Source organism: Indicator indicator, chromosome 2, assembly GCF_027791375.1.
Source record: "Indicator indicator isolate 239-I01 chromosome 2, UM_Iind_1.1, whole genome shotgun sequence".
NCBI classification, from domain to species: Eukaryota; Metazoa; Chordata; class Aves; order Piciformes; family Indicatoridae; genus Indicator; species Indicator indicator.
In genome coordinates, this window is record NC_072011.1 from 59,383,146 (window position 1) to 59,506,598 (window position 123,453).

A 123,453-nucleotide genomic window follows, 5' to 3' on the forward strand; every position below is an offset into this window, starting at 1 on the left:
TCTACGAAACTCCAGGTAAGCCAGAGCTTCTTCAGGCTCTCAGCATGGGTAAAGGACAGGAAGGAGAGGCACAGAAGGAAGGCAAGACATCACAATCAGCCACCCCAAAAAGGTATGGCAGTTATTTTCCCAAGCTCGCTGTAGTGTGGAGGCTGCTCATCCAAGGCTAATTTGTTAGTTTTCTGTCTCACACATTCAATGAACTAAACCAATTACCTCTCTTCTTCTCCAAGTGTGGAAGACTCCTCAGCAAAGCAGAAATGTGGGAGAAGAAATATGAGTTTGTGAAAATAGCAAGAGTAGGGCAAGAAAGGAAAGTCGTTGGAAAGGAGTGGATGGAAAAGGTCAGGATTCTATCGTTCAGGGGAATTAATGCTTCAACCCTGTAACTAAACAGGAAAAGTGATATCACTAGTGATTGCAAACTCAAATTAGCACAAACCTAAACTCACTGCTCCCTGTGTGTTCTCAGATTAGTCAGCCTCAATATTCCCAGCCTCGATATTCCTTCTTCCCTAAGAAGCTGGCAATGAAGAGGTACAAATCCTCCAAGCACTAATAGAATAAATTTACTTTTCTTTTTCTAAGAATACAGAGCACGTATCACAGAATCTGGTTCTTACCAGAAAAGCTGAGATGCAGTGGAGACTGAGGTACACAGCCTCAAGCTGCACCAGGGGAGGTTTAGGCTGGATATTAGGAAGAAATTGTTCACAGAGAGACTGGCCATTGGAATGGGCTGCCCAGGGAGGTGGTGGAGTCACCGTCCTGGAAGTGTTTAAAATAAGACTGGATGAGGCACTCAGTGCCATGGTTTAGTTGATTAGATGGTGTTGGGTGATAGGTTGGACTTGATGATCTCAAAGGTCTTTTCCAACCTGGTTGATTCTGTGAAGCTCTGTTCCTGTGAAACATTTTTGTCCTGTTGGACTGGTGGGGAGGGTCATAGAATCATAGAGTTGTTTCAGTTGGAAAACCTCTCCAAGATCACTGAATCCAACCTTCAACCTAAGACCACCATGGCCATTTAACCATGTTCCCGAGCACCGTTTCCACACATTTCTTGAACGCCTCCAGGGACAGTGACTCCACCCCCTCCCTGGGCAGCCTGTTCCAATGCCTGACCATGGGAGCTCTCTAGTGGCAAAACGTGAATTTGCAAAGGTGAAGTCTCAGTGACCCCACTGCTTTTCCTCGCTTCTGTGGAAGACACAAGAGCATAACAGAAAACCAGTCCTGTGCTGCCCTCTCCTAGAGCACTGGGAGCAGTAAGACCTAAACACAGGACAAGATGCTTTTTAATGCAGAGGTGGCCCGTTTCAGATTGTGGCACAACTGCTCCTCAGGACCTTGAAGCCCTTTCTCCATCACAGCCTACACCAGGAGACACTTCACAGGCCAAGAAGCACCTGCATTTGGTTACATGACAAAAGCAAAAGCAGGCAGACATACCAGTGTCTTCTAGGGGCGCTGTGTCTCCAGCCCAAATTAAATAGGGTGTAGCCTTCCTCTGGGAATCTGAACCACTGGTGAGAGAACAGGAAAGCTAAAGGGATCTCTCTCATGGGAGACCTCCTTGCTCCCTACCAACTCCCTGAAAGAAGGTTGGAGTGAGGTGGAGGGTCAGTCTCTTCTGCCTAGTATCAGGTGATAGAAGAAGAAATGGCCTCAAGTTGCACCAGGGAAGGCTTAGGCTGGGGGTTAGCAGAAACTTCTTAACTAAAAGGGTTCTCAAAGTCTGGAATAGGCTGCCCAGGGAGGTGGGTGAATTCCCATCTCTGGCACTTAGGAACATGGCTTAGTCGTGAACTTGGCAGTGTTAAGTCAATGGACTCAATGACCTTAATGGTCTTTTCCAACTGAATGATTCTATGGGAAGCCAACAGCAAAATGCACGAAATCAGTCTGCTTAGAGTAGCATCAGTAGTTGCCTAATCTGCCAGCCAAGGGGAGAAACATGTAAATCTTCACCATCCAGGTTTCAGAAGACCCCAAAACAGAAGCAAAACCCAGCCCCCCCAAAACAAACCCCACCACCACCAGCACGAAAAACACCAAAAAAAAAAACCAAACAGGGAGAATTTGAATGAGAAAGACCTTGGACAGCCATGATTTTCACAAAACAACAGCCCTCCATTTTTCTTTACCTGATTCTTGTAACTAGCTTTTTGGGGGGAAATCAAAGTGTCTGGTAGCCCTCGAACAGTTGGGGTCTTAAGGCATCTGGAGGAGTCACACATCTCATACAGACAGCTCAAGTACAAGGCTCACTCCTTTAAGCCTGCCTTGATGTCTGGATTCTCAGCTGTGTGTCACTGCTCCTCTGTGCTTGAAGATGATCAGATCCAGAGTCTGGACACAGCATATATGGTCCCATCAAGAGACCTGGAAAATAAAGAGAGCAGTGACATGCCACCAATCCCTCCTGGAATGTGCTGAGAGTTAGAAGCCCCTGCATGCATATGAATAATGCCCATGCAACCTTGGACACCTGTTCCCACCTCCTGGCCCAGGGCAAAGCCTTCTGTCCAGCTGCCCCTCCACAAGGTGCAGTGAACACTATGAGTCTTCGCAGGTTCGTATGGTGACAACTCAAAATCAGGAAGGATGAAACCCACAGAAGGCTACTCAAAATAGAGGCATGATGTCAAACTCAAGTTTCTCCTGCCTGCACACTGGAAGCAGACAGACCACCTAGCTGCTGACAGCTCACTGCCTTTGTCCATCCTTCTCTAGCCATCTGCTCCCAGAAAGGAAATTCTAGGCTAGATAAACCTCTGATGTGACCTAGACCAGCTCTAATGGGAGTGGAGCTGTCATGCTGCAGGCCCTAGAAGAGCCTGCAATCCACTCTGCAATCCACAATCCACTCTGCAGCTCTGTAATGCTCCTTCAAGTCTGAGAAAATACTATAGTGCAGGTATGACCTGGAGCTGGCCAAGTTTGTCATCCTCAGCCTCTCTGCAAAAGGTGGGTGAGAAACAAGAGCACTGAGCAGCTAGGGAAAAACAGAGAAGGTGGTTGAATCCCCATTCCTGGAGGTGTTGAAAAGATGCAGAGATGTGGTGCTGAGGGACATGGTTTAGCACCAGCCTTGGTAGAGAGAGAGAATGGCTGAAGTCGATCTTAAAAGTCTTCTGCAAACGAAATAATTCGATGATTCTACTGCTAGTGAAAACTACTAATTTGTATCCGGTTGAGAAAGTCAGGACCGCCCCGTGACAGATGTGAAGACAAATTCTCTTCATGCCACCAGATGGTGCCCTGCCTTCAGCCACCAGCAGGCAGCTGACCGGGCAGGGACAACAGCTCTCTGCTCCCCTGCTCCACCCTTGATGGATCCTGTCCTCAAAAGAGCAGGGAGAGGAAAACACCAGCCCCAGGGCCCGACCTCCTCAGGAAGTCAGTCTCACAGCTGCAGGGCCACTTCTACCTTGAACTGGGTAAGGCTGACTTTGAATCTGGGACTGTGAGACTGAGGAACCAGTAGATAAAGGAAAGATCAACCACCTGCCTCAAAGGGAGGCCCTTGGAGATGGAGTGCAGGTCAGGACCTTTTTGAACATTGCAAGAGTAATCATCATGTTGGGAGCAATACTTCTGTGTCAGGAGACCTGATGGGGTGAAGTACCGTCCAGGACTTATGTTTGGATTACATCCAAGCCGTTTTGAACCAGCAAAATGTCAGAGCTGTGGGGAAGGAATGCAGGACAGCCTGCACAAGGAAGAAGTTGCTCTGGCAGCCCATACACCATCAACTGGCTGGCCTCCTTCAGAAATGGAGCTTCAGTCATGTTCCTTGCCAGCCACCTGTACAGCTTGTTGGGTGACTGCCCATCAAGTGATCTGACCTCTGCTACTCAGGCAATGGAACGGCTCAGAAGGACACTATGGGGTACTGAAGACTGAAAACAAGACAGATCACCACACCGGTTCATCCCACCAGACCAGCTAGACCTTCTCCAGCCAGTGGGCCAGAGGACAGCCAGCACACCAAGCATGGTGTCTCAGTCTGGAAGTTGGGAAGCAGACATGGTTCTTTTTGAACATTCCTGTGAGTGAAATTAAGACACAACGAGGTCATATATCAAGACAAGACTATTAACTGAAGAGAGAGAGAGTGGAGCAAACAAAACAGAGAAGGAGAGAGAGAGAGACAGAGAGAGAGGGAGACAGAGGGAGAGGGAGACAGAGGGAGAGGGAGACAGAGGGAGAGAGAGACAGAGGGGGAGAGAGAGAGGGGGAGAGAGAGAGGGGGAGAGAGAGAGGGGGAGAGAGAGAGGGGGAGAGAGAGAGGGGGAGAGAGAGAGGGGGAGAGAGAGAGGGGGAGAGGGAGAGGGGGAGAGGGAGAGGGGGAGAGGGAGAGGGGGAGAGGGAGAGGGGGAGAGGGAGAGGGGGAGAGGGAGAGGGGGAGAGGGAGAGGGGGAGAGGGAGAGGGGGAGAGGGAGAGGGGGAGAGGGAGGGAGAAAGGGGGAGAGGGAGGGAGAAAGGGGGAGAGGGAGGGAGAAAGGGGGAGAGGGGGGGAGAAAGGGGGAGAGGGGGGGAGAAAGGGGGAGAGGGGGGGAGAAAGGGGGAGAGGGGGGGAGAAAGGGGGAGAGGGGGGGAGAAAGGGGGAGAGGGGGGGAGAAAGGGGGAGAAAGGGGGAGAAAGGGGGAGAAAGGGGGAGAGGGGGGGAGAAAGGGGGAGAGGGGGGGAGAAAGGGGGAGAGGGGGGGAGAAAGGGGGAGAGGGGGGGAGAAAGGGGGAGAGAGAGGGAGAAAGGGGGAGAGAGAGAGAGAGGGAGAGAGAGGGAGAGAGAGGGAGAGAGAGGGAGAGAGAGGGAGAGAGAGGGAGAGAGAGGGAGAGAGAGGGAGAGAGAGGGAGAGAGAGGGAGAGAGAGGGAGAGAGAGGGAGAGAGAGGGAGAGAGAGGGAGAGAGAGGGAGAGAGAAGCAAGGAAAGGAGACATAGTTACCACCCCATGGTCGTTCTCTGGGGGGAAGTGGGAGAGACCTCCTGGGCTGCTGCCTCCAGCCTGAGATGTCCCCAGTGATGTTCCCCCCAGTAAGCTGGCACAGTCCAGGGCTTTTATTTTGTTCCTGGTTCATTCATCACAGCTCGCCCTGGCCCGCACCCTTAACATATTCCAGGGGGTCTTCCTGTGTGCCTGCAGCAGTCTGTGCTGAGCAGCCTCCACCCCTCTGCCATCCACTGTCCACCACACCCCCTGGGCAGTTGCTGTCTCCAGTGGGCAGAGATGACACACCAGGGCCGTTCAGGATGATCTTATCTTCGTTGAGACACTTCTCAGTTCTTAGTGTAATCATCACCATCACCAGGTGATTTACATGTTCAAGAGAGGATTCTCTCAGGGGGGCCATCATCACAGACCCAGGCACAGAACAGAGGGTGGTGGGAAAGGGCTGCTTGCCTCTGCTTCACTCACAATGCCCTGTTTGTCAGTGGATTCCTTCCTGCAGCCACTTACTTGAACAAGACCAACCACAACACAAAAATATTGTTCACTTTGGCCCAGCCATTGGCCCCATTCTTGGGGCCCCATTCTTGATTTATGCACAAAGACCACATCCTGCTGTAACCAAACCCACAACACAGCCAGAAGAAAGGTCAGGGATGCTTCCAGAGGTTGTCATCCATGGCTGTGTGCTCTCTGCCTGCATACAGGATTGCCCAGGGAGGTCATGGATGACCCCTTCCTGGAGGTGTTCAAGGTCAGGCTGGATGAGGCCTTGAGCAACCTGTTCTAGTAGACTAACCCCCATGGCAGGGGGGTTGGAACTAGATGATCATTAAGGTCCCTTCCAACCCAAACCATTCTCAGATTCTATGAAGCACAGTGTATGAGGCAGGTTCACCAGGAAAGCCACATACTTTTTTATACTGATTGATATATCATCAAATTGTAGAAACATTTTGGTTGGAAAAGAACTGTAAGATCATGGAGTCCAATCATTCTCTAACTCTACTAAGGCTGGTGCTAAACCATGTCCCTCAGCACCACATCTCAGTCTTTGAAATACCTCCTGGGATGGGGATTCAAGCACCTCCCTGGGCAGCCTGTTCCAGTGCTTAAGAACCCTTTCAGGGAAGAGGTTCCTTCTAATATCCAACCTAAACCTCCTCTGGTGCAATTCAATGACATTTCCTCTTGTTCCATCACCTGATACTAGGGAGAAGAGAGTGATACTCCCAACCCCCTTCCACCCCCACTTCACTCCAACCTCCTTTCAGGGAGTTGTAGGGAGAAATTAGGTCTCCTCTCATCCTTCTCCAGACCAAACAACCCCAGTTCCCTCAGGTGCTCCTCACCAACCTGTTCTCCAGATCCTTCACCAGCTTTGTTGCCCTTCTCTGGACACACTGAAGCACCTCAATGACTTTATTGTAGTGAGGGTATTGGAACAGAATAAAATAAGCAAGCACATCCTGGTGTGCTTCCTCTCCCTAGCACCCAGCCATAACCCCACTGTCCCACCCCACTCTCATAGAACCATTCAGTCCCAGGATGTGGGCAGATGTGTCCTGCTGCCTGTCCCAGTTGTGCTCCACAGACACAGTGCTGTGCAGTCTGTGGCTTCTGAGGAGTGTCACAGGAAACGAGCAGCCAACCTCTCCATACCTGACTCCAGTAACCACATGAAATTCTCAGAGCACCCTCCTCATACATCATCATAGAATCACAGAATTGTTCCGATTGGAAAAGACCTCTAAGGTCATCAAGTCCAACCATCAACCTAAGACCACCATGGCCATTAAACCATGTCCTAGAGTGCCATGGCCACACGTTTCTCTTTCCCAGAAATCACATTCAATACTACTTCATTATTTTTGGACAATTTCGAAGGGGCTTTCACTATCCTCCAGCAAATCCCTTCCTGGCTGTCAGACTGCTGTTGGAGAACACCTCTCCTGCTGACTCATATGGTCTGCTTGCTTCCTTTTTCATAACCCTATGTGTTTCTTATCTTACGGTTAGCCAGTAAGCAGATTATGGTGGGGATTTTCCAGTCTCTGCCTGTGTAGCACCTTGCACGATTGGTGATAAGTGTGGCATGGCTAATTCACATGCCAGCTAATCTTGCCCTCAACAGGGCTCCTTATGATCAACTCCCCATTTTAACCACCCCAGTAACAAGAGAATCATAGAATGGTTCGGGTTGGAAGGGAACTTAAAGATCATCTACTTCCACCTTCCACTAGACCAGGTTGCTCAAGGCCTCATCCAGCCTGGCCTCGAACACTTCCATGGAAGGGGCATCCACAACCTCCCTGGGCAACCTTTTCCAGTGTCTCACCACCCTCACCAGAAAGAATTTCTTCCTAATATCCAGTCTAAATCTACCCTCCTCAAGCTTCAATCCATTCCCACATGTTCTGTCAGAACAAGCCCTTGTAAAAAGTTCCTTTCTGGGGACTTTCATTCCGTAGGGCTAAACCTAGACAGGTTCAACAAGCAGTCACAGCCCCAACAAACACAATCCAGCCTGTAGTTCCCAAGCCAGAAGAAAGAACCATCCTGCAGAAGCAACATGTTGCCAAGAGGTTTCTTCCTGATTCTGATGCAGCTAACAACAAACCCTATCATAAAAAACCCCAGACTGCAATGACAACCTTCTGACTAAGGAGCAGTGTGAGAGCAGTGGGGCTTCATTTAACCAGGAAATAAAAATTATTATTAATGGCATTGCAGACAGGTCTCAGCAGCAACCACCTCCACACCTGGAGCAAAGCCCACATTAAGTCACAAAGTGCTTATTCTCTGTGCCCAGGGAAGGCCCTGCAAGTGTTCAGGGCCACCTTGAGCAACCTGGTCTAGTGGAAGGTGTCCCTGCCCATGGCAGGAGGGTTGGAATTAGATGATCTTTAAGGCCTCTTCCAACCCAAAGCATTCTATGATTCTGTCAGATGCATGCAGCCATGCCACATCTGACGTAGCAGCATTGTCATTCTCTACACACACAGAAGAGACAGCCTAAAGCTTAGGGCGTTCCCCTGTTAAAGGCAGCAAAGACTTCATCAGGCTTACCACAGATTTCCTGCCCCAGGCTGGGAGAGTCATGCAGCCTCTCTTGGTTCAGCCGTTCCGCCTTTTTCTAAAGGGGTTGCACTCACAGCAAAAGCTCAGGAGCAATCACATTGAACACTGCAAAGCATTCAGCTAAGACAAGCAGAGGTGCTGCTGAAAGCTTTACCCACTGGTCAAGAGGGGTTGAAGGCATCTGTGTGCTCAACATGAGCCACAGACTGATGGGGATTTAAGGCCCAATTTATGTGCCTGCAGGGAAAGCAAAACATGATGGGTTTCCATCAATGGTTGGACTCAATGATTGTAGAGGCCTTTTTCAACCAAAACAATTCTATGATTCTATGATCATTGTAAGCTTTGCTAGTTGCCTATTTTAGAGATTTAAGTGAGAGCTGAGAGTGGATTAAACTTAGTCCTTAAACTGATCCTGAGGCAGGATGGGTTTCTTTCTCATAGAATCATTTCAGTTGGAAAAGACCTCTAAGATCATCAAGTCCAACCATCAACCTAAGACCACCAAGGCCATTACAGCATGTCCCACAGTGCCATGTCCACAAGTTTCTTGAACATCTCTAAGGACAGTGACTCCACCACCTCCCTTGGCAACCTATTCCAAAGCCTGACCACTCAGACAACCACTTCAATGGCATCAAAAGTGAGGGAAAACAAAACAAAAAAAGCCCAACAACAATGAAAAATATTAAAGAAGCCAGATAGGGGAGTAGCTGGATGATGTTCTTGAATATTTAAATTGACATGGGGTTGTTGCATGCCTGAGCTGCCTTCTCATTTTATTTCCTCATTGGTCCTTCTAGTGGTGAAAATGCCCCAGGGGTAATGAAGCATCCAACTCCTTCCCCATCACACTCAATCCAGAATAGTTCTGATGAGGCTGATAAAATTAGCTGAGTTTTACAGCAGCAAAGGAGGGTCAGATTTTTGGTCCAGTTGTTCATAGCCTGCAGACTTTTTACCATATAGAAAAAAAAAAAAGGACTTCAACCTGCAGCAACTGTGGAAAGTTGAGAGGAAATGAAAAGAATAAGACTTTTGCCAGTCATAGAAACATAGTTTTGGTTGAAAAAGACCTCTAAGATCATCAAGTCCAATGAGAACGCTCTAACTTTACCAAGGCTGGTTGCTGCTCATGTCCACCACATCTCTGAGTCCTTCAAACACCTCCAGGGATAAGGATTCAGCCACCTCCCTAGGGAGCCTGTTCCAGTCTTTGAAAACCCTTTTAGGGAAGAAGTTTCTTCTAATCTCCAACCTAAAGCTCCCCTGGTGCAACCTGACGCCATTTCCTCTCACCCATCACTTGTTACTAGGGAAGAAGAGACCAACACCCACCTGGCTCCAACCTCCTTTCAGGGAGTTGTAGAGAGCAATGAGGTCTCCCCTCAGCCTCCTCCTCTCCAGACTAAACAACCCCAGTTCCCTCAGCTGCTCCTCACCAGACCTGTTCTCCAGACCCTTCACCAGCTTTGTTGCCCTTCTCTGGACCCGCTCCAGCCGCTCAACATTTTTTTTTACAGTGAGGGCCCCAAAACTGAACTCCAGGTGTGATTCATCTATAGTAATTTAGCACAACCCTTTCATTACTGTAAAAATAGCACCTATTTGTAAGCAACACCCAGCTCTGACCTCCACTAATTCCAGCTTGCACCATAGAGAAGGCAGCAACAAGTTAACACCTTGGGAAACTAAGGTAAAGGGCTGAAAGATGTTGCCTAGGCTCACTTCAAAGGCTAACAAAGGTTGAAGCCAGACTCTTGGCTCTGGCATGCTGACTGGCTATGCCATGCTGTCTCCTGAGAAAGCAAACAGAGCATCACAACAGTTTCTGGCAATCCTATTTAGGTTCTCCTCCTCCCCCAAATTTCCCTTTAAATTTATACTCCATTGCATTTACTAAGCAACAACACACTTCTCGTGGCTTTGTTGCTGCCAGGGAAATAGCTACAACTACAAGGTTTACACAGAGACTTTCTGTTCCTAGCTAAAATTATCTTTGCTGAGCCTTGCGATGCCAAGAGCATAGAGCCAATATTCCACAAGCCCCAAGTGAAATGGGCCCCATTTCAGGCACATTAGTCTGCTTGCAGCAGCAGCCATCAGCCACCACCAAAGGGCTGGAGCACTTCCCCTATGGGGACAGGCTCAGAGTTGGGGCTGTTCAGCCTGAAGAAGAGAAGGCTCCAGGGAGACCTTATAGTGGCCTTCCAGTACCTGAAGGGGGTCTACAAGAAAGCTGGGGAGGGGCTTTTCACAAGGGCTTGTGGTGATAGGATGAGGGAGAACGGCTTTGTGCTGGAGGAGGTGGATTTAGACTGGAGATTAGGAAGAAATTCTTTCCAATGAGGGTGGTGAGACACTGGAACAGGTTGCCCAGGGAGGTCACGGTTGCCCCCTCCCTGGAAGCGTTCAAGGCCAGGCTTCCACGGGTCTAGTGGAAGGTGTTCCTGCCCATGGCATGGGGGTTGGAACTAGGTGATCTTTTTAAGGTCCTTTCCAACCCACCCCATTCTATGATTATATTAATCTCAGAAACCTCAGGGCCACTACCACATCAGGGCCTCATAAGGGGACATCACCTGTTTCTCTGCTGCTTGAAACAGCACATAAAGTTAGGACATGATCCTGCCATCTGCATGCTCTGATATCCCTGCTCAAAATCAGGGCAAAAGGATATGATAAGACAGCAGGTGGGTACAGACAGATGGGGGAAGCAGGGGATCACAAGGAGACAACAGCAATTAGCAGAAGCAGCAGCAGTCTCAGCTAACCAGCTGCTTTGCTGATTGTCTGACTCCCCCATTTCCAACAGCAAAGAAACAATCTGCTCAAGAGCACACACAATCAGCAGCTAAAAACTGCCCCTCAGAACTGAAAATATCAGGGGGGGAGGGGGAGAAATCAAATTATTTCCATGGTACAAAAGCAAGGCTTGCAGGGTTGTCATGTAGGAGGTTTGCCTAAGAAAGGCATGGAGCAGGCAGCTCAAAACAGCCACCAAATACTTTAGAGCGAAAGGGCTAAAAAAGGAAGGTTTGAGAGGAGGAAATGAGTCAGTAGCTTGGAGGACGGGAGGGGGAGTTCAAATAGCTGAGGCATATAAAGTAAGCAAGTAGTCACCATCTCGAAGGTTAGAAAGCCAGTGAGGTAGATCTACTGAACTTTGGTTTCTGGTAATGCAGGCTCTCATTCACATCCAGGGATGACTTTTGATACTGACCACACTGGGTTCTGAAGCACTTCTTCACTAGGCAGAAGGCCTAGTGCAAGATTCTGCACTTGGATCAGGGCAATCCCAAGCACAAACAAAGGCTGGGCAAGCAGTGGCTTGAGAGTGGTCTGGAGGAGAAGGACTTGGGGGTGTCAGTTGATGTAAAACTCAACATGAACCAACACTGTGCACTGGCAGCCTAGAAGGCAACCATGACCTGGGCTGCATCAAAAGAATTTTAACCAGCAGGATGAGGGAGGTGATTCTGCCCCTCTGCTCTGCCCTTGTGAGACCCCATCTGGAGTACTGTGTCCAGTTCTGGAGTCTCCAACACAAGACAGACATGGATCTGCTGGAGAGGGTCCAGAGGAGGCCACGATGATCAGAGGGCTGGAGTACCTCCCCTATGGAGACAGGCTGAGAGAGTTGGGGCTGTTCAGCCTGGAGAAGAGAAGGCTCTGGGGAGACCTTAGAGCAGCCTTTCAGTACCTGAAGAGGGACTACAAGAACTCTGGGGAGGGACGTTTTACAAGGGCTTGTAGCGGTATGATGAGGGAGAGTGGCTTGAAGATGGAAGAGGGGAGATTTAGAGTGGAGATTAGGAAAACATTCTTTGCAGTGAAGGTGGTGAGACACTGGGAAGTTGTGGATGCCCCCTCCCTGGAGGCTGGACAGGGCCTTGAGCAGCCTGGGCTAGAGGAAGGTGTCCCTGCCCATGGTGGGGTGGTTGGAACCAGATGAACTTTAAGATCCCTTCCAACCCAAAACATTCTATGATTCTGTAATCATTGCCTATAAATCACGCTGACATTTCAGACTGGCAGTCACCACCAGCTACAGGATTACTGAAATTTCCTGGGCTCCCTCATGACTGGGGAATGGATTGGGGGATGAGGACAGGGACATAGGTTTTGGGCTAAGTGCAAATGCCATTTGCCTTATAAGAAGGAGGGAGATTCACCTTTTGAGATGGTTCATTGAAACATCCAGCTCGAGCTTTCAGCCTTGCTTATTTGTAGCACCAACATTAGGAAAAAAGGACAAAGCTTAATCAGTGTGGACTAACAACAGAGGTAGTAAAAACCCCTCCATCTCCACAATGCTGTAGGAATCCACAGTATTCATTTCTTTTTTTCATAACAATGTTGTATTCTAATGAAACACCGGAGGCAAAACATAGAGTCTCACCCCAAGAAGCCTCTAACCTTGCTCACTGGTACACCAGTACAGCAGCTGGCCATAACAGGGTGTGCACTAGGAGAGCAGTAAGCCACAAGAGGGTTAGTGTCAGTGTGGCAATAAACCACAAGGCACAACTTCCTCACTTCTGCACTAGGTCCCTGTCCCATCAGTAGGGCAGGATTGATGGACAGGGAGCTGGTTAAGAGAACGCCCAACAATCCCCTCTGCACTACCCAAAACCGGAGCTTCTCCTTAGTTCAGGCACTCAGATGACAGCTACATAGCTGCTGCACAAGGAACCTGCTGCAAGCAGATTTCCAAGGGAAAGGGCAGAACCGCATGCAGTTAGGGTGATTCTTAAGGTCACAGGCACATGAGGAGGAGGCTGTCGAATCAGGGAGCAGCACACGGCTGGAATAACAGATTCTGCTCTCTCTGCATATGCAGCACCTTCTGAGTCACAAACAAGTGAGAAAAATAAGCCTCACTCTGCTAGTGAAGGAGCTCCCATCCTTGCCAAGGTTCCTTTAACTACTTAGACACCTTTTCAACCCACTGTAGTGTTTCCAAAAACACAAGACCTCTTGAAACAGGCTGAACCAACAGGACAGTTCCAACTAATTTTGCCTTATAAGTATGCAGTATGAAACAGCTTCAGCCCTGTTCTCATGGCCTTACATCATCCCTTCCCCTCCTCCCCGGATGTCTTACTTCTGTACCCCTCTTTCATAACAAAACTGACTGTGAAAAGCAAGCTTGGAACAGTAGCAAACAAATTAGTCCTATCAGTTTAGGACTGAGCAGCACAGCTGGCCCAGTTCTCTGAACGGAGATGGAGGTCTCCTCTGGCACTGTGCAGGGAGGACCCCATCACCAAGCAGCACACGCCTTGAATTCTCTCCTGCCACCAGGCTAACAGGAACAGCAAAAAGACAGGACCAGAACAAGTTGTCTGGAAAAACAGATCTCTACTATTTTATCTGACTCATTTTAGAATTATATGTTTAAAAACAACAACAAAACAAAACCCATACACACAACCCCCCACACTCCTACTCAATTCTTATTACTTCCCAAATCAGTTATGATTTTGGTCCAAATTTAAGCATTCCTTGATTAAGCACATCAGAAAAGAGTCTAGCGAAGTACTACCCACCTACCCTCAATTTGAGTCCAAGTTGTGCTGGCAGGTCTTTTGTTACTTTCACCACAAATGTGATGTAAATGCTCTTGGAAAGGGGACCCCTGGCCAGTGCAAGCCATCTAACACAAGAGCCTAATACACTAGGGCTGCTTTTTCAATATACATCTTCAGTGTGGGGTCTTTCAGCAGCTCTAACAGCAGCAACTACATGGAACACGCCACAAGGTGGAAGGAAAAAAATATCAAAATGAAACACCCCGAATTAGAACAGCTATATGGATGGAAACACTAAGATATAGATCACACCTTCAGTATTGAAGCTGCATGATAGCTACAACCTGGTATGAAGCATTGCTGCGTCATACCCCAGCCCTGAAAACACACAATGGAGTCTTGGGTTTTCTGCACGCAGACAGACAGACACAATAAAAAGGCTTGATGTGGGCGGCTTTTTGCTCGTCAAGTCAAGTCAGGGACATCACTCCAGTCAAGTAATGAAACCTAAACGTCTACATGTTTGAACATTAGCAGATGCTTCCGTAATCTCATGACAAAAGGCTCCAGCTTCACTACGCAGAAACATGAAAGAAATAAGCGTTCTCGTAGCATTTCAGAGTGGGGAGCACTGCAATAAACCACGGAGCAGCAGCTTCTTTCAACCTCTCGGTCTCAGCAGCAGCGTGTTCTCCGCTTTGCCCTGAGGACAAATCGTTCATTGTTCCAGCCACCTGAAATCGATGTGATTCGTGCGGAAAAAAAGCGGCCGCTGGGGCTGGGGCGGCTCCTGCTGCTGCTGCAGCTGTAGCTGGTGGTGGGAAGATCCGCACAGGGTTTCCTGCAACAACCAGCGAGCACAACGGGCATGAGCCAATCAGGAGTGCCTGACTGAGATCGCACCAAAGTAGGTATTAAAAAAAATCCTCAGGGGAAAAAAAAAAAAAAAGAAAGAAAAAAAAAAAAGGAGCACACTTCCTCCTGTCAGCTCTTCACAGCGCCCGCCCCCATCTCCCTCTCCTTCAGGCCACCTCCCTTTCCTGTTGCCTCGAGGCTATGGCAGCCTCCAGCTGCCCCCTTGGGTGCCCCCCAACACTGTTCTGCCCCAGTCACTTCCCTCTCTTTTTTTTCCCCTCTTCCTCCCACGACGAATGGTGTGGCCAGAAGGACCAGGGCAGTGATTCTCCCTTGTACTCCATACTGGTGAGGCCACACTTTTGAGGACTGGGTTCGGTTTTGGGCCCTCAGTACAAAAAAGGACATTGAGGTATTGGAACACGTTCAGAGAAGGGCAATAAAGCTGGGACAGACCCTTCCTCTGGTGAGGAAGAGCTGAGGGAATTGGAGTTTAGTCTGGACAAAAGGAGGCTGAGGGGAGGCCTCATTGCTCTCTACGACTCCGTGAAAGGAGGTTAGAGAAAGGTGAAGTTCGATCTCTTGCCCATAGTAACAAGCGAGAGGACAAGAGGAAATGGCTTCAAATTGCACCAGGGGAGGTTTGAGGTTGGAGATCTGAAGAAACTTCTTCCCTGAAAGGGCTCTTAAGCACTGGAACAGGCTCCCCAAGAGGGTAGTTGAACCTCCATCCCTGGAGGTGTTGAAAACAGGCAGAGATGTGGAGCTGAGGGACACAGTTTAGCATCAGCCTTGGTAGAGTTAGAAAATGGTTGGAGTCACTTATCTTAAAAGATCTTTTTCAAACAAAACAAGCCTATGTTCTTAAGTCAGTGAGGGGATTACCTGTACCTTATAATTCTGTGCTGCCGTCTTTGTATATTCTCGTAAGCAAGCAGAGTTCCGAGATCTTACAATTTACTCTGGGTGGTCCCGCTCTAGCAGGGTGGGCGGACTCGACGAACTTTAGAGGCCCCTTCCAAGCTCTACCATACTGTGACGATTCTGTGAAAAACCCGCCCTTTCAATTACGGGTTCCGTGAGCCCCCCATCTCTACCCTCAGCACCTTCCCGCCACACCTAGGGGAAGCTAATCCCGCCCCACCTCGCAGAGAGGAAGTCACTATTGGCCGGCTGCCTCCTGACCGCCGTCAATCAACTCGCGGGTCCCCACTGTGATTGGGCAAGCCCACCCCCATCGGCCAAGTCGGGAGGGGAGGGGGCGGGCCTAAAGGCGTTGCCACGCAGGGCTTTCCACCATAGCAACCGCTTCCTCCTCCGGGCACGGCCGTCGTGACGTCGCAGTGTTTCCGCCCGGCTCGCGCCCTCGCCGCTTCCCTTCCTGTCTGCCGGAGCCCGCGCCGCGCCCAGCATCCGAGGGGAAGCAGCCGTCTGCTGCCGCACCGAGCTCCGCCGACTGCCGCGTACTGCCGACACCATGGTAGGGAGCCCGGAGCCGCTGGGGGAGCGGGTCTCTAGCCCTATCTTCATCCTCCGCCTTCATCTCCGCGAAAGGGAGTGTGTGTAGGGGTTGATGCCGCCCGCCCGTCGCATCGTGGCCTGCGCTCCGGCTGCACGACGGTATCGCGGCCCTCTTTTCCTTTTCCTCGGTCCTTTTCTTTGCCTTTGAACCCGAAGCGGCAGATCCGTTCTCCTCCCTTCCCCCTCCCCCCACCTCCCTCCCACCCCCATCCCGCCATGAGGCGGTGGAAGGTTACTCCCCCGCTTTGAGGCTTTGGAACTGTCCTCTCCCCAATCTTCCTCTCCCCGCTGTGAGAGGATGGTACGTTCCGTGCCGCACACTGGCGCTAGGGGCAGGCGCGTCCATTTCGCGGGAGGGGGGTGGAGGGGTAAGGGGCTGTGGGGGGAGGGTGGTGGTGGGCGGCAAGGAGAGCGAGCGAGGCGGGAACAGCCATGGCGGAGGGGGAAGCCGGGGGGGAGGGGGGGCGGGGGACGGCACACGGGACGCGGCTGCCGCGGGGTGATGCGCGGCCCCTCCCTGTGCCGCAGGGTGCGGCCGGGAGGGGGTGGTGGCGGTGGCTCGCACGTTTCACTCTCCACGCCATGGATTGCCTGGGGATGGGGTCGCAGCCTGGCGGGGTAGCAGTGGGAGCCTCCCCCGGGGGGTTGCTGCCGCACTGGGGAGGAAGCGCGACGGCCGCAGCCGCATCCGCTCAGATGGTCGGCCCCTGTCGGGAGCCATCTTTTCCCCAAAGCCATGGGGTTTTGGGCCTGGCCTAGAAAAAGACGACGACGACGACGACGGTGGCTGCGGCGGCGGCACCTTGGCGGAGAGAGGCGGCTGAGAGGAGCACCTCCCGTCAGCTCCGGGCCCCGCTTCGCCGTCCCTAGTGCGCAGCCTCTTGAGGCCAAGCCGCCCTTAATCAGGCGCAGCTGGAGTCAGCAGTCCTGCGAGCAGACAAAAGAGGGGAAGCAAAACTCGCAGAAGGAAAGCGCTGGTTGTAACAAACACGGGGTGGGTTCTTTTTGTTTTTTTACAGCGGTCACCTGAAGAGCGTTTTAAGGTAGTTGGGAGATTTTTGTCTTGTTTCTCTGCATAGAGAAGAGAAAACCTTTCCAGTGTTATATGTAAGAGATAATGCCGGAAACAGGAAATGCAGAAGTGTATTAAACTGCACACCGACTTGCCCGTTTTCTCTGGCTTTCAATAAAATCCCCCCGGGACTGTCTTTATAAAGGGGGCAGAAAGAGCAAACAGCTGTTACACTTTATGGTGGGCCATTTTCTGTTTGTCTGCCTATACGTAAGAGTTCGTATCCCTGTTTAACTTGGGCTACTGAGACTCTGAAATTCATAGAATCGTAGAATGGTTTGGGTTGGAAGGTACCTTAAAGATCATTTAGGTCCAACCCCCCCTGCCGTGGACAGGGACACCTTCACCTAGACCAGCTTGCTCAAGGCATCATCCAACTTGGCCTTGAACACTTCCAGGAAGGAGGCATCCACAACCTCCCTGAGCAACCTGTTCCAGTGTCTCACCACTCTCACTCTATAAAGAATTTCTTTCTAATATCTAAATCTAATTAACTTGATGTGGTCATAGAATTCTTGAATTACTGTCCTGGCTTTGCTTGAGTCATACACAAAACACATGTCTAGCAACAAACATTCGTGTGTTTTGATACATTTTCCTTTAGTCAAGGGGTTACATGGTGAACCCTTCCCATAGTTTCTTGGAGCATGTGGAGCAGGATGCCTAGGGGGATTGTGGAATCTCCTTCTCTGGAGATATTCAAGATCTGCCTGGATGCGTTCCTGTGTGATTTGGTATAAGTGATCCTGCTCTGGCAGGAGGGTTGGACTGGATGATCTTTCAAGGTCCCTTCCAGCCCTTAACATTCTGTGATTCTGTGATAAACTTACGTTCTGTATAGACCTAGGCAGACAGGATGTGCTGCGCATCTCCCTTGCTTCCTTTAACATCGAAGGATCAACAGCTGATGTGCAGTGTGGAGCAGAGCTAATGGAGATGAACCTGCAAAAAAGTGTCTGACGAGACTTGCAGCTCTTGTTTAAAATAGGCTTGTCTGAACAAGCTAGCTACCACCTCTGCAGTATGCAAACCCAAGTTTAGAATGACTACCCAGGCTTCATCCTGCTTCCGAATTGGAGAACTCCCCAATCAGTCAAATGTAGTATTTCTCATAGTGATTTTTTTTTCCTTTTGGAATAGGGCCTTTTTCTTTCAGCTTTTTAAAAATGCTTTTCACTTGCTTCAAATTAACTTGCCTTCGGGCCCAGAGTGTAGGCCTTCTGCCAAAGTACAGTAATGCCAGCAGGAGGGCATCTTTCAGTATCAAAAAAGCATTGGATTTTCTGTTTGTTTTTTGGTTTTTTTTTTTTTTTTGTCTTGCCACAAGGTTCAGTGTCTTTGCTGCTGGATTAAATGAGCCCATGGTCTTTGGAGCACCATGCACATTATTTTTCTTGGTTGTTAGTCAATGCTGTTCCCAAATCTCTGTAATTACAAGGTACATATGCCTCATATACAAGATGACAGGCTCATGACAATTGGTGGTGTGGGTGTCTGGCATGTTCTTACTTGCCTTGTCAGATATCACTATCAAGAGGTTCCTGCTGGGAGCAAGGGCTGACCTAAGCAATCTCATGCAGGAGAGCCTGCAGACAGCCAGATCTTGCATGTAAAGCTGTTCAGAGCCTTTGGCTTGCCTGACTGTTCAGTATTCACAGCAGTCTCCAGGAAGGATACCTTGGTAACCAGTATCAGGGATGCCCAGAGCAGGCCTTCAAAGCCTGTTTTTAAGGGTGAGGTTTAAGCTGTAAGTTGCCCTAGGTGCCTGGAGGGCTTCAGGAATTTCCTTACAGACACTTGGGCTTAGAATAGCTGATTCCTGTGCTGAATGCATTTCTGAGAAGCTTTGCTTTCCTTGAAGATTCCTATCACGTACCAGCTTACACAGGCATTACCTTAAAAACTCTTTTGACACAGGAGTGAGTACTACTCAATACTTCTGCCCTGCCACTGCCTACAACAGTTCCTGTTTTTCAGCAGTGTTGCTGGGATTGCCTTTTGTGGATATTGCTTCTACCTGTCTTGGTAATTATCTCAATGTACCTTATGGTAGCTTGGAGAAGGTGATGATTTCTTTGACTGAAAGCTGAGGAACATGAATTCACAGGAAACTTTTTTCCCCCCCTGCTTCATTTCTTTTCCTTTGTACTTCCTTTCTTGCTCATCTCTCCTCTCCTTCTTGTCAATAACCTTTCTTAGTGGCAGTGGGGTGAAAAAGCTGGATAGAGTTTTGATTCCTTTTCCTACAACTTCTCTCTAAACAAACAAAAAAAAACCCAACCAAACAAAACACACAAAACCCCCCAACCAAACAAACAAAACCCCACCAAAACAAACAAACAAGAGACCAAATAATGCAAAATAAAAAAATTTAGGTGGGAAATCTGCCTACAGCTGATATGCAAATAGCTCTGTACTTCTTGCTGGTTTATGGTGTGCAAATAATGGCCTCTTACACAACAGCAGTAAAAAGGGAGTTAGTTGTATTTCCTATCATGGTTCAGATCTGAGTTGAAGCTTTGGACTTTCAGATGTATAGGCTGCCACCCGTCTGTCTGTCCAGCTGTAGGTAGCAGAGGACTGTTGGGACTCGAGATGTCACTGGTGTTCCCACACTGGTGCTGCTGGTTTTTGGGGTGAAGTTAAACAAGTCACTTCATGCATTACCTCCTTTCCTACTCAGTAAAGTGGAGGTGGTAATATCAGATGGATTTTCTTGATTGCTCAAATAACAAAAGCAAAGGAGTATCTTTTTTTTTTTTTTAAACACCCACCATTTCAGTCAAGTGGTTTGCCATCACTGACACCTTTTCAGAAGCCTCGTTTGGCCATATCTTCTTCCAGTCTATCATAGAGTCGTGGAGTTGTTTTAGTTGGAAAAGACCTCCAAGATCATTGAGTCCAACCATCATTGAGACCACCATGGCCATTAAAACATGTCCCCAAATGCCATGTCCCCACATTTCTTGAACATCTTCAGGGATGGTGACCTCACCACCTCCCTGGGCAGCCTCTGCTGCTTTTTTTTTTTTTTTTCCTTTTTTTTTTTTTCTTTTTTTTTTTTTTCTGCTTCTCTGTCAACCAGAGAAGAAGGGTCTTATGCAGTGAGGAATTCAGCAACCTTCCCTTTCTGATAGGTGTTCTCACAACCAACTTGGCTTAATTTTCCTTTCAAGCTCTGGGTGCTGGTGATATCTCAGGGTATTGTGTGGCAGTGTAAGGGCCAGCTTTATGAAGGCTGCCGACCCTGAACAGTTGAGTGGTAATAGGTTTAATTGAAAAAAGTATTTGTCACAGAGATACAATCTATGACACCTTCCTGAGTCTCATAGAAGTGCCACAATGTTCCACAGGCAGTTTTGGTAAGGGATTTTGAAGACAGATAGGTGGGATGGCATGCCAAGCATAGGGGAGATGTTTGCTGAAGAAACTGAGAGCCAAATACATGGCAGCCATGTGACTAGCAGGCATGGGAGCACAGCCTTCTCCAATCTGCCATTGCAATTAAACAAGGTATACTTTAGTAAGTTCTTGGTGTCACATTCTCTAAAAACTGGTGATGTTTTTTCAAGAAGCAAGAATTTCTACTTGAGTGCTACATACAGTCTGTGCTGGAGTATACAATGTGTGTGTATGGTGCCCCAACGAAACGACATGGAATGACACATGCACCAGTACAGAGGGCTCTTGGGTTCTGATCACAGGAAAAGAAAACCCACACTGTAAAATTGTCAATGCTTAAAAACAAACTTAGTCCTTCAAACTTGTCTTAAGGCAAACTAATACATTAAAGTTATCTTGACTGTCTTAAAGAGGGAACAAAGACTTCTCTCAGATAAAATGTTTTTAATATTCAGGAGTTCACAGCGCTTGCTAACCAGACAATGCACATTGCATTCTTTCAAAGCTGTGTTTCATTGCAGGCATGCTACAAATCTAATTTATCAGGCATCTCATGTGTGTGTCAGCCCTGAAAGTAGCTTTCTGTATCTGAGAATTTTATTGAGAAAGCTTTGGATTATTATTTATTCTTCCACTATTTAATTTCAGCTGTGGAGTGCTTGGCAATGGAGGCAAAAGGTTGAAAGCTGTTAGTGGAGGCAGCTGGAGACAGCTCTTGCACTTGGAAGCCTGCTAGGTGGAAGAGTCTCTTTGAGGTGCCCTGTGTAGGGCTGGCATTCTGCTCTTGCAAGACTTCAGCAGTGCTTTGCACTTGAGGCAGGAATGGTGGCTTTGTGTAGGGAATAAGAGCTACTCTGTTACTGCAGCACATGCTGACAAGGCATTTAATGTAACCATTACCTCATGTGCCTGCAGCAGTCTGCATGAAAGTACAATGGAGACACTGGTGCAAGTGCTCCAGAGTCATGTACAAGGCAGCACTGCCCGTGAGACAACACTGCCTTGGCAATAGCTACATGGAGATACTGGGAGAGAGCTCAGCTCATTTCGTGGTTCCCTCAGAGAAACTTGGTCTGTCCAGTCTTGCTTGGCTGTCTCCCTGAATGTGCTGTACTGGCATCCTTTTCCCATCTGATCAATTGGAACAGGCTGCCGAGGGAGTCACTGTCCCAGGAGACGTTCAAGAAACGTGTGGATGTGGCACCTGGGGACATGGTTTAATGGCCATGGTGATCTTAGGTTGAAGATTGTACTTCATGTTCATAGGGGTCTTTTCCAACTGAAAAAATTCTATGATTCCATGAATTGGGTATCTTGCATCCTTGCTGCTGCCTTTCAGTGAGCTTAACTCAGGCAGTTAAGGTTCTCAACACCTATAAAAACCGACTGGCTGCTGGAATGTAGTCTCTTCTCTGCAGCTGTGCCCTCAGAATTGTTTCAAGTTGGTGTCATTTACAGGTTTGATCTGTCCCCTATAACAAAATGTCAGAAGCTGATTGCCATGTATCCCACAAGCTGATCAACAGCTGGCTGAGTATGAGCCAGCAGTGTGCTCAGGTGGCCAGAAGGCCAACAGCATCCAGACCTGGATCAGCACTAGTGTGGGCAGCACCAGTAGAGATGTTGATAGCCCCCCTGTACTCAGCATTGCCACACCTTAAATACTGGATTCCATTGTGGGGGTCATACTAGAAAGACATTGAGGTGCTGGAGCATGTCCAGAGAAAGGCAGCAAAGCTGGTGAAGGGTCTGGAGAACAGCTCTTGTGAGGAATGGCTGAAGGAACTGGGGTTGTTTAGTCTGAAGAAAAGGAGGCTGAGAGGAGACCTCATTGCTTTTCTATAACTCTAAGAAGTTGTACTGAGGTGGGAAGCTTACCACTTTCTACAACTTCCTGAAAGGAGGTTGGAGCCAGATGGCATTGGTCTCTTGTCCCTAATAAATTACAGGACAAGAGGAAATGTCCTCAAATTGCACCAGGGAAGTTTTAGGTTGGATATTAGAAGAAACAACTTCCCTGAAAGGGTTCTCAAAGACTGGAACAAGCTCCCCAGGGAGGTGGTTGAATCTCCATCCCTGGAGGTGTTTCAAAAACACAGATGTGTTGTTGGGGGCATGGTTGAAGTTACATAATGGTTGGATTTGACAATATTAAAGGTCTTTTTCAACCAAAACAATTCTGTGCTTCTGTGAAGTACCTGCAGCCTGTACTGCTCAACGAACAGCCACCCACATTCCAAACCATAGTTGGGTACTGGAGGAGGAACACAACCAGGCTGATTATTGTAGTCATGCTGTGCTCAAGACAGAATGCACAAAGCAATGATGTGCTGTATTGAATCCTTTGAGCAGAGTGATAGTGGGTCAAGGAGAGAAAATCCAGGCTAAGAAATCAACTTCTGTTCTTCCATGAGGAGTAGGTTGGAAATTTCTCAACAGGTTTTCTTCTAGACAAATGGGCAGAGACACAGTCAAAATGCCAATGAGAGAACATGTGTTTATGGATTTGGCATTTCTTCTTGTTCCAGTGCTTGTAACAGTCATCCTGTTGCTGCCCTGCACAGAATGGTTGCCACTACCTTAACACAAGCTGCTTAGGGTTTGCGTTGGGTTTTTTTTGGTTTTGGTTTTGGTTTTTTAAGTATGTTTATGAAGCCAGTTATGGTGGGTACAAGGCTAGGCTTGAAGAGGGAGTCTTACAGTTACTTTCAGAAAGATCTAATTTTGTAATAGGTGCATCAGGAGTTTCTGGGTTCATTTCAATCCATGCTGTGACTCAGATATAAGGTTCTCTGAGATGGGGGGGGGAAATAAATCTATTTTTTCCCCAGCAGTATAATGGTTGTTAATGCATTGTGTGGTGAATCCAGGGCTTGTACAGCAGCTGTTGAAATGAGCAGCACCAGCTACTAACAACCTTTTGCTTTGGAAAACTAATTAATTAAAACAAAAAAAATCCCATTTTTACCATTATCCCATCAGTTTCTGCCTAGTCCCTGTTACCAGCTGCACTTCAACAGTGAATTTTGAGTTTCCAGACTTAAATACTCCCAACATTTTTGGAATCTAAATTGACTTGTCGGCAGTGCTCAGTTTCTTTATAAGGAAACCTCTTGTCTCCTGACTTGGAGACATATTTGTGGCTGTGCAGAAGCACAAGCTCTTAACTGCACAGTTTGCATCAGCCTGCGTGCTTCTGCCTCTCTTGCTACAGCACTGACCTCTTCTTTCAAAGTTAGCTTCTTGACAGTGGGAATTGGTAAAGGGTAATTTGTTGTGATCTTGGAGTAACCATCAAGAATGGTCCAATGTAAAGCTAAATGGGTGCTGGTTCAGTTCAGTTTCTGAGCATTTTCTACTTAGAATTTTGAGGAGTTTGTGGATAAAAACTGATTATTAACCCCTGTTGTCAGCTACTGACATGCCATGTTAGAAGACAAACCTCCTAGGGGGGAGGGGGAAAGTTTGTCTTGAGTTCCCTGTGGGTTTGTCGTTAGTGAATGATGCAATAGCAGTTGCTGCACTGTTTGCTTTATTAGGACAACCTTACATGATTCAGAGCCTTCCCAGAGAGCTCTTGCCTATACCAGCCACAGGGACAGGAAGACAAGGACCTTCATTCCTCACTAGTTCTCAGTAGCACTCTATTAAAGTGCAGCCTCTCTGTATGGAGGAAGTGACATAGAAGTGAGTCACTTCGTGCTGATGTTTGCACTTTTGCTCAAATGTATCCTGGAATAGGCTTTCCTTGCTTACTTTCCTTGCCTTAGTGGAGATTTGCAGAAGGGTGGCTGCTATCCAGGCAACTGAGGCACAGTGCCTCACTCCCTGTTCTGCTCTCCCAAAGTAACTGCAAGGGATTCTGGATAGATTACCCCTAATAGACAAGACCCTGCATTGTAAATCCAGAGGAAGGTCCCCTTGTCTTTGAGTAAACCCCTAAAGAATACTGTTCTACACACTCGAGAGAGCTTCTATCTCAGATTTGCTGCTGTATGAATCATAGAATTGTTTCAGTTGGAAAAGATGTCTAAGACTGATTCCAACCATCAGTCTAATACCACCCTGGCCATTAAACCATGTCTGGAAGTGTCATGTCTGCATGTTTCTTCAACACCTCCAGGGGTAATATCTCCACCACCTCGTGGGCAGCCTCTTCCAATGGCTGACCACTTCTGCTAGAGAGAAATTTTTTTCTAATATCTAACATAAACCTGCCCTGGCACAACTTGAGGCCATTTCCTCTATTTCTGTCATTTGATACTAGGGAGAAAAGACTGATCCCCACCTCAGTCTAACCTCCTTTCAGAGAGTTGTAGAGAGCCAGAAGCAGAAGGTCTTTCCTCAGCCTCTTTTCCAGACTAAACAACCCCAGTTCCCTCAGCTGCTCCTCACCAGACCTGTTCTCCAGACCCTTCACCAGCTTTGTTGCTCTTCTCTGGACACACTCCAGCACCTCAATGTCTTTCTTGTAGTGACATTGTCCTGATTTTGCGTGACCAGCATTGGAAAGATCTAGACTACCAAACTCTATGGTAATAGATTCTGCCAGCTGTGCCACCTCTGGCAAATCCTTGCCAGCCAGTTGAATTTACAGGAGAGGTATGAAAAGTCTGGGTTCCTCTCATGTCCTGTGTGGTAGACATTGGTCAAGACTTTATTCATATGCATGTGAAGTAGTTGCCCAGTCAGGAACCAGCTCTCAGGAGCAGCTTGTTTGAAAGCTAGCACCAAGCAGTTCCCCTTTGCCAGTGAGCTTACTGGTCTTGGCCTCTGAACTTTGCTGTTCCTTTAGAAGCCTCTGACAAGGTACCACATTCTCCACAAAATGAATCCAGCAAGCACACATTTTGGAGCTGAGCTGAAAGGAGGAACAAAATTTAAGAGCAACCTTTAGTCTCTTTCCGTTGGCATATCTTGCACAGTGCCGTAGCTGATGGGGTGGTGCTGCTGACTGTACTGATGACGTGGGGCAGTTTGCACAGAGGGAGGAGGGTGGTGATTTTTATAGCTGAGGGTATCACTGAATCATCACAGAGTGGTAGGGTTTGGAAGGGACCTCTGAAGATCATCTAGTCCAACCCTCCTGCTCTAGCAGAAGCACCCAGAGTAAACCACACAGCAGTGTGCCCAGGTGGGTTTGGAACGCCTGCAGAGAAGGAGACTCCACAACCTGTCTTGCAGCCTGGGCCAGTGCTCTGCCACCCTCAAAGTAAAGGATTTTTTCCTTACCTTTACATGGAACCGCCTGTGTTCCAATTTGTGTCCATTGCTCCTTGTCCCTCTCCCTGGACACCACTGAGAAGAGTTATCATTTGAATTGGAAGACCAAAAACGAACATGGGAAGAAGCAGCATTAGAAAGGAATCACACTGTTTACACTGCATGCAGCATTTGGGACAGAGAGATGAGTGTTGGACAAGCTTCAATTTTATCTTCACTGCTCTGGCCATGATGTCCTTCCAGTGTCCCTGCTGGCCAGTGTGGCTTCTTGCATTTGTAGTATTTGCAATTGCACAGCTGCTTTTAAGCTCTCCAAATTTGCTGTGCTGTCTCTACCCTGCCTCTACCCTGCCACCTCTTTTTCTCTCCTTTTTTATTTTTTCATTCCCCAAAAAAGCAGCAGGACTGAAAATGCAGTTCACCATCTTGTCTTTTTTGCTATGTCTTGTCCTCTTTATTCTGTGCAGCTGCCTTTAACATGAATTTCCTCCAGGGATGAGGCTTCCACCACCTCCCTGGGCAACCTGTTCCAGTGTCTCACCACCCTTATGGGGAAGAATTTCTTCCTAACATCCAATCTGAATCTACCCACTTCTAGTTTTGTTCCATTCCGCCTAGTCCTATCACTACCTGGCACCCTAAGAAGTCCCTCCCCAGCTTTCCTGTAGGCCCCCTTCAAATACTGGAAGGCCACAATAAGGTCTCCTCGGAGCCTTCTCTTCTCTAGACTGAATAGTCCCAACTCTCTCAGCCTGTCCTTATAGGAGAGGAGCTCCAGCCCTCTGATCGTCCTCATGGCCCTTCTCTGGACACATTCCAGCACATCCAGATCCTTCCTGTAATAGGAGCTCCAGAACTGGATGCAGTACTCCAGGTGGGGTCTCACCAGAGTGGAGCAGAGGGGGAGAATCACTTTCCTCGACCTGCTGGCCACACTTCTCTTGATGCAGCCCAGGATGTGATTGGCTTTCTGGGCTGCAAGTGCACACTGGTGGCTCATGTTGAGCTTCTCATCCACCAGCACCCCCAAGTACTTTCCTTCAGGGCTGCTCTCAAGCCAGTCCCTGCCCAGCCTGTATCAGTGCTTGGGATTTCCCTGACTGAGATGCAGGACATTAGTGTCCCAATGGGTAACAAAATGAAGCTGCTGTAATGGCAAAGGATCTGCTGCATGTGAATCTCAGATGACAGAGGGTGGACACCTGTGTCAGACTGCCCCAAAACCATGTTCTAATCTTCAGTAGGATTGAATCTTCTTGGGAATGGTTTTGGTTTGGCAGCTGGATGTGGGCAGCATTGAGACTCCACATTCTTTGCTTGGCTTGGAAAACAGAGCGCCTGCAGCCTTCTCCAGCAAGACTGAGGCCACTGGTGACTTGCTAGTATTGGTCGCCTTCTAGTCTCAGATGTAAAGCCGTGCAGTAAGGTAGTTGTAGCCCTAAAGGTCTTTGCTCTTTGCCTCTGCAGGCATCTGGAGTACAAGTGGCCGATGAGGTGTGCCGTATCTTCTACGACATGAAAGTGCGGAAGTGCTCTACGCCTGAGGAAATCAAGAAGAGGAAGAAGGCTGTCATCTTCTGCCTCAGTCCAGACAAAAAGTGCATTATTGTGGAAGAAGGAAAAGAGATTCTGGTGGGAGACGTCGGTGTGACAGTTACCGACCCTTTCAAGCACTTTGTGCAGATGCTTCCCGAGAAGGATTGCCGCTATGCCTTGTATGATGCAAGCTTCGAGACCAAGGAGTCCAAAAAAGAAGAGCTGATGTTTTTCTTGTGGTAAGCCATCTTCCCAACTCACTCATTCCTAACATGCAGCCCCAGGCACAGTGGGTGAGGTCATGGGAGCATTTGTGTTGTCCAAGCTGGCTAAGCCAGCAGCCCCGTGCCTGTATTCTTAGCCATGAGCTCTTTCACTTGTTCATAACCAGTAGGATCCTCTTCTGTCCATGCTGGATAATAAATATCGCTTAATTGCACTCTTCCACCAGGGCACCAGAACAAGCACCTCTCAAAAGTAAGATGATCTACGCAAGCTCCAAGGATGCAATCAAAAAGAAGTTTCAAGGTATGTAATTGAGCCAATGGTTCTGGCTGTGCCATGCCCTTGGAATGCCTACACAGCAAGGCTTAACCCTTGGCTAATTGGTTTGAGTTGTTTGTTCTGGTTGGGGTTTTTTTTGAAGACACTAGTTAGAGATGAGGGCTTCCTGGATGAAATACCCTGTGACCAGAGCTAAAACAAGCTCTGGCTTGAAATTTCCAGTGTCTGACTGAATTTTAGAGGCTCTAGAACAGTGCTCAGGACAAGAGCAGTCTTGGCAGTGTGTGATAGCAGAGCTGTTGTGAACAGAGCAGCACAGCTGCACCACACAGGCTGGAAACCATGGCACACCTAATGGCAGAGCTGCCTCTGTGGCAGAAGACCTCCAGCCCCGTGTCAAAAGACACAATACATGCCCTTTTAAGAGTGCTGGAGTACTAGTAATTACCAATTCACTTGATCTTAGAGATGCAGGTGTGATTACTTCTTTATTGCATCTCCAAGTGGGGAATCAAAGTTCTATCCAGCCAGCCTGGTTGATGATAGCCAACCTTGCTGTGGCAGCATTCAGAACATTCATCCTAAGTGGGTCACTGTGCTGTAGCCAGCTTAGCATTGGCCTCAGCTTCAGTTCCTCATGCTGCAGTTTGACCAAAAATCTTGCAGCATGCAAGACTGACAGGATCATTGTGCAGCAGTACCACCATCAGCCTTCACAGGACAAACTGATTAATGGATTGGTGCCACCCAGGGAGACTCTGTGACTCTGTGGTGCACATGTGGAAGTTCATTAAAGGAAGGAAGGGGTTAAAAAAAAAAGGAATCCTGAAGAAAGTCTGTTCTCCTCCATGTAAGACAGGCTAGGTTTGGGCTCCATGCCCTCCCAAAGAAAAAAGAGAAACCACAGGATGTTAAGGGTTGGAAGGGACCTCTTGAGATCGAGTCCAACCCCCCTGCCAGAGCAGGACCTAGGATCTAGTGCAGGTCATACAGGAATGCATCTAGATGGGTCTTGAAAGTCTCCAGAGAAGGAGACTGTTCTTAGACCAGCAAAGGCTTTCTGCTCTTTACATCTCAGGTTGTCACTCTGACTCTGTCAGCCACCCCTCCAGAACTGAGCTAGCATCCTAGTCACTAGTCAGGCTCAGGGCAGACGTTATTGCTGTCTACAATTACCTGAAGGGAAGTTGTAGCCAGGTGGGGGTTGGTCTCTTCTCCCAGGCAACCAGTGACAGAACAAGAGGACACAGTCTCAGGCTGTGCAGGGGGAAGTTTAGGCTGGATGTTAGAAAGAAGTTCTTCACAAGAAGAGAGATTGCCCATTGGAATGGGCTGCCCAGGGAGAGGTTGGGTTCGACATCCCTGGAGGTGTTCAAGAAGAGACTGGATGAGGCACTTGGTGCCATGGTCTAGTTGATTAGTAGGGTTGGGTGATATGTGGGACTTGATGATCTTGGAAGTCTCTTCCAACCTGGCTGATTCTGTGATTCTAGTGCATTTACATGCAGCTCCCTCAGCTGCCATATCCAGGGTAGCACTAGAAATGAGAGATGGGCAGTGAAAGGGCTAACAGCCTGAGCACTGATCTAGAAAAAGCTTCTTCCCTGGTGGTTCTCTGTTGCTATTTGGTGTGGAGCCAGATGTTTCCTGTGACCTCTCAGGGGAAAACCCATCTGAATTCCTAAACTAAGGCAGGACTTTCCCTGCTTGAGCACCTGGATTGCCTCTTCTAATATGACTACCAAGCGTGTTCCTTTTGATGACTAGCATGTCTAAATGCTGCTTCATTGAGTGTTTTGCCTCTTTTTTAGGCATAAAGCATGAATGCCAAGCAAATGGGCCAGAGGACCTCAACCGAGCTTGCATTGCTGAGAAGCTAGGAGGCTCCCTAGTCGTAGCTTTTGAAGGAAGTCCTGTGTAGATGTCATACAGTGCCACAACTCTACAAGCATTCCATGTTTTAATATATCAGTCATGTAAAACAACCATCCTAGGCAAGGGTTTCACTAACTGTAGGGAAGCTGTCTTGTAGAATAAAAGTAGATTTTTGGAGATGTAGCTCGTTATGTACAAATGACCCTAAATAAATCAAATCTAAGGATTTATCTTGGTGTATTAATATTTACATTGGTTGTCCAGCCCAATCTTGTCCTCTCCTCTTTGGATTAATATTAGACATCTTCAGTTTGATCCAATGCAGTAGTGTTATCATGGGATGAAAGGTGGTGGTGGGGAAGGTAAGAACAACCTACTTCCTGGGGTTTTTATCTTAGTCTAAATTGTAAGAAAAATCAGTCTTTTGGAGGCTACTGGCCTCAAACTGCCAAACTCCTAAAAACTTTTCCCCTTGTAACTGTTTTAAATCAAAAAAAAACCCACCTTCCAAAACCTTGTAGTTAAGCTAGGCTTAAAGCAACCTGTTGGCACCAAAACTTTAGGTTAAAATTCTTAGTGCTTGCAGTTGCAGAACAGTACTAATAAAGGCTAATTCTGAAGTTAGAGGTAAAATAGACAACACTTTTCTGGAGGAAATGTCCTAAGCCCACTCTTTTGTTGTAAACTTCACAGTGCAGTAATAATATTTAAAGGTTCACTTGTTCTGTAGGTTCCATTTTTACTATTTTTTTTCCTTGTTATGAAGTGTCTTGAGGTCTCTTCCAGCCTGAGTGATTCTATATAAAATTGCTTTTCTGTTGACCTTAGTTTCATTTAGAATTGCCTTTAGTTCCTCTCCTACATACACTTAACTAGCAGATGGGATGCTTCTGAGGCTTTTACAAACGCAGAGGTTTGTGTCAGAGTTCTCCTGTTTTAGTACAGCAAGAAGTCAACCACATCTCAAAAAGTGGTGTTCTCAGCCCCCAGTCTATGGTCACTTGGTCCATTTGTCCATAATTACTTTGATTTAATTTAGTACAACCAATCAGCCTGACTACTATGGCTTGAGCTGGGCTTTTTTTGTTTGTTTGAGTTATTTTCTTTTTTTTTTGTCTGTTGGCTTCTTTAATTCTGTAGAAATGCATGGAAAATAATTCACCTACTAGAAAGTTTGACCTGAAATGCCTTTTGTATGGGGTGGGGTGTGTGTGTTGGGGGGGGGGGGGGCGTGGGTTAGAAAACATTCCTGTGCCAGCTACAGAGATCTTAAAAACCAACAACAAAAAACCCCAACAAAACAAAAAAGCTTCCATGTGTCACCAGTGGTTGATTAAAGCTGTTTCCTCTGTGTAATGTGTACATGGGAGTTGCATAGAGTTTTCCTGTATGTCTGTAGAGAAAAAAAAAAATCAACCAAGAAAAAACCAAACCCTTAGCCTCCAGTGCATTACTGTGATATGTTCTGTGCGTGCCAAATCCAACCAGCCTCAATAAATGGGGTTTCCCTCCCCTGGTTCACTGACTGATTCCTCTCCAAGCCCTCCTGGTTAGGAGGGGGGTGGGCGCTGCTGGCTGGGGGTGCTCAGGGAGCTGCTACACCTCCCACAGCTAGGGCAGAGAAAAGATTGTTGGTGTGGGGGGGGTGGTGAAACAGGCTGGAAGAAAGACCTGGTGGGTCATGTGTGTGCCCTCCTTGGCTCTGTAGGACAACTGCCAACCCTGCTGCTGCAGGGTCTGGTTCCCTCACAGCACCTTCTCTCTGCCTTCTAGGTTTTGGAGCCACATTTCCATGGGTTGGGGGGAGCTTCCTCAGAATCAGAAATGGTTTGGGTTAGATTACCTGGTTCCACCTGCCCCCTCTCTTCCTCCATGGGCAGGGACACCTCCCACTAGACCAGGTTGCTCAAGGCCTTGCCGAGCCTGGCTTTGAATACTTCGAGGGAGGGGGCATCCACAACCTCCCTGAGAAACTTGTTCCAGGGCCACCCTCACTGCCAAGAATTTCTTCCTATGTCCAGTCTGAATCTGCCCTCTTCCAGCTTCAATCCATTCTCCCTCATCCTATCACTACAAAGCCTTGTCAAGAGTCTTTCCCCAGCTTTCTTGTAGGCCTCCCTTTCCAGGTACTGGAAGGCCATTGGAAGGTCTCCTTGGAGCCTTCTCCAAGCTGAACAGCCCCAAATCTCATAACCCAAACATTTCTTTGTAGTCTGAGCAAGAGAAATGCAGCAGACATTTTGTGCTGCTTTCCCTGTGAGCACTGAGGGAACTTTCTCTGGCCAGCTTGTTGAGGCCCAGGCAGGGACAGGCTGCCCCTTCCTCTAAGTTCCTGCCAGATGTGCAGGGACAGAAGAAAGCTCTCCTGTCCCTGTGGCTGCTGAGCAGAGTGCTCTGCTGGTTTCTCAGAGGCCAGGGAAAGAATGGGTGGTTACCTAACCCAGCCTGTGCCCTCTCTGCCCATGCTGCCTGGTTAAAACCTTTAATTAAAGGCAGGCATTGGCTCCTTGTTCCAACTTGGCAGCCACACTAGTCACAGGGTTGGGAGCACAAGGAGTTTTCTGAGCAGAGATCCACCAGAGCGAAGCTTTCTGGGATTGAGACAAGCAAAGCAGCCTGGTTTCTGCCAGGGCTTTTTGCCTGCATTTCCATCAGCTCTTGAGCTGCCCTAGGCTGGATGATCATGATACAATAAAGGGTAAAAAAAGAGGACACTGTGGAAACTACTGACCTAGCAACCTCACCTCTGTGCCAGGGGAGAGCAGGGAACAGCTCCTCCTGGAACACCTGGAGGACAGGGAGGCGATTGGAGACAGCCAGCATGGCTGCACCAAGGGCAAGTCCTGCCTCACCAACCTGGTGCCTTTCTGTGATGGTGTAATCACATCAGTGGACAAGTGAAGACAAACAGATGGCTTCTAGCTGGACTTCCGTGAAGCCTTTGACACAGCGTCCCACAACATCATTCTCTAAACTGGAGAGGTATGGATTCGATGGGTGGACTGCTCAGTGGATAAGGAGTTGGCTGGATGGTCACAAAGGGTAGTGGTCAACAGCTCGATGTCCAGCTGCAGATGGGTGACAAGAGGCATCCCTCAAGGGTCTGCACTGGGACATGTGCTGTTTAATAGCTTCATCAATGACACAGACAATGAGATTGACTCAGCAAGTTTGCTGATGACACCAAGCTGAGTGGTGTGGTTGATAAGTCTGAAGGATGGGATGGCATCCAGAGGGACCTGGACAGGCTGGAGGGGTGGGCTGAGAAGAAGCTCATGAGGTTCAATAAGGCAAAGTGCCAGGTCCTGCACCTAGGTTTGGGCAATCCTCAGTCCAGGCTGGGGGATGATGAGATTGAGAGCAAAAGAGGACTTAGGGTTGCTGGTAGATGAGAAGCTGGACATGAGCCAGCAATGTGCACCTGCAGGCCAGAAGGCCAATGGCATCCTGGGCTGCATCAAAAGAAGCCTGGCCAACAGGCTGAGACAGGTGACTTCTGCCACTTTGCTCTGGTGAGACCTCACCTGGAGTACTGTGTCCAGCTCTGGAGCCCTCAATACAGGAAGGACCTGATGGAGCAGGTCCAGAGGTGGACCATGAAAATAATCAGGGGGTTGGAGCACCCCTGCAACGAGGACAGGCTGAGGGAGCTGAGGGTGTTCAGCCTGGAGAAGAGAAGGCTCTGGGAAGACCTAATAACAACCTTCCAGTACCTGGGACCTGCAAGAAGTATGGAGAGAGACTGTTTACAAAGGCCTGCAGTGATAGGAGGAGGGGCAATGGCTTCAAACTAGAGAAGAGTAGATTAAGATTGTAATTTAGGAACAAGTTCTTTACTATGGGGGTAGTGGAACACTGGAACAGGTTGCCCAGGGAGGTGGTTGAGGCCCCATCCCTGGAGATATTCAAGGTCAGGCTGGACAGGGCTCTGGGCAACCTGATCTAATGGAGGATGTCCCTGCTTACTGCAGAGGGGTTGGACTGGATGACCTTTGGAGGTCCCTCCAAACCATTCTATGATGATAGTCATAAACAGCTCCTCCTTTCCTAAACGGCTGCAGTCCTGGTTGCTGTCCAAAGTCCAGGCTGAGATAAGGAAACTGGAGTGACACAGCAGGAGTGGTGCTGCCTGGACAAACAAAGAGAACTTCCAGCCAAGATCCAGCTAATAACCACTGATTCCAGACATCTTAGATAGCCAGTCCAGGTCACACTGTAGTGGACTTCTGCCTGGGATTTCCTTCCTTGGTTAGAAGATGGAGTGAGAGAACCCTACAAATAAGGAAGGATGTTAGCCCTGGTAGGAGGTAAGGTAGGAGGGCATTTCCCAGATGAAAGCCTCTGTTGGAGCAGGGACTTGGGTACAAAGTGTCTTAGTCCTAGGACTTTGACAGATGAGAGATCCCAGGTGGTACTTTGAGCCCTGGTTAGGTGTGGCCCCACAGTTTAAGCTGGCTTGGACAGGCTTTGGCTGCTTTGAAGACCTTCACAAGTCCTCTCTGGAGAGGTCCTGCACTCCAGGACTGCCAGTAACTATTAACCATCAGAACTCTCATGAGTCAGGCTTGCTCATGCCATGGAGTTAAGTGAGCTGAACTTCACCACCTCCTAAGGTTGGTTGTCCTTTTGCAGTTAGAGGGGATTAAAACCAAACCAAACCAAACAAAAAAAAAAAAACAAAACATGGAAATATTTCTTCTTGTGACTGTTGGAAGCCTTTTCAGTTAAGGTTTCTCCTGAATCACCCAGGTCTGAAGATGCAAGGCAAGGAAGAGACACAAGATGAAGAGTGCTCCCTATAGCTTGGCCAGCTTCTGGGTAGAGTCTCTAACAGGACTACAGGAAGTGGATTGAAGGTTGACCATGAGCCAGCAATGTGCTCTTGTGGCCAAGAAAGCAAATGCCATTCTGGGGTGGATTAGAAGGGCTGTGGTCAGTAGGTCCAGAGAAGTTCTCCTCCCTCTCTACTCTACCCTGGTGAGGCTGCATCTGGAATACTGTGTCCAGTTCTGGGACCCTCAGCTCAAGAAGGACCTCAGGAAAGTGCTTGAAAAAGTCCAGTGCAGAGCCACAAAAATGATGGAGTGGAACATCTGCCTTATGAGGACAGACTGAGGGAGCTGAGGCTCTTTAGCTTGGAGGAGACTGAGAGGAGACTCATTCATGTTTATAAACAGGTGAATGGTGAGTGCCAAGAGGATGGAGCCAGGCTCTGCTCAGGGATGCCCAATGACAGGACAAGGGGCACTGGGTGGAAGTTGAGGCATAGGAAGTTCCATGGAAACAGGAGGAAGAATTATTTCACTGTGAGGGTGACAGAACACTGGAACAGGCTGCCCAAGGGGGTTGTGGAGTCTTCCTCCCCAGAGATGAATTTGACACCTGCCTGGATGTGTTCCTGTGTGATCTGGTCCAAGTGATCCTGCTCTGGCAGGGGGGGTGGAGTGAATGATCTCTCGAGGTCCCTTCCAGCCCCTAACATTCTGTGATTCTGTGAAGAAGAAAAAGGTGAAGGCTGCTGCTCCTCGCTGCCTTGAGCCACAAGCCACCGGCAGAGACTGCCGGGGGAAAAGGAGAGAAGCCTCAGCCAAGGCCACCCGCCCCAGGGGTGTGCCTTGTGAAATCCCGCCCCGGGGAGCAGAGCCCGGCCGCGTCCCAGCCCTCCCTGCTGAAGAGCAGCTTCCCTCTTGCTCAGAACAGGAGCTTGGTGAAGTCACTGCATGGTGGGGGTGAGAAGGGACCTCTGCAGATCATCTCGTCCAGCTCCCCTGCTAGAGCAAGAGCACCAGGAGTAAATCGCACAGGATCACAACGTCCAGGCAGGTTTGGAATGCCTCCAGAGAAGGAGACTCCACAACTTCTCTGGAACGCCTGCTGCAGTGCTCTGCCACCCTCACAGCAGAGCCCTTCGTCCTTACGTGCAACCTCCTGCCTTCTGCTTTGTCCCCATTGCCCCTTGCCCTGTCACTGGGCACGCAGGCTGGGGAGAGAGGGGGAGAGGGCGGGCCAGTCGCGGAGCATCGCTCTTGTACTTACGTGCCTCCGAGGGCTAAAGGGTCCTGGAGAGGAGGCACGTTTGTTCGGCCCGTGGCGCTGGCGAGTTGGGTGGAGTAGATTGGAAGGTCAGTCGCTGGTGGGCTGCTTTTGGGAGACCTGCGAGAGGGCCCGAGGGGACTGGCGTCCGGAGGGTATCTGTGTGGGGATCACGAACAGGGCCGGACGCTTATGCGGGTGTGGTGCTACTTTGGGGGGGATCAGATGTTAAGGGCTGGTATAGATGAGATGAAGAAGGAGAAATGGATTGGTTAATTTATTGAAGTTGAATTATTAAATGTTTAAAATTTGAATTTAATAAATTAACTGAAGGATGATGAGAGTGAAATTAATAATGGGGATATGTGATTGTGTATAAGGTGTAGATATATGATAAAGATGAAGGGTTTTTTATGGATATGAAGATATGATGGTAAAGTTTTAGGTTTTATTTGAAGGGATGATAGTGGGAATGGAGGGTGTGTGTGGTGAGGGTGGATTGTGGAAGGAAATGGAGATAGGAATATGAGATGATTGAAATAGTTGGATGGAAATGTGGATGGGGGTATGGGGTGAGATGATAAATGAGATAGGGGTAGGGAATGGGTGATGATTGAATATTGAAGGTTGTTATAATTTAAGGATGATTGAAGATGATGATAATGTTTTTTGGGGATATTGTTGGTGGTGTATGAATAATGTTTGGTGGGGGTTGGTAGGATGTTGAATTAGTGAAATTATAAAAGGAGTTAGATGTGAAAAAAGTAGTATATATATATGTAGTGTTGGAAAATAGTTGGAATTGTTTATAAAATATAGGTGTCAGCCTGGTCCAGGGCTCTGCCAGCCTGAAAGGGAAGAAGTTTTTCCTAATGTTTACGTGGAACCTCCTGGGTTCCAGTCTGTGTCCACTGCTCATTGTCCTGTCACTGGGGATGGTGGAGCAGTAGCTCTCAACTTTCCTTTTCCACAGCCAGAATTCATCAGAACTCCTCTCTTTTCTTGCCTGATCAAAGATGGGGTTACACATGAGCCCCTTTCCCTCCCACAGTGCTGGGGAGGGGTGGGGGGGGTGTCTAGCTCCCAGGTTGAGCACTCTGCCTTCCCTGGGAACAAAACAGAGGCAGGCCTGACCCCAGCCCCAGTCCTCCTCTTGATCACTGCACAACCAAAGGGACTGAGCACTCTGGGGACATTTTTTCCACCTCTCAAACCTTGCTGATGTCAGCATCAGGCTCAGCAGCTTTACGGTGGGGAAATGGGCACCAAGGTGTCACATGGGCTCTGCCATGTCCTAAGAACCCAGCTTGAGAACACAAGAAAGAAAAAGAGGGGAAATAGGAAAAACAAGAGGGGAGGAAGGGGAGGAAGGGGAGGAAGGGGAGGAAGGGACCTTAAAAAGCAAAGCCACAAGAAGGGGAGAGCAGAGGACTGGAGAGCCTGGCAGCAGCTGAGGATCAGCACCACCACTATACCAGCAGCACCTGCAGGGACAAACACCACAGGAGTGCTGAGGCAAGCAGGAAGAACAGTCCCACGCTCTGTCCCCATGCTATGACCCTACCACATGAGAGCTGCCAGCCCCCACTCTGCCCTGGCTGTCACCACATCCCTGCCAGCACAGTGGCTGTGAGTGGTATTCCCTATGCCAGGCCTGAGTGGGATGTGAGCCCCACATGTGAGAACATGGGGCTGGAAGGAAACGTCACAGAATCATAGAATGGTCTGGGTTGGAAGGGACCTCCAAAGCTCATCCAGTCCAACCCCTCTGCAGTCAGCAGGGACATCCTCAACTAGATCAGGGTGCTCAGAGCCCTGTTGAGCCTCACCTTGAATATCTCCAGGGATGGGGCCTCAATCATCTCCCTGGGCAACCTGTTCCAGTGTTCCACCACCCTCATAGTAAAGAACTTGTTCCTAACATCCAATCTAAATCTGCTCTTCTCTAGTTTCAAAGTCTTTTTCCTTTGCTTATATTGGATTTAAAAAAAAAACCAAACACCCACCCACCAGAGGGGTGGCTTTTGCAGCACAGCAAGGAGTGGGGAGAAAAAAGAATCATGGAATGGTTTGGGTTGGAAGGGACCTTAAAGATCATCTAGTTCCAACCCATGGCCAAGGACAATCCATGGCCTAGGACACCTCCTACTAGCCCAGCTTGCTCAAAGACCCATCCAACCCAGCCTTTGAACACTTCTGTGCCTGGTGCCTCCCCAGCTTTCTCTGGACAACCTGTTTGAGTACTTCCAGGATCTGCAGGGTCCTTTCTTCAGTGACCCCAAAGATCTCCTTTGCCTGCAAAAAACCTCAGACAAAAAAACCAAACAAAAAAAAAAAAAAAGAAAGAAAAAAAAAACCAAGAAGAAGAATCAACAGAAAAAGAAAGCAAGGAGAAGCTCTTTTCACTACATCATTTTAATCTCATCACCACCCAAGAAACAGACCAAAAGGGTACGTGCCAAGAGCCACCCATCAGAGAGAGGCTTTCCTTCCATCTTGGGCCTTCACTTTCACACCTTCTTTCACTCCAAACAAAAACCAAAAAAAAAAAAAATGAAAACAAAGAAAAAAAAGGAAAAAAGCCAATAATAACAATAACAATAATAATAATAACAATAATAAAAAATTGCACCAGTTGATGTACAAACATGAGTCTTCCCTTTTCACACATTCAGAGCTTCTGCCATGGACAAGGAAGGTGAAGGCAGGAGCAGCTCCCCAGGAGACCAAGGGTTGTACAAAACAGGATGAAGGTTTTCTCACAAACATAGCCCCCCCCACTGCTTGGGTTGTTGGGTTGGCTTTTTTGGGGGGGGAGGGAGTGGGGAGTTTGGGGGTGGTGTTTTGGGGCTTTTTTTTTTTTTTTTTAAAGTTTCAAAACTAGGTTTTGGGTCACTAATGGCTTGTACCTTTTTCTCTACAGTAAATTCAGCATATATTGGTTTATTTTGAGGAATGTGTAAGGCATCTTGGTAAGTTCAACAGTAAGGTCACAGACTCATCAAACTGAAGTCCCTTCCTTTGAGTTGTCCTCTTCTTCCTGGAGAAAGAGAAAAGAAAAACATAAAGACAAGGTGGGTTACTCAGTTGGGACTCTCAATCTTATCCTCATGGCAGCTCAAGCATTTCACAGATGGGCCAAGAACCATGACCAGCAGCTTGTGTGGTCCCAGGGGTTCCCAAAAGCCATTCAGATGGTCTCTGGCAGCAAGTGGCACCTTAGCTCTGGTTTGAAACCACAAGTTTTGCCCCCACCCAGCTTCTGCTGGCATCAAGGGGAGAGAGGTGGCCATGGCCACCACACCTACCGTTTCCTGAAGCTTTTCTTTCAACTTCTTCACTGTTTCTCTCTCTTTGGCCAGTTGGTCCTGGGTAACCTTCCATAGCTCCTGTAGTTTGGTTGCTGCCTGGCCCAGGTCCTTTGTTAATTTCTTTTCTTTTTCAAGTCTTTCCTAAATGGGAGTCAAAAAGTTCTACCTCAGCTTCTCTTTGCCATCTGGTGACCCTTCCCCACTCCAAAACATCTCAGGTCTGCACACCAAGCTGCCTCGGTGGCCACAAGCCATAGAAGCAGCCACCACTGGGGGGACCAAGCATCACCCCACCAGCTACAGCTCACTCTGGCTCCCTGGAGATGCCACAGGCTGAGACAATCTCATGGCAGCAGAACGGTTTCTGTGCAAAGCCATCACCCTTATCTTGGCCAACATGGATGAAGTGGCTGTGACTTGCACCCTGCTGGCCTTCAGTCATGTCATGAGCCACATTGGAGCTCACAACCAGTCCTGGGCAAGGAGCTACCTGCAGAGGAAGCACACCTTGGCCCCACCAGCCCTAAGAACAATAGAATGCATAGAATGCTTTGGGTTGGAAGGGACATTAGGGATCATCTAGTTCCAACCCCCTGCCATGAGCAGGGACACCTCACACTAGACCAGCTTGCTCAACACCTCATCCATTGTGGCCTTGAACACCTCCAGGGAGGGGGCATCCAGGACATGGCTTTTGCTGTTTGAGCTGAACAAAAAGCAGGAGAGAACAGGGCAAGCAAAATACCTTGAGATGCTGAGCCTCTTCTGTGTGCAAAGCTGCTGTGTTTTCAGACAGTCTCAGCTTTTCCAGTTCTGCTTGCAAGCTGCAGGCTGACTTCTGGGCCTGGAAGGGGGACACAGAACCTTTGATAAGCACAGGAGCTGTTGGGGACAGGCACCTCCTGCACCCTGCCCTGTACAGCTCCTGCTCCCCAGTGGGTCTGCTGCTGGTACGAAAGTGAGGGTCTGTAGCTGCTGTCAGACAGTTCTCAACACATTGCTTTTGCTGACCCAGCTTCCACTGGGAAGAGAGCATTTCTTGCCAGGGGCATCATGAAACCCAGCTACAGCCCCTCTAGGGAAAGAATCACAGAATGGTATGGGGCTGGAAGGGACCTCTGAGTCCAAACCCCCTGCCAAAGCAGCATCACCTAGGACAGGTCACACAGAAACACATACAGATGGGTCATGAATATCTCCAGAGAAAGGAAACTTCACCACCTCTCTGGGCAGCCTGTTCCAATCATCTATCACCCTCACAGTAGAGAAGTTTTTCCTCATGTTGAGGTGGAACTCTCTGTGTTCCAGGTAAAAACCATGTGAAGACTGGGAAAGGAAGAACTCCAGGGGCCAGCAACGCCAAGTGGCTTTAGCATAGCTGCTGTAGGAAGGTCTTCAGGTGTGTGAGGGAACAAGGTGATGCCCAAGACGCAGATAGGGATGGGGAAAGTCCTTCACCTTAATTTCTTCAAATTAATTTCTTGGCCTTTATGAAGCAGTCAAGAACTCCTGCAGGCTTTGCAAAACCCTTTGAAGCCCACTTGCCTGCACCTACCTCCTCCAGCTCCAGGGACAGCTTTTGCCTCAGCACTTGCTCCTTCTCCACTAGCAGTTCATTTTGCTCCAGCTGGGTTTTCAACTGGGTTGAAGAAAGAGGAAAACACCCAGAAACAGAACAAAATGAAAAATGATCATCATAAAAAAAGAAAAGACTCAAGAGATGAGCTAGCAGAGACACTGCTGAGGAAGGTGGGCAAGGCAGAAGAAAAGAAAACTGAACTTTTCCCCATTGGGACCAAAGAACAACAGGTACCAGCATCCCCTCTGGGAGCCACCTGGGAGCTGGGATAAGAGGCACCCCATAGCCAAAGACAAGCCTGGCAAGTCCCAGTGCCCAGGAGAAGGTTCCACAGTTAATGGGATTAAAGGAGCAGGCCAAAGCCCAGGCTTCATGGCAGCATTGTCCAGCTCCAGCAAGATTTAGGGATTCCCTGTAATCCCCATGCCCACCAGCTGGGAACCCCAGCACAGCTCTCTCAGGATGTACCTAAAACTTAGTGGGGCCTTAGCAGGTGGCAGTTTTGGCCCAAGGAGCTTGGAGCATCCCCTGCCTGCCTCCCTTCCCCTCCCAGAAATCTTGCCAGCTTCTTTGAGAAGGGCTCCCAAGGACAACAGCCTGGCCAAAGGCAGCTGGTGATGTGTTCCCAGTGGGAATGTGGGGCCAGCTCCCCCAGGGACACACAGGACAGGAGACAACACAGCACTGACAGCCCTGAGCAAAGCTCTCCATGCAGTTAGAGATGGTGAGACAGGACAAGGGACATGGTTACAGCATCAACACAGGTAGCAGTCTCAGCACCCTAACCTGGAGGGGTGCAGGCTCACTTGGGGCAGCTTGAAACCCCACTATTCCTTCTCCATCCTCTACACGGCTCTTCATCTCACTCAGCTGCTGCCTGACCTGGAAGGAGGAGCAGCAAGCCTGCCTCAGTTACACATCCCCACACATAGAGGCTGTTACCAGACCCACAAGGACCTCTGGAGCAAAAGGTTGTCAGGTTTTATTGCCTTGCACACAAGCTGAAATGTTTAGAGAACCACTTCAGGTTCTGCTAGATGCAGGATGGTGAGGACCTGACCCATGTGGCTTGAGGCATGACAGGTCCTGGGGGTGCAGAGCATATGCTCACACCACATCTGCTCTCAGAATCACAGAAACATTCAGGTTGGAAAAGACCCTCAGGATCACCAAGTCCAACTGATAACCCTACTCTACAAGGTTCACCCCTAAACCATAACCCCAAGCACCACATCCAAACCACCTTTAAACACATCCACGGTTGGTGACTCAAACACCTCCCTGGGCAGCACATTCCAATGCCTGACCACTCCATGCTGCGAAAAAACGTTTCCTAATGTCCAGTCTAAACCTACCCAGTCACAGCTTGAGGCCATTCCCTCTTGTTCTATCACTAATTACCGGTGAGAAGAGACCAGCACCAGCCTCTCCACAATGTCCTTTCAGGTAGCTGTAGACAGAAATGAGGTCTCCCCTCAGCCTCCTCTTTTCCCTCTCCACTGATCACTCAGCACCTTGGTTTAAAGCCACTGCTGAGGCTTTGCACTAACAAGCTGAGGTGTTCAATAAAGCAATCAAGGCAGGGTGTCAGGTCCCACTTTGCCATCACTCACAGAAATTACTTGAGCACCATCTTCACCTACCAGGGCGCCATCCTGCCCAGCAGCAGGCAGGCTGCAAGCCCACAGCAGAAATGGAAGGTCACTGGATGAAAAACAGCTGTGTCCCACACTCACATCCACCTGGCCATCTAATGAGATCAAGGCTAAGGATGACTCCTTAGCAAGGGGTTGCACTGGCTCTCCTTGAGGCAAGGGGTTGCACTGGCTCTCCTTGAGAGCAAGGGGTTGCACTGGCTCTCCTTGAGAGCAAGGGGTTGCACTGGCTCACTTGGCAGTGTCTGTAGGGATAGCAAGAGTCACCCCCCAAGGAAGCCCCCCCCAGAGGGGACCCAAGGGAAACCACACTCCCTGCTTACTCCACTCTCAGCATTTTCATAGATTTGTTTCAATTGGAAAAGACCTTTGAGATCACCAAGTCCATCCATTACCCAAGTCTGGTGCTGAATCACATCCCTCAGCACCAGTTTCTGTGTCTGTTCAACACTTCCATGGATGGGGTTCAACCACCTCCCTAGGGTCGTTTTAAAACGAATCTCCTGAGCTTCTCACTGTCAGAGCACAGATTTGTGGCCATGGCACTTTGGGACATGGTTTAATGGCCATGGTGGCGTTAGGTTGAAGGTTGGACTCAATGATCTTCGAGGTCTTTTCCAACCAGAACAATTCTGTGATTCTAAAACCAAAAGCCCTCAGGTCCGTTGGCTCTCCTGACCCTAAATCCCAGTCCTCTCCCTTGCTTACATGCAAAAACCTAGCCCCATCCTGCTCCCAGAGTGACCTCCTTACAGGCTGCACAGCATCAGTCCTCCCATCCAGAGAAGGACAGAAGGAGGAAAGGATGCATGGAGGAAAGGAGGGAGGGAGGATGCATGGAGGGAGGGAGGGAGGAAGAATGCATGGAAGGAGGGAGGGAGGAAGAATGCATGGAAGGAGGGAGGGAGGAAGAATGCACGGAAGGAGGGAGGGAGGAAGAATGCACGGAAGGAGGGAGGGAGGGTGCACCGAAGGAGGGAGGGAGGGAGGAGTGCACCGAAGGAGGGAGGGAGGGTGCATGGAAGGAGGGAGGGAGGGAGGGTGCACGGAAGGAGGGAGGGAGGGAGGGTGCACGGAAGGAGGGAGGGAGGGAGGGTGCACGGAAGGAGGGAGGGATGCAGGAGGAGAGGAAGATGCACGGAAGGAGGGAGGGAGGAAGAATGCACGGAAGGAGGGAGGGAGGAAGAATGCACGGAAGGAGGGAGGGAGGAAGAATGCACGGAAGGAGGGAGGGAGGAAGAATGCACGGAAGGAGGGAGGGAGGAAGAATGCACGGAAGGAGGGAGGGAGGAAGAATGCACGGAAGGAGGGAGGGAGGAAGAATGCACGGAAGGAGGGAGGGAGGAAGAATGCACGGAAGGAGGGAGGGAGGAAGAATGCACGGAAGGAGGGAGGGAGGAAGAATGCACGGAAGGAGGGAGGGAGGAAGAATGCACGGAAGGAGGGAGGGAGGAAGAATGCACGGAAGGAGGGAGGGAGGAAGAGTGCACGGAAGGAGGGAGGGAGGGAGGGTGCACGGAAGGAGGGAGGGAGGGAGGGTGCACGGAAGGAGGGAGGGAGGAAGAATGCACGGAAGGAGGGAGGGAGGAAGAATGCACGGAAGGAGGGAGGGAGGAAGAATGCACGGAAGGAGGGAGGGAGGAAGAATGCACGGAAGGAGGGAGGGAGGAAGAATGCACGGAAGGAGGGAGGGAGGAAGAATGCACGGAAGGAGGGAGGGAGGAAGAATGCACGGAAGGAGGGAGGGAGGAAGAATGCACGGAAGGAGGGAGGGAGGAAGAATGCACGGAAGGAGGGAGGGAGGAAGAATGCACGGAAGGAGGGAGGGAGGAAGAATGCACGGAAGGAGGGAGGGAGGAAGAATGCACGGAAGGAGGGAGGGAGGAAGAATGCACGGAAGGAGGGAGGGAGGAAGAATGCACGGAAGGAGGGAGGGAGGAAGAATGCACGGAAGGAGGGAGGGAGGAAGAATGCATCGAAGGAGGGAGGGAGGAAGAATGCATGGAAGGAGGGAGGGAGGAAGGGTGCATCGAAGGAAGGAGGGAGGGAGGGTGCATCGAAGGAAGGAGGGAGGGAGGGTGCATCGAAGGAAGGAGGGAGGGAGGGTGCATCGAAGGAAGGAGGGAGGGAGGGTGCACCAAAGGAGGGAGGGAGGGTGCACCAAAGGAGGGAGGGAGGGTGCACCAAAGGAGGGAGGGAGGGTGCACCAAAGGAGGGAGGGAGGATGCATGGAAGGATGTTCAAGGCATCCCAATCCCTGGCCCAGGGTGCTGTCAGGGTAAGCAGTGCCCAGTGGCAGCTGGGTTTTTCTGCTACATCTCAGCTTGCACAAGCCTTGCTGCTCTCCCTTCCTTCCCACCCCCATCACAGGGGCAAAACCAGGCAAATAAAAATCTCCCAGGTCTCAGACATCCCCTCTGAAAGCCAGATCAGCCTTGTGCCCATCACACAGCTTCCTGCCCTCCTAGAACCCATGGGGAGGATGCTGGTCCTACAGCTTAGTTTGCCAACGGGGCCCAGGCAGAGCAGCAGGGCAGCTTCCCAAGTTCCTCCTTACCAGGGCCAGTTCCTTGCTCTGCTTCTGAGTTTCTGTCGTCGCTGCCTCCAGCTGCTCCTGGGACTCTGACAAGAGCTGCCTCAACTGTTGAGGACAAACAGGAAGAAGGCAAAAAAAGTCCATTTATGCACTTGGTTTTGGAACCCTCTGGCCCAAAGAAGCATTTTAATGCTGCAACATGTCTCAAAGAGGCCATGATGGCATCACTTGCTAACACGCCTGCTGATGCCTGCTCACAGGGAGTGCTGTGAGACAGCTTTATCTCACCCAAGCCCCATAAATCCCACAGGCCACCAATGAGCCGTGGACAGCATCTCCACACAGGTCTCCCTGTCCTGTCATCTTGCCAATGGATCTTCTCATTTTAGGTGTCTACAACCAAGACCAGAGAAAACCACCTCCATCTGTTTTCTCCTGCTTTGCCACATTGCAGATCCCCAGGGCACTCCCTACTTCCCCAAGATGTGGATGAGAGGTGATGTCAGGCTTAGAAGAGGTGTTTAGCTGCCACACTTACAACTTCAACCTCCTTTGTGTAGTTCTGGCGCTCAGAGCTGGCTGTTTCCAAGTGATTTTCCAGTTGTGTTTCCAGAAGAGAGGTGTATTCCTTTAGCTGGATTAAAAGGGAGGAGAGAAAGAGGGGTTTGGTTAGAATCATAGAATTGTTTCAGTTAGAAAAGACCTCCAAGATCATTAAGTCTAACCATCAACCCAACACCACTGTGGCCATTAAACCATGTCCTACCGTGCCACATCCACACGTTTCTTGAACACCTCCAGGGACAGTTACTCCACCACCTCCCTGGGCAGCCAGTTCCAATGCCTGACCACTCTGGCAGCAAAGACATTTTTCCTAATATCCAACCTAAACCTCCCCTGGCACAATATCAGGCCACATCCTGTTTGAGATCCAACAAATCCTGAACACCTCATGGTCCAAGCCTGCCTTCCCCACAAGAAGTCAGGAGATGTGTCCCAATTCAGCCCAAGCACAACAAGCATCCATCTGGCACTTGTGTGGGGACCCTCTCACACACTCAGAACAACTTACCTGATCTGTGCTCTGCAGGTCTGCTTTCAGCTTCTCCACCATGTCTTCAAGGGATTTCAGCTGAAGTTGTGACTAAGCCGGAAAGGATCAGAGGTCAGTGAACAGCATCTCATATGGACACAGAATCACAGAATTATCGAGGCTGGAAAAGACCTCTGAGATCATCAAGTCCAGCCTATGACCTAACACCACCACATCAGCTAAACCATGCCACCACATGCCACATCCAATCTTTTCTTAAAGACCTCCAGGGATGGCAACTCCACCACCTCCCTGGGTAGTCCATCCCAGTGCCTAATCAGCCTTTCTGTGAAGAAGTGCTTCCTAGTATCCACCCTAAACCTCCCCTGGTGCAGCTTCAGGCCATGCCCTCTTGTCACAAGTTGCCTGGGAGAAGAGCTTGACTACAACTTCCTTTTAGGTAGTTGTAGAGGGTGATAAGGTCTTCTCTAAAGGTCTCCTCTTCTCCAGGCTGAACACACCCAGCTCCTTCAACCTTTCCTCATCAGATTTTCCCTGCAGCCCCCTCACCAGTCTGGTTGCTCTCTGCTGGACCTGCTCCAGCACCTCAATGTCCTTCCTGAAGTGAGGGGCCCGCACTGTGGGCTGCACACAGTACTCGAGGTGAGGCCAGGTGAAATTGCCCAGGGAGGTGGTGGAAGCCTCAGCCCTGGAGGTTTCTAAGGTCAGGCTGGATGTGGCTGTGAGCAACCTGCTCTAGTGTGAGGTGTCCCTGCCCATGGCAGGGGGGTTGGAACTGGATGATCCTTGAGGTCCCTTCCAACCTTAACAATTCTTTGATTCTATGACTCTAATTCATCTCTTCTCCACAGAGAGGCAGGACTGCTCTGGGACCTGCCCTAGCCACCAGAGGTCCATCCCACCAGGCAGGCCCCGCTGCCAGCACACCAGCAGCAGCCACGTCATCCCCATGCAACCCTACACCGGCCCTCAGCAGTGCTGGGCTGAGCAATCAAAGAGCTCTTGTACAAGAACTCCCCCACCTCCCTGCAGCCCTAGTCAGACCTCAGCTCCTTTCTGAAGGCTCAATGAATGCCAAGGTCACCCTGAGTTTTGAGAGCAAGCCAAATTCTTCTGAAAATGGGAGTCCCAGAATCATAGAATTGTCAAGGTAGGAAGGGACATCAAGGATCATTCAGTTCCAACCCCCCTGCCATGGGCAGGGACACCTCACACTACATCGGGTTGCCCAGAGCCACATCCAGCCTGGCCTTAAAAACTTCCAGGGATGAGGCTTCTACCACCTCCCTGGGCAACCTGTTCCAGTGTCTCACCACCCTCATGGGGAAGAATTTCTTCCTAACATCCAATCTGAATCTACCCATTTCTAGTTTTGTTCGATTCCTCCTAGTTCTATCCCTACCTGACACCTTAAAAAGTCCCTCCCCAGCTTTCCTGTAGGCCCCCTTCAGATACTGGAAGGCCACAATAAGGTCTCCTCAGAGCCTTCTCTTCTGCAGACTGAACAACCCCAGCTCTCTCAGCCTGTCCTCATAGGAGAGGTGCTCCAGCCCTGTGTCTCAGAGCTCAGAGTTGACAGGAACAGGTAGGGTCACCATGTGAGTAACAGGCACAAGCCCCTCTGCTCCTCTAGGTCCATCTCCAGGAGCCTTTGCACAAAGCAGCAGGGCAGGTGTGCCCCAGACACGCACCTTTTGGAGCTCCGACTCGGATGCAGTCAGCTTGGCCTTCCACACCTGCTCCTCCTCCTCCACACTCTTCTGTAGGTCTCTCAGCATCCCTTCCTGTTGGCAAAGCCTCAGCTGAGCACAAACCTCCTCCAACCCTCCCCAGACGAGCACTTCCAGGTCTGGAAAGCCTGGCATATGCAAAAACTTCTCCAATAATTCGGGCTAAAGAACAGGTGGACAGAATTAGGTGCCTCAGGTCGGGGAGGGGCTCCCAGTTCCTAGGCTGGCTCAGCCACCCTTGCTCCACCTCATCCCACCACCCCCAGGAACATTTCCAACGTGCTTAGGCTGAAGAAGAGCTCTGGATATACAGGTTTTGCTGCTTCCTCTGCCTCATTGGCAAAGAATCTGCTACATGGCAGTCCCCCAACATCCTGCTGGATGTTCACCACGAGCCCACAGGCAGCCTGGGCTGCCAGGAGGCTTCTCACAAGGTATTTCTAGTGGAAGATTGTCAGAAGATCAACACAGCACCAAGGGGTGCAACTTACTGTCTCTGCAAGGATAGTTCTGTACTGCTCACATTCTGCTTGTAAAGTGCTTTGCGCTTCCTCTGCCTCTTTTAATTTAAGTGCTGCTGAATCCTGAGAGGAGAAGGAAGAAATGAAGAGAGATGAGGAAAAGAGTGACCCTGAGGCACTCCCCTCACCCCTCCATGTTCCAGCCCCTTCTACTTACTGGGAGCTCTGTTGGAATTGTGTGTTGCTTTAGCATCTCCAAGGCCTTCTTAAACTCTTGCAGCCAAGTGTCATAATCCTGAGTTTGAAGGACCACAAAAAAGAAAAGACAAGAAAGGAAAAAAAAGGACACTTAGACATCTGTCCCTCCAATGTGGTGGAGGCTCTGAGGGAGTCTGAGAAAGCTCTCACCTGCTGTGAGGATATGGTGACGCCAGGGAGGGCAGAAAGCAGAGTCTGCTTGGTTCGTGTCTGGAGAGTGTCCAGCTGCTGGGCCAGCTCCTCCTGCAAGAGGGACAAACTGCCATTGTGGTAGAGGTCTTGAGCAAGTGGCAGCCAGGCTGCCACTACCAGTGCCTACAGGGTGAGCTGGCACAGGTAGACCAGCAAACAGAGAAAGCTGCTGCCCCTGAGAACCACAGAAAGGTCCCTCCCAGGTCACCTAACTTCCCAGTTCCTGGCCTGTGACCTGTACATCATGGATACAAACAACTGAATAGGAGCCAGCATTGTGCCCAGCTGGCCAAGAAAGCCAATGGCATCCTGGCCTGTATCAGAAATGCAGCAGGAGTAGGGAGGGGATTGTCCCCTTGTACTCAGCTCTGGTGAGGCCACACCTTGAGTGTTGTGTCCAGTTTTGGGCACCTCAATACAAGAGAGATGTGGAAGTGCTGGAGCCAGTGCAGAGGAGGGCAAGGAAGCTGGGGAAGGGCCTGGAGAATACATCTTATGAAGAGCAGCTGAAAGAGCTGGGGATGGTTAGTTTGAAGAAGAGGAGGCTGAGAGGAGACCTCATTGCTCTCTACAATAACCTGAAAGGACATTGTGGAGGCTGGTACTGATCTCTTCTCACTGGTGATTAGCGATAGAGCAAGAGGGAATGGCCTCAAGCTGTGACTGGGTAGGTTTAGACTGGACATTTGGAATAAGTTTTTCGCAGCAAGAGTGGTCAGGCATTGGAATGTGCTGCCCAGGGAGGTGGTGGAGTCACCAACCCTGGATGTCTTTAAGGGTCTTTTGGATGTGGTGCTTGGGGAGCTGGTCTAGGGCTGAACCTTGTAGAGTAAGGTTATTGGTTGGACTTGGTGATCCTGAGGGTCTTTTCCAACCTCAATGTTTCTGTGATTCTGCGTGTGTGCTACGTGGCCCTCAAGACAAACTTTGGAGAAGCTAGCAAGAAGGCTGGCTCCTGCTAGGACACAGACAATCCAGGGCAAGCATCTCTGGTGGCATGGGGGAGGCTGAATGTTTCCCTTACAACAGCAGCATCACCACTGGAGAGGAAGGCTGGGCTCACCTTGGCTTTGGTAGCAGCAAGCAGCTTTTCCTCGCATGCCTTCTCCGTCGTGGTCAAAGCTTCCACTGTTTTCCAGTTCTTCTCACGAAGATCCTGCCAAGACCACACACACACAGAGGGCAATAAGCCACACACCACCACACAGGCTACCAAGCTACTTGGTGGCACTACAGAGGGTATTAAAGCCTCTACTCATGCTGTGGTTGAGGGTCTTCTATCTCAGTGCCCACAGGCACCCCTTTCCCCTCTGTCTGTGCAGAGGTCCAATGCAACACATCACTCAGATAATGGTCTTGAGGGAGCAAAGCAGAGATGGATGGAGGCAGGAGCTACAAGAAGCACCCCCTCAGGATGCCCAGGGCTGCCTGGAGAGGACACAGGCCAAGCAGTGGGCCGCAAAGTTGCCTCCACACAACTGATACAACTTGGAGTTAAAAGAAGCAGTAGCAGAGGAGCAATGAGGGACCCCTGCTCAGGTACTGCCTTGACTCTGCCGGGGGGCTCTCCCTGGATTACGAGGTCCTGAACCTCCCAAGACAAGAGGGAACAGTTACCTCCACCCAGGCAGCCCATCACAGGCTGGAGCTGCACAGCTTGCCAGGGGTCTCCTGCTCTCTGGCAGAAGAGACAACACCTCCAATTCCTCTGCTGGAAAAGCCTCTGGTCACACCATGGAGCCATCAGCAGCTGACTATGATAGGCTGTCTTTAAAACCCCAGAGAGCTGGGGTTTGGAGGGGAAAAAAACCCCATGTGAGCAGCCAAAGCTGAGGCTGGTTGACTCACGTACGTTGTTTTTCATCTTCTGCTGCTCCACTGCCTCTCGCAGCTCTGTGGCTTCCCTTTCCAAGGATGAGAGCTGATCTGTCTTCTCCTGGAGCCTGGAAGGATGCAGAAGTTAAGTCTCAACATCCACCTCCCTCCTAGGTAGTGAGCTGTCGAGAAGGGGACCACAGCCCTTCCTGTCAAGGCTGCTGAGCCAACACCTGAGAGCCTGCAGTTTCTCTCCACACCCTCAGAGCTACCATCTGCCCTGCAGCAAGCCTTGGCTTAAGTAGGCCAGAGAAGGTTTCATGTCCCTGACAAGAGCCATCCAAGTCTCTTGGGATTCCAGAGCTACTGAACAGTTGCCCTTCTTCAGGGGAATGCTGGATGCTTGCTGGCAGGGGGAGCATCTGAAAATACTCCCCCTGGGTGCAAAGCCTGAACCTTCTCAGAGGGTGCCCAGCACATGGACAAGAGGCAACAGGCATGGGAAACTTCCATTCAATGCCAGGAAAGCTTTATGGAACAGGCACCCAGACAGGTGGTGAATCTCTATCCTTAGAGATACCTGGAAACATCCTCCTCAGTTTAGTCCAGCTTTGAGCAGGAGCCTGGATCAGAAACATCCCACCACCAGTATCACCAGAACCTCCTATTCCGCAGGCCAGTCAGGCTTCATGTGCCTGCCAGTGTCACTTCAGAATGGACTGAATGGGGCCAGCACTGGAGCTAATTAATATTTAAACAGCTGTGTTGACCAGGATTGACCTTCCCAGCTTCACAGTCCCCACTCCTGCCTAAGGGAGAGGGCAGGAACCTTTCGTCCACAGGCTGAAGTCAAGCCAGCCTGTGCCTAGGTGGCCAAGAAAGCCAACAGCATCCTGGCCTGGATCAGCAATAGTGTGGCCAGCAGGAGGAGGGCAGTGATTGTCACCCTGTTCTCAGCAGTGCTGAGGCCACACCTTGAGTCCTGGGTTCAGTTTTGGGCCCCTCACTACAAGGACATCAAGGTGTTGGAGCAGGGCCAGAGAAGGGCAACAAAGCTTTTGAAGGGTCTAGACAACAGGTCTGGTGAGGAGCAGCTGAGGGAACTGGGGTTGTTTAGTTTGGAGGAGACTGAGGGGAGACCTCATTGCTCTCCTACAACTCCCTGAAAAGAGGTTGGAGTGAGGTGGGTGTTGGTCTCTTCTCCCTAGTTACAAGTGATAGGGCAAGAGAAAATGGGCTCAAGTTACACCAGGGGAGGTCTAGGTTGGACATTAGAAGAAACTCCACTGAAAGGGTACTTGAAGACTGGGACAGGCTTCCCAGGGAGGTGGCTGAAACCCCATTCCCTGGAGGCGTTTCAAAGACACAGAGATGTGGTGCTGAGGGACATGGTTTAGCACCAGCCTTGGTAGAGTTAAAGAATGGTTGGACTCAATCTGAAAGGTCTTTTCCAACCAAAAGGATTCTATGTTTCTAAGCCTGGGGCACATGAACAGCCAGCTGAAGGTGCTGTAGCAGTCTCCATGTGCACCTAGACCCACCTTGTCCGCAGCTGCTTCATTTCTGCTTCATTTGCTGCCTGGAAGAGAAAAAACACTTTGGTTAGCAGTCCTACACATGTGATGCAGGTCAGTCCTTCCTGCAGCACCCCAGAGCAAAGCTAAGACAGGTCCTGTGTTAACACAGAAACACCCACTGGAGTGCTGTAATCCCCTTTCCCCCTCCCACCCCAATTAAGTCAGTGAGTGACCTGCAATTCTCTGTCTTTCTCTGCCTCTCTGCTCTGGCCTGCCTCTAGCAGAGTTTCGATGGATTTGATCCTCTCCAGGAGCTTTGTGTTCTCTGAGCTGGCATCCTGGAGTTTCCCCTTCACATTGTCCAGCTCCAGTAACTTGCTTTTAACCTCTGCTTCAGAGCTCAACAGCTTGGCCTGCAGTTCTGTTGGAGGAAAGGGTGAGAAATGTGGTAAGGCAGGTGCAAACAAATCTCTACCCTCTACCTTGCTCTGCCCAAGCAGGACTTTTGGCCAAAGAAGCCTTGGCTGTGAATGCTTTCAGGAGACACAGAAAAGAGAGGCAAAGATACAGAACAACACAGGAGAGAGGCATTAGAGTGGCATCCTAGGATAGGACTATGGACTGGTTTCACATCTTGCTCACACCAGCACCAGGCAGCCATTCCCTCTTGTTCCATCACTAACTACCTGTGAGAAGAGAACAGCACCAGCCTCTCCAAAATGTCCTTTCAGGTCGTTGCAGACAGCAATGAGGTCTCCCCTCAGCCTCTTTTTCAAACTAACAAGCTCCAGCCCCTTCAGTTGCTCTGTATAAGATTTATTCTCCAGGCCCTTCCCCAGGCCCTACCTGTCCTGCCTCAAGCAGTCCCACCAAGCACCCAGCCCTGAAAGCTCCAAGGCTGCCCCACAGCTCTCTCCCCAAGGTCCTCACCAGCGATGCTCTGCTGCTGTCCTTTGGCCTTTTCTGCATCTGCTACCAAGCTTTTGTAGCTGGTCTGGCTTCTGCGGAGCTCGTCGCTGACTTCATCCAGCCTCTTCTGCAGGGCTGCCTCCACCTCCCTTTGTGAGGCCTGCACAGCAGGAAGAGAAGGTTCCAGACACCCCAGCCACTCAGAAGCAAAGCTCCTTGTGTCACAGAATTTTGGGTTTAAGCTATGCTTTTAGTGGGGGGGGGGCTTAAGTCATCCTTCCTCCCTGCTGCCCCAGTGCATGAAGAAGCATCTTGCTTCATGCTTGAATTTTATCACTTGCCAGTCCTCAAGTGGGCAGCAGACAACACCCATTAAACCATGTCTCAAAGTGCCATGGCCACAAGTTTCTTCAGTATCCCCAGGTATAGTGACTCCACCACCTCCCTGGAGTAATGCTTCCAAGAACTATCAAGAAAAGGAAGACTTCTCCATTTTTTGAGGGTTTGACCCTGTATCCTCAGCAGAGAGCTCAGGTGTTACTGTGGAGCACAATTCTCCCTAGCACCTTAAACACACCACTGGCTTTGAAGTCTTCCAGCTAGTATGAGCTAGCTGACAGCCCTGAGGAAGTTCTCCTAAAGGCATGCTTAGAAAGAAACTGGTGTTTTGAGCCAGGAAGGCAGCTGCTGCCTTCACTCCACCTATGGCTGCAGAATCAGCAGGGGCAAAAACCAGCCCACCAAAAGGAGATCTGAATCTTCCAAGAGCAGAAGAAAAACCTAGGTGCAAGGATATCAAAGGCCCCTTTCTCTAAGAGGATATCCACAAAACTATCTTGGGTTTGCCTATGGGCTCCACCACACTTTATCTCCACCAGATGAAGGTCTCCATCACTACAGCTCCTTCATAAAAAGGCAAGGGCAATTCAGAGGCCACAGCACATGCAGGAGGGCCACATCACATCCTTCATCATTTAGGACAAGGGGTAATGGATAAGCACAGGAGGTTCCACCTCAACATGAGGAGCAACTTCTTCACTGTGAGGGTCACAGAGCACTAGAACAGGCTCCCCAGAGAGGTTGTGAAGTCTCCTTCTCTGGAGAACTTCAAGACCCATCTGGATGTGTTCCTGTGTGACCTGTGCTAGATTCTGTGGTCCTGCTCTGGCAGGGGAGTTGAACTGAATGATCTTCAGAGGTCCCTTCCAACCCCAAACATCCTGTGATCATTTCTGCCTCCCCAGGGGGACAGAAAGGCACTTGCACTGGGGTCAGAGGTATCCAGGATCAATGCTTCCAGTCCCTGGCTTAGCCAAATCCCAGCAGGAGTGCTCCCACCACCCCCTAGAAGATGCCCTTCTCTGTGTGGGTTCAGCCTGCCTGTCAGCACTGTGCTACCACTCCTCCACCAGCAGCACACTCAGAGGCTCTATTTGGGATGTGTCCTCTAAACATCTCTAAAAACCTCAAGCCCAGCCACACCCTGGTGACAACACAAAAAAGCCACAAGCCTTCTGCGTCAAGATGGGAGAGCAACAAGCTGAAAACCAGCTGAGGAGAGAGAGAGAGCACCTATGGCTGTATGAGAAAAGGCTGAGGGGGTGCCCAGTCAGCTGCTTCTCTCACCTCAGGGTAGCATCCAGCAGGGTACAGCCATGAAGGCTTCTCCTTCTACACCTTCACACCAGGCTCCTGAGCTTCACAGATGACAAAGTGATTCGGGGTGGGGGGAGGTAAACTGCACCTCGAGTACATCGAGGTGCTGGAATGGGTACAAAGAAGGACAACAAAGCTGGTGAGGGGTTTGGACAACAGGTCTGGTGAGGTGAGGCTGAGGGAGCTGGGATTGTTTAGCCTGAAGAAGAGAAGGCTGAGAGGAGATCTTACTGCCCTCTACAGCTACCTGGAAGCAGGTTTGTAGTGAGGCTGGTCTCACTCTCTTCCCCCACATAACTAATAACAGGACAAAAGGAAATGGCCTCAAGCTGCACCAGGGGAGGTTTAGGTTGGGTATTAGGAAGAACTTGTTTCCTGCAAGAGCAGTCAGGCATTGGAACAGGCTGCCCAGGGAGGTGGTGGAGTCACCATTCCTGCAGGTGTTCAAGTAATGAGCAGATGTGGCACTGTGGGACATGGTCTAGTGGTCATGCAGGTGTTGGGTAGAAGGTTAGACTGGATGATCTCAGAGACCTTTTCCAACCTTAATGATTTTAAGATTCAGACTTAGAGGTCTGGATTCTGAGATTCAGACTTAGAGGTCTGGATTCTGAGATTCAGACTTAGAGGTCTGGATTCTGAGATTCAGACTTAGAGGTCTGGATTCTGAGATTCAGACTTAGAGGTCTGGATTCTGAGATTCAGACTTAGAGGTCTGGATTCTGAGATTCAGACTTAGAGGTCTGGATTCTGAGATTCAGACTTAGAGGTCTGGATTCTGAGATTCAGACTTAGAGGTCTGGATTCTGAGATTCAGACTTAGAGGTCTGGATTCTGAGATTCAGACTTAGAGGTCTGGATTCTGAGATTCAGACTTAGAGGTCTGGATTCTGAGATTCAGACTTAGAGGTCTGGATTCTGAGATTCAGATTTAGAGGTCTGGATTCTGAGATTCAGATTTAGAGGTCTGGATTCTGAGATTCAGATTTAGAGGTCTGGATTCTGAGATTCAGATTTAGAGGTCTGGATTCTAAGATTCAAACTAAGAGGTCTGGATTCTAAGATTCAAGCTAAGAGGTCTGCTGGGCAGCTTTCCAATCACTCATCTCCCTCCAAGCTCTTCCTCCCACCACAGAACCCGCATGGTTTGAGCCACCCGCCCTCATCTCTGCCAGGGCAGCCGGTCTGCTGGGCTCTGCCTGACCTGCAGCTGCTCGATCTGCTTCTCTGAGGCTGCCACCTTCATCTCCCAGCTCTTCCTCTGCTGCTCCACTTGCTGCAGCACCTCTGATTTCTCTGACAGCTCTTTCACCAGCTTGCTGCACTCTTGCCGTAGCTTGGCCAGCTCAGCGTTTTGCCTGCACCAACAGAAGCAGGATTAGTGCAGCCTGCAGGCCACTCAAGCATCTCTAGGGGGAAGGGGGTGGGAAGAAGCATCATCCTCCTCTGGGCCTGACACAGGACTTGAAGCATCTCAGTGGCTGTGTCCTCCTCTTCCTAGGACACGCCTGGTCCTTCAGGGAGGAGGGGGTGGAAGGAGCTGACAAATCACTTTCCCAAAGCTGTGTTTCAATCACAGGAGACATTCCTTTCTCCTGACGTAGAGGAGGAGAGGATCTGCGTTCCCAGATACGAGAGGAAATGCTCTAAGCAGCTGGAGTCCACTCTAATTATTTGACTGCCACTTCCAGACCTTCTATAAAAAGAAGGATGGAATTCTTCTACCTAGCTCCTCTTTCTTCTTTATGCACTGGGCAGGTCTTGCCTCTCTGCAGCATCACCCCCACCCAAAGATCCAGCTGCCTTTCTTCTGAAGTTTCAGAATGTGAGCTTCCTTGCCTAAGAGGGGAAGTGCCACAGCACCTTCTGGTCCCCTCTCCCTGCCCCTACTTCCTGTTGGCTCTACCATCAGCACAGCTGCCCCCAAAACACAATGTGTTTTCCCCATCCTTATTTCCCCTGCCAGCCCCACCAAAGTCATTTGGCAAGCTCTTCCTCTTTCCCTCTTCTGCCTCTAGCTAGCTGGAGGTGTCTGTAGAAGCACCTTCAAGAAAGGCAGTACCAACCCCAAGGTTTGCCAGATGGCAGCCCCAGGCTTTGCCCCCCCCCTTCCCCAGCCTTACTTGCTCTCCATCTGGCTGGTGGCCTGGTTGAGGGCATCTCTCAAGATGGAGTTCTCCTGCTGCAGGCGAGCCAGCTGCGTGTTGGGGCCATTCTCCAGCTGCTCCTGCAGGGTCCGGATCTAGAGGAGCCCAACAGGGGTTCATGCCACCACAAGCCCCTTTGCTCCCCTATGAAGAGAGACTGAGAGCCCTGGGGCTATTTAGTCTGGACAAGAGAAGACTGAGGGGGGGATCTGATCGATGTCTATAAATCTGAGGGGTGGGTGTCAAGTGGAGGGGGCCAGGCTCTTTTCAGTGGTGCACAGTAATAAGACAAGGAACAATAGGTCCAAACTTGAACATAGAAGATTTCACCTCAGCATGAGGAGAAACTTCTTTACAGTGAGGGTGACAGAGCACTGGAACAGGCTGCCCAGGGAGGTTGTGGAGTCTCCTTCTCTGGAGACTTTCAAAACCCACCTGGATACATTCCTGTGGAAACTACCCTAAGTGATCCTGCTCTGGCAGGGGGGTTGGACTCTTATGAGGTTCCTTCCAATCTCTGATACACTGTGATACTGTGCTCTCCCTGTGAAACCCAGGTGATGAGGAAGAGGGATTGGCAACACAGGGGAGGTGTCTGCTGATGCTGACAGCCCTAGGGTTGTGACACCCCACGACGATGCTCCTATGTGCATCCCACATGCACCGCAACCCAGGAGCACTGCAGGGTCTCACCCCTCCTCTGTCCTCTGTCTTCTCCAAACAAGCAGTCATCTGCCCCACAAAGCCACCCAGGGACCCAAGGAGGAAGCTGCAGAGCACAGCATGGTGCTCACCTTGCCCTGGAGCTGCTGGGTTTCGCTGACATGGTCCTGGTAGCTGGCCTGCATGCGTGCCTGCACTGCTGTGATCTCCCGCTCGTGGGTAAGCAGCTGCTCCTTCAGCTTGCCCTCCACAGAGGCTGCCTTGGCCCTCTCTGCTGCCAGCTCCTGCAAGGAAAGAAGTCACCCAGTTAGTCCTCAGCAGAAGAGTTTCTCTGCTTTAAGGGGATGCAGAGCTGGTGGCCTCCTAGCTCACAAAACTTTCAAAGTTGCTAGCATCATACAACCATTTTGAGTTGGGAAAGACCTTCAGGATCAAGTCCAACCATTCTCTAACTCTACCAAGGCTGCTGCTAAACCATGGCCCTCAGCACCACATCTCTGCCTCTTTCAAACACCTCCTGGGACAGGGAATTCAACCACCTCCCTGGGAAGCCTGTGTCGACATTTGAGAACCCTTTCAGTGAAGAAGTTTCTTCTGATATCCAACCTAAACCTCCCCTGGTGCAACTTGAGGCCATTTTCTGTTGTCCTATCACCACCACCTCACTCCAACCTCCTTTCAGGGAGCTGTAGAGAGCAATGAGGTCTCCCTTCAGCCTCCTCTTCTCCAGGCTAACAACCCCAGTTCCCTCAGCTGCTCCTCACCAGCCCTGTTCTCCAGACCCTTCAAAAGCTTTGTTGCCCTTCTCCGGCCCTGCTCCAGCACCTCAATGTCCTTGCAGTGAGGGCCACTCTTCTGAAGCTCTCCTTTTTGTGCTTACATTTTCCTCTTGCATTTTCTTTCAGGTTTTGTGGCCACTGGATGCCACTGTTGTTCCATATTGGGCCAGGCCTCCAATTTGATTTTCCACCCCTTAGGATCAATGACATCACATAAAATTTGGGACAAAGTGGTTATTTTAGTTTTCGTTTTTTTTTTTTTTTTTCTTTTAATAAAGACCCTCCACCCCCTGCCAAGGCAGGGATACTCTGTTGGACAGCTGGGCAGGGAGTGCATGGGATGGCTTTGTCTCTTCTCCTGCCTGCAAAGATTCTTTGATGCCAGGTTCTGCCAGCTGCAAGGCAGAAGGTTCTGACTGCAGCATGGCGGGGAGATCAGTTCCACATTCAATCCCCAAAAATAGGTGGAGGCAGGGGGCTAAGCCAAGAAAGGGGCTGTCAATAGGATCAGGCTGCCTAGAAAGGGACTGATCAGCACCTTCTCAGCTTAGGGGATCTGGGCAGGGACAAGAAGGGATTTCTTTTCCTCCCCGAAGCAGCAGAAAGCTGCAATCTCTTAGGAGTTATTAGGATATGGGATATTAGAAAAAACTTCTTCACTACAAGAGTGGTCAGGCATTGGAACAGGCTGCCCAGGGAGGTGGTGGAGTTACCATCCCTGGAGGTGTTCAAGAAACCTGTGCCCATGGCACTTTGGGACATGGTTGAGTGACCATGGTGGTGTTGGGTTGAAGCTTGGACTTGATGATCTCAGAGGGCTTTTCCAACCTTAATGATTCCATGAAGGGCTTTGCATTACTTCTCCTGTGGCTGCTGGACACTACCCTGTGGCTCTTTGGGCTTGCACCTCCCCAGGCTGGATCAGGCCCAGGAGAGGAGATCAGGTGAGGATCTCCTTCCTTTTTTTTAGAGAAAACAGCAAACAAATAAAGGTTCCAGAGAGAATCCTAACAGCTTTACCTCCAAGGGGTATGAGATGAATCACAGAATGAATCACAGAATGCCTCAGGTTGGAAGAGACCCTCAAAGATCATCTTGTCCATGTTCCCTGCAGTGAGCAGGGACATCTCCAACTAGATCAGGTTGCCCAGGGCCCCATCAACGCTGACCTTGGATGTCTCCAGGGATGGAGCCTCCATCACATCTCTGGGCAGCCACCCTCATTGTGAAGAGCTTCCTCCTGATGGCCAACCTAAATCTACCCTGCTCTAGTTTCAAACCTGTTGCTACCTGCCCTTCCACGACACAGGGAGCGGGATGCCCATGGAGAGCCACGTGGTGCTTGCCTTGCTCAGCTCCCGCAGCTTGTTCCTGGCAGCAGCCACGTCCTCCTGCTCAGCACTGAGCTGCTTCTCCTTCTCTTCCAGCTGGCGTTTCAGGACAGCCACTGGGTCACCCTTCTGTGTGGCCTGCCAAGGTGAGGTGGCACATTAGTGGGGACACATTCCCTCCCCAGCCCACACACACACAGAGGATCCTGGGTTCCAGGGGACAGTTCAGCTCCAGCCTCCCAGAGGGACCCTCAGGGCCAGCCTGCCCAAAAGCAGGATGGTTTCCCTCCCCCCTCTGCACCTCCCAAGTCTCAGCAGAGCCCCAGTGGCACTGGCAGCCCTACCATGTGCCAGGTGTCCTGGATGATGCCTGCTTTCTCTGTAAGGATCTCGATGAGCTGCTGGGCCTCCCCTTCGCTGAAGACCATGCTGCTGATGGTGGACAAGAGTGTCTTGTAGGGCAGGTAGAGGGGTCCATCCGAGTCTGCATGAGCTAGAGAGAAGAGAGGAGGGGCTGGGTCATCACCTCAGTGGGCTTCAGCCCCACAGCTGCCACTTCCAACTAGCTTTTGCTCACAGTTGCAGAGTCAAGTTTGGCACCTCTCTAACTGAAAGCCATATGAGCAGTTCTGGAGATGACACCATGGCTAATGGCTTCTTGAGCCAGCTATCACCTCTGCCTGCTTCTTTGTGTCTGGTCCAACCCCTCTGCCACCATCCCCCATCAAACTGAGTGATTCCCAGCAGGAGCTAGACATGCTTTGCCTGGAGCAGATGTGTTGGGCATCAGAAGCTGGACAGCACCGTGATACAACCTTGCTGGAGGATGCCACCTCCAGCAGCAGTGCCAATGTTGGTGATGCTGAGTGCAACAAGGTCATCTCCCACCTTTCACCAGGCAGGTTTGTGCCAGCCTTTCCCTTACCTCTCTGATACCCCAGGAAACCCAAGAAGCATCAGAGACCATGACCCTCTTGCAGGACCACAGTGCACACAGTCACAGTGCATGATGGGCAGGAGTTTAGGAGTTCCTGCACAGCAGCTATGGCCCAATGGGCTTTTTCCTTAAAAAAAAATGCCAATTTGGAGTCCAGTAGCTCCAAAGCCTCTACAGCTATTAACACCAGGGTCTCCTGAATGCAGAGCTCAGGCCCCTTGAGCAGCAAGGTCAAAGAATGAGGACAAGGTGCTTCAGGTGTCAGAGCAGAGATTCCCCTACAGCCCCTGGAGAGAAGCCCCTGCTGGAACAGGTTCATCCTGAAGGACTGCAGTCTGTGGAGGGCCCCACACTGGAGCTGGAGAAAGGTGTGAGGAGGAAAGAGAGGCAGTGAGGAGCTGACCATGACCCTCATCCCCCTGAGGTGCTCAGGGAAGGGAAGACAGAGGAGTTGGGAGGGAAAAAGTGAAGGTGAGCCTGGGAAGAAGGGCAGGGAGGGGAAGGTGTTTGGTTTAATTTTTCTTTGTTTCTCATCTATTTTAACTGGAAATAAATGAATTTAGTTTTCACTGAATCAGAGAATGATAGGGGTTGGAAAGAAACTCTGGAGATCATTGAGTCCAACCCCCTGGCCAAGGCAGATTCATCTAAAGGTCACAGAGGAACACATTCATCTGGGTTTTGAGTGTCTCCATAGATGGAGACTCCACCACCTCTGTGGACAAGTAGAGTCTGTTTTGGTTGTGACAGTGACTGCAAAGCAATCACCCTCTGTGAGCTTCCTCATCTCATTTTCTCCTCCCTCTTACTTGGAAGGAGTGAAAGAGCAGTTGAGTGCACATCTGGCAGCCAGCCATGGTCCAACCACAACAGCACCAAAGCAGCAGAACCCAGGGACACCCAGCAGCTCCAGCACACATTGCTTACTCCCAGAAACAGATCCATGTGGGAAGGCAGCACGGAGTCCCGGCAGTGGCAGATTCCAGCTCACAGGCTGCAGCCACTTCCCAGCAGCGTAGCCGGGGCAGCTCCCCCACCTTCTGCAACCAGGGCCCAAGATCTTGGCTCACACTTTACTCATGCTGGCAAGAGCACAGCTGCAGGATGGCACATCCCATCCCCTGGCCCCTTTCTTGCTGGGTGGAGGGCCCCACCAAGTGAAGCTCTGCCCATCTCCTGGAGGTGTTGCGCAAGTGAACCTTGCACAAGGCGGGCACCAGGCAAACCCCACCTTGCAGCTGGCCCAGGGAGCCAGGGCAGTCTGCCAAGCTGTGGCAGAAGGAAGCCTGTGCTGCTGTGCTGAGCCCATCAGCAGAGCTGCAAACCTCAGGCCTCGCTGGAGGAAGCTGGCAAAAGCAAGAAGCAGCCAGGTGGCAAAGCTGCCATGGGAAAGCACAGCAGGGACAAGGGGTCTGGAAAGCTGCTTCTCAAACCCATGGGGACACAGGAGACACAGAATCATACAATCAGCCTGGCTGGAAGGGACCTCCAAAGGTCATCTAGTCCAAGCCCCCCTGAAGTCAGCAGGGACATCCTCAACTAGATCAGGTTACCCAAAGCCCTGTTGAGCCTCACCCTGAATATCTCCAGAGATGGAGCCTCAACTGCCTTCCTGGGCAACCTGTTCCAGTGCTCAGCCTGAGAGTTCATTGTAAAGAACTTGTTCCTAACATCCAATCTAAATCTACTCTTCTCTAACGTCAAACCATTCCCCCTCATCCTATCACTGCAGGCCTTTGCAAACAGTGCCTCTCCAGCCTTCTTGCAGGCCACCTTCAGGTACTGGAAGGTTGCTCTTAGTTCTCCCTGAAGCCTTCTCTTCTCCAGGCTGAACAACCCCAGCTCCCTCAGCCTGTCCTTGTAGCAGAGGTGCTCCAACCCCCTGATCATTTTCATGGCCCTCCTCTGGACCTGTTCCACCAGGTCCATGTCTGTATTGAGGGCACCAGAGCTGGAGCCAGTACTCCAGGTGAGGTCTCACCAGAGCAGAGCAGAGCGGCAGAATCACCTCTCTGGCTCTGCTGCCTACGCTTCTTTTGATGCAGCCCAGGATGTGATTGGCCTTCTGGACTGCAAGCTCAAACTGTTGGTTCATGTCCATCTTCTCATCCATGGGCCTTGCTTGGAGCTGCACACCCAGGAGGTCAGGTACCCACATGTGGGAGCAAGGCTCCATAGAATCATAGAATCAAACCATTTCAAACCTCTTTCCTATGTGGAGATGGCCTTTAGTAAAATCCTTTTCTCTGAGTAGATACAAGGGGTTTAACCCAAACAGGGACACCAGTGGCTACAAAATGTCTTGCTGAGTAGCAGGCCCTCCTCCAACCGAAACTTTCAGGTTGCACAGCAGCCTAAGTTTGGATGTGCTGGAGAAGGCTGACAAGTCTTCTTGGCTTGGTTGGTTTTTTTCGGTAGAGAAAAGAAAAAAAAAAAAAGGAAATGAAACCTGTTCAAACACCACCTCACATCTTTGAGAACACTTGAGGGACTTCTGCCCCATCTTCAGGTGGGAACACTTCTACAGGTCTGAAAGCTCTCACATTTTCAGTGCCTGTTCTCACCTCACCAAAAATCAAACCCAAACTGTTCAGGTTGGTGCAATGAGAGGTAGGAATCCAGCCAGAGAGCTGCTTATTCCCTCCCTACACCTATCAACACCTTGGAGAGTTCAGGACCATCTCCTTTAATCTCTTCCATCTCCCAAGTCAATCAAGTGAGGCATGAATGGGCAAGGGCAAGTTTTTCCTTCTCTCACATACCCAAAGTCAATTCCCTTTAACCATCCTATCATCATTAAGCTTGAGGAAGGTAAATGTAGACTGGATATTAGAAAGGAGTCCTTTCCAGTGAGGGTGCTGAGACACTGGAACAGGTTGACCAGGAAGGTTGTGGATTCCCCCTCCCTGGAAGTGTTCAAGGCCAGGCTGGATGAGGCCTTGAGCAACCTGGTCTAGTGGAAGGTGTCCCTGACCATAGCAGGGGGATTGGAACTAGATGACCTTTAAGGTTCCTTCCAACCCAAACTATTCTATGATTCCATGATCAGTCCCTCAGTGTATAAAATGTCTTCACCCCTCTCTTTTCCAATAGTCTGGCTTTTATCACCACTGAAGGAGGAAACTATCAGTGACCTGTCTCCCTGCAGAAGACAACTGGTAGAGCTCCTGTGTGATTTTAGTACTCATGGAATCACAGAATTGTTTCAGTTGGAAAAGACCTCCAAGATCATCAAGTCCAACCATCAACCTAAGACCACCATGGCCACTAAACCACGTCCCGAAGCGCCACGTCCACAGGTGTCTTGAACACCTCTAGTGACAGTGACTCCACCACCTCCCTGGGCGGCCTGTTCCAATGCCTGTTCCACTCTTGCAGCAAAGACATTTTTCCTCATATCCAACCTAAACCTCCCCTGGCACAATTTCACAGAATCATAGAATTGTTAGGGTTGGAAGGGACCTCAAGGATCAGCTAGTTCCAATCCCCCTGCCATGGGCAGGGACACCTCACACTAGAGCAGGTTGCCCAGAGCCACATCCAGCCTGGCCTTAAAAACCTCCAGGGATGAAGATTCCACCACCTCCCTGGGCAACCTGTTCCAGTGTCTCACCACCCTCATGGGAAAGAATTTCTTCCTAACATCCAATCTGAATCTACTCACTTCTAGTTTTGTTCCATTCCTCCTAGTCATATCATTACCTGACACCCTAAAAAGTCCCTCCCCAGCTTTCTTGTAGGCCCCTTTCAGATACCGGAAGGCTGTAACAAGGTCTCCTCAGAGCCTATTTCAGGCCATAATCAGAGGTGGAAGGGGAAAACAGCTCATCTTGGTTTTCCATCTAGATGTCCAGCACCTTGGCAGCTGACCCCTCCTCTCACAGGCCAGGTACATGCTCCTCCTGTTCATTCTCAGTGTGCAGGTCTGCTCAGAGACCCACAACACAACAGCAAATCTGAGAGAAACCTGTAACTCTTCAACATCTGTGTGCTGGATCAAGGAGCTGAGCACCAAGCAGGGGTACCCAACACAGTGGAAGAGTGAAGAGCTCTCATGATGGTGGGGTAACTGTGCTTGGACAATACCAAGATGCCCTGCTGGTTCATGGGGATACATGCAGAAAAATTTGGCCTCACCTGGCTCACTCTTCTTCTTGGATGCGGTCTTCTTCTTGGCAGGTCCATCAGGCTTCTGCTCCTCGTGGGTTGGAAGCCCATCAGTTTTCTTGATGACAGTGGAGCTGATGACTGGAGCACTCTGCTGTGTGCCAACTGGGGGCACAGCCACAACAGGCACCTCCTTAGGGGTCATTTCCAAGACAGGAGAGCTTTTGGGGACGCTGACAGGAGGCGGAGCCAACACTGGGCTAGGAGCAGGCTCTACCTTTGCCACCTTCTTCTCCTTCTTCCTCTTCTCCTTAGGTGATGGAGCAGGTTTCTCCTTTTCCTGGGGGGCCACTGAGACTGGCGCAATTGGAGACTCAACAGCTACAGGCGCAGGCACCGCAGCAGGCTCAAGAACCACATCCTTGGGAGAGTTTGTCGCTTCCTGAGTCAGCTGCTGCTCTGGGATCTTCCCATTAGGCTTCTCTTCCTTTTTCTTTGCTTTTCCTTTTTTCTCCACAGGTTTCTCTTTCTTCTTTTTCTCTGTTTTCTGCTGCTGGGTCTTCTCAAGCTCTTTGCGTTGCTTGGCCAAGGCTTCCTCGTAAGATGTCTCTTTCATGGAGAAGGTGGACACCAAGAAGATCCCAATGGCTGATATCACCATAAAACCTCCAAAGACCACCACACCCAGGGTCTGAGGGTCATACACATCCATCCTGGCCTTATTCTTCTGTGCCTGCAAGACACCAGAAGAACAGTTAGTGGGGGAGGGGGCGAAACAAGAAACGCAAGGGCCTCTTTGAGCAAGGAGTTTCCTGTGGACATCTGTGTCTCCCAATGGAACCAGGCACTGCAAAGACAAACTCTCAAGAGTCACACAGCTCTGGTGAGGTTGACCTGCATAGACACTTCATGCTCCCTGGCCACACTGCCTACACACAGTGGTCCAGTTGCATTGAAGTGACCTCTTTCTCTGGCTGTAACAATCTCCAGAAGCACCAAAGACATGGAAAAAAAAAGGAGAGGGATATGATCAGAGACAGCCGGGAGCAACTACCATGGTTCAATGGGATGTTGGTGTATGACCACCAGATGATGTTGTGTCCCCACAGCACTAAGAGAGCTCTTCCTCAGACTTTGGTGCAGGTTGGCCAAGCTCTGGGCTCTCCCTGGGACTCCTGCCATTGCCATTGCATCCAGGTGCACATTCAGCTCTCCGCTTTGGAACACGAAGTGAGTATCTCTCCATGCTCGGAAGAGCTTTAGCCACCTTTGCAACAGCCCTGGCTTTCTTCCTTCACCACCTACAGCCAGCAGCACTGCTGGTTTCTGTCCAGCCTAGCAGGGAGGACACATGGTCATGGATGCCTCCTCCCTGGAAGTGTTCAAGGCCAGGCTGGCTGAGGCCTTGAGCAGCCTGCTCTAGTGGATGGTGTCCTTGCCAATGCCCAAGGGGTTGGAACAAGATGATCTCCAAGGTCCTTTCCAACCCAAATAATTCTATGAATCTGTTCTGACTGTCCCCCGTGGCAGCTGCTTCCAGTTCACAGTGAAGAGAGACAACCCAGCCTGCACATACTCCACAGGGAGAACCGAGTCATGACTATTTTCTCGTGGTGCAAGCACCAACAGAAGTTGTAAGTTCAAGCTAAAAACACCAAACATGGTTGTTAATGACCTCATCTCCCCAGGAGATGCCTGCAGGAAGAAGTGGGACTTGCAAAGGGAACACTGGATATGGCATTTCTCTTTACATCTCTGCTAGTAGCTGTGAGACAAACTGGGCACAAGGTCCTTCCCACCCTCCTCTCCAGCCTCAGTTTCTCCACCCATTAAGCCCCAGTGCAGCAATATGTGATGGAGCGCTGCAACAGGCTGCCCAGAGAGGTTGTGGAGTCTCCTTCTCTGGAGACTTTCAAGACCCACCTGGATGTGTTCCTGTGTGATCTGGCCTAGGTGATCCTGCTTTGGCAGGGGGGTTGGACTCAATCTCCAGAGGTCCCTTCCATCCTCTACCATTCAATGCTTCTACAAATAGGGACCACGCCACTTGCTCTGCAATGTGGAAGGCAGGACACAGCCACACACTTCTTAATTGCTAACTGAATCCTATCCTGAGTTTCAAAGACAACCATTCCTTGCTGTCCCTGCATGTGTTTCTCCCATCAGGGTGTCACCTGCATGTTGCCACCTGAGGTGGCTGATGAACACCCAGCTCACAGAATCATAGAATTGTTTCAGTTGGAAAAGACCTCTAAGATCATTGAGTCCAACCATCAACCTAAGATCACCGTGGCCACTAAACCATGCTCCAGAGTGCCATGCCCACATATGGTGAAGGCAGGCAGTTAATCTGCAAAGGGGCACTTCCCAGGGGGGCCCAGGCTGTCAGTTCTCATCACTGTGCTTCAAGACATACTCAGGCAAACGCAGAGTCCTCAGCTACCAGAAGTTCCCAGGCCCACGTTTAACTGTAAGCACTATTAAATTTCCTCTTTAAGAGGGTTGTGGATTGAGGGGCTGGAAGAGGAGGAGGCAAAAATAAGACTAAAACTAAGATCAGCATCTTTTCAAAACCTCAGTGCACTTGAGGAGAGCTCTTAGAGCCTCTTTCTTTCTAGCAGCCAGAGTGGAGGAGAGCTCGCAGCTGAATCTGCAGCTGCTTGTACAGTGGGGGGGGGACCACACACGGCAAAACTCTCCTCCAGCACCTGAGCAGGTAGTGCAGAGATGGAAGAAGCTGCAAAGCACCCATCTCCTGATGGAAATACCCACCTGCCTGGGGAAGGATGTTCTAACCAGCAGCCCAGCTCTCACTGCCAGCCTCTCCAAGCTTCCCAGGCAAAGCAGGAGAGAGTTGGCAGGCAGGAAGGCTGCCAACGCCAGCTGGAACCAGCCTCCTCTGGCAGGGCCAACTTTCTACCCCAGGGCATCACTTGAGATCTCAGCTGATACTACAGGCATCCCTATTTCACATCCACCCTGGCTGTTTCAGATTGAAGCAGCCTCAGTCTGCTCTGTCCCACCAGATCTAAGAGAGCACCTCAAAGACTGGGTTCAGTTTTGGGGCTCTCACTACAAGAAGGACATGGAGATGCTGGAGCAGGGGCAAAGAAGGGCAATGAAGCTGGTGAAGGGTCTGGAGAATAGGTCTGGTGAGGAGTAGCTGAGGGAGATGGGGGTGTTTAGTCTGGAGAAGAGGAGGCTGAGGGGAAGCCTCATTGCTGTCTACAACTCTCTGAAAGGAGGTTGGAGTGAGGTGGGGTTGGTCTATTCTCCCTAGTATCAGGTGATAGAATGAGAGGAAATGGCCTGAAATTGTGCCAGGGAAGGTTTAGGTTGGATATGAGGAAAAATTTCTTTCCTGAAGGAGTGGTCAGGCATTGGAACAGGCTGCCCAGGGAGGTGGTGGAGACACTGTCACTCGAGGTGTTCAAGAAACACACGTCCATGGCACTTTGGGACATGGTTTAATGGCCATGGTGGTGTTAGGTTGATGGTTGGACTCGATGATCTTAGAGGTCTTTTCCAACCAAAACAATTCTGTAATTCTACTTAGGGCCAAGTCCCTCCCTTCTGACTAGGTAGCATTGTCCTGGGGCAGTCCCACCCAGGAAAGATTATTTCTTAGCCTGCAGGGTACAAAAGGCTGGATTTCCTCTCCCTGGCAGTTGGGTTGAAAAACAGATGCCCACAGCCTTCTGCTGCTTTTAGGGCTACACTGAAACACCCAGGAGCTGTTTTAGGGACAGAACAAGGTGACCCCCACTCCTTGCCCAGCAACCTCCAACCCACTGGTAAAAATAATCCTTTCCTGACCTCACACTGCCCTGGTTTCATATTTAGATGAAAATTTGCTGCTCCAGCTCAGGGCAAGGGCATCACTGAGCACTGGCAAATGCATTCCAACCCCACCAGCTGCTGCTGCCAACTCCAAAAAGTAGCTGGGTGGAACCTAGGGAAGATAGGAAGAGAGGAAAGAACCCAACCCTCTGTTACAGAAGCATGGAATGCAAGGAGGGTGAAAGAGAGAAGCATTATTACCCCGACAGCAGAGCAGTGAGGTTGGTGAGATGGCAATGCTAGATGTAGCTCCAGTGCCTGCCCCATTGCACTGCTGTCCTCCACCACAGCCCTTGTAAGTAGGTTGTTTGAGCCCCACAGAACCATAGAATGGTTTGGGAAGGGACCTTAAAGATCACCTAGTTCCAATCCCCCTGCCATGGGCAAGGACACTTCTCCCTTGCTCAAGGCCTCATCCAATCTGTCCTTGAACACCTCCATAGAGGGGGCAAACACAACCTCCCTGGGTAATCTGTTCCAGTGTCTCACTACCCTCACTGCAAAGAATTTTTTCCCAACATCCAGTCTAAATCTGCCCTCTTCCAGCTTAGAGCCATCCCCCCTTGTCCTATCACTACAAGGCCATGCTTCATCAGGAGGCAGGCAGGCACAGCTTCGCACAGCCTCACCCAGCCCTGCTGCAGTAAAAGCTGCCTGTACCTTGTCTCCTCTCAGGCTTTACAGCCAGGGTGAGATAAGGACCCAGATTAGCCTTAAACAAGGCTATTCTGATGAACAAAAACCTGACAAACAAAAACCCCAAACCCCAACAACCTCCTCCAAAACTGACAAGAAAAAAAAAAAAAAAAACAAGCAGCTCAGAGCACTAACTCAGGGGAGCTGTGGACCTACTGGAAGAATCAAAGAAAGGTTTGGGTTGGAAGGGATCTTAAAGGTTATCTAGTTCCAACCCCCTGCCATGGGCAGGGACACCTTCCACTAGAGCAGACTGCTCAAGAGCTGTCACAGAGCTCGTGAAAGCAGCAGAGATGCATGCATGGGCTGATTGCAAGCTCCCAGCAATCCCAATGCTACCCTGAAAGACAGGTGTGACAGGAGAAAATCCCAAAGGAAGGCTGAGAACCACCAGCTGGGCAACAGTGACTCCCAGCAGCTCCCCAGTTCAAGAGGGACAGAGATCTACTCAAGAGAGTCCAATGGAGAGCTAGCAGGATGATTGAGGGACTGGAGCACTGCCCTACAAGGAGAGGCTGAGAGCCCAGGGGCTGGTTAGTCTGGAGAAGACTGAGAGGGGAGTTAATAAATGTTTATCAATATCTGAGGGCTGGGTGTCAAGAGGGAGGGGACAGGCTCTGCTCAGTTGCACCCTGGGATAGGACAAGGGGCAATGGATAGAAACTATAGCACAGGGGGTTCCACCTCAAAGTGAGAAGGAACTTTTTCAGTGTGAGGGTCACAGAGCACTGGAACAGGCTGACCATGGAGGCTGTGGAGTCTCCTTCTCTGGAGACTTTCATGACCCATCTGGATGTGTTCCTGTGTGACCTGTGCTGGATTCTGTGGTCCTGCTCTGGCAGTGGGGTTGGACTTGATGATCTCTGGAGGTCCCTTCCAACCCCAGACACCCTTTTTTCACAGCCAATAGAAACTTTGGTCCCTTCTCAACACTTGCGCTCCACAGCCCACATGCACAGGGCTGGTCCTGGCAGCCCTGCTGCTGACTGATTCCCAGAAGCTAGCCCTACCAGTAGAGTTCTTCCTGTGGTGGAGACTTGGCAGGGAGCAGCCCAACAACTTGTTAAGGGAAGAGTCCATCGCTTCAGCGGCACAAATTCAGCGGCAGGCTGCACGCCGCCACGCATGCTTCAATCAAACACAGCTGGCGCTCCATGGAATCACAGAATGGTTTGGGGTGGAAGGGACCTCCAGAGGTCATCTAGTCCAGCCCCCAAGTGGAGGATAAGGATGAGGATAAGGCTTCTTGGAACTTCCTGATGCATAAATGCAAGCAGCAATGCACCACAGTGTGATCATCAGGAGCACAGCTCTGCTGCGGCATTTCCTGACCTCACCACCTTCACCCTTTGAAGGGCTGGGAAATTTGTTCCTGGATTTGTGCAGTCCTGCCTTTGCCAAGTGTGGTGGCAGGAGCACACATGCCTTGCCCTTTGGCAGGATAGCCCTCCACACTTCCAACCTGCAGAGAACCTCAGCCAGGACATGGTAAAACAAGGGATGGAAGTACCATGGCTTGTCTGTTCACGGATGCCTAGAGAATAGCTGCACCTGTACAGATTCACCTCCTCAGCAGCCAGGCTGTGAAGAGGATTGAAGACCTCAGTATCCTCTACACTGCCCCTTCTCGTCCTCCACAGGACTTTATCCATGCAATGGCACTTTTCTGGCTGATGCCCAGGCTGCTTTGGGAGACAGTTGTGTGCCTAAGAGGTGCAGAAACACCACCAGCTATTGGAGTCTGTGTGAGGATGATCAGAGGGCTGGAACACCTCTCCTATGAGGACAGACTGAGAGAGTTGGAGCTGTTCAGTCTGGAGTAGAGAAGGATCTGAGGAGACCTTATTGTGGCCTTCCAGTATCTGAAGGGGGCCTACAAGAAAGCTGGTGAGAGACTTTTAAGGGTGTCAGGTAGTGGCAGGACTAGGGGGAACAGAAAAAAAACCAGAAGTGGGTAGATTCAGATTGGATGTTAGGAAGAAATTCTTCCCCATGAGGGTGGTGAGACACTGGAACAGGTTGCCCAGGGAGGTGGTAGAAGCCTCATTCCTGGAGGTTTTTAACACCAGGCTGGATGTGGCTCTAGGCAACCTGATCTAGTGTGCAGGGGGGTTGGAACTAGATGATCCTTGAGGTCCCTTCCAACCCTGACAATTCTATGATTCTACGATTCAAAAGACTAAGTTCCTGTCCAATACTGAGCACATTTACCTGCATGAAGTTTCTTGAGCAGGATCATCCTTGGCTCCTTACCCAGCCAAAACACTGCAAATCACAGATATCTCCACAGGCCAACTCCTTCCCCCAAACAGCTAGTTCAGCTAAAGCTTTTCACCACCACCAGATGAAGAATAACAGGAACAACTGAGTATTTCACTGGACCATCTCATGTAAAGGAGTCAGCTGAAATGCTGTGCCCCAACTTACCTATTCCTGTGGCTTTTTCTCATTCTCCATCAAACTTCCCAACATCCCAGGTAAGAGCCCTGGAGCCCTGACCTCCCTTCAACACCCTGCACATGCAGTCACCTCTGTTTGCCCTGAGCACAACTCCAACTCGCTCTAAGGAAGCAAAACCAGTAAAGTACTCAGCCTTGCTGCTTTTCCAGTACCAAAGAACCTCCAGGGTAAACCAACACACAGTGTGACAGCGTTGGGGCCACACTCAGTGTCTTGTGGTCACATCTGCCAGAGACACATCCCAAACCAGGCTAGAGCCTTCCCACCCCTTCAGCCTTTCCTCCCCTCTGCCACCACTTCCATGAAATCCATGGGGATTTAGTATCTTTGCCACCTGGCCCTCCATCAGTCTTGGTTTGAATCAACAAGGTCAAAGCGTCAGGTGAGCAGAAGCAAAAGAAAAGACAGGTTGTGGAGTAACTGCAGAAACCTAATTTCTTTAGGTAACCAAAGGAAAAAATATATCTGTTATCCCCTCCTGGTCTGGACAGGTGCTGCAGGTGGGGAAAACATGTTCTTTGCAAGCACTGTTCCCCTTGCAATCCAAGGCTTACTCTTTGCCATGGTGCCACCTCTGGTTAGAGCAGTGTAGAAGAGGTGATGAAGTGCTGGAGAGCAGACAAAGAGAGAATTGGCTTTGTGCCACCCCAGCACTACAAAGCCCACAGCAACACCTGCCTGTAAAGCACCTGCAACTCCCTTTTCTCTACAGCACCTCCCAGCAGGTTGAAAAAAAAAAACCCACCCAAACCAAAAGTTCTCCCCTCCCTAAATGTGCACACACAAGCCAATCAAGCTGCCTGACCCAACACACAAGTTTCCAGGCTGAGATTTCAGCTTGGTTTCCCCCTCCCGGTCCCCCCCAAAAACACAAAACTATCTCCTGGGCCATCAGAGCAAGAAGCAGGTAGCACCTAAAGGACAGGAAGGACAGGCCACTCACTGAGGAGAGCACTGCCTGGCCTCCAGTTTGAAGAAACACTTCTGCCTTTTTCCCTTCCCCCTGCTCTGCAGCTTCTCCCACCAAAACACTGCACAGGGCTGGGGACAAAGTTCCTCCAGCAAGAAGCAGGGAGAGGGAAAGGAAACTGACAGGCCTGATCCTGCCCATAGCAGGGCAGCCCAGCAGCAGCAGAAGGCAGAAGCACTATCAACAGATAAAAGACAAATCACTAAATGCTTCTCCCAGTTTCTCTCACTGCCCTGTTGAGACAGGAGTCACTGAATCACAGAATGGTAGGGGCTGGAAGGAATCTCTGGAGTTCATTCAGTCCAACCCCCCTGCCAAGGCAGGTTCACCTAAAGTAGACCACACAGGAACATGTCCAGGTGGGCCTTGAACATCTCCAGAGATAAGAGATTCCACCACCTCTCTAGGCAGCCTGCTCCAGCACTGTCACCCTCAAAGTAAAGAAGTTCCTTCTAATCTTTAGATGGAAATTCCTATGTTCAGGTTTGTGCCCATTACCTCTTGTCCTGTCACTGGGGACCACTGAGAAGAGCCTGGCCCCATTTTCCTGACACCCACCCCTTAGAGGTAAGTATTAATAAGATGCCCTCTCAGTCTCCTCTTCTACAGTCCCAGCTCTGTCAGCCTTTCCTTGTATGAGATGTCTCAGTCCCCTCATCATTTTAGTGGCCCTGCGCTGGACTCTCTCCAGCAGTTGTCCTTCTTGAGCTGGGGTGCCCAGAATCGGACACAGTCCTCCAGGTGAGGCCTCAAACAAAGATTTAAAAAAAAAAAGAGAGAGAAAAGCAAATGCATCATGAACAGAATGGTAGGGGTTGGAAGTGACCTCTGAAGATCCTGCTAAAGCAGAATCACCTGGCAGCCTCTGCTTAAACATATTTTCTGGATAAGTGACTGCACTTCCAGCAGCATGTGTTAGTTACTCCAGCAGCAACTCCAGCTCAGCAACAGTTATATCTTGACTTAATTGAACGTGTCTTAGCGCTCCATTAGCTCTTGCAGCACGACAGCATCAGCTGGGGCCCTTGGCAGAGCTGCCAGCTCCCTTCCTAAGCCCTCAGAGTAATGAAAAAAAATAAAAAGCAGAGAAAAAAAAACTTATATGTACACGAGAAGATCATAGCAGCTCCACAACGCAGCTGCAGCTGGACTAATCTCTGTGGAAGCTATCACGAATTTTTTTTTGTTCCCAGCCCAAAGTGGTGTTTCAAGCCACCCCAGCCCTCATTTGCTTCTGCTTGGCGGGGAGTGGAGGTGTCACATCCCAGCTACACCCACCTGGCCTAACTCCAGCCATGCGGGTGAGGGGAAGCCGCTGCCACTGCTCCTGCCAAGGGGAAAAGCTGACATTTCAGGCGGGGAGGTTCTTCCATTCCGCCTGGCCACGTATGCAGGGTCCTTGCTGGACCTGGGACTGGCTCTCCCAGCTGGACTGGGGACTTGGTCAACCCCCCTGGAACAGGAACTAACTCTCCCAGCTGGACCAAGGGACTGGCTCTCCCCCCTGGACATCTTCCCAGGGACTGGAGGAGCAGCGGGGTAAGAAGCAGATCATCCAGCTGGGTGAACCCACGAGAACGCCACCAAAATCCACTTTGGGAACACCTCAGACGTGGAGGCGTCTCCCCTGATGGGTTTGCCTCTTCTCTTCGGACCCTAGTGCTGCCTGGCGGGGCAGGGAAGGATCTCCCATTTCTGGGAAATACAATTTTTTTTGCGCGCGCGGAGCCGGGGGGGAAGGGAGGGCTTAGTTTAGGGGAAAAAATAACTAAGCACAACCGCCAGGGAGCTGTGACCTTTTGTAACCGCGCTTAATCAGATTAATGAATTTCATCAGGCCAGCACTGGGGCAAGGGAACTGCTTTGACCGCTATGGGGCGGGTGGCGATGCCCGGGGAAGAGCTAGGGCGGAGGGAGCGGGGGGGACAGAGGGAATGGTTGGAGGCCAAGAACCGGGCTGAGGTCGAGGGGACCAGGGCTGGGGGAACCCCGGGGGCGGCGCAGGACCCTGCCCGGCCGCCCTCCTGCCCTCCCTCCCCTCCTCTCCCCGGCCGGCCGCCCGCACTCGCCGCCATTCCGCGCTGCCTGGGCCATTCACCCGCCGGACACCCCCTCCTCGCCCTGCAAGCCTTGCCAGGAACAGCCCCCCTCCCCCCAAACCCGGGTTTCCATCTACTCCTCACTTCCACAGCTCCACGCGGGACACCCTTCCGCGAGTGGGGCCTCGGGCGGGGTGTCCCCACCCCGCTCCACGTCTGCTGACAGCCGGGCGTTGGGAGAGGGAAGCGCTGGGCTGGGGTGTGGGGCTGGGGAAGGGCTGTGTGGTGGTCCCACGGGACAAGTTCCCCCACGCGTGGAGAAGTGGAAGAGGAAAGGGAGAGGCAGGGCGGCTGCTGCTGCTGCCGCCGCCTCCTCCTCCTACCCACCCGTGCCGGCTCTCAGTCCCTCCTTCGCCGCCTCGGCCGTGTGGAGTCGTGGCACTTTCCGCCGCTGTCTGGCCGGGCTCAGCCCGGCCGGGTCCGCCCCTCTCTCCCTCCCTCCCCTGCCGCTCCGCGCCGCGCCGCGGGGCCCACTCAGCGCGGCGGGGCGGGATCGGGACGGGACGCACCGCCCCGGCACTGTTGGGGCGTGTAGCTCCGCTTCACCCCGCCGGCCGCAGGACCTCTTGGGCCCCTCCGCCGCTTCGCAGCCCGGCCTGGAGCGGGAGGGTCGGTACCGAGCACCTCGGCGCCGGGAAGGCTCCTCAGAGCTTTGGCCCGGTGGGAAGGGTCTGCACCGGTCCTGGCAGCCCGGGGCCTTACGGAGGGTGAGGCACAAGCCCCAAGGCATGGCTGGGAAGGGAAAGGTGTGAAGCATGGTGCAGTGGGGGGGTTTCCTGCGAGGGGTAGGGGCTTCTGGTTCAAGCTCTGGACACCCCTGTGGAAGGCTGAGTGCAGAGGCTGTGAAGCAGATAGAGCCCTAAAGATCCTAGGATCATGGAGTCGTCTGGGTTGGAAAACACCTTCATAGAACCATTCTCTAACTCTGCCAAGCCTGGTGCTAAACCATGTCCCTCAGCACCACAGCTCTGCATCTTTTCAACACCTCCAGGGATGGGGATTCAACCATCTCCCTGGGGAGTCTCTTCCAGTCTTTGAGAACCCTTTCAGCCAAGAAGTTTCTTCTAATATCCAATCTAAACCTCCCCTGGATGCAGCTTGAGGCCACTTCCTCGTGTGCTGTCACTTGTCACTAAGTTAGAAGAGTCTGACCTCACTCCAGCTACCCTTCAGGGAGTTGTAGAGATACCTGATCACGGTTATTCAAGGTTTGCAAATGCTGTGCAGTTAAACAGTGCTGGATCTGACCCATCACTAGCTCGTAGGACCCAGGACAGAGACAAAACCATGCCCAGAGCTGCCCACAATGGCTAGTGCTATTCAGTGTGGTGGCTGTCCTCTGGGCATGCACCCTTTGCATGCCTCCTGGCCTGGCCATGCTCACCCATGGTGGGACAAAAGAAACAGAAGGTGTATTATTCAGATGCCAGAGGCATTAGCTGTCCGGAAGTGATTTGGATGCCCCAGTACCTTGAAAACGGGAAGGGGTTGGAGTGGTCTCCATTCATGTTGGAAAGGACCAACTATTAGGCTGAACCACTGGAGAAGAGCCAGGGTATTGCAGGAGATGCTGTACCCTACTAGTCTGTGCTATGAGAACCATCTTGGACCAAAGGCCTAACTCCCCAGGAATGTGCCTCCAAAACTAGCCAAGCACCCAGACCCAAGCAAGACACAACCAAGCAGGAGGCACAAACTGATTGAGCACAGGTACTGTTCCCTGCTCTGCATTATGCAGGTTGCACTGGCCACACATTTCACCCTAAATCACACAAAAGGTCTGGGGTCGAATGGGAATAGATTTCTCATACCTCCACATTTCAGCCAAGCTCAAAGCCATCTCACTTCTGCTCCTTCCTGGCCATGTTGTGGTGCACATTCTTGGCCCAGGTGGCCAAGAAAGCCAATGGCATCCTGGCTTGGATTAGAAATGCTGTGTCCAGCAGGGGTAGAGAGGGGATCGTCCCCTTGTACTCAGCTCTGGTGAGGCCACACCTTGAGTATTGTGTCCAGTTTGGGGCACCTCAATATAGGAGAGATGTGGAGGTGCTGGAGCCAGTGCAGAGGAGGGCAACGAAGCTGGGGAAGGGCCTGGAGAATAAGTCTTAGGAGGAGCAACTGAAGGAGTTGGGGATGGTTAGTTTGGAAAAGAGGAGGCTGAGGGGAGACCTCATTGCTGTCTACAACTACCTGAAAGGATGTTATGGAGAGGCTGGTGATGGTCTCTTCTCACAGGTGATTAGTGATAGAACAAGAGGAAAAAGCCTCAAGCTACAACTGGGTAGGTTTAGACTGGACATTAAGAAAAAAAATTCCCAGCAAGAGTGGTCAGGCATTGGAATGTGCTGCCCAGGGAGGTGGTTGAGTCACCAACCCTGGATATATTTAAGTGTCTTTTGGATGTGGTGCTTGGGGATATGGTTTGGGGATGAGCCTTGTAGAGTAATCAGTTGGACTTGGTGATCCTGAGGGTCTTTTCCAACCTGAATGTTTCTGTGATTCCATGATTCCAGCTTCTGCACTTGCTAGGCACTGACTATTGAGTAAGAAATTAATTTATTAATCAAAGTGGCTGCAAAGGGAGTGATAATTCAGCATCACAGCACAGGCTGTCAGGATCTTCCAGCCTACTGCCACCTCTCTCTTCAACTTCTTGTAGATGCTTGGGGCACCAATGTTATTGTATCTCTGTGGCCAGATCTCCTGGAGCAGCAACCAAGGCTACTTTCCATGGTGTCCCTGGGATTCAAAGCAGCTGCCACCACATCGTCACCCCTTGCACAGAGAACAAGCTGTGCTATTGAGGCTGGGATGGGGATGGGCACCAGGTCCTGCCCACAGCCTGGTACATCGCAACACATTGGCAAGGAGAATAAGTGATTGTTTCATGCAGACTGATATGATGGTAGAAGAGAAAAAATTATAGAATCATGGAATCATAGAGTTGTCAGGGTTGGAAGGGACCTCAAGGATCATCTAATTCCAACCCCCCTGCCATGGCCAGGGACACCTCACACTAGATCAGGTTGCTCACAGCCACATCCAGCCTGGCCTTAAAAACCTCCAGGGATGAGGCTTCTACCACCTCCCTGGGCAACCTGTTCCAGTGTCTCACCACTCTCATGGTGAAGAATTTGCTGTTGAGCCAGTTTTTTTAAGTGGCTGCTTCAGTGTGGAACATTGAGGGCAGGGTGAGGAACATGCATGTAGGGAAATGCATGGCATGGGCTGAAACCCTGGGCAGGTAGAGCTGGGATGTGACCCTTGGACGTCCCCTGCCACCATGGTGTGAATGTGTTCAGAGCATGGCTCCCTCTTCTCCTTCCTCAGCTGTGTTTTGGGTCTGCAGGCAGATGTCTGAAATCCTGGCTTGCCCTTTGAATCATATCATAGAATCATAGAATGGGGTGGCTTGGAAGGGACCTTAAAGATTATTTAGTTCCAACTCCCCTACCATGGGCAGGGATGCCTTCCTCTAGACCAGGTTGCACAAGGCCCCATCCAACCTGGCCTTGAACACCTCCAGGGAGGGGGCATCCACAGCCTCCCTGGGCAACCTGTTCCAGTGTCTCACCACCCTCACTGGAAAGAATTTCTTCCTAATCTCCAGTCTAAATCTCCCCTCTTCCAGCTTAAAGCCATTCCCCCTCATCCTAGCACTGCAAACCCTTGTGAAAAGTCCCTCCCCAGCTTTCTTGTAGCCCCCTTCAGGTACTGGAAGGCTGCTATAAGGTCTTTCCAGAGCCTTCTCTTCTCCAGGCTGAACAGCCCTGGCTCTCATAGCCTGTCCCCACAGGGGAGGTGCTCCAGCCCTCTGATCATCTTTGTAGCCTCCTCTGGATCTGCTCCAGCAGTTCAATGTCCTTCTTGTGTTGGGGGCCCAGAACTGGACACAGTACTCCAGGTGAGGTCTCACAAGAGCAGAGCAGAAGGGCAGAATCACCTCCCTTGTCCTGCTGGTCACACTTCTTTTGATTCAGCCCAGAATAGGGTTGGCCTTCTGGGCTGCAAGTACACATTGCCAGCTCCTGTTGAGTTTTTCATCAACCTCCAAGTCCTCCTTCTCCAGACTGCTCTCAAGCCACTCCTTGCCTAACCTGTATTTGTTCTTGGAATAGCTCTGACCCAGGTGCAGGACTTGTTGAGCTTCATGAGGTCACCAATCCCTACATGGCTCAAAGCTGGTTCACCCTACAGTACTCCTCTCAGCATTCATGGTCTGCAGTTGGTCTATTCTTAGATGTTTCTCCCCACTCTGGGGGAGGTCAAGCCATTCAGATACTTGAACATATCCCAGAGAACTGCAACAAGGTTAGTGAGAGGTCTGGAGCACAATCCCTATGAGGAGAGGCTGAGGGAGCTGGGGGTGTTTAGCCTGGAGAAGAGAAGGCTCAAGAGAGACCTTATTGCTCTCTACAACTACCTGAAGGGAGGTTGTAGCCAGGTGGGGGTTGGTCTCTTCTCCCAGGCAGCCAGCACCAGAACAAGAGGACACAGTCTCAAGCTGTGCCAGGGGAAGTTTAGGCTCGAGGTGAGGAGAAAGTTCTTCACAGAAAGAGTAATTGGCCATGGAATGTGCTGCCCAGGGAGGTGGTGGAGTCACCATCCCTGGAGGTATTCAAAAAGAGATTGGATGTGACACTTGGAGCCATGGTTTAGTTGTCAGGAAGTTTTAGGTATTAGGTAACAGGTTGGACTTGATGATCTCTGAGGTCTTTTCCAACCTGGTTGATTCTGTTCTGTTCTATACGTTCCACCATGGCGTTTCCCTTTCATTCTCAAAGTGAGCTACATATCCCAGGCCACCAGTTTCTATCTGAGCAGTATCATTTTCTGTCCCTACACATCAAAGGAGTCCTCTCTAACTACCAGTTCCCTCAACTCCTGCCCAGAGGCAGCACCCACCCCAAATGCAGAGGTCTGTGTAGCCTGTGGTTTAAACAACCCAAATGCTGGCAATTATCCACACTCACCCTGACTGCTGGAAAGTTTTTCTTGCTTATGGTTTGAACATCCCTTGCTCCAGCTCAGCTTTTGCAGCTCTTAGTTATTTTTGCATCCCCAAGCCTTTGGCTGCTAGTGAAGAAGCTGTTGTTTAACCTTGGAGCAGCTCCAAATCTTTCCATTGGAGGTATTAGTTATCCCAAATCCATAACCATCGCTGGGATATTTTTAACTCCACCCAGCAGCCATCAAATGAAGCCTCAAGGTCCTGAAGGACTCCCTGAGGTCCCTCACTGCCCTGCTCCTGAGGCTTAGCTGTGCAGAGACAACCACAAAATCCTATCTGAGGAGCCAGCTGGGACTGGTGCAACCAAAGCAGCTATGTCCAGGCTGCAGCTGAGAGTTCAGGCAGGCACAGCTTGCGTTTTCTTACCAAAGACTGGGCACCTCTGCCCAGGCTCAGTGGTGCATTTCAGTCCTGAAGCCTTGGGGAGGTGCCTACCACCCTCAATCCCACCCTGGGACACGTGCTGCTACAGAAAGAAAGAAATCAATAAACCCCAACTGGTAGGAACAAGAGCAGAGGAGCAGATTTGGCTGCTGCCTGCACTATGCACATGAGGCTGTGCTGTCTACCAGCTGGGCTGATCCTGCGAATGGTCCCACATCCATACTCAGTCCCTTTGGAGACTCTGGAGGAAGCTTCCCCTCTTTTATAAAAGCAGGAATGGGTACCCCTGACCTCCCATCAGGTCCCTCATGATCCCTTCTGGCCTGCCTGCCTTGCCAAGCACTTGCTTGATTTAATAAACTCTGCTCCAACAATGGAAACTGGAGGTGAGGGCTGCAGCAGAACGTGGTGCTGGGGCCATGGTGCAACCATAGGGAGGTGGTTCCAAGAGCTTCTGGACTTCTCCTCTCCATCCTCACCCATGTTTCTGTGGCTGTATGGCTGAGCTTTGGATTAGAAAGTGCCACAATGCCACACAAGCTGTGCCTGCCTCTGGAGCAGGGTATGCCCCAGCCTCCCCCTTTCTTGACCCAACTCCACATGGGACTGGAAAATACTTCATGAACATGAAATATGAACCAGGCCTGCTTCAGTGAGCTGGCAGGCAGAGACCAGTGGGACAACCCTGTTTCAGAGGGCACTAAACACCCTGTGCCCCAGCAGCTGGGCTTTGCCCTGGGTGTTTGGAGACAAAGACATTTCCAGAAGCACTCCTGGCATTCACCCTTGAGATCCCTATCCCACTGTTTCCTTGTCAGCACAGTTCTGCTCTGTGGTGCGAAGAGCACTAGCTGAGGAGTCATGGAGTGGGAGCTGAGAGTGCCCCTTGGGAGGTGGGGGCACTGCTGCTAGAGATGGGTATCACGGCACTTCAGGACATGGTTTGATGGCCATGGCGGTCTGAGGTTGATAGTTGGACTCGATGATCTGAGAGGTCTTTTCCAACACAACACAATTCTATGATTCTATGTTTCTCTAGGACAGAGCCACATCCCTCAGGTGGATCTCAGTTTGAAGATGTCTGGTGAGCTTGCCTTTGTGGCCAAGAAGGTCAGTGGGATCCTGGGGTGCATTAAGAGGAGTGTGTCCAGCAGATGGAGGGAGGTTCTCCTCCCTATCTACTCTGCCCTGGTGAGACCACACCTGGAGTACTGCATCCAGTTTTGGGCTCCCCAGTTCAAGAGGGACAGGGATCTGCTGGAGAGAGTCCAATGGAGAGCTAGCAGGATGATTGAGGGACTGGAGCACTGCCCTACAAGGAGAGGCTGAGAGCCCTGGGGCTGGTTAGTCTGGAGAAGACTGAGAAGAGAGTTAATAAATGTTTATCAATATCTGAGGGCTGGGTGTCAAGAGGGAGGGGACAGGCTCTGCTCAGTTGCACCCTGGGATAGGACAAGGGGCAATGGATATAAACTACAGCACAGGAGGTTCTACCTCAACATGAGGAAGAACTTCTTCACTGTGAGGGTCACAGGCTTCCCACAGAGGTTGTGGAGTCTCCTTCTCTGGAGACTTTCAAGACCCATCTGGATGCATTCCTGTGCGACCTGTGCTAGATTCTATGGCCCTGCTCTGGCAGGGGGGTTGGACTCGATGATCTCCAGAGGTCCCTTCCAACCCCTAACATCCTATGATCCTGTGATGCTATGAGCTGGAGAAGAGTATGGCAGGATGCCATGTGCTCCTCCATAGGGCAAGGTCAAGTTATCTGTGTGGTTCATCAGTTCCTCTGTCTCTCATTGGAGATTATTTAAGCAGAACTTCAACCTGTTCCATCAGAGAATTTAAAGAGACATCTCCACAGAGGGAGGGTTGTGAGGCTTACCCCACCTCCTGGGGCTGAGCTAGCAGTGAATGAGTGTTAGCCAGCTGACTTTCAGATCCCCAGACACATCTTCTGGTGATAAGGCTTGACACCAAAGAGATATGCCAACCTGTAACTTCAGCTTCTCAGCTGCCTGCCCAGCCAGACCCACTTGACAAGCAGCTCCTGCTCTCCACAGCACTCAGGAGTCCCTAATTACTCCCTGTGTGTATTTTGATCAGGCATTGGAATGGGTTGCCCAGGGAGGTGGTGGAGTCATCATCCCTGGAGGTGCTCAGCAAAAGTGTGGCCATGGCACTTTGGGACATGGTTTAATGGCCATGGTGGTCTTAGGTTGATGGTTGGCCTTGATCTTTAGAGGTCTTTCCCAGCTGAAAAGATTCTATATGTGTGTGTGTGTCCATCTTGTTGGCACTTGGAAAACATTTCATAAGTCTACTTTTCATTTTCTCCCAGAACTTTACATTGCTCCAGTTCAGAAAGATGCTTGGCAGGAGGAAAGCAGAAACAGGTGAGGGACTGGCAGAGGGCTAGACCCAACTAGCCAAGATGGTTTGAGATAGCAGAGCTGTGCACCTTAGCCTGTGCCAGAAGTGAACATTCCCTCTGCTGTGACAGCAGGGAAGGAGATGCACTGTTGTCCCAGCTGCTCTTGGTCTTTGTCCAGCACATGTCATGGTCCCACAAGCCTCACATGAAACCCTGGGCTGTTGGAAAGCTTCCACCCAGCCATGCCAGGCACTGGAGAGCTGTAGGGTTGTAAGACCAGATCTTAGTAGTCTCAGCATCAGCCTGAGGTAGCTGGTAGGCTGAGCATGGCTGGATCCATCCCAACTTCAGCTGGTGGAAAGCTGTGTCACTGTGCCAGAGCAGGCTTGGAACAGGAAAAGCCAGCCTAAGGGCAAAGCCAGGAACACAAGCTAATTTGGGAACACAATGGTTACACTAATCAAAACACCTTCCAGAGGAGAAGAGGAAGGAAATTACCTAATCCTTCATCACAAAATGAAACAGTGGCCTCCCACTGGCCAGCCCACAAGATCAGGGCTACATACAGCTGGGGAGAAAGGGCATTTCCATCAGAGCAAGGGAAAAAGCATAGGGACCTCTTCCCTCCAGACCATCTTCATCTGCATTGGATGCAGGAGAGTCATAGAATCACAGCATCATAGAATGGGCTGGGTTGGAAGGGACCCTCAAGATCAGCTAGTTCCAACCTCCAGCTATGGGCAGGGACACCTCCCACCAGACCAGGTTGCTCAAGGCCTTGTCCAACCTGGCCTTAAACACCTCCAGGGAGAGGGCAGGTTGCCTGCCTGGGCAACCTGTTCCAGTGTCTCACCACCCTCACTGGAAAGAGTTTCTTCCTAATCTCCAGGCTAAATCTCTCCTCTTCCAGCTTAAAGCCATCCCACCTCATCCTATCACTACGAGCCCTTGTGAAAATTTCCTCCTCAGCTTTCTTGTAGCCCCCTTCAGGTACTGGAATACTATAAGGTCTCCCTGGAGCCTTCTCTTCTCCAAGCTGAATAGCCCCAACTCTCACAGCCTCTCACAAGGGAGGTGCTCCAGCCCTCTGATCATCTGCTCCAGCCCTCTGATCACCTGCTCCAGCCTTCTCCCATCCCCAAATTGACTTTAGGTCCAGATAACCTCATACCTCACTTGAAAGTTTGGCTGCAGACAAAGTTCTGTAGCTCTGGGAGCTGAGACTTAACAAGAAACTTCTTTAGGACTTTGAAAATCTGGCAAGATGGGTTGCAGTGATTCACAGACATGCAGCTTACCTGCCTCTACCACCAACAGACTGCGATGGGGCAATCACTTCTCACTTTCCATGTGTCATCTTAGCAGGTTTCACACTTGCTGGCTGACTTAATCCAACTGAAAATAGCCTGGGGTTTCCTATGGGAAAAAAATAAACTAAGTTATCATTTTTTACCCCCTTTGATTTTCTCCTGTTGTTATGTTGCTTCAGCTGACAGACACCAAAGGGACACCTGTGGGAGTGTGGATCTGATCTGTGAGTCAGCAAAAAGAACTCAGCAGATACCTGCATTGGAGGAAAGAATAGAGGAGGCAGGTGGCCCAGGCCTTGAGCAACATGGTCTAGTGGAAGGTATCCCTGCCCATGGCAGTGGGGGTGGAAGTAGATGATCTTTAAGGTCCCTTCCAACACAAACCATTCTATGATTCAGTGATTCTGTGACTCTGTCTTCCAGCACAGGACATGAGTGCTCCATCAGCTCCCACAATGCAGAAAGGGCTGTGGCTGGACTCTTCTTGGCCCAGGACAGGCAGGTGTGCAGATGTGCTGTGGGTGCAGGAGTTGGGTCTTTCCTGAGGCTGAATGCTAAGTGTGCCTGTGAGAGGTCTTCTATGGGACCTAGCCACCTTTTCTGCTCTGCCATCTCTCTGGTCTGTTTGGGGGCATAGAAACATTCACCACCTGAGCTCAACGCCACCTGAGCTTACATAAGGATGGAGAGAGACTTTTTACACAGGCCTGCAGGGATAGGATGAGGGGCAACAGTTTCAAACTAGAGAAGAGCAGATTTAGATTGGATGGTAGGAACAAGTTCTTTACCATGAGGGTGGTGGAACACTGGAACAGGTTGCCCAGAGAGGTGGTTGAGGCCCCATCCCTGGAGATATTCAAGGTTAGGCTCAACAGGGCTCTGAGCACCCTGATCTAGTTGAGGATGTCCCTGCTGACTGCAGATGGGATTGGACTAGATGACTTTTGGAGGTCCCTTTAAAATCTAGACCATTCTATGAGTCTGTGATTCTATGATTCTGCAACCTCTACACCACTACTTCCTTTGTTCCTGGCCACTAGCAAAAAAGCAGACAATCCCTCCACCTGCATTTTGTTAAATCTCCTTATTTCTGTGTCACTTCAAGTCCCCTCCCCTCCACACACACCTTAGGATGGATTTTTCTTGCTTGGCATCCAATGTGTAGCTGCTGTTGCAAAGAGGGCTTTGCAAAATGTCTGCAGCACCTTTAGATGTCCTGGAATCTGACACATCAGCATTGAAATGTTAGATTGGATATGAGGAAAAAAAGTTTTACTGAGTGGTCAGGCATTGGAACAGGCTGCCCAGGGAGGTGGTGGAGTCACCATCTCTGGAGGTATTCAAGAAATGTGTGGACCTGGCACTCCAGAACATGGTTTAATGGCCATGGTGGTGTTAGGTTGATGGTTGGGCTCAATGATCTTAAAGGTCTCTTCCAACTGAGACAATTCTGTGATTCTATCAGAAGGTCTCTAAATCAGACACACTTTGGAGTTGATTATTTACCCAGAGAAGCTGAAATGGTGTAAAGAGAGGGCCCTAAATATACTGACTGTAACAGGATCAGTGAACCAAATCAGGAGAAGAAGAAGGAGAAGGAGAAGAAGGAGAAGGAGAAGGAGAAGGAAAAGGAGAAGGAGAAGGAGAAGGAGAAGGAGAAGGAGAAGGAGAAGGAGAAGGAGAAGAAAAGAAGAATGAAAAAGAGAACTGGGGAAAAAAAAACAAACCAAGCCACTTATTTTTTTAAGAAGCTTTCCTTAAAAATGAAAAAAAAAAAGCAGGAAATCTCAGGCTTGAGGAAAGGTTGAATCTGTGTGTGAGGTGGCACTGAATAATGCCAAGGGAAATGCTAACTCTGAGCCATACACCTGCCTGCCACAATCCAAGGACATACTGTGCTTGCTGCCTGCACATACCACTTTGTACTCAGGATCCTGGCTTTTAGCACAGTAGGGATTTTTATCTCAGCAAACAGAAAAGAAAGCACCTCTCTGGGTATGATCACACCCAGGTGTCAGGCTGACATTTCAACCAGGTGAGAGCTTGGAACTACTGATCACCAGCACTGGACCATGGCAGCCCATGCTGCAGCAGCACAGCGTGATAGTCAATGCTGGGGTTTCAAAACATCAGGGGGAAGTTTTTAGGTGGGCCAAAGGGGAAACTGGGAGCTGTGGGAAAAATTCAAAGTCCAGTTTCAGGTTTTGCCACAGGTATCTTACTTGTCTCCTTACCCTGAGACAAAAGTCTGGCATAGAAAGAAATTCTTTCCAGTGAGGGTGGTGAGACACTGGAACAGGTTGCCCAGGGAGGTTGTGCATACTCCCTCCCTGGAGGTGTTCAAGGCCAGGTTGGACAGGGCCTAGAGCAAACTGGGCTAGGGGAAGGTGTCCCTGCCCAGGGTGAGGTGGTTGGAACTAGGCAATCTTTAAGGTTCCTTCCAACCCAGACCATTCTATGAATCTATGAATTAACACGGGGGTGGTGGTATTGAACTCTGGCAAGGGGAAATCTCCCCAAAACTCTAAAATGCCCTGCTAGGCTTTGTCCTGTCTCTTTGTGGGGAACTCCAAGGGATGCTCGTGAATATCTCTGCCCTTAAAAGCACCATCCCTCAGTCCTTGCTGTTTGCCTGGCTCACCTGCTCACATTTTTAAGTTCCCCAGGTATTCATGCACCACCTAACATACCAGTGGCTTCAGCTTGGCCTGAAACCTGGCTGCTATTGCCTGGTCCTTTGGGTGTGCTTGGAGAGCCATGTGCATCCCCAGCCACTTATACTTTGGGTCTGCTCTCCTGGTGCAGCCACGAGCACTTGAAAGCTGCCCAGAGAGGTTGTGGAGTCTCCTTCTCTGGAGACTTTCAAAGCCCACCGGGATGGATTCCTGTGCAGACTGCCCTAGGTGATCCTGCTCTGGAAGGGGTTTGGACTCGATCTCTTGAGGTCCTTCCCAACCTCTAATGTACTGTGATACTGTGCCTGCAGTTTGCATTAAAAAAAAGGAAAAAAAAAAACCAAACAGACTTTTGGCCACTGATCTCCTTGGCAAGGGGCAGCATTAGCTTGTGTTTGATGAGGGCATTCAAAATAAAACCAGAGCAAGAGGGGATTGAATGGGAGAAAGCTGGGGAGCAAGGTCATCAGGACACCGGTCAGTTTGAAGTACTCTGACACAACAGAGCCATTCCATGGGCAATGGCTTTTGGTGTCCTCATACCTCCCAGGGAGATGAGTTCCTGGTCCCACCAGGCATACAGATGCAGTGTGGAACTGTTCCAAGCAGCAGAATTGGTTCCTGTTTCCACTGCCAGGGGCAGTGACTCTTGCAAAGTTAATTAATCTCTCCCCATCGCACAATTAACCTGCGGGAATCGCTTCAAAAGAACAAGACAGTGTAAAACCCAAGCATGACATAAGTGCCAAGGTCATTTTGACAAACAGCCCTTCAAAGAATGCATTTTTGGGTCTTTCTGACTCAGCATGTGCTTAAAACTTAACAGAGGGCAAGAGGGCAGGACTCTCTGGACTTATTCCCAGCCACCCTGGTTGGAAATGATCACACATGCTGGAATTTCCTGGGTCCGTGTGCTGCTGGAAGAGCAGCCTTCAAGTAAAGGTTCCCAATAGCAGCCACCCCTGCTGTAAGTGGGAGAATCACAGAATGTTAGAGCTTGGAAGAGACCTCCAGAGATCATCGAATCCAACCCTCCTGCCAAAGCAGGGTCACCTAGGGCAGGTCACACAGGAATGCATCCAGGTGAGTTTTGAAAGTCTCCAGAGAAGGAGACTCCACAACCTCTGTGGGCTGCCTGTTCCAGTGCTCCATTAAGAAGTTTCTCCTCATGTTGAGGTGAAACCTTCTATGTTCAAGTTTGTATCCATTGTTCCTTGCCTTCTTACTGCACACGATGGAAAAGAGCTCGCCCTCCCCCCTCCACTTGACACCCACCCCTCAGATACTTATAGACATTGATCAGATCCCCTCTAAGTCTTCTCTTCTCAAGACTAAACAGCCCCAGGGCTCTCAGTCTCTTCTCATAGGAGAGATGCTCAAATCCCCTAATCATCCTCATGGCTCTCTGTTGGACTCTCTCCAGCAGGTCCCTGTCTCTCTAGACAGGGAACCCAAAACTGGAGACAGTATTCCAGGTGTGATCTCACCAGGGCAGAGTAGAGGGGGAGAAGAACCTCCCTAGACCTGCTGGACACACTTTTCCTGATGCACCCCAGGGTACCATCAGCCCTCTTGGCCACAAGGGCACATTGGGGAAGTCCCAGCAGCATGGCAGAAGAGGAGGTGGTGAGCACTGACCCAGGACAAAGCAGACATCCTCGCTGGAAGCAAGCTGTGGTTTATCTCCCACTGTGTACATATACATTGCAAGCTGTACTTTGACTCTGTATGCTCAAGGGAAATATTTACCTCGAGAGCAACAATGTAAAGCTCCTCTGCATAACTACCTCTGCTCCTAATTGTACACTGCCTCCTCAACCTTTGCCATGCAATTCAGCACAGTGAAACATGAGGTAGCTGAATCCCCATCCCTGGAGGTGTTTTGAGACCTCATGGCCCTCCATGACCACCTCAAAGGAGGTTGGAGCCAGGTGATGGTTGGTCTCCTCTCACATCCACAAGTGACAGGACAAGAGAAAACAGCTTCAAGTTGTGCCAAGGGAGGTTCAGGTTGGATATTGGAGGGGGAAAAATTAATAGAAAGGGTTTTCAGGCATTGGAACAGGGTGCCCAGGGAGGTGGTGGAGTCACCATCCTTGGAGGCATTTAAAAGATGCATGTATGTGGTGCTGGAGGACATGGTTTTGTGGTAGTGTTTTAGCAGTAGTGGTGGGAATTCAAGCTCCAGACAAGCACTTAGATGTGGTGGTCTCAAAGGTCTCTTTACACCTTAACAGCTCTATGATTCCATGATTCTAAGCTGTGATTCTAAAAGACTCAGAGGTGTTGTGCTGAGGGACGTGGTTAAGCACCAAACTCGGCAGAGTTAGAGAATGGTTGGACTTGATGATCTTAAAGGTCTTTTCCAACCCAAACAACTCCATGATCACCTTTTCCATGAAATAAATGTCACATGCAAAAAGAATGTCTCTCACTTGAGAACACAAGTTTGCTTGGAGGGCTCAGAAACATGCAAGGGAGAGAGGAGCCTGGTTTAAAAAGCTTTTTCCATCCAGGGTTTTCCATTTAATTCCTTAAAGGAAAGGACTATCTCTGACTCCTGAATGAGATGCATTTTCCTAAAGGAGGCAAATTGACATTAATCCCTAAAAAATGTTAGGCTAGGAGAAGGCTCTGAGGAGACCTTATTGTGGCCTTCCAGTATCTGAAAGGGGCCTATAAGAAAGCTGGTGAGGGGCTTTTTAGGATGTCAGGTAGCGATAGGACTGGAGGGAATGGGACAAAACTAGAAATGGGTAGATTCAGATTGGATGTTAGGAAGAAATTCTTCATCATGAGGGTGGTGAGACACTGGAACAGGTTGCCCAGGGAGTGGTAGAAGCCTCATCCCTGGAGGTTTTTAAGGTCAGGTAGGACGTGGCTGTGAGCAACCTGCTCTAGCGTGAGGTGTCCCTGCCCATGGCAGGGGTTTGAAACTACATGATCCTTGAGGTCCCTTCCAATCCTGACAATTCTCTATGATCTGTTGAGGCTCCAAAGAGGAGGACCCATGGGAAGCATGGTGGCTCAGCTCTGCTTCTCCCCACCCACTCAATTTGGGTTCCTCTCTTTTTATATTTCAGGCCATGTTGTTCTTCAGAAGGTGCTAAATGCTTATGGGCAGAGTATATTGCTAATATTGAAAAGGAAGGGAATCATGGAATTACAGAACGGTAGAGGTTGGAAGGGACCTCTGGAGATCATTGAGTCCAACCCCCCCTGCCAAAGCAGGATCACCTAGGGCAGGTCACACATCCAGATGGGTCTTGAAAGTCTCCAGAGAAGGAGCCTCCTGGGCACCCTGTTGCAGTGCTCCAGCACCCTTACAGTAAAGAAAGTTTTCCTCACATTGAGGTGGACCTTCCTGTGTTCCAGTTTGTGCCGTAGTAGGGACTGCGCAAACTCAGATCCTTGTCGCTCAAAAAATGACTTTTCACTCTTACCTCACGTGGTGGGTTGAAATTACCCCTCCAACATAAAATTGCCAGACCAGCTCAGATGGAAGCAAATGAAGCTACACTTACAAGCAAAGCTACAATCTAAAATATGGAATGCAGTGAATATGTACAAAATGTACAATATTTACAGGTATTTACAATTTATAAACAGCACAAGAACCCCCTTGGACAAAACCAGGGGGTTACCAACAGCTTCCCCCTCCCTGCTCCCTTCCCCCATCCTACACAAGGTGAAAGAGAGAGAGAGAAGAGCAGAGAGTAGGCTGTTAGTACTTGGCCACAACAAAGAAACACAGCCAAGGTCAGCATGCAACCAGCTAGTATCTGCTAGAGCAAAGAAAGAGAAGGAGTTAGTTGTATAAACTAACTTTATGTTAGTTATCAGACCAATGGGATTATTTAGACCTTATCATTATTTTCCCTTTTCCATCCAATGGTAATTTATTTACATTCTACCACTTTTTGACTCAATCTTTGGAAAATTTTCCTAGGCATAGCCTAAAAGCTACCACACCTCATCACAAAGCTAGCACTCCAAGCAGACAGGTCTCCATGCCTACACTGCTACTGAAAACCACAGCACCAAGTACACAAGGTCAAAAAAGGGCCCAACATGAACCCTCTGTCTCCTAGCTGAAAGGGCAGGTTCACCACAGCCATTAATGGTTTGCAAGAGGCAAGTTCACAGCAGATCTTGTGATGTTCCAGGAGTTATGTGGGACCAGCTAGAGAAGGGGACACCCAGGGACGTGCATGGCTGGTTTTGAGGGAGCAACACTGCTCTGGGAAGCAGCAGCTGCTGGGAACTTTGTCAGATCAAGTGGTAAGAGTTAAAGGGGAAAGCAGCCTGGTGGTAAATACACTTAGCAAATTCAAACAGCGAGCGAGTTCCAGGAAGCAGAGATAACCCTGTCGGCACACAGACCCTGATCCAGAGCCCAAGGAAGTCAGTGGAAACAAAAATCATGTTGGCTTCAAGCAGTCTTTGGATGAAACCCTAGAAAAGTCAAATAAACCATCCAGTCCCAGTGACCTGGACAGGCTGGAGAGCTGGGTGGGGAGAAACCTCATGAAGTTCAACAAGGGCAAGTGTAGAGTCCTGCACCTGTTCTGTCTCTGCAGCAGTACAGGCTGAGGGCTGACCTGCTGGAGAGCAGCTCTGAGGAAAAGGACCTGGGAGTGCTGGCGGACAACAAATTCACCATGAGGCAGCAATGTGCCCTCGTGGCCAAGAAGGCAAATGGCATTCAGGGGACCATTTTCTTTTTCTTTCTCTTCTTTCCACAAATACTTTTATTTGTTTAGAACAACAAGATCCTAAGAGAGAAAGTAAAAACCTCTCTTTTTGAAGAAGTCAGCCTCAGCTTTGTCAAGGCAGGAGTAATTCAGTATCTCTGTCTGATTTGGTGGAAGGTGAAGGTAGGGGAGGTGGGGCAATATCCTGGTTTAAGCAGGATCCTTGTTTCAGTGGAAACAAGGTGGACCTGACCTGAGTGCTTTACTTTTAACACAAAACATGGTTGTATTTCTTGTTCTTCAATCCCTCTAACTGTGATTGTCTGGAGGGCAAAAAAAAAAGAGAAGAGAGGGGAGAGGAGAGAGGGGGGAGAGGAGAGAGGGGGGAGAGGAGAGAGGGGGGAGAGGAGAGAGGGGGGAGAGGAGAGAGGGGGGAGAGGAGAGAGGGGAGAGAAGAGAGAGGGGGGAGAGGAGAGAGGGGGGAGAGGAGAGAGGGGGGAGAGGAGAGAGGGGGAGAGGAGAGAGGGGGAGAGGAGAGAGGGGGGAGAGGAGAGAAGGGGGACAGGAGAGAAGGGGGAGAGGAGAGAGGGGGGAGAGGAGAGAGAAAAGAGGAAAGAGAAAAGAGAAATAGAAAAAAGCAGTTACACTGTTCCTGGCCCAGAGACCACTGACATCACCAACAAAATGCTCCTGCCTTTAGTGGGCTTTGAATCAGGTCCTAAAAATGCAACCCAGCCCATCCACATCAGCAGTACCACAGTCAGAGATGAATTCCAGCTTCCTAGAAACCCAGAGAGATAGGAGAAAAAAAACAAACCAAACCAACAACCCAAGGTGATGTCTAGAAAAAGAAATGTGCCCCAAGCCAGCAGCTGCCACAGCTTCCCAACAGAAAGACCCCCTTGTCAAAGAAGAAAATGTCTTCCTAGACATGTTGCTGTAAGAAAATATCTGTTTGGGTTTGGTTTTTTTTTTTCCCCTCTGTAAAATCTTCTTTTATTTCTTAATGCTCCCTTCCCCCAAGAATTAGTAATATTAAAAAGAAATGGAGAAAAAAAAAGGGGGGGAGGGGGCAAAAAAACCCCAAGGCTGTTGGTTTTTTTAATTACAATATTTATCAAAGAGTGCCTTTCATGACTTTGGAAAGGAAATCAACTTGAGGCTTATGGAATACTTTTCCTGGAAACAACTCCTTTGATTTCTTGACTTGGTTTCAGTAGGGGTTCTGAAGGCCATTAAAACTTAAGTCAGAGCTCTATCTGCTCACCATTCTCCCCCCTCCCTCGTTTAACATTTTAATCCCCTGAGCTCTTTCAAAGAGGTTTGATAGTGGCTGAGAGCTTCTAAAGGCAGTAAATTCTCATGAGTTTTCTGAAGACAGGAGAGAGTTGGGCAAGAGCTCTTATGAAGCCCTCCATCCCCTCTGCAGAAGCTGCAGCATGAGCTGAACATTAGACATCAGAGAAGCCATGGCAAGGCCCAGATCCACAGACTCAAGCATCAGACTGGCACAGCCCTTTGGTATTGGCCCTTGTTGCAAGGCACATGAGCATGGAGGGGTCCTGGTGGATTATTTGCCGGCGGCAGTTGGGCTGCCAGGGCACCCAGCAGTGTAGGGCTGTGCAGCTTGGCTGCCTACAATACCAGTGGGCAGCATCTTTGCCTGTGAGCAAAGAAAAAGGTGAAGGCTGGATGATAACAGCCTTTCCTTCAGGGCTCTTCTCCATCTCATCTCCACCCAGCCTGGACTGCTATCAGGGATTACCCCACCCCAGGTGCAGGACCTTGCACTTTGCCTTATTGAACCTCATGAGATTCTCCTCAGCCCACATCTCCACCCTGTCTAGATCCCTCTGGATGGCATCCTGTCCTTTGGTCTTATCGACTGTACAACTCAGGACCCCTTCACATTTTGCTCCTTGGGAATCTGATCTGAATCATCCCCCAGCATAACACCCTCCAAAGCAGCAGAGGCTGCATCCCCTCTGGCCCCAGCCAGGTAGTTTTGTTTTCTCCACAGCTGAGTGGAGTGCTGAAGCTTCTGATTTTGCAGAGAGAGCACAGGCTTTGCTCCTGCCAGTGATGTTGGGAGCTGAGTAAACAACACTAAATATCTTTCAGCATTAACATGGAGAAGGTAAAAGATGAAAAATTCTGAGAAGACTCTGAAGAATACTTTCTCAAAGCATCAGTTCATGATTTCTGAAAATGAAACCTAGTGGCAGTGACTGCATCTTGAGTGCTGGCCTTTCCTGGTTCTTCTGCAGGTGTTGGGGAAATGTGGTATTCATGTGAAAGCTGTAAGTAAGGAAAGGACTCCAGTACCTGAAGGGGGCTTCATGTTGAAGGGGAAGGGAAAGAATTTGGTGAAGCAGCTGAGTGATGTGTGAGAAGTACATACAGGTTCTACTCCAGCCACCAGCTTCACGTGGAGGGGAAGGGAAAGAATTTGGTGAAGCATCTAACTGATGTATGAGGAGTACATGCAGGTTCTACTCCAGCCACCAGCTTCACGTGGAGGGGAAAGAATTAGGTGAAGCAGCTGAGTGATGTGTGGGGAGTACATGCAGGTCCTACACCAGCTTCACACTCTTCCAGCTGCACACCACACCTCTCCTCTCCATTGACTAGCCAAGAAGAGCTGGCAATGAAAGGTCAGTGTTCCCTAGTGTTCCACTGCATTTGTGTTCCCAACATGTGGAAAGAGACTTTTGGCTGGCATGAAAGCATTGGTATTAGGTATTAGGTAATAGGTTGGACTTGATGATCTCTGAGGTCTTTTCCAACCTGGTTGATTCTGTATGATTCTGCATTGTGAAAGGCTGAACTTGAATCCTTTCCTGGTTTTCCCCAGGGCAGAAACACTGGGCCCTTTCCTGGCATCAGTGTGTGGGTGGACCCTCCATCTGTGTGGAATCAGACTTGCACATCACCCCTCTTCTTTGCAGAGAGAAGCACTTACCCAAACATCTCCCTAAACACCATCAAACCCATCTCTCTCTTGAATTTCCACTCACAAGATGAAACAAGAGCAATGATCCTGCTCTTCACATTCTTACAGTTGGATTCAATGACCTTAAAGGTCTTTTCCAACCTAAATGATTCCATGATTCTAAATGACACCTTCCAGCACCTCTGCGTGATCATCATACTGACATGGATCTCTTTAAAAACAGAGGTTAAATGTCCATCAGGCAGATGCTGTTCAGAGTTTAAAATAAAATAAAATCAAAGGCCACACAGTGTACACCAAAGTGAACATAATCCCTCATCAGAGATGTTTCTGCACAGCTCTGTCTCCAAAAGGATCATGGAACTCACAGAATCAAAAAACTGTTGGAAAAGACCTCTAAGATCATTGAGTCCACTGTCAACCTACCACCATGGCTATTAAAGCACATCCCAAAGTGCTGTGGCCACATCTTTCTGGAACACCTCCAGGGATGGTGACTCCACCACTGCCCTGGGCAGCCTGTTCCAATGCCTGACCACTCTTGCAGCAAAGAAATTTTTCCTCCTATCCAGTGTAAACCTTCTGTGGCACAAGTTCAGGCCATTTCTGCTCATTCTATCACCTGATACTGGAGAAGAGGGGAGAAGAGACCAACCCCCACCTCACTACAACTTTCTCTCAGAGTTGTGGAGAGCAATGAGATCTCCCCTCATCCTCCCCTTCTCCAGACTAAACACCCCCAGCTGCTCCTCACCAGACCTGTTCTCCAGACCCTTCACCAGTGGTTGCCTTTCTCTGGACATTCTCCAGCACCTCAATGTCTGTCTTGGAGTGAGGGCCCAAAACAGACCCCAAGACTCAAGGTGTGGTCTCACCAGTGCTGACTACAGGGGAACAATCACCTCCCTGCTCCTGCTGGCCACACTATTTCTGATCCAAGCCAAGATGCTGGTGGCCTTCTTGGCCACCTGAGCACACTGCTGGCTCATGTTCAGCTGTCAAACAGCACTGCCAGGCCCTTTTCTGCCAGGCAGCTTTCTAGGCACTCACATGGTGAGTGGATGTGGTCATCCAGAGGAATTCAGCCACGTGGAAAGATGGGGAGAAGACACCTCCAAATGCAACTCTGGAAGTGTATGAAAATTTGGAATCAAAACTATTTTTCTAAGACTTTTGGTAAGGTGCTTGCACTAGCCAGGGAGCTGCCCTCAATCTCTGGCAACAGCTTCCCTTAGAGCAAGAGTTCCTTTTCTCCTGCCTGGCTCAGGAAGATATGAATGATGTCCAGCCACCTAACCTAAGAAGGGCAGCAGGAGAGAGAGGGAAGAGCTGCATTTTCAACTACAGCCAAATACTTCCCTGTGGACAGTACACAGCTGTGTGAAATCATCTCATGGAAGCCACTGCCCAAAACAAAGCCCATCTGAAGGTCCTGTTGCAGTTCTCCATATTCAGGTCCAGGCTGTGCCCAGCACAGACTCTTGTTCATGTGGGTATACCATAAAACACTACAGTGCTGCACATCTCTCTGCTGTGTTAAATACAAGCCCTGGAGAAAAGGTTCCCCCTCCAGGGTTGGGAAAAGTCCTTATATGAAAGCAGAACCTCAACAGCAAAGCACAAACCCAACTGAATTCGACAAAAGCCTTGACCTGACTGCCAGAGGTTTCACAGTATCACAATATCACAGTTCATTAGAGGTTAGAAGGGACCTCAAGAGATCATTAAGTTCAACCCCCCTGCCAGAGCAGGGTGACTTAGGGTAGTCCACACAGGAATGCATCCAGGTGGGTTTTGAAAGTCTCCAGAGAAGGAGACTCCACAACCTCTCTGGGCAGCCTGTTCCAGTGCTCTGCCACCCTCACTGTAAAGAAGTTTCTCCTCATGTTGAGGTGAAGTCTTCTATGTTCAAGCTTGTACCTGTTGTTTCTTGTCTTATTAGTGAACACCACTGCAAAGAGCCTGGCCCCCTCCACTTGACACCCACCCCTCAGATTTATAGACATCGATCAGATCCCCTCTCAGTCTTCTCCAGACTAAAGAGCCCCACTGCACCGTTGCTGATGTTCCCCAGAAGAAGCAGCACACAGAGCAAGAACCTTCACAAAGTCCCACAACCAGCCCAAATCCTGGCCTCTGCCCACTGGCAGCCCAGTTTTAGAAGTTTGCCTTTCTGGAAAGGAGACACAGGAGGTGAAATAAGAACCACATCACTGCCAGAAGCCACAGCCAGCACCAACTGCTGAGCTCGTTCCCTTTCTGGGCAAACTCAGAGTGGCCAAGAAAGATGTGACAGAGTTCAAATAAGGCTGCAAGCAAGCAGGTTACCAAATCAACAAGGCCATTCTGCAAGAGAGCTGGGTCACCCTGTCCAGGGGCAAGAGCAAGCCAGGCTGGAGAGTCCTGAGCTAGGAAGAGGTCTAGGATAAAGAGAAGCTTCCTCAGAAACACAGGGGAAAAGTATTAACAGGAAATAGTCTAGGTAGCAATGCAGCCTAGACTGACTGTCCCTTCAGCCAGGGACAAGCACAGAAATGGTGCTGCTCAGATCATAGAATGGTTTAGTTAAAGGTCATCTTAATTCCACCCCTCCTGCCATGGACAGGGACACCTCCCACTAGATCAGGTAACTGAAGGTCCTGTCCAACCTGGTCTTAAACATCTCCAGGGAGGAGGCATCCACAGCCTCCCTGGGCAACCTGTTCCAGTGTCTCACCATCCTCACTGGAAAGAATTTCTTCCTAAGCTCCAGTCTAAATCTCCCCTCTCCCAAGCTTAAAGCCATCCCTCCTCTTCCTATCACTACAAGCCCTTGCAAAAAGTCCCTCCCCAGCTTTCTTGCAGGTCCCCTTCAGGTACTGGAAGGCTGCTATAAGGTTTCCCCAGAGCCTTCTCTTCTCCAGGCTGAGCCTGTCACCACAGGGGAGGTGCTCCAGCCCTCCAATATCTTTGTGGTCTTCTCTGGACCCACTCCAACAGGTCCTTGTCTGTGTGTTGGAGACCCCAGAAGTGGATGCAGTACTCCAGGTGGGGTCTCAGGAGAGCAGAGTAGAGAGGGAGAATCAACTCTCATCCTGCTGGTCACACATCTCCAAGTAGCAGGGACTATTGCCATAATTAACAAGAATTCCAGGTTACACTGGATAAAACCCCAAAAGAAGCAAGCACGCTCACACTGAGAATCTGTCAGCCCCCAAGAGAAGCCTCTGCCAAGAAAAGCCCATCCTGAGCCTTGCAACTACCTGTGCCAGAGAGGGGACAGATCCTTGAGGTGTGACATCTGAAGTTTGGTTTGTAAAAGCACAAAACTCAGTGTGAAGGGCAGGCAGCTTTCAGGAGTGAAGATGCCTTTTTCCTAGGTGTCAACGAGAGGACCTTTACTGCAACATCTCCCTCTGCTCATCACAAATTCTCCCTCAAGGACAAGTAAGGTATCTGAAGGGAACAGAGGCGTTCACCTGCCCATAAAGCATCACCAGAGGGTTTGTGCTTTTGTGGCACTGAGCTAACAAAGAGGACTTTGGCCACGGTGTTGCCTCAGTAAGGAGAGCGTGCCCTCTGCTTGCTTGGGGAAAGAGAGGGTCACCAGTAGGGATAGATCACTGGGGTTCAGAGTGGCAGAGTGATGTCTGTCAGCTGGCAATGGGGATGGCCAAGCCCAGATCATGGCAGCACAGAGGCTCCCCTGATACCACCTTTGCTCAGGAAAACTTTCTGAAGAAAAAGAGTGACGGTGGGAGCCTTGCTGCCAGGGTAAGGATGTGTCCTGTCAGGGTCTAGCAGAACCAGAGGACACAGTCTCAGGCTGTACCAGGGGACGTTTAGGCTGGATGTGAGGAAGAAATTCTTCACAGAAAGAGTGAATGGCCATTGGAATAGACTGCCTGGAGAGGTGGTGGAGTCACCATCCCTGGAAGTGTTTGAAATAAGCCGTGTTTGTAGGCAGTGATCCAACATTCAGCCCTTTGGGCAAAGTCATGAAGGTTTGTGGTCCAGCCCTGCCCCAGTCCTCACAAAGACCATCAGCCACCAGAACCTTCCCAAACCAAAGGTCAGAAGCAGGAATGCTGGTGTCCAAATAGCAGCAACATCCCAAGCCACACAGGTCCCTGTTTCCTCAGCTGCAGCTGTGATGGAGCACACAGCTGGGCCCCTTGCCCAGCCACCCACCTCACTGTGAGCATCCTGGGGAGCTGAGGAGACTCATCCCTGATGTCCCTGTGAGATGTGGGGCTGGGCTCTTGAGAGCTCTCCTAGCACAGCTTTTGCCAGGGGAGACCTTATTGCTCTCTACGCTACCTGAAAGGAGGTTGTAGCCAGGTGGGGTTTGGTCTCTTCTCCCAGGCAACCAGCACCAGAACAAGAGGACACAGTCTCAAGCTGTGCCAGGAGAGGTTTAGGCTGGGTGTGAGGAAGAAATTCATCACAGAAAGAGACATTGGCCATTGGAATGGGCTGCCTGGAGAGGTGGTGGAGTCACCGTCCCTGGAAGTGTTTAAGAAAAGCCTGGATGAGGCCCTCAGTGCCATGGGCTAGTTGATTAGATGGTGCTGGGTGATAGGTTGGACTTGATGATCTCGAAGGTCTTTTCCAACCTGATTAATTCTGTGATTCTGTGGAGTTAAACCTTACCAAAAGGAAGATCCCCTACAAGCTCACCCATCCTGCCCTGCTCCCAGGCCCGTGGCTGAAATGCACAGTAGGCTGCCAGCACATCTGCAGCCGAAATCACTCCCATGATGGGAAAGTCTGAAGGTCACAGATACAAACAAATATTTGATGAGTTGATACAAGGCAGCCTTGAACACTGCACCTCCAGCATCGGGGAGGACCTCCCTCTGCCATGCCCTGCAGCAAACCACCCACACTGTGCTTGATCTGCCCTGCTGCAGAGGGTGCACCGCTCGCTTCGTTAATGTTTAGACTTGGCCTGTCTGGGCTCAGTGAGCAGCAATCAGTGACACAAATGAGCTGGAGACCAAGTGTTTGCCTCAAACACTGCCATCATCTCTCTTTGCTCTAGGTGAGGAAGCCATGTTCCTCTTGGGGCTTCTCTAGGTGACATTTTTTCCCCACAGCCTGGCTTCTCCTGGGATTGTCTGACCTACATTTTACCTGCTCTGGGGATGGCCACCAGAAACTGGCCTGGCTATGCTCCTTTCAACCCTCCTTCCAAGCTCGAACAGGCTCAGCTCAGCTCCTGAAAGCATCTGAAGAGCGCTGAGGGGCAAATGTATCTTCTCTCTAGTGCCCTCACAGCACAGCAGGGCAACTAGTTGAGTGAGAGACTAAGGACCAAGCCTTTGGGTGAAAGCTCTGGTCCACACAGCAGCAGGGTATGAGGTTGCTCATGGGATGACATCCCTGGTTTGAGGCACTTGCTCTGCTGATGTACATGTGACTTTGTCCTCAAGATCATAGAATGGTCTGGGTTGGAAGGGATCTCCTAAGGTCATCCAGTCCAACCCCCTCTGCAGTCAGCAGGGACATCCCCAACTAGATCAGGTTGCCCAAAACCCTGTTGAGCCCCACCCTGAATATCTCCAGGGATGGGGCCCCAACTATTTCCCCCCAGGCAACTTGTACTAGTGTTCCACTACCCTCATGGTGCAGAACTTGTTCCTAACATCCAATCTAAATGTATTCTTCTCTAGTTTGCCACTCATCCTATCACTGCAGGCCTTTGTAAGCAGTCTCTCTTCAGCCTTCTTGTGGGCCCCCTTCAGATACTGGAAGGCTGCTATTAGGTCTCCCCAGAGCCTTCCCTTCTCCAGGTTGAACACCCCCAGCTCCCTCAGCCTATCCTCATAGCAGAGGTGCTCCAACCCCCTGATCATTTTCGTGGCCCTCTTCTGGACCTGCTCCATCAAGTCCATGTCCCTCCTGTACTGAGGGCTCCAGACCCAGAACTCCAGGTGAGGTCTCACCAGTGCAAAGCGGCATGAGATGTATGAGACTATGCTCACAGCAGCACAAGGGTCCAGAGCAGTCTCAGAGTAGGACTTAAATTGTTGTTGATGATAAACCATGGATGTTTTCCCTGTAAAACAATGGGAGATTTGTAGAGGATACCAGGAAACATGACTTTGACATATTTCATAGCTTTTTTGACAACTCAACCAGCCTCTCCTGGTACCCAGCTCTCTATTTCTCTCCATCCTTTTTGCCTCTTGCCTCCCTGTCTCCTTCCAAGTACTGTGTGATTTCTTCCAATCCAGCTCCAAGGAAAACCAAACAACCTTGGATCCAGATGAAAGATTGTTATCGTTTTGAGTATAGATTTTCTGCTCCACTGGTACCTGTGAAATAGGAGGGATTTTCCTTCCCTGCTCCTCCCACCCCCTCCAAGTTTTGTTTCAGGAGGCGTCCAAATTGCATGGCACAGTGCTCTCACCTGAGGGAAATGTCCTTCAGGACATGAAGAAGAAGAAGAAAGCATTTCACTAAAACCTGAGATCTGGCTATATGAGTTTATGTTTTGCCTCCTGACTCAGCAAACCTGGGTGGAGCATCTGCACATACCCCAAGTGCCTTCTTGCTCTGATGGAGTTTTATGTAAAGCTGGCAGAAAGAAGTCTTAGGGTTGCTTGCCCTGCCCTTCCCCCCCCCCCCCCAAAAAAAAAATAATTCTTATGGCAAACCAAGCCTGGCCATCCCACAGGCCCTCCAGATGAAAGTACTGTCCACCACAGTGTGGCAGGAGAGTGGGAGATCCTCCAGCCCTCTCAGCTCCAGCACAGCTCACTCAACTAGTGTGGATTGAGGGGCTCTGCTGTGCTTATCCTGAAGGAAGTCTGTCTTAAAAGGAATTAAGAGGATATTGGAGCATTTTTAAAGGATTAGTGTGACTGAGATTTGTACTACAGACAAAGGACAAGCCCCAACATCCCTCTTCAGAAAGAGAACCTTTAAGACAGACCTGCTCAGAGTTCTCTTTCTTCATCAGCAGGCAGTTGTTCCCCCTGCAGATAACTTGGCAAAAGGAAGCTGTTTCACAGTGCCAGGTTCAAACTCTCCTCCTTCCTCAGGATCTCAGCTTTCACCACCCAGCCTCTATCTACCACCCAGACCAAGATCCCCAAGATACTGAGTTGTGATCCCTCTTGCTATAAGATCTGGGTGTTTATTTTCACTAAGTCCCTCCCAAATCCTCCTCAACACAGAATCACAGAATAGTTCTGGCTGGAAAATACCTCTAAGACCAAGTCCAACTGTTCTCTAACTCTACCAAGGCTGGTGCTAAACCATGTCCCTCAGCACCACATCTCTGCTCTTTGAAACACCTCCAGGGATAGGGATTCATCCATGTCCCTAGGGAGCCTTTTCCAGTCTTTAAGAAGACTTTCAGGGAAGAATTTTCTTCTAATAGTCAACCTAAACCTCTCCTAGTGCAACTTGAAACAATTTCCTCTCTTCCTATCACTTGTTACTAGGGAGAAGAGACCAACTCATACCTGCAGAAGGGTAGAAGTTCTCCCCTCAGGTCTCCCTTTCTTCAGGCTGAACAAATCCAGGTCCCTCAGCTGCTCCTCATCAGACCTGTTCTCCAGACCCTCCATCAGCTTTGTTGTCTGTCTCTGGACATTCTCCAGCACCTCAATATCTTTCTTGCATTGAGAGCCCCAAAACTGAACCCAGGATTCAAGGTGTGGCCTCAGCAATGCTGAGTACAGGGGGACAATCACTGCCCTACTCCTGCTGGCCACACTATTCCTGATCCAGGCCAGGATGCTGGTGGCTTTTTGGCCTTGTGAGTGCACTGCTGGCTCATTTTCAGCTGGCTGTCAATCAACACCCCCAGGTCTCTCTCTGCCAGGCAGCTTTCCAGCCACTCTGCCCCAAGCCTGGAGAGTTGCATGGGGTTGTTGTGACCCAAGTACAGAACCTGGCAGTCAGCCTTGTTGAATCTCAGGGCATTCAAGTGCTGTGTGGACCTGTCAGTTAGGGACAGTACTGGGTTGTAGGTTGGACTGGATGATCTCTTCCAACCAGACATATTCTATGATTCTGCAGTCTCTTACAATTGGCCTTCACCCATCAATGCAGCCTGTCCAGGTCCCTCTCTAGAGCCTTCCTTCTCTCCAGCAGATCAACACTCCCTGCCAGCTTAGTGTCATCTGCAAACTGACTGAGGATACCCTCAATTCCCTCATCTGGCCACCAACTGGATTTAACTCCACTCACCACCACTCTTTGGGCCCAAACATCCTCAAGTTTTTAAGGCAGTGAAGCAGCCCTGGAGGTTTTTAAGACCAGGTTGAACGTGGTTGTGAGCAACCTGATCTGGTGTGAGGTGTCCCTGCCCATGGCAGGGGGGTTGGAACTGGATGATCCTTGAGGTCCCTTCCAACCCTGACTGATTCTATGATTCTATAATCTACCCATCCAAGCCATGAGCAGCAAGGATGGATTCTCAGGAGGATGCTGTCTGAGACAGTGTCGATGCTGTCTGAGACATTGTCAATGCTTTACTAACGTCCAAGTAAACAACATAGAGGTGCAAGAGCAGCAAAATGTTCCATTAATCACTTTTTTCCTCTGGCCCTGCTTTGTCTTCCAAGCAAGCAAGGTTCTGCTGGACTTCTGCAGCTACACAGCATTTTCTTTGTTATAATGCTTGACTGCTTAAGCACAGCCACAGACTCAGAGAAGCAAGCTTGACTTTCAGCCCTTCAGGTGGTTTCAGACTTAAACCACTTAAAATCCTGGTGCTGAAAATAAACCCTGCCACTTTCAAGAACTAAAAGAGTATTTAGTAGTCATTTACCTGTTGGTATAGATTTAGCTGGTGAGCTATTTATTGCTTGAAAGAGAAGGGTTCTCTTGTATCTTTTTTCACTTCAAGTGATGAAGAAGCCATCTGAAAAAATAGCATCATGCTCTTCTGCAGCAGTGTCAGGTGCTCTGGTTTTTCTCCCAGCCATACAGCTGCACGGGTTTCTGGACAAAGACCCCTGCAGAACAGCTGTTTCTCTCAAAAGCCTCTCAAAAATGCCTATTGGTGGCCCAGCACCAGGATTTCCAAGCTTGCAAATCAATGTGGTCCCATCCTGCTGGCCTGGAGTGCTCCAAGTCTGGTGCTTCCCACCTGGACTTGGAGCAAGCCTTCTGGTTACAGACCCTGTCCAGTCCAGAAATATCAGAACTGACTAACCTGTGACAAAAAGAAGTCCTAGGCTTTCTCCTGTAGATATTGGGTGGTCCAACCAAAGCTCAAACTTGATGCTCTTGCTGCAGTTCCAGGGAAGGTTGCTCAAGGAAACCCTAAAGAAGGAGACAGTCCTGTACAGTTGTGTTCCTGCATACCTTAGCACCACTCTGCCTATGCAGGGTTGCTCCTGAAAAGGCTCAGGAAGTGGTTTGGGAACAGCATGGGTGCTGTATCCACCTCTGCAACCACAAGTGCCCTTGCACATCACTTCCTGGATGGGTACCAGCTTCCACATTGCTGCAAGTCCAGCTCTGTATCCACTTCTCCTGGTGCCAAAGCTGTCTGAGACACATGTTGTGATTTGGGCCTCACAATGCCCCTGAAGCTACCTGTACACACACAGGAGCACCACCAAGGTAACTGAGCCTCTGCACTGAGGCTTGAGCAGCCACCTCTGCCAGCACTGTCTGCCTGTCCTGACTCTCCTCTGCTGGTGGATGGCCCACAAATTGCTCTTATCCAGGATGCAGTAGAGATTGAAGGACAGGGAGATCACAGAATGGTAGGGGTTGGAAGAGACCTCTAGAGATCATTGAGTCCACGCCCCCCTGCCAAAGCAGGATCACCTAGGATCACACAGGAATGCATCCAGGCAGGCTTTGAAAGTCTCCATAGCAAGAGACTCCACAACCCCCCTGGGTATCTTGTTCCAGAGCTGAGCATCCAGGCCAGCTCACGAGTGCAGATGTGAGCTCTGATCCAAGCAGGGATCAGGGATCCAGGATGCCATGCAGCCACTGGCTCAGAGCATTGTTCCAGATCCACCCCTAGGTCAGTTCTACCATCACCAGTGAATTCAGCTGCAGGGCACAAGGAGAATGTGAAACCTGGCTCCAGTAGAAGTATTACAACCTGCAGATCACCAGCACTTCTCACTTCCACCTAGGCACCACCCCAGTAGCAGCAGACCTCAGCATGGCTGCTATAACCATTGCTATTGACACAAACATTGCCATGGCATCTCTCAGTGCTGTCTTTGGGCTCAGTGGCTTACCCAGAAGACAAACCATCCAAAACTAAGCTGTTTCTCTATGTTTAGGGTCAGGTTCATCTTGCATCATTCCATGCTTTCTGCCATACAAACCTCCTGAGGTGACAAGGCCAAAGTGTTGGAGCACTAAAACACAAGGGGAGCAGGCTGGGAGCAAACAGCACTCAAAAATTCTTATATTTTGCCTCCTTGTCTGGGAGTTGTTGTAGAGGTTTGATGGAATTCAAACAAAAGTAGACAAAAGCTGCAGAAGGGCCATTTGCAGCACCTGTATGCACCTGGGTCACAACAACCCCATGAATGCTCCAGGCTTGGGGAACAGTGGTTGGAAAACTGCCCAGCAAAGAAAGACCTGATCAATACCTGGCTGCACATGAGCCAGCATGTGCTCAAGTGGCCAAGAAGACCAACAGTGTCCTGGTCTGGATGAGGAGTAACAAGCAGGACCAGGGAAGGGATCCTCCCTCTTAACTCAGCACTGGTGAGGCCACACCTTGAGGACTTGGTTCAGTTTTGGGGCCTTCACTCCAAGACTTCTCTGGACACACCTCACTGAGGTGCTAGAGTGTGTCCAGAGAAAGGCATAAAGCTGGTGAAGGCTCTGGAGAACAGGTCTGGTGAGAAACAGCTGAGGGACTCAGGTTTGTTTAGCCTGAAGGAGACCTGAGGGGAGACCTCCTCACTCTCTACAACTCCCCGAAAGGAGGTTGGTGCCAGGCAGGGGTTGGTCACTTCTCCCTAGTAACAAGGAATAGGCTGAGAAGAAACGGTCTCAAGATGCACCAGGGACGGTTTAGGTTGGAGATTAGAAGACATTTCTTCCCTGAAAGTGTTCTTAAGGACTGGAACAGGCTCCCCAGGGAGGTGGTTGAATCCTCATCCTTGGAGATGTTGAAAAAAGGCAGAGATGTGGTGCTGAGGGACATGGTTTAGCACCAGACTTGGTAGGGTTAGAGAATGGATGGACTCGATGATCTGAAAGGTCTTCTCCAACTGAAACAATTCTGATTCCTTGATTCTAATCACAGAATCACAGAATTATTGAGGCTGGAAAAGACCTCTGAGATCATCAAGTCCAGCCTATGATAATACAGGCTCTTACCTCTGTACACCACTGCAAGTGGTCTTAAGAGGCTGCTCAGTTGTAGAGGCAGTTTCTGTGTTTTATCACCCCAACAGCATGACACCCTTTGGAAAAACAGCAGCAGATGGCTGCCTGGTGAGGCTGAGGCAGAGATTACAGCCAGTGGTGGGGGCAGCCAAGGGGGGCTGTGACTGCTGAGCACTGGGAGGAGAGATGGGAGAACTTCTCCTGCTCTTGTTACCAACAGAAGCAAATCGATGGGAAATTAGTGAGAAATCATCTCCACAAAAAGTAATCCAGAAATTCTTTAGTTCAGGGGGGTTGGACTCGATGATCTCCAGAGATCCCTTCCACCCCCTAACATCCTGTGATCCAGGGAAACAAAAAAAAAAAATTTATATTTGTGTTTAAAAACTGAACTGTAAAAACTCTTATTCATGCAATTTTCCCTGCGGCCAAGAGAGCAAGCAGCTGCAGAGGGGTTGGTGGAGTTGTTTTTAGTGTGAAGGGGAGGGGTGGCAGCATGGACAGAACCTTGTAGAGCTGAGATTTTGTGTTATTTAAATGTGATTGGGAGAGCCCTTGCAAGGTTTGCTTCACTGAGTGTTCCTCCACCATTTCATAGAATCACAGCATTGGTTTGTTTGAAAAGACCTCTAAGATCACTGAGTCCAACCACCACCCTAACACCACCATGGCCATTAAACCATGTCCCAAAGTGCCATGGCCACACATTTCTTGAACACCTCCAGAGATGGTGACTCCACCACCTCCCTGGGCAGCCTGTTCCAATGCCTGACCACTCTTGCAGCAAAGACATTTTTCCTCCTATCCAACCTAAACCTTCCCTGGCACAATTTCAGGCCATTTCCTCTCCTTCTATCACCTGATACTAGGGAGGAGAGACCAACCCCCACCTTGCTCCAACCTCCTTTCAGGGAAAGCAATGAGGTCTCCCCTCAGTCTCCTTTTATCCAGACTAAATAAATCCATCTCCCTCAGCTGCTCCTCACAAGATCTGTTCTCTAAGCCTTTCACCAGCTTTGTTGCCCTTCTCTGGACATGCTCCAGCACCTCAATATCCTCCTTGTAAGTGAGGGGCCCAAAATTGAATCCAGTATTTGAGGGGTGGCCTCAGATGTGCTTAGTACAGGGGTACAATCACTTCCCTGGTGGTGCTGGTCCTGCTATTTCTGATACGTATCAGGATGCTGCTGGCCCTTTTGGCCACCTGAGCACACTGCTCTGGGACCTCTGACAGCAGCTTTCAAAATTTGCAATCTTCAGCATGCATCAATGCATCCAGTGACTTCAAAGTGCTGTTTGGGGACTACTATCACATGGGGTCTCAGCCATATCCTTGGCTCACCCCTTAGGGCACCTATTTTCCCTCAGGTATGATGACAATTAAAGCATCCCCAGGGCTCCACTTCCCTGCTTTCAGTCCCTTCAAGGGACCCTGCTTGCCAGGGCTGCTCCCCAGCTCCCACCCAGCTTCGCCTCCAGCCCAGGACCACGTCACCCCACATCCCCCACAAAGAGGGGCCTGTGCAGAAGCTGATCAGGGCTGATGCTGTGCTGAGAGGAGTCATAAAGCTCCTTTTAAGCCAGCCAGCACAAAGCCAAGCCTGTTCAGCTGCAGGTTGGGGGCTGCTGCCTGCCCTCCCTGCCTCTGCCAGGCACTGAGTCATCGCCCCAACACCAGGCTGCCAGCCCAGCACCGCTGAGAGGGCTGGGGTCGGTGGCCAAGATCATGGAATCATAGAATCCTTTTCATTGAACAGATCTTTAAGATCATCAAATCCAACCATTACCTAACACTGCCAAGGCTATTGTTAAACCATGCCCCCTCAGCACTGTGTCTCCACAGGTTCTCAACACCTCCAGGCATAGTGGGGAAGCCTGTGCCCACTAACCACTGCAACAGCCAAAACCTGTGCCTCAAGTTAGTGCTTCTTTCCAGAGATGGAAATAGGAAATACTGTGGGAAAAGATTTGGGTACGTCAGGCAAAGGGGCAACCACATGGAAAGGATTACAGAAAGTCTCTCTCGAGTTTGTATTTTCCACCACAAACCTCTTCCAAAGCCAAAGCCAACTGTATGAGATTCAAGGAGGCCAAGTGCTGTGGAGCGGCTGAGGGAGGTGAAGTTGTTTAGTCTGGAGAAAAGAAAGCTGAGGGGAGACCTCACTGCTCTCTACAACTCCCTGAAAGGAGAAGGGAACCAGGTGGGTATTGGTCTCTTCTCCCTTGGAGTGAGTGACTGGACAAGAGGAAATGGCCTCAGGTTGCACCAGGAGAGGTTAAGATTGGATATTAGAAGAAAGTTCTTCACTGAAAAGGTTCTCAAATACTGGAACATGGTCCCCAGGGAGGTGGTTGAATCCCCATCCTTGCAGGTGTTTCACAGATACAGAGATGTAGTACTGAGGGACATGGTTTAGCACCAGCCTTAGTGCAGTTAGAGAATGATTACTGTTTTCCAACCAATATGATTCTATGAAATGTAACCCCATGACCAGCAGGACAAGGGAGGTGATTCTCTTCCCCCCTACTCTGCTCTTGTGAGTACTGGAGTACTGCATCCAGTTATGGTGCACCCAGCACAAGAAGGACATGGATCTGTTGGAGAGGGTCCAGAGGAGGGCCACAAAGATGATCAGAGGGCTGGAGCACCTCCCCTATGGGAACAGGCTGAGAGAGTTGGGGCTGTTCAGCCTGGAGAAGAGAAGGCTCCAGGGAGACCTTATAGCAGTATTCCAGTACCTGAAGGGGACTACGAGAAAGCTGGGGAGGGACTTTTGACAAGGGCTTGTAGTGATAGGATGAGGAGGAACGGATTGAAGCTTGAGGAGGGAAGCTTTAGACTGCATATTAGGATGAAATTCTTTCCAGTGAGGGTGGTGAGACACTGGAACAAGATTGCTCAGGGAGGTCGTGGATGGCCCCTCCCTGGAGCTGTTCAAATCCAGGTTGGACAGGGCCTTGAGCAACCTGGGCTAGTGGAAGGTGTCCCTGCACATGTCAGGAGGGTTGGAACTGGATGATCTTTAAGGTCCCTTCCAACCCAAACCATTCTATGACTCCTCTACTCTGCCCAACCCCTGTTCCAGGTGTTCACACCCTTAAAGGCCAGTTAGCACCAGCAGAAAAGAGCAGCAGCCAGTTTAAAATTGAGGGAAATAACAGACTTGGAGCCAAAAAACAAAGCCCTTGAGCGCCTCACCTGTGCCCAGCTGTGCAGGTATAACACCTTGGATCCCTGGGCTTTCAGTGTTGTGAAGGTTAACTCACATTCTTAAATGTGTCCCAACTGGCTGGTTCTGCTGACTAATTGCCTTTTTAGATTAAAGAAGAAAAAAAGAAAAAGGAGGTGGGGAAGGAGAAGATAAGCCAAACAGTTTCAAAGTCTGCAAGTGGAGAGAAAAATAACTTCAGCAGAGGAACTACAAGCCTTAGCGCAGGCAGGAGATTAATCCTTGCTGTTTATTTTCTGTCTTCTTAACTCTGCCTTTCCTCTCCCAGCTTATTCAAAGCATACTGACAGCAAAGCCTCAGCCAGTGTCTCCCTGTCAGTCTTCTAAAAGTCTAAACCAACCACAAATGCCAAGGACCAATTTGTAAACTGTCTGAGGAAGGCTTCCCACACCTCCATCCTGCACTGAAGCCAATTTCACTCCATTTCTGTCTCCATAGATACTGTAGGCATTCTCCCACAAAGTTTCTCATCTGAGGTTCTGGTTAATGGTGCTGTGATCCCATCTGGACTCACACATGGGTCCTGTTCTTACAAGCATCACAGATTTTTAGCATTGACCTCCCTGGCTGCGATAAGTGGATCAGCTCCAGCAGTTATATTTGTGCTGAGCTGAACACTGTGTTTGTTCTCCAAGGAAAACCTGTGGTCTTGACCAGCAAGCAGAAGACCCTGAAGAGATGAGGAGGCTTAATCAGTGCTTGAAATGGTTCAGCCTCTCCTGCTGCTTATGCTGTCAAGCAGAGAGAAGAGCATCTCCACCTCTGCCGCAGGTACCTTGGCCACATTGGGGCATAGCAGAGATGCCAGCTGCTAGCCTCAGTGGAGCAGCACAGGGCAGTGCCTCTCCACTGCCCTCACCAGAGAGCAGCCCTATGCCTCCATTCATCCTCAGGTCTGGAGAACCAGGCCTTCACACCACCTCCCCCCACACTTTTCTTCCATTTCTTCACTTAATTAGCTGGGATTTTGTCAAGGGCATGGGCTGGAATGGGTCTCTCACTGAAGAAACTATTTTAACTTTCAGCTTTCTGAAGGTCCCAGAACTGGATACAGTACTCCAGGTGGAGTCTCACAAGAGCAGAGCAAACAGGCAGAAGCAGCGCCCTTATCCTGCTGGTCACACTGCTTTTGATGCAGCCCAGGCCATGGCTGCCTTCTGGGCTGGCAGAGACCATTGCTGGCCCATGTTGAGTTTTTCCATCAACTGACACCCCCAAGTCCTTCTCCTTGAGACTGCCCTCAAGCCCGACCTGTATTTGTGTATGTTGAAACTCAGGGGACTGTCTCCCACTGACAAGAACAGGTTTTGGATCAAGGTTGGTACCCTTAACCTGTGCACTTGGGAGCTGCTGCAAACCCAGCTGGGTCTGGCAGTTACTGCTGTGCCTGTGAGCCATGTCCAGTCAAATAAAGACACCATGCTGGCCTCCTGCGTTTAATAAACTGTGATGAGTAACCAATCATCTGTTTGTTAGCATCTGTCTCTTACACAGCCTCAGCCTTCTCTAGCCAGCCCCCAGCTCATCCTCCCTTACTAAAACCACAGCCAGTTTTCCTGCAGGAGATAAATTCCTTCCAGCCACATTTCATTTGTTGCAAGTGACCCCTTTAAATCCAGGCTTTTACATCCAGTTACTCCAGAGAATATGAGGAATGCCTCTGCTGGTTTTTCACTGAACCCACTTAGCCTTTTTTGGACAGAAGGAAGCATCTGAGAGGGAGGGCACATTTTTCCCTCTTTGAATCACAGAAGGAACACCACAGCTCATTCTTCTTGTCCCAGCTGCTTAAATCTTCCCACATCCAAGCATCCCTCAGCTGCTTCTCTCGAGCCTCTCACTGTCACTTTGTCACTGGTCTGAGAGCCCAGGATACATGTTAGGTGCCCTTGGGAAAGAAGAGCAGGTAGGTGTCTCCTGCTCTTTCAGGGTTATAGCTGAGACAGTCGTTCACACCTTAACCCCATCATACTAACCACATCCTGACACAGCCCCACAGCTCCTCACATGGCAGTGCCCTATGTAGGAATCATAGAATTGTTTTGGCTAGAAAAGATCCCTAAAGATCAAGTCCAACCATCAACCTAAGACCACCATGTCCCAAAGTGCCATGGCCACACATTTCTTGAACACCTCCAGAATCAGTGACTCCATCATCTCCCTGGGCAGCCTGTTCCAATGCCTGACCACTCTTTTAGGAAAGAAATTTTTCCCAATACCCAACCTAACCCTCCCCTGGCACAATTTCAGGCTATTTCCTCTCCCTTCTATCACCTGATACTAGGGAGAAGAGAGCAACCCCCACCTCACTGCAACCTCTTTTCAGGGAGTTGTAGAGACCAATGAGGTCTCCCCTCAGCCTAAACAACCCCAGTTCCCTCAGCAGCTCCTCACAAGGCTTGCTCTCCAGTCTAGAGAGAGCCTTCTCTCTCCGAAACAAGGAGCAAGTGTTATTTTCCTTCCCACTGGTTTCTCACTGCCACAACAGCTGGTCTCCATGGGCTTATAGAACAGTCCTCCAGCTTAGCTCAGTTTTCAAGCACACTAAATTTGCATCCACACCACATGATCTGGGCATTAAGCCTGCCCACATCCCTGGCAAAGACTTCACTGCTGTAAGTTTGGCTACAGAGGCTGACTTTCTGATCAGAACATTGCTAAGAGATTTCCCCCCTGGCCCGTTCCTCCTCCTCATGTTCCCATGGGATGATGTGGCATGCCTCTGGGAGTACAGAAAAAGTCAGAGCACAAGCTGTGGGATTCCAGCTTTATGTACACAGAGAATGTGCATCGAGTTTTGGGCTCCCCAGTTCAAGAGAGATAGAGACCTGCTGGAGAGACTCCAACAGAGAGCCACAAGGATGATTAGGGGACTTGAGCATCTCCCCTCTGAAGAGAGACTGAGAGCCCTGGGGCTGTTTAGTCTGGAGAAGACTGAGAAGGGATCTGATCATTGTCTCGAAATATCTGAGGGGTGGGTGTCAAGTGGAGGGGGCCAGGCTCTTTTTGGTGGTGCACTGTAATAAGACAAGGAACAATGGGTTCAAACTTGAACATAGAAGATTTCACCTCAACACGAGGAGAAACTTCTTTACTGTGAGGGTGACAGAGCACTGGAACAGGCTTCCCAGGGATGTTGTGGGTGCCACCTCCCTCAAAGTGTTCAAGATCAGGTTGGACAGGGCCTTGAGCAACCTGATCTAGTGGAAGGTGTCCCTGCCCATGGAAGGGGGGGTTGGAACTAGATGATCTTTAAAGGCCCCTTCCAACCCAAACTATTCTATGATTCTCTGATCTGGGCAGCAGACCCACTCAAGAGCATGCAATTCATCTTGCTTTTGCATGAGCAGCACATCTAATTTCTACCCAGCTGACCACAGCGATGGAGTTTACGCTGTCCTTGGCAGGAAAAGAGGCAGAGTGTGATCCCACATGCAGTTAGTGGGGCAGGCAGCTCCTCATGTGGCACAAGGCTCTCTACTCAGCCTGCTAAAAACTACTGAACAAAATGTGAGTTTGCATCAGTCCTCAGAGCTTCACATCATGGGGCTGGGATATTCTTTTTGATGTGGTTCCCAGGAGCCCTGAAACCACAGCCTCCAGCACAGGGCATGGGCATTGCAAAGGACTGGAGGCAGCACAGGATTCATCATGTGACGAGCAGCACCATTACTCCTGCTCCGTTCTGGAGAGCAAAGCCTTGAAATATGGTTAAGCAAGGAGCCGAGTTTAAGAAATCTGGATGGGTGGATTGAGAACTGGCTGAAGGACAGAGCTTGGAGGGTTATGACCAATGGTGCAGGGTCCAGTTAGGGAGGCCTGTGGCTAGTGGCGTTTCCCAGAAAGCAGTAGTGGGTCCAGTCTCACTCAGCACAGCCATGGATGGATGAAGGGACAGAGGGGACCCTCAGCACATTTGCTGATTATACCAAATTGAGAGGAGTGGCTGACACTCAGTCAGGCTGTGCTGCCATTCAGCCAGACATGGACAGGGCAAAGGGGAACCTCATGAACTTCAGCAAGGGCAAGTGTAGAATCCTGCACCTGGGGAGGAATAACACCAGGCACCAGTACAGGTGAGAGGTTGACCTGCTGGAGAGCAACTCTGGGGAAAAGGACCTGGGAATGCTGGAGGACAACAAGTTCACCATGAGCCAGCAATGTGTCCCGGTGGCCAAGAAAGGCAAGGGTATCCTGTGGTGCATTAAGAAGAGTGTGGCCAGCAGACTGAAAGAGGTTCTCCTCCTCCTCTACTCTGCCCTGGAAAGGCTACATCCAGCTTCATCCAGCCTGGCCTTAAACAACTCCAGGGATGGGGCCTCAACCACCTCCCTAGACAACCCATTCCAGGATCTCACCACTCTCATGGTGAAGAACTTCTTCCTCATGTCCAATCTGAATCTCCCCACTTCCAGCTTTATTCCATTCCCCCTTCTCCTGTCACTACCTGAGATCCTAAAGAGTCCCTCCCCAGCTTTCTTGTAGGCCCCCTTCAGATACTGGAAGGCCACAATAAGGTCACCTCGGAGCCTTCTTTTCTCCAGACTGAACAGCCCCTGTTTCAGTCTGTCCTCATCCCCAAGCCTGTATCTTACCAGGGGGTTGTTGTGACCCAGGTGGAGGACCTGGCACTTGGCCTTGTTGAACTTCATACAATTAGCCTTGGTCCAAAGGTCTAACCTGTCCAGATCCCATTGTAAAGTTTCCACACAACCACCCAGCTTGCTGTCACCTGCAAACGTACTGAGGCTGCACTCAATCCTCTCATCCATGGGGTGGGGAAGTATATAAAACTCCTTTAAGAAGCCTTAATTAGATCCTTTGTCACCATGCCCAAGGTCAGAAGTCCTTTCTGCAGCACTGCTGAAGCACACACAGCAAAGGCAGCTCTTGTCTCAAGCAGCTTACAGGCTGAGAGCAGATGGATCACGTTGTAAGGAATTAATTGGTACCCTTTGGAGAGCACAGCACAGCAGCTGTTGACACAAGGTTTCTTTGCCCAGAACTGAAATACTTCTGCCTCCGGGGAGGAGCGTGGCAGCTGCTTCTTCAGGAATCTTGGGTGCAGCCACAGCTGGAGTGTGTGGTGGCAGCTCACAGCAAAATACCTCAACAGCCCCAGAAACTGATGACACTGAGTGCCAGAGAGCAGCCCTGGTTTGCATGGCAAAAAGCATGATCCAGTGTGTGTGCCCAATGGCTCAGAAGCCCACCAGCATCCTGGCCTGGATCAGGACTTGTGTGACCAGCAGAACCAAGGAAGTGATTGCCCCTTGTACTCACGGCTGGAGCACCTCTCCCAGGTGGGAGAGGTTGGGGAGAGTTGGGGCTGTTCAGCCTGAAGAAGAGAAAGCTGGGGCAGACCCTGTAGCTACATTTCAGTGTCTGAAGGGACCTACAGGAAGGCTGAAGGGGAGAGACTGTTCAGAAGGGCCTGTAGTGATAGGACAAGGGGCAGTGGTTTGAAACTAGAGCAGGGTAGATTTAGGCTGGACGTTAGGAGAAAGTTCTTCACAATGAGGGTGGTGAAATACTGGAACAGGTTGCCAGGGAGGTGTTTGGGGCCCCATCCTTGAAGATATTCGAAGTCAGGCTCGATGGGGCTCTGGGCAACCTGATCCAGTTGAGGATGTCCCTGCTGACTGCAGAGGGGGTTGGACTAGATGACCTTGAGAGGTCCCTTCCAGCGCAGACCATTCTATGAGCAACCTGATCCAGTTGGAGGTGTCGCTGCTCACTGCACAGGGGGTTGGACAAGATGACTTTCAAGGCTCCTTCCAACCCCATGCATTCTGTGATTCTAAGGGAAAGCTGCTGCCATCCCAGAAGGGGCCTGAACGCAAAGCATGAGTTCATCAGTTCCCAATGAGCCCTGTTCTTTGCACCAGCCCTCAAACACCTGTGCTTCAAGCCAAAACCACCTCTTGCTTTGGGAGGAGTTAGTAGCTAAGCTCAGTGCCCCCTAAATCCCTAGTTGGACACTGTGGAGACCAAGCCCCTTGGCAGCATGACACAGCAGAAGGGATCACCACTGCTTCCCCTGCTTTGCTATGCTGAGGTCCCACCAAGGAGCTGTCCTACATGGCTCCTCAGAACCAGATGCACAGCAAATGTTCTTCAAACACCTGCTGCCTTTTCCCTGCACAAACACCAGGCTGCTGATAGAGGAGGGAAGGGTACAAATATTTGCAGACAAGGTGAAGGTGGGAGCCCTGCCAGACATTGTGCCTATGGGTGCTACTGGGCAGCAAACAGAGATACGAGGACGCCTGTGCAGAGACAGACCCAGCAAATCCTGGCAGAGCAGTGGCCCAGGCTGCCCAGAGAGGTTGTGGAGTCTCCTTCTCTGGAGACTTTCAAAGCCCACCTGATCTAGGTGAACCTGCTTTAGCAGACAGGTTGAACTAGATGATCTCTGAAGTTCCCTTCCAACCCCTACCATTCTGTTATGCAATACATCCAGCATGAGATAAGGACAGAAAATGCTTCTTCTGAAGAGCTCAGCAGGCTTCAACCTGCTCCTGAAGCCACTGATCTGCCTAGAGTATTGCCTCATTGCCTAATTCCCAACTGCACTCCCTGGGCACAGTAGCTCAGACAACCTCTGCCAACCCGGTGTTGTCCATCCACCACAGTACTACTTCTGCCTCCTTGGGACAACAAAAGGAAATCATCACCCAGCACAAAAAAGCCACAGTAATATGGTATTGGAGAGTGCTGTACAGGCTGGTACTGCCACACTTCTGGCCAAATTTATGAGGAACCAGCACCCCAATGTCACACCACCTGCCCACCTTTACCCTGCCTGCTTTGTTCTGCCTTTGAGTGGTTGTCCTGCAGCACTGCAAAAAAGATCAGCATGGAGCTCTGTCAGTCTCCCAGCAAACACAGCCCCTTATCTGGTGGCTTTGGTAGGCAGAGTGTGCACACACTGGCAACCAGGACAGACAAAGGGCAGGAGGTGCCCCCAAAGCTCCCATTCCTTCTCTGTTGTACTTTTAAAAGAACTGGTCACAGGATCACAGGAGCTTAGGGGTTGGAAGGGACCTCCCAAAGATCATCGAGTCCAACCCCCCTGCCAGAGGAGGACCATAGAATCTAGCACAGGTTGCACAGGAACACATCCAGATGGGTCTTGAAAGACTCCAGAGAAGGAGACTCCACAGCCTCCATGGGCAGCCTGTTCCAGTGCTCTGTGACCCTCACAGTAAGAAAGTTCCTCCTCATGTTGAGGTGGAACCTTTGTGCTGTAGTTTATATTCATTTCCCCCTGTCCTATCCCAGGGTGCAACTGAGCAGAGCCTGTCCCCTCCCTCTTGACACCCAGCCCTCAGGTATTTATAAACATTTATTAAATCCCCTCTCAGTCTTCTCCAGACTAACCAGCCCCAGGGCTCTCAGCCTCTCCTCATAGGGCAGTGCTCCAGTCCCTCAATCATCCTGGTAGCTCTCCATTGGACTCTCTCAAGTAGATCCCTGCCCCTCTTGAACTGGGTCCCTTTCCATATCTCCTGCACTGTCCCCTAAAATGCTCTACCTGCCCAGCCCACAGGGGAGCTGCTAGAAGACCTCAGATGCATTGCCCAGGAGCAAGAAGGAGATGGCCTATCTGCTTCACCTGCTCCCCAGCCTATGCTGCAGGCTTCTTATCTGCACAACCCACCCTGCACTGGGTTACCAAGCAGCAAGCAGAAACAGTCAATAGCACGATACCAGTGTGTGATAAACACAAATTCCTACATCCTTCCTGACATGGGAGGAAAGAGGGGGAGGAAGCTGTCACCACTTCTAGCTTTCACCAAAGCAATCCATCTCTCACCAGCTATCAGCTAGGGTGGCCTGTCCTCTTTGTGTCCTTGGTGGGTTTTTTTTTCTGCTCTGTAACCAAACAGAGGCAGGAGGTTTATTTATACAAATTTCTCCACTAAGGCACAGAGATGTTTGTCTCCCACAGAGAACTCCCTGTTTTCATTGTACTTCCATTGGGTTGTTCAATGCACCAAGAATCTTGGGCAGTTAAAGGCTTGAGTACCAGCCCATCACACAGCTTCCATGATTAACCAGTCTGAAGACTCAGTTACCCAGCCTGAAGAAAGTTTGCCAGACAAGCATCATCAGGGGTTGGTACTGGGACCAGTACTATTCAATATACTCCATCAAGCACCTGGATGAGGGCACAGAGGGCACTGTCAGCAAGTCTGCTGATAACACAAATCTGAGTGGAGTGGCTGACACCCCCTCAGGCTGTGCTGCCATTCAGGGAGACTTAGGCTGGAGAGTTGGGCAGGGAGAAACTGAATGAAATTCAACAAGGGCAAGTGTAGAGTCTTGCACCTGGGAAGGAACAACCCCAGGGACCAGTACAGGCTGGGGACTGACCTGCTGGAGAGCAGTGAAGGAGAAAAGGACCTGGGGGTCCTAGTGGATGGGAGGTTGACCATGAGCCAGCAATGTGCTCTGGTGGCCAAGAAGGTCAATGCCATTCTGGGGTGGATTAGAAGGGCTGTGGTCAGTAGGTCCAGAGAGGTTCTCCTTCCCCTCTACTCTGCCCTGATGAGGCCACATCTGGAATATTGTGCCCAGTTCTGGGACTCTCAGTTCAAGGAGGACCTCAGGGAACTGCTTGAAAGAGATCAGCACAGAGCCACAAAAATGATTAAGGGAGTGGAACATCTTCCTTATGAGGAGAGACTGAGGGAGCTGGGGTTATTTAGCTTGGAGGAGACTGAGAGGTGACCTCATCCATGGTTATAAATGTGTAAAGGGTGAGTGCCAAGAGGATGGAGCCAGGCTCTGCTCAGTGATGCCCAATGACAGGACAAGGGGCAATGGGTGAAAGCTGAGGCATAGGAAGTTCCATGGAAACAGAAGAAATTTTTTTTCCCTGTGAGGGTGACAGAACACTGGAACAGGCTGCCCAGGGGGGTTGTGGAGTCTCCATCTCTGGAGATATTCAAACCCCACCTGGATGCATTCCTGTGTGATCTGCTCTAGGTGATCCTGCTCAGGCAGGAGGATTGTTCTGGATGATCTTCTGAGGTCCCTTCCAAACCCCAACATTCTGTGACCCTGTGATCATTTTTCTTCCTTCAGCACACATCCTCCAGCTTGCAATTTGACTCCAGCAGTCAAACATGGCATGCAGAATTCCAAGAACAGCAAATAAAAGTTGCATTTTTCCCCTCTCACTCCACCCAAGGCTGAGCCACATGAAGCATCCAAGTGCCATGTCACATTCTACACTTGGTTTAATGAAATTCAAGGACTTTCTAAGTTGCCTGCTCCAGAGCCCCTCAAAGGGTCTAAAAAGGAGGGCTCATAGGTGTGCACATCCAGAATCACAGAACCATTCAGGCCGGCAAAGACCCTTGGGATCATCAAGTCCAATCATTAAGCCTACTCTACAAGGTTCACCCTTAAACCATATCCCCAAGCACCACATCTAAATGACCTTTAAACACATCCAGAGTTGGTGGCTCAACCACCTCCCTGGACAGCCTATTCCAGTGTCTGACTAATGCAGAAGATGGGCAGACACACACCCATCAATCCTTTTTGGTTTTCTGAGCATTGGCTCCACTTGCATCACCTCCTTCCTTCCTCCTGCAGAAGATCAAGCACTGGTTGTCCTTTTTTGCCAATCCTTCCCACAGAACCATTTTGGTTGGAAAGGACCTTTAAAGATCACTGAGCAAAACCTCTAACTCTACCAAGTCTGGTGTAAAAGCATGTCCCTCAGCACCACATCTACTGCCCTGGGGTCCAATGTGAGAGATGATTCATTTGATTTCTGAGACATGTTTCTTAGCCTCTTCTCTAACAAAAAGATGGCCTGGTCCCTCAAAGAGAAGATTTTTTTTTCCCTTATGTTTCTGTGGAGCTTCCTGTGTTTCAGCTTGTGTTCATTGCCCCTTATTCTGTCACTGAGCAGCACTAAGCAGAGTCTGACTCCATCCTCCTGACATTCATCCTCTAGATTTTGATCAGTATGAATGCAGTCCTTTCTCAGCCTCCTCTTCTGCAAGTGAAACATCCCCAGCTATCTCAGCCTTCCCTGGTAAGAGAGATGCTGCAGTTCCCTCAGCACCCTAGCACCACTCTGCTGGACTCTCTCCAGTAGTTCTTTGTCCTTCTTGAACTGGAGAGCACAGAACTGGACACAGCATTCTAGATGAGACCTCACTAGGGCAGAGTAGAGGGGTAAAAGAAGCCCTCTTGACCTGCTGGCCAGACTCTTCCTAACGGTCCCCAGGATGCCATTGGCCTTCTTGGCCATAGGGGCACATTGCTGGCTCACATTGGTTTCCGTGTCACCTTGTGACAGTGAGTACTGCGTCCAGTTCTGGAACTCCTGTTTCAGAAAGGATCTGGAGGTGCTGGAACGTGTCCAGAGACGTGCCATGAGGATGAGCAGAGAGCTGGATCTCCTATCCTATGGGGACAGGCTGAGAGAGCTGGGATTGTTCAGTCTGGAGAAGGGAAGACATCCTTCTTGTGGCCTTCCAGTATCTGAAGGGGACCTACAAGAAAGCTGGGGAGGGACTTTTTAGGGTGTCAGGTAGTGATAAGACTAGGGAGAACAGAGCAAAACTAGATGTGGATAGATTCAGATGGGATGTTAGGAAGAAATTCTTCCCCATGAGGGTGGTGAGACACTGGAACAGGTTGCCCAGGGAGGTGATAGAAGCCTCATCCCTGGAGGTTTTTAAGGCCAGGCTGGATGTGGCTGTGAGCAACCTGCTCTAGTGTGAGGTGTCCCTGCCCATGGCAGTGGGGTTGGAACTGGATGATCCTTGAGGTCCCTTCTAACCCTAACAATTCTATGATTCTATGACCAGGTAGCCTTAAAGAAATCCAGCCAGGCCCTCCATCAAACCAAAGTGAGCTAAATGGTACCTTCCCAAACCCAGAATGCCAGCCCCAGAGCTGAAACAGGCTTTCTGCAACAGGTGGATGCAAAGCCTAAAAAGCCCAGTCTACCATCAGGGCCAGAGGAACCACGTCACATCAAGGTGAAGACATCTAAAAAGTACACACTGTCAGATGTCAATGGGGAAGTAAAGCAGCACAAAGGGTGGGACAGGACTTGTGCAAATATACCTAGGGAGGGCTGGTATAGAAAGTAGGAGGTGGCACTTTTTGGTCATTCAGAAAAGGAAGATGTGGATGTTGACTCCAGGCAGACGTCATAACCTGCCACATCCAGAGCTAGGCAAACACAGCCAGAGAGCTCAACCAGTGTAAATCAGCCTTGCATCCAAGCAAGACAACTCAGTAACGCCAGGACACTCTCCCAACAGTGGAGGAAACAGGGCAAGGGAGTTATTTGAACTAGGATTGCATCATTCTGTCTTGCACCAAAGCTGGGCTATAACAAATCCGGGAAGAGCTGTCAGGGAAATTCTGGAATATCTTCAGGGAATATCTAGGAGCTTAACCCCTACAATCCCAGGTCCAGGGTTTTGGCACTGGGAAGCAAGGTGCCTCAAATTCACCCACACCATCCCTATGAGCAATTCCTAAGATATATCCCCCAAGAGGTCTCACCTCTGACTTCATAGCATGCAGCATTAGGAGCAGCACAGCTCAGTTAAACACAAAAGTGCCACCATCTCATGTTCAAAGGAACAAAGACTTGGTGTACAATGAGAAGATGTAGAGCACAGCTCCTTTCCCAATCCAGCCAGAATCACAGAATTCTCAGGGTTGGAAAGGACCTCAAAGATCATCCACTTCCAACCCCCCTGCCATGGGCAGGGACACCTTCCACTAGGCCAGGACACCTCCTGTAACACCACAGTCCACATACAGGACAATCCTTTGGAGCACTGAAACAGCTAGTTCAGCTTCATGAGCATTAAAGCTCATCCCAGAAACATTATCAAGCAGAGGTTAAAGCTCATCCAGTCAGACACAGCTCTCTCTGTTTCCATTTAGCATTTGACACAACTCAGAATGGCAACAGTGGGGACAGACAGGACAGCAATGGAACAGAACCAGACCTGAACTCGGCAACTGAAAAATCTGCCTCTGAAGGAAGGGAAAATCCTGATCTAGTGACTCACCTACAAGTGATCAATAACCACTGGCATCCATCAGTGGTAATCTGCCCATCCAGCCTTTGAAGCAGATCATAGGGAAAGAGGACAAGCACTGGTGATGGGCTGGGTTTGTGCCTAGCAGCACACCAAGCAGGTCAACCTTCATACAACTCAATATCCATAGAATCATGGGACTGTTTCAGTTGAAAAAGATCTCTAAGACAGAGTCCAACTGTCAACCTAACACCACCATGTCCCGAAGTGCCATGCGTCTACATGTTTCTCGAACACCTCCAGAGACAGTTGACTCTTCCACCTCTCTGGGCAACCTCTTCCAGTGCCTGACCACTCTTTCTGGAACAGTGATCGGCTTGACCAAGCTGATTAACCCACCACAGGCTTGTCTGGTCTCAGCTCCTACGGGAATTGGGTCCTTTTGCAGAGCCTGCAGTGGAAAGATGGTGCAAATCTTCTGCAAATCTCACTTCTACCCTGTTTCGTAGGGATAGGCCAGAATCTAGGGATTTGCAGGAACAGATGGCCAGGCATTAGACCCATGGACCAAACTGGTGCTCTCACCTCCAGCAGTCAGGATCCCTCTCAGCCTGCCAGTGGAAAACACAGGCCCACCACAGCTGATACCTCCCTCCTCTAAGATGCCCAAGAGAAGAAACAGCAGAGATCTTCCTCTGTAGAGGGAAACTAAACTAAGAGGAGCTGCAGAGTTAAAAGGTGAGGCAGATAGTGTAAATTTGCTAAGTATCTTACTCCCAAGCGTAAATCCTCCTGCTTCTCACATTAAATCAGAGCACTTAAAACTAGTCCTAACCAGCTGCTCCCACTTCCTTTGTCCAGCTCTTCCTCAAACACACAGGCAGCCCACTTCTTAGTGCAAACGAGCAAAGATCTGCAGACAAAACCCAAGAGGCTTTGTAAAACACCCCTGTGGAAGCAAGCACCCCTCTCCCAGCACGGAGGCAGCTGTGCTTTACAGTAGGACAGCTTCCAATGTTTTCCTTCTCTGTGCAGACGAGGGATTTCCTGTCCTCCATGGCAACAACCTTGCCTGCACTGAAGGAGGCTCTGCCAATAATCTCCACAGCAGAACGAACAAAAATTTTAAAGTGGCACTGCCTGTTAGCTCCAGGCTTCAACTTGCTGATCTTTTCCACACCCAGGGTCAAAAAAAAAAAAAAAAAATCACTCCACTGCCCTCCTTAAAAGGTTTGTGAGTAAGGGGTTAAATCTCCAGTGCTGCACTGTCAACTCAGGTGGTGTTACTCCTTTCTCAAGAACTAAGTGATGGAAATTTTCTGAAGAAGTCACAAAGCACCCCTACCACCATCCAACAAGAGCTGTCTCTCCATGTTCCCAAGGATAAGCATTTTCTAACAAGCAACAGCTCACAGCTCCAAGGTGGTCAGTGTTACGCAAACAGCCCTGGACTTAGATGGGCCAGGTCCTTCCAATGCAGGGTTAGAAGTAACAACAGCCACACTCTCCTGAAAAGGGAAGCTCTTACTGGAGCAGTGCTGATCCAACAGTTCCAAAACACAGCTGAGCTAAACTAAGCATCCCCAGCATGGATAATCTCCATCCCCTCTGAGTCACCCTCACACAGGCCTGCGTGCTCCTCCACTCCAGGAACACAGATTCAGTACACTGACTCGGCACAAAGCCTGTCTTCATTCTGGCCTGTCTCCATTTTGGCCCATCTCGTGCCATTTTAGTGAGTTACATCAGCTTGGCACAAGGCCACAGCAACATCAGGACCAGCCTAAGGGATGCAATAGGAACAAGACAGGAGGGGAAGTGAGGCCATCCTCTTTCACTGGGAGCAAGCATGTGATGAAACTACCTCCACTGCTGACTCAAATTTAACTAGATGAGTTGGCTTTACCAGAACTAGGATCATAGAATGGTCTGGGCTAGAAAGGACCTCCAAAGGCCATCTAGTCCAACCCCCTCTGAGGGATCAGTTTGCACAAAGCCCTGTCAAGCCTCACCTTGAATATCTCAAGGGACAGGACCCAAACCACCTCCCTGGGCAACCTGTTCGTGTTCCACTACCCACACGGTAAAGAACTTGTCCTAACATCCAATCTAAATCTGCTCTTCTCTAGTTTGAAGCCACTGCCCCTTGTCCTATCACTGCAGGCCTTTATAAACAGTCTCTCTCCAGCCTTCTTGTAGGCACCCTTCTGGTACCGGAAGGTCACTATTAGGGTCTCCCCAGAGTCTTCTCTTCTCCAGGCTGAACACCCCCAGCTCCCTCAGCCTGTCCTCATAGCAGAGGTGCTCCAACCCCCTGATCATTTTTGTGGCCTTCCTCTGGACCTTCTTCATCAGGTTCATGTCCTTCCTGTATTGAGGGCTCCAGATCACCTCACTCAATCTGCTGGCCGCACATCTTCTGATGCGGCCCAGAGGCCTACAAGAAAGGGACCTTTTGCAAGCGCTTGTTGTGATAGGACAAGAGGGAACGGCTTTAAACTGGAAGAAGGGAGATTCAGACTGGAGATTAGGAAGCAATTCTTTCCAGTGAGGGTGGTGAGACACTGGAACAGGTTGGGGATGCCCCCTCTCTGGAGCTGTTTAAGGCCAGCTTGGATGAGACCTTAAGCAACCTGGTCTGGTAGAAGGTCTCCCTGCCCATGCCAGCGGAGTTAGAATTAGATGAACTTTAAGGTCCCTTTCAACCCAAACCATTCTCTGATTTTATAATCTCTGGCAACCTGCTTTGTAATCTTTATGCCTGAAGAGGTTTTTTCAGCAAGCCTTCAACGAGGAGCAGTTACAGAAAGAGCTGGAAGTCCCTGACTAAATTATACCAAATGTGAGGTAGATTTTTGGGGTGAGCCACAAGTGCAGTCTAAACCTGTGCTGTCTTACAGAGTCAGGCTTTTCTTTTTTTTTTTCTTAAGACCCCTCAAGAGAGGGAGCAGAACAAACTCAATCTAACCTAAATCAGATACAACAAACCAGGACTTCTTTTTTAAAACAGGTAGGCAGCCAGCATTAAAACAGGAAATTTTTTTAGTGACAGCAAAGCTGGCCAGCAGGTCAAAGGAGGTTCTCCTCCCCCTCTACTCTTCCCTAGTGAGACTACATCTGGAGTACAGTATCCAGCTCCGGGCTCCCCAGTTCAAGAGAGACAGGGATATACTAGAGAATG

At 50.1% G+C, this 123,453-nt stretch overlaps 2 protein-coding genes across 3 annotated transcripts; one reads left to right on the forward strand and one right to left on the reverse strand.

Annotated features, from left to right (window-relative positions):
* Positions 1 to 15,831: 15,831 nt before the first annotated feature.
* On the forward strand, positions 15,832 to 30,752 carry DSTN (destrin, actin depolymerizing factor). Of its 2 annotated transcripts, none has more exons than XM_054394571.1 (4): positions 15,832 to 15,904; positions 27,110 to 27,417; positions 27,630 to 27,706; positions 29,494 to 30,752. In XM_054394571.1, exons 1-4 carry the CDS (start codon positions 15,902 to 15,904, stop codon positions 29,601 to 29,603), a joined length of 498 nt encoding a protein of 165 aa, XP_054250546.1. In that variant the 5' UTR covers positions 15,832 to 15,901; the 3' UTR covers positions 29,604 to 30,752. The 2 variants fall into 2 exon arrangements, with proteins under 2 accessions (XP_054250546.1, XP_054250553.1); XM_054394578.1 differs by lacking the exon at positions 15,832 to 15,904 and adding an exon at positions 16,024 to 16,044.
* Positions 30,753 to 38,553: 7,801 nt separating this feature from the next.
* On the reverse strand, positions 38,554 to 64,939 carry RRBP1 (ribosome binding protein 1). Its single transcript, XM_054395209.1, has 24 exons — positions 64,412 to 64,939; positions 64,258 to 64,345; positions 59,528 to 59,667; positions 59,199 to 59,321; positions 57,205 to 57,357; positions 56,387 to 56,505; positions 55,468 to 55,621; positions 52,629 to 52,767; positions 51,932 to 52,119; positions 51,723 to 51,760; positions 50,219 to 50,309; positions 49,430 to 49,522; positions 48,325 to 48,417; positions 48,134 to 48,211; positions 47,947 to 48,039; positions 47,417 to 47,509; positions 45,744 to 45,815; positions 45,210 to 45,305; positions 44,693 to 44,776; positions 41,267 to 41,362; positions 40,457 to 40,540; positions 39,647 to 39,745; positions 38,899 to 39,042; positions 38,554 to 38,630 (listed from the first exon to the last, which is right to left on the reverse strand). The coding sequence occupies exons 1-24, from the start codon at positions 64,937 to 64,939 to the stop codon at positions 38,592 to 38,594; spliced, it is 2,925 nt and encodes a 974-aa protein (XP_054251184.1). The 3' UTR covers positions 38,554 to 38,591.
* Positions 64,940 to 123,453: the final 58,514 nt, after the last annotated feature.

What these genes read in the sequence shown, in the direction of transcription:
- DSTN (XM_054394571.1), top strand. An exon ending in GAGCTGATGTTTTTCTTGTG is followed by an intron (nt 27,418 to 27,629) that starts GTAAGCCATCTT and finishes CTCTTCCACCAG; the next exon opens with GGCACCAGAACAAGCACCTC. An exon ending in AATCAAAAAGAAGTTTCAAG is followed by an intron (nt 27,707 to 29,493) that starts GTATGTAATTGA and finishes CCTCTTTTTTAG; the next exon opens with GCATAAAGCATGAATGCCAA.
- RRBP1 (XM_054395209.1), bottom strand. Translation starts at nt 64,939, where the DNA reads ATGGATGTGTATGACCCTCAGACCCTGGGTGTGGTGGTCTTTGGAGGT. An exon ending in AGCAGATCGAGCAGCTGCAG is followed by an intron (nt 52,768 to 55,467) that starts GTCAGGCAGAGC and finishes CCTGCTGTGCAG; the next exon opens with GCCTCACAAAGGGAGGTGGA. An exon ending in ATGAAGCAGCTGCGGACAAG is followed by an intron (nt 50,310 to 51,722) that starts GTGGGTCTAGGT and finishes GCATCCTTCCAG; the next exon opens with GCTCCAGGAGAAGACAGATC.